The 144,179-nt window shown below is 43.4% G+C and overlaps 2 protein-coding genes across 2 annotated transcripts in view; one reads left to right on the top strand and one right to left on the bottom strand.

Annotated features, from left to right (window-relative positions):
- Positions 1–50,523, top strand: part of GNS (glucosamine (N-acetyl)-6-sulfatase) — a 53,933-nt gene extending 3,410 nt beyond the window's left edge. Inside the window, exons 2-14 of the mRNA XM_082636474.1 lie at positions 6,848–6,907; positions 10,230–10,436; positions 12,564–12,629; positions 13,058–13,156; positions 14,688–14,855; positions 16,489–16,571; positions 17,989–18,107; positions 20,039–20,142; positions 28,375–28,476; positions 35,413–35,520; positions 36,731–36,841; positions 38,244–38,404; positions 47,779–50,523. Coding sequence (XP_082492600.1) covers positions 6,848–6,907; positions 10,230–10,436; positions 12,564–12,629; positions 13,058–13,156; positions 14,688–14,855; positions 16,489–16,571; positions 17,989–18,107; positions 20,039–20,142; positions 28,375–28,476; positions 35,413–35,520; positions 36,731–36,841; positions 38,244–38,404; positions 47,779–47,854 — 1,464 coding nt within the window. The 3' untranslated portion in view covers positions 47,855–50,523. The remainder of the gene's footprint in view (positions 1–6,847; positions 6,908–10,229; positions 10,437–12,563; positions 12,630–13,057; positions 13,157–14,687; positions 14,856–16,488; positions 16,572–17,988; positions 18,108–20,038; positions 20,143–28,374; positions 28,477–35,412; positions 35,521–36,730; positions 36,842–38,243; positions 38,405–47,778) is intronic.
- Positions 50,524–64,117: 13,594 nt separating this feature from the next.
- Positions 64,118–140,496, bottom strand: RASSF3 (Ras association domain family member 3). The gene is made up of 5 exons (XM_082635086.1): positions 139,982–140,496; positions 73,812–73,919; positions 71,358–71,586; positions 69,618–69,727; positions 64,118–66,787 (listed from the first exon to the last, which is right to left on the bottom strand). Exons 1-5 carry the CDS (start codon positions 140,090–140,092, stop codon positions 66,638–66,640), a joined length of 708 nt encoding a protein of 235 aa, XP_082491212.1. The 5' UTR covers positions 140,093–140,496; the 3' UTR covers positions 64,118–66,637.
- Between the last annotated feature and the right edge of the window lie 3,683 nt (positions 140,497–144,179).

The raw sequence follows: 144,179 nt of genomic DNA, 5'->3' as shown, positions 1-144,179 counted from the left end.
CCGGAGCCTGTGCTTCGCAACGAGAGAGGCCACAGCAGTGAGAGGCCCGCGTACCGCAAAAAAAAAAAAAAAAAAAAAAAGTTAGCCATAGAATTATCCAAATTGTCAAAACTTTATCTCAGAGCAGCTGTATATGGGGCCCAGGAAAGCAGATGACTCCTTAGGGGTTTTTTTTGCTTCAGATGAATAAAGTAGCACATTAGTCATATGCAAGTGTAAGATTGTCTGTTTCTTAAAGAATGTAGTTTGGCCTTAACGTGACCAGCCACTGTCTTTGCTTAGATCTTAAGGATCCACTTTATCATTCAGGTTAGCATGGACACACATACACGTTTTTTGGTACAGTGTGGTTTCCTATTTGGGACTTGTTTGATTAAGCACAGAGTATGGTTATCACTTGTACTAGCATTAGCAGTATAAAGGTTATGGTTATTAATATACGTTTCTTACTTAAACTAGAATCTGAGTTCCTATGCAGCCCTGCGTCATCATCTGACTCCTGCCTACCTCTCTGACCTTGTCTTATTACCCCATTCTTCCCTTTACTTACTGTGCTGCTGCTTCTAGCACGCTGGCCTTTGTTCTGCGCTCACATGTGTTGCTTTCCTTCTCTGGCAGCATATTACTTGTTCACTCAACCTGAAAGCATCTTCTTCTGGAGCTTTGCCTGGCTGACTCATCGTGTGACTCTCAGTACTGAAGTTACATCCTGAAAGAGGCCTTTCCTGACCACCCGTTGAAAGTAGTTTTCCCCTTTCCTCTCATCACCTGCAAGCACATGGTCCTGGTTTATAGTACTCTTCACTGCCTGAAATAATTGTTTGTTTACCTGTTGTTTGAGTACAAGGATCATGAGGGCAGGGACCTTCTATCTTTTGTCCACCATTGCCTAGATCAATGCCTGGCACACATTAAGTGTTTAGTAAATGTGTTATAATCACACAATTTAGTCTTACTATAAATCAGATATTCTTCAGTAGCTTTGCATAAATACCGGACAATTTGACCATTGTTCCCTATAATCAGCTCACATAGTCCTCTTCCTATTTATACTTTGCATTCCTGTTTCCCCTGCCTGTGTACTCACTGTAACTCAGATTCTTGATCAAACCAGTGTTTCATTCAGCCCAGTGTTTTTTACTTGAGGATAGCACCCAGTGATGTTTTGTGGGAAATCATGGCTGGTGACATTCCTTCTGAAGGTTAGCAAAGACCTTATGTATCTCTAGCATCCCCTGGGAACCTATTGTGGATCTACTGAAAATCATCAGAGACTTTTTTTTTCTTTAAATTTATTTCTTTTATTGAGGTGTAATTGACAAAAAACATTATGTTAGTTTCAGGTGTACAACATAGTGATATTTGTATATATTGCAAAATGATCACAGCAGTAAATATAGTGAACATTCATCATAATGTATAGTTACAGATTTTTTTTTCTTGTGATGAGAACTTTTAAGATCTACTCTCTTGGGCCTCCCTGGTGGCGCAGTGGTTGAGAGTCCGCCTGCCGATGCAGGGGATACGGGTTCGTGCCCCGGTCTGGGAGGATCCCATATGCCGCGGAGCGGCTGGGCCCGTGAGCCATGGCCGCTGAGTCTGCGCATCCGGAGCCTGTGCTCCGCAACGGGGGAGGCCACAACAGTGAGAGGCCCGCATACCGCAAAAAAAAAAAAAAAAAGATCTACTCTCTTAGCCACTTTCAAACGTGCAATACAATATTATTAGCTGTAGTTGCCATGCTGTGCATGACATCCCCATGACTTCTTTATAACTATAAGTTTTTACCTTTGGACACCCTTCACTCATTTCACTGCACCCACCCTCACCCCTCACTTCCTGTCTCTGGCAACCACTAGTCCGATCTCTGTATCTGAACTTGGGTTTTCTTGTTTTTTTAGATTCCACATACAAGTGAGGTTATACAGTATTTGTCTTTCTCTGACTTAATTCACTTAGCATAATGCCCTCAGAGTCTACCCATGTTATCAAAACGGCAATATTTCATTCTTTTTTATGACTGAGTAATATTCCGTTGTATATATATATATACCACATCTTCCTTTCCATTCATCCATTGATGGACATTTAGGTTGTTTCCATTGTCTTGGCTATTGTAAATAATGCTACAGTGAACATGGGGGTATATATATCTTTGAGTTACTGTTTTCATTTTCTTCAGATAAATACTCAGTGGATTTGCTGGACCATATGGTAGTTCTATTGTTAATTTTTTGAGTAACCCCCACATGATTTTTCATACTGGCTGAACCAGTTTACATTCCCACCAACAATTGCACAAGGGTTCCCTATTGTCTACATCCTTGCCAACACTTTTTATCTCTTGTCTTTTTGATGATAGCCTTGCTAACAGGTGTGAGGTGCTAGCTCATTGTGGTTTTGATTTGCATTTCCCTGACAATTAGTGATGTTAAACACCTTTTCATTTACCTGTTGGCCATTTGTATGTCTTTTTTAGAAAAATGTCTTTTCAGATCCTCTGCCCGTTTTGTTTTAAGACTTTATTTATTTATTTATTTACTTACTTACTTATTTATTTATGGCTGCGTCCGGTCTTAGTTGCAGCACACAGGATCTTCATTGAGGCATGAGGGATCTTTCGTTGCAGTGCACGGGCTTCTCTAGTTGTAGCGTTTGGGTTTTCTCTTCTCTATTTGTGGTGCACAGGCTCCAGGGCGCATGGGCTTTGTAGTTGTGGTGTGCGGGCTCTAGAGTGCATGGGCTCTGTAGTTTGTGGCACGCAGGCTCTCTAGTTGAGGCACATGAGCTCAGTAGTTGTGGTGCACAGGCTTAGTTGCCCCGTGGCATGTGGGATCTTAGCTCCCTGACCAGGGATCAAACCTGCGTCCCCTGCATTATAAGACAGATTCTTTACCACTGGACCACCAGGGACATCCCCTCTCCCCATTTGTTAATTGGCTGTTTTTTTGCTATTGAATTGTATGAGTTTTTTATATATTTTGCATATTAACCCTTTATTAAATATATGACTTGCAAATATTTTCTCCCATTCAGTATAAGTTGCCTTTTCATTTTGTTAATGGTTTTCTTGGCTCTGCAGAAGCTTTTTTTTTATTCTTTAATTGAGCTAGAGTTGATTTACAATGTTGTGTTTCAGGTGTACAGCAAAGGAATTTAGTCATAAATATATATATATTCTTTTTCAGATTCTTTTCCATTATAGCTTATTACAAGATAATTGAGTATAGTTCCCTGTGCTATACAGTAAATCCTTGTTTTTTTATCTGTTTTATATATACTCCCATACTCCTAATTTATCTCTTCACACACCCCCACTTTGCTAACCATAAGTTTGTTTTCTATGTCTGTGAGTCTGTTTCTGTTTTGTAAATGAGTTCATTTGTATTATTTTTTCTAGATTCCACATAAAAGTGATACCATATACTATTATATGTCTTTCTCTGTCTGACTTACCTAACTTAGTATGATAATCTTTAGGTCCATCCACGTTGCTGCAAATGGCAAAATTCCATTCTTTTTTATAGCTGAGTAATATTCCACTGTATATATATGTATACCATATCTTCTTTATCTGTTCATCTGTTGATGGACATTTAGGTTGCTTCCATGTCTTGGCTATTATAAATAGTGCCACTGTGTACATTGGGGTGCATGTATCTTTTCAAATTAGAGTTTTTTGTCTTTTCCAGATACAGGCTGAGGAGTGAGATTGCTGGATCATATCATAACTATACTTTTAGTTTTTTAAGGAACCTCCATACTGTTTTCTGTAGTGGCTGCACCAATTTACGTTCCCACCAACAGTGTAGGAAGGTTCCCTTTTCGCCACACCCTTTCCAGCATTTATTATTTGTAGGCTTTTTGACGATGGCCATTCTGATTGGTGTGAGGTAATACAGTAATACCACATTGTAGTTTCGATTTATATTTCTCTAATCATTAATGATGTAGAGCATGTTTTCATATGCCTGTTGGTCATCTGTATGTCGTCTTTGGAGAAATGTCTTATTTAGGTCTTCTGCCCATTTTTTGATTGGGTTCTTTGGTTTTTTTTTTTTTTTTTTTTTTTGATATTGACATAAGCTGTTTGTATATTTTGGAAATTAACCCCTTGTTGGTTGCAACGTTTGCAAATATTTTCTCCCAGCATGTTGTCTTTTTGTTTTGTTTATGGTTTCCTTTGCTGTACAAAGCTTATAAGTTTGATTAGGTCCCATTTGTTTATTTTTGCTTTTATTTCTTTTGCCTTGGAAGACTGATCTAAGCAAATATTGCTACAATTTATGTCAGAGAATGTTTCACCTGTGTTTTCTTCTAGGAGTTTTATGTTGTCATGTTTTATATTTAAGTCTTTAAGCCATTTTGAGTTTATTTTTGTATATGGTGTGAGAAAATTTTCTAATTTCATTCTTTTACATGAAGCTGTCCAGTTTTGGCAGCACCACTTAATGAAGAGACTGTCTTTTTTCCATTGTGTATTTTTGCCTCCTTTGTTGTAAATTAATTGACCATAAGTGCATGGGTTTATTTCTGGGCTCTCTATTCTGTTCCATTGATTTACGTGTCTGTTTTTGTGCCAGTACCATACTGCTTTTTTTTTTTTTTTTTTTTTTTTTTTTTTTTTTTTTGGCTGCTTTGGGTCTTTGTTGCTGTGCATGGGCTTTCTCTAGTTGCATCTTGCAGTGGCTTCTCTTGTTGTGGAGCACAGGCTTGAGACACACAGACTCAGTAGTTGTGGCTCTCAGGCTCTAGAGTGAAGGCTCCGTAGTTGTGGCACACGGGCTTAGTTGCTCCACAGCATGTGGGATCTTCCCAGACCAGGAATCGAACCTGTGTCCCCTGCATTGGCAGGCAGATTCTTAACCACTGTGCCACCAGGGAAGTCCCACCATACTGCTTTGATTACTGTAGCTTTTAGTATAGTCTGGAGTCAGGGAGCATGATACCTCCAGCTTTGTTCTTCTTTCTCAAGGTTATTCTAGCTATTCAGGGTGTTTTGTGTTTCCATACAAATTTTAAAATTATTTGTTCTAGTACTGTGAAAAATGCCATTGATATTTTGATAGGGATTGTGTTGAATGTGCAGATTGCCTTGGGTAGTATGGTCAGTTTAACAATATTAATTCTTCCAATCCATGAACATGGTATATCTTGCCATCTATTTGTGTAATCTCCGATTTCTTTCATCAGTCCCTTATAATTTTCTGAGTACAGGTCTTTTACTTCACTAGGTAGGTTTATTTCTAGGTCTTTTATTCTTTTTGATGTGATTGTAAATGGGATTGTTTCCTTAATTTCTCTTTCTGATAGTTCACGGTTACTGTATAGAAGTGCAACACTATATTAATTGTATTAACATTAACTGTATATCAACTTTGTATTGTGCAACCCTACCAGATTCATTGATGAGCTCTAGTTTTTTGGTGATGTCTTTAGGATTTTCTATGTATAGTATTATGTCATCTGCAGACAGTGATAGTTTTAGTTCTTCCTTTGCAATTTGGATTCCTTTTCTTTTTCTTGTCTAATTGCTGTGGCTAGGACTTCCAATGCTAGGTTGAATAAAAATGGCAAGAGTGGGCATCCTTGTCTTATTCCTGATCCTAGAGGAAAAACTTGCATTTTTTCACTGTTGAGTAGGATGTTAGCTGTGGACTTGTTATATATGGCCTTATTATGTTGAGGCACATTCCCTCTATATCCACTTTGAGAGTTTTTATCATAAATGGATGTTGAATTTTGTCACATGAGTTTTCAAAATTCCTGAATAAGTTAGAATTCTCTAGCTAATGGGTTACTTAGGTTTTCTATCATCTGTATAAAACAATGGGGATAACTTTTTTACAGTATTGAAAGTGACCCCCTTATTAACATGGTTATGTATTTGTGTTATTAGTCTTTAAGAAATTATTACACAACAAAATACACTTAAAACTGTGTTCAGTATGGTCTCAGCTTTCACAGGAACTTGAGAATCGTTATGAACTGACTCATAATACAACTGAAATAAGTTTCTTCACATCGTCTTCTCTTGCTGTCTGGAATCTCGATAGAGATTGTTAGTATTTTTTATTGTTATTATTTATATCTAAGTGACCATCTTCATACTTTTCATCCTCGCTCTAGGATTTGAAACTAGTTGTTCTCTATACTTGTCAGGATCTTAAGTTTTGAGTAAAAGATAAAAAGCAAGAATATAAATGAAATAATTTTCTGACTAGTCTTTTGCTTGACAAGGTTTTCTGTATATGTGTTTGCCACTTAGTTCAAGTCTTTGCCTGAGGTGGTGGTTGGTCTAGTGCAGAGGGCCATGAGCTTATAGTCAAAGAGTGTGCATCTGGGCTTCACCACCGAGTGCCTGATATTTGAGTTAGTGTCGGGGCCTTGTCTGGCTTTCAGAACCTAAGTGTTGTTTTATTTCTGTTTTAAAGGATGGAAGGCTCCTTTCATATCATTTTCCATATCCTGCTTCTAAAGATGAATTAATAGAGGTAGATCTGCCCCACCTGTTTGTAAGGCAGCTGGTGACAAATAAGAGAAGGGCACCAAAATTTCATTACATTGAAATCAACATTGCTAAAATAATGCCATGAGCTGTGAACTTTCCCTTCCTGCAAGTGCTATAACTCCCTGAACTTTTGCACAGGACATAACTGACCGTAACCAAACTTGTTTGGTTCATCTTCAGAATCGCATGGGACACATGGCTGTTCCTTAGTGTCAGATAGAGCTGATCATTTGGGAATAAAAGGTTGAGAGTAAGATACAAAAAAACACGAATTTTGTTCTGTGTGTTTTAGTTTATTGGAAAAAATTGTTCAATAGATAACTGTTTACTTTACAGACACCACTAAAGAAAACCAAGGCTCTCATTGGAGGAATGGGGATGACTTTCTCCAGTGCTGTAAGTTTTGAAGCTGACTTAATTTTGTTAGACTTTAACTGTGTTTATGTTCTAAGAAGAAACACTTTCTTTTGGGTAGTCTACTGTAATTTCTGTGATTTTTTTCTAATTAAATGCCTGATCTGAGGGAAGGAGTCTATTTAATGTTATATAAATTTGTTTAATTGAAATATTACTTCTTAACAGTTGAAGATTAATTACAGGTATTTTGTAAGCCATTCTCATCTACAACTCAGAACTAGAGAAGTTTATTTAAAACTTCACTGTTTGAGGTTTGAAAATGGATAGTAAGAAACTGTTAACATTTGTACTGTGTAAAATGTTCCATGTAAAAGCTTGCAGGCTACTCTACAAAACCCAATTAACCCTGATAGCCAAACCTAACAAAGATAATAGCAGCAAAATGAAAGAAACCCAACAACAACTGTGTGTACATGTGTGTGTACGTATATGTAAATACAAATATATGTGTATATGTACATGTGTAAACATAAATACAAAGATCCAAAATAAAACACTAACAAATCAAATTCAGGAACCATGCTCATAACCAAGTCAGTGGTAGCCCAGCTTAATATCAGGAAATCCATTGAGCAGCAGCACAGTGTTGTGGTTAAGAGCAGACTCTGGAACCAGATGACCCTGTTTTGAATGTTGTCTCTGCCTCTCTCCTAGCTGTGCGACCTTGGGCAACTTATTAACCTTTTTGGCCTTTGGTTTCCCCATTTGTAAATAGGGATACTAAACCCTGTCTCAGAGGTTAAATGGATTGTTACATGTAAAGCAAGCACTTATATCAGTGCCTAACTTAGAGTAAGTACCACTACATAATGGTGGTTATTATATTGTTCACCAACATATCAGTGGTTAGAAGGAGGAAAATCAGATACTCATCTCAATGGATGCTTGAAAGTCCTCTGAAATGTTGGCATCCTTTCCTTGTAACTTATTAAACTGTTACATCCGTACTATGACGAATATTTCAAACAAATAGCACAACCTACAGTTAAGGCTAAAGTCTCAGAGCACTGCTGTTAGGGTAGAGACAAGGGCCCAGTATCTCTTACTTAATGTTCTTCTGAACTGTCTAGTCGTTGGCATAGGTCTTGTGGAATTCAGAGGTAAAAGTACTGGAAAAAGACAAAAATTGTTATTTCCACTTGTCTGGATTTTCTGCCTAGAAAACATAGAGTTGTTGGAAAACTTTTTAAATTAATAGAATTTAGTAAGGTAGAAATGAAAAAATAGAAGTAACTTTCTTCCATATAACTAGTTAGGGAAACATGGGGGAGAGAAGATCCCACTTGTACAGCAGGAAAATATAGACTCTAGGAATAGCTGGTGGTGGCCAGTAATGGTTAAGACCTATAAATGTAGTTACAAAATTTTGTGAGTGATAAAGTATTGGGTTGGCCAAAAAGTTCATTACAGATGATGTTACGGAAAAACCCGAACGAGCTTTTCGGCCAACCCAATACTTCATACATAGATATGCACATCATTTTCTGTGGAAAGACACAAGATTATAAAATGCTTACTCTAATCAGAATCCCAACAAGATTTTTTTTTAGGCTGAATTAAGTGATTCCAAAGTTATCTGGAATAATAAGTAGGTTAGGGGCTTCCCTGGTGGTGCAGTGGTTGAGAGTCCGCCTGCCGATGCAGGGGACACGGGTTCGTGCCCCGGTCTGGGAAGATCCCACATGCCGCGGAGCGGCTGGGCCCGTGAGCCATGGCTGCTGAGCCTGCACGTCCGGAGCCTGTGCTTCGCAACGGGAGAGGCCACAACAATGAGAGGCCCACATACCGCAAAGAAAAAAAAAAAAGTAGGTTAGAATAATCAAGGTAAGATGTTTAAAGGAATAGATTTCCCCACTGGATACTAAATGTAATATGAAGATCCAGTGAGCAGTGTGGCATTGGCCAAAAAATAGGTCAGGAAATATAAAAGGGAGAGAATTTAAAGAGTTGCCAATGTGAAAATTATAAAAGTCAAACATGTAACAAAATCAAAAAACAAAAGTAAAAAATGGGAAGGGGCTTCCCTGGTGGCGCAGTGGTTGAGAGTCCGCCTGCCGATGCAGGGGACACGGGTTCGTGCCCCAGTCCGGGAGGATCCCACGTGCCGCGGAGCGGCTAGACCCGTGAGCCATGGCCGCTGAGCCTGCGCGTCCGGAGCCTGTGCTCCGCAACGGGAGAGGCCACAACAGTGAGAGGCCCACGTACTGCAAAAAGGAAAGGAAAAATAAAATTTAAAAAAAAAAGGGAAGTATTTGTAACATGATTGAATCCTTCCTTAACTCAAATTTTATGTAACAAGAGGGGGAAATGTGCAAAGCACATGAACAAACCTTTCACATGAACACAGTTGGTCAGTACGCATGAGGAGAATATTCATCCTCAGCGGTATTTTTTTTTTTTTTTTTTTTTTTTTTTTGCGGTACGCGGGCCTCTCACTGTTGGGGCCTCTCCCGTTGCGGAGCACAGGCTCCAGACGCGCAGGCTCAGCGGCCATGGCTCATGGGCCCAGCCGCTCTGCGGCACATGGGATCTTCCCAGACCAGGGCACAAACCCGTGTCCCCTGCATCGGCAGTCGGACTCTCAACCACTGCGCCACCAGGGAAGCCCCCTCACCGGTATTTAAAAATGCCAAATCCAGTTTGAAAGGCCAAAGAAATGTTAAGTATTTCAAAGGGATAATATGTAATTCTGGCAAGGGCGTGCTCAAATGAGCATTCCCTCCCTGCTGGTGCGAGTATAAGCTACTATTACCCTTCTGTAAAGTGGGTCAGTGATGAGTATTAAGACCTAGACAAATATTGGGTTGAATAGGGTAATTCCGTTGATCACAGGAGCTAATAGAAACATAATTAGAGTAGGAAAGAAATTTGTGTCCAGTGAATAAAGTGATGCAAGAAATGTATAAAGCTACAGATCAGCCTGGAAATGAACCTCTGCTTCTCTGCCACATTAGATTCAAGTAGTATTCTTTATCTTCGTTCAAGACCTAGCTTCCACCATGCTGTATTCCTTGCATGTAAATATTTCTTTGGCAGATGAAATTAGAACAACTTTAGGTTATCCTGTAGAAAGAAACCAGCTGAAAAAGAAATCTGTTTTCTGGGTTCTATCTGCTTTACTGTCTCCACTAGGGGACTTAAAGCAGCTCTGAAATGTGTCATGTATAAAGAAAACCTCTATTCCATGGGAAACTAGAAATTTGACTTCGGAGCATTGAGCAGCTTGTTTTCTCTTTAGAAATGATGAGAAATCCGTCTGTCTTGTGTAACTTTGCCTTTTTTGCTTCTCTTCCGTTTGTAGTATGTGCCAAGCGCTCTTTGCTGTCCGAGCCGAGCCAGTATCCTGACAGGGAAATACCCACATAACCATCACGTCGTTAACAACACTTTGGAGGGAAACTGCAGTAGTAAGTCTTGGCAGAAGATCCAAGAACCAGATACTTTCCCAGCAATTCTCAGATCAATGTGTGGTTATCAAACCTTTTTTGCAGGGAAATACTTAAATGAGGTATGTTGAATGATCTAATTATTCCCTTTCTTTCTTTTTTTTTTTTTTTTTTTTTTTTTTTCTTTTTGCGGTATGCGGGCCTCTCACTGTTGTGGCCTCTCCCGTTGCGGAGCACAGGCTCCGGATGCGCAGGCCCAGCGGCCATGGCTCACGGGCCCAGCCGCTCCGCGGCATATGGGATCCTCCCAGACCGGGGCACGAACCCGCATCCCCTGCATCGGCAGGCGGACTCTCAACCACTGCGCCACCAGGGAGGCCCCCCTTTCTTTCTTTTTAAAAATAGCTTCTTGAATGTGAATTAGTATGATTCATGTTAATTGTTTTTTAATTAGCATCCGTTCAAGTCATGTTAAACGGTTTTTGGTATATGTTGTTTTCTCTTAATCTGCCTGTTAAACCAGAACTTACATGAACGTATTTACATGATTTGGGCACTGTGGTTATTCTTTCTTTAAATAGTCTCTGGAGCATTTGTTTAAAAATTGTCTTAGGACTGCTGTGGTCTGATGCATATTCCCCCTTTTCCTCAAGAATTCTGCTTGTCCTTTGGTTGTCATGGTATCTTTGTTTCCATTTCCCCTTTTATCAGGAGTGGAGTGAAGTATTTTTTCCTCTGGGCATCTTTTCCTGAATTATAGCAGCTTAATGGTTAACCCATTTTCTGAAACCTGAGAGCAGATTGTGGAGAGATCAGTGATGAAGGAAAAGCACCCAGAGCCTGAGACATTCAGGCCATTGAAGCATGTGGCTGAGTGGTTAGTGTGCTGGCCTTAAGGGCCTGGATGGAGGGAGGCCTCACTGTGACCTGCCAAGGCCAGATTTCAGGGCCTCGAGTCCACCACATTGGCCTTAGCATTTAGTCGAAGTTCAGGCTTAAAAGAAGTAATGTGTTTGAGAGTGTTTGGGGTTATCTCTTAAAATAAAACTGGGGATTCAGGACAAAGAGAAGATGCACGTTTTCTTATGTAGTTTATCTGTGGTTGCTAGAGATCTTAATATCTGATCTGAATTTTGTTAATTCTCCCCCTCCCCGCAACAGTTGGGGGATTTGCAGCCTTGTGGGTTTGATGAAAAATGAGTCAGTTTGAAAAGAATCATGAGCAGTGTGATGGGTTAAAGCTATAGGTCATAAAGAGACCTTACACTACTTTGCATGTTGAAGATCATCTAACGTATACAAAATTAGAAATTCTTCAAAATACAAAGACTTAGGGGACTTCCCTGGCGATCCAGTGGTTAAGATTCTATGCTTCCAATGCAAGGGGCACGGGTTCGATCCCTGGTTGGGGAACTAAGATCCCACATGTCGTAGACACAGCCCAAAAAAAAAAAAAAAAAAAAATTTAGTTCTTAGAGGCACTGCCTTAAATGGGCAGTATTAAGCCTTGTCGAGATAAAATGGGATGATTCTGTGGTCTCTTCACTTAATTCATCTCATCAGATAAATTGAGTCCAAAAGTAGACTTCACCAGCAGGACAGCTGAAGTGATAGGCTGGTAGCTTGTAGTCTGATGATTTGGGCTGTTAGCCACAAGGTTGGCTGGACCATTCAGTCTAGGCCATCAGTAGCTCGGCAAATGAGCCATGTGGCCTAAGCTTTGTGGCCTTTCCCTGTAAAGGGCCAGAAGTAAATATTTCACGCTTTGCAGGCCATATGTCTCTATAGTGACTATACAGTTCTGCTGTTGTAGTAGGAAAGCAGCCACAGACTTACATAAACCAATGAGTGTGCCTGTGTTCCAGTAAAGCTTCACCGTGACTGAAATTTCAGTCTCATGCAACTTGTCACAGAAATATTCCTCTTTTGATTGTTTTTTTTAATTCAAGTATAGTTGATTTTGACTGGTGTTTATATTTTTTAATGTTTGGAAGAAAATTCTTAGCTTGCTGGCCACACAGAACAGTAGGCAGGCTGGATTTGGCCTGCCAGCCATAGTTTGCCAACTCCTGCTTCAGAAGTTCCTAGGACGATAGTGTTCTTTACTTTTTGACTGTTATGTGTTTGAGGAAATTGAGCATCTACCATGTTTCAGGCACTGATCTAAAAAGATTCTGAAAGTTTCCTGTTTCCTTCTGGTCTGGTCATGTCCTAAGGACTTCTAATGCACTGCTTGTTTTGCTTTCCAGTATGGAGCCCCAGATGCAGGTGGACTAGCACACGTTCCTCTAGGCTGGAGTTACTGGTATGCCTTGGTGAGTGATTAATAAAGTCAGTGACAATTCTGCACAGCCCTACAGATGCTGTTTACTTTCTGCTGTAGCTCTGATGTTGACATGATTTGGTTTGCTTTTATGATTGACCATTTTGTCTCCTTAAAAGAAAGTCTGTTGATTTGTGAGTCACCCTGTTTGTGGGATACTTTTCTTGCATTCCACAAGGTTTAGCAACATATTTTGCTGTTCTACCGGATCCATTTCTGGCTTTTTAAACTAGGACATATTATTGAAACTATGCTAGTAGTTAATAAAACCCTAGTCATAAAGTCCAATTCAATATTGACTTGACCTTTTTTTTTTGTCTTATCACTATTTAAACAGAGTACAGTTTAGCACAGCATGGTTTCCAATTTTCATTTTGTGTGCTGACCTCACAAAAAATCTTACTTTCCTCTCTTTAATAGGAAAAGAATTCTAAATACTATAATTATACCCTCTCTATCAATGGGAAGGCACGGAAGCATGGTGAAAACTACAGTGTGGACTACCTGACAGATGTTTTGGTGAGTTACTGAAGCTCTCTCCTTGCACTTTAGCTCATGTTTAATTAAAGTCTCTGCCTAGAAAATCTTTACTTGTATTTGTTAATGTTGGGTAACATGAATAATAACGTGGTCTAACCGCCAAATGATATTTCCAACTGATTAAAAACTCCTGAGGGTGTTTTTCTTTGTAATTAAGCCAGGGTCAGATCTAATGTTCTTGAAATTCCAGCAGCAAATCCCTTTTCCAAAGGCTAATCTCTAAGACTATAGAGATTACTTTGAAGAGGTTTTACTTTGTAGGGGTTCCTACTCTTGACCCCAGTTTTACTCACAGGCTACAAGATGGCAGCTTCATCATGAGGGTGGCGGGATAGGGATAGGGGAGTTCTTCAGGCATTGTATATTATATATAAAAAATACTGAAATCAGGACGGGAATTTGGGACTGTCCTTTCCTGTCTAAGATGTATCTAGTGACAGCGCCCCCATAGGGCATTCATTCACCAAGTACTCCAGCACCCATTATAGCAGGTGTTCAGCAGTAAATTAAACAAAGTCCCTGATTCTGTGGACGGTGACCTTTTAGTGGAAGATTTTATTTACCCATATGTGTGTTGTCTTGTTAGATGGCGATTAGTTAGAGAAATAAGGCAGGGGATGGGAGTTACTTAGATAACATTTAAGCAAAATCCTAAAGGAGATGAGAGTGAGCTATACAGATCAGGGGAAAGAGTGCCACAGGCAAAGGGAACTTTTGTTCCCTTTGTGAGGGTGTTGAACCAGGAGTGTGCCTGGCAGGTTGGAGAAACCACAGGGTTTCTTGACAGGGCTGGAGTAAAGTAGGGGGATGGGATGGTGATAAGAAATTGATAGTATCTTTTGAGTTTAGTGTTGGGAATAAATGAAGATGTAAATCAACTAGAAAATTAAAAACACAGCATGTATGTGGGAAGCTTTCATTTTTATAAAGTATCTCCAGAGAAGCAAATGAAAAATTTTAAGTCCATATAAATTAAAACCCTGGTGTGGTGTATTTGGACTTAATATTATTCATTTAGTTTAGCTACTTCAGCTGGCACAACTTAGGATATCTACTCTCTACATATTTTTGTAAAATTACTTAATTCACTTTTCCCACTGTTGTGAATTAGGTTGACTCTCTTTTTATGTTCTTTAAAGCATCAAATGCATATACTCTAAGCTGCATAAATGTATATACTCTAAGCTACATTAATATAAGTTAATATTAAAATGGCCAAATTACTATTTTTTTTCCTTATGGGAGGCATAACAATTTTGGGGTCATGTAAAATCATCAAAATCCTAATTGCTTTCTTCGATGGTGTGCTTTTCAATTTTTTATTGTGTTTGCCTGAAAGCCAAACGATCTGTTCCAGCAACACACTTGCAAGTGACTGTGACATAGATTGTATGCTAGGATTGGTGGAAAGCTAATAGGGCCCTGTACCCCTGTTCACCAGAGAACAGGTATCTATCAAGTCCTCAACTGTGAGGTAGGGTAAGCAATGACAAATCTTTGTATACATCAGGCCAATGTCTCCTTGGACTTCCTGGACTACAAGTCCAACTCTGAGCCATTCTTCATGATGATCTCCACTCCGGCACCTCATTCGCCTTGGACAGCTGCACCTCAGTACCAGAACACCTTCCAGAACGTCTTTGCACCAAGAAACAAGAACTTCAACATCCATGGAACGGTAGCTTCCCCTAACCCTTGCATTAAGCCATGCTCGATGTGATTAATTGTGTAATATACTTGTCAGGGAGCCTTTGAATCATATAGTTGGTCTTCCTTCTAAATCTTTTAAAGGTAATTGCACCTATCGCTAATATACTAGGTAGTATACACTTGCTTCAGAAGTCAGATAAGGTTCCTGCCACACACCCAGTGGGCAGCTGGAGAGTCAGCGGAGAATGGAAAAGAAATGCCATCTTTCCTGACTACAGGCTCTTTTGATAACCTCTGTGCTGGCACTCCTCCTGCCCAGCAGTGGCTGAGACATGTCCCTTGGGGCTGAGCTGGGCCTGCAGCAGTCTCCTTTGGTTGGCCCTTACCAGGCCCGAGGCATAGGAAGAAGAGGGGTGACACAGTGCAACGTGATTGGGAAGGAAAGTTGAACGGAGAAATGAGCCAGAGCAGGCCATGACCTAAATACTGGTCACTTCGTATGCCACTTACCCTTCCCATGGCACAGGGGATGGGCAGTTTGCTAGTTCAAAGGCAGAAAGCTTCTACTGCCTCATGCCTGTTACCCAGAAATCTTAGTTGCTTGCAAGGTGGTAGAAAGAATGAGTCTTGGAGTTAGAGTCCGTATTACCGCTTTCTAGCTAAGTCACCTGACCATGAGCAAGATGCTTAACTTGCATTTTTCTCTCTAAAGTCGGGGATCCTAACCTCTCCTGCAACTCTTGTATGGATTAAAATACACAGAAGCGTCTAGCATGTTGCCTGGCACATTGTAGGCATGTGCTTGCCATGGATGACATTAAAGATGAGTGAACCGAGTTTGAAACCTGGGTGCCATTCTCTCTGTGTTCCAAAAGAAGTTCATAGAAGTTCCCATGACTAAGTAAGGTTAGAAACTTCAGGTTAAATAAGTCACTCTGCTACAGGATTTCTCAGTTATTCGTGTTCTGACATGAATTTGCAACAGGAAGAGATGCTCTGTAGCATTTGTCAAGCATGCTAACTAAAGAAGGCTTTGAGGATCACAGTTTGCAAGATGGCAGCTTAGGGTTTTATGAATGGGGAGGAGAGAATAAATGGTATTTGGCAATGTTTTTTTTTTTTTAACTGTGACTTTTTTATTTATATGAGAACTATCCTCTAGATTTGGACTTGAAGTTTTAGGAAATTGCTATGATGAAATTTTTCCCAAGGTCCAAGGATGATCACTCTCTTAGGTAGGAAAAATAGAGGGCCATGGAATGATGACTTATTAGGCAAAACTTCGAGGAAGGTAAAGTGGATATTTATCCTTTTATAGTTTGGGTGGTAGACCCAAGTTATAAATTTAATCTTCTGGTTAGTAGTTTCCAGTATCTTGCACGAAATCTCTTATTAAAGCTGCTAACAAAGGAGCCCAGGCCTTCTGCCATTAAGGAGGTGATGAGAAGAAGCTAAAGAATGAGTGATAATTTGCAGAAAGTTTCTTTTACGAACACAGGGGAAGGAAGTGGGGGTGGGTGGTGGAGGGAAAATCTGAAGTTGCTTAAACAGGCTCCAGTTAGTTCTTTTTTTGCTCGAGTAAATGATCCTTTTCGTTATCTATTCTAGTAGTTTGACTGTGGTGACTTGGTGTTAACTTCTGTTTTTCTTTTAAATTTTAGAACAAGCACTGGTTAATTAGGCAAGCCAAGACCCCAATGACTAATTCTTCGATACAGTTTTTAGATAATGCATTTAGGAAAAGGTAAGAGCTGCTCCTTTCCAGTCTAGGTGGTCTTTGAGGACCCTCAGAAGCAGCCCATGAACAGGGAACTGCACAAAATCAGAGGGTAGCAAGATGTTGGGAGAGACTCTGAGGGGAGGTCTTTTTTTTTTTTTTTCCCCCGGCGGTACACGGGCCTCTCACTGTTGTGGCCTCTCCCGCTGCGGAGCACAGGCTCCGGACGCGCAGACTCAGCGGCCATGGCTCACGGGCCCAGCCGCTCCGCGGCATGTGGGATCTTCCCAGACCGGGGCACGAACCCATGTCCCCTGCATCGGCAGGCGGACTCTCAACCACTGCGCCACCAGGGAAGCCCCAGAGGTCTTTACATTTAGCCACAAGGTGGCCTTTGGACCTCAGGTCTAATTAAACAGTCCGTTTTTATGACCTGTTAAAACATTGCAAATTGGAGCCATTTGGGTTTTTTTAACAATTTTCTATATCTAAAGAAAAGGTCGCTTTGTGAGAGATTAACCCCAATATTTGCCTGAGACCCAAAGGCATAGGCTAGAGCAGAATATTTGCCTTTGCAGTTTTTAGTTTTCAGGAAATTCTTACTTTCTCTTAAGGTGCATTTAGTTTTAGACCAGGGGTTGGCAAACTTTCTGTGAAGGACCAGATAGTAAATATTACAGGCTTGTAGGCGGTATAGTCTGTGTCACTGTTGCTCACCTCTGCTGTTGGAGCGCAAAGCAGTCCTGGACAAGACAAGAACGAATGAGCATGGCTGTCCTACAATGAAACTTTATACATAAAGCAAACAGCGAGTTGTTGTTTCATGGGCGTAGAGTTTCAGATTTGCAAGGTGAAAAGGTTCTGGAGATCTGTTCCACTATGTGAATATACTTAACGCTACTGACCTGTACACTTAAAAATTGTTAAAACAGTAAATTTTATGTTATGTGTTTTGTACCACAGTTAAAAACAAAAACACAGACAGTGGTCAAGCTTTGGCCCATGGCTGTTTGCTGACCCCTAGTTCGACCATTAAACATTGTTGTAGCTAGGTCTATCCGAATTCATCTCTATCAGCCAGTGCTGAGTTGACAACTTTCCCTTCCAATAGTCTTTTATTCTCATCACCAGCCACGATAAATAATAAAGCTAACTGGTTATAAAAAGCCTCATTTATTTCTGTAGAATCGGTTAAATTTGGAATCAACTAATTGTGTTCTGGAATTTTCTAATCTGTGTTTTGCAATGAATGGAAGGAAAGGAAATAGAGGATTTGAGCTTTTGGCGAGAGTGGCTCTGAGGGGGTTTTTTGGGGAAGGAGGTTGAGAGTTCTTTTGTTTTGATTTGCTTTTGGGGTGTTTTTTGGACTTTGCTTTTTTGGCAAGATGGCAGTACCTCAGCCATTGTCTCTGAAGTCCCATTGCTGCCCTCTGTTCACATCCAGGTGGCAGACTCTGCTGTCAGTTGATGACCTTGTGGAGAAGCTGGTCAAGCGATTGGAGTTCAGCAGGGAGCTCAATGACACCTACATCTTTTACACCTCAGACAATGGCTATCACACAGGTAAGGGGCACCATGACCTTTGCGAGGTGCCTTTCCTTACTCGCTCAGTCAGTAGCACTGGCAGGGAGCTTCTGTCCTTTTGCAGCAGTGGACAGGCCAGAGGGAGGGTCTTGCCCTCAGGGCCCCTCTGGTTAGAGGGCCAATTCATTTCCCCTGGTGAGAGACCAGGTTTCATTATTTGCTATTTCACAGGCTGAATTACATGGTGTTCTAAGAGTCTGAGCAGAGAGTGAGCTTGATGGGTTAGAGGCAGGCTTTATGACGTAGGTGAGAAATTGAGCAAGATTTTAAGGACAGTGGATCTCAGGGAATAGGGGTATGACATTTGACACAGGAAGACCATGAGAGGGTTGTCCTGGGGAAAAACTTTTCTGTGAAATGAGGTGTTTTGGTGTGTGTGAGTTTTGTTTTGTGTTTCTTGTCTTTTCACAACTGCAGTATGAGTCACCCCCATGTCCTTGACTTTCATCCTTTCTTCTTGGACCTTCTCTAGTTAAAAATCAGTATTTTTTTCTTTCTCCACTCTTTTAAATTTCCTAAACTTGAAGGGAATTAATCTGAGGTTTGTTTGCACAGGAGCAGATTGATTAGGCATTTTATGTGCTGTTATGAATATTTTTAAGCACTCACAGTAGAGACTAGTAAAATAACTCCCATTGTCCAGCTTTGATTTTCAGCTGCACGACACCAGTCTTTTGAATTCCTCATTCCTTCTTCATGTTTCTTTTTTAGCTAGAAGTTTTTGAAGAAACTCCAGATGTTGTGATTCCATTTGTCAACACTTGATTGTGCATCTGATTAGTTCATTACCTATCAGAACCTACACAAAGTCCACATGCTACCTTTAGCTTTTATGTGTCTTAAGGCTGTCCTTTGCCACCGATTTATTGGGAAAACGCGTCTTCTGTCCTTGAGAGTATCTCACATTCCAGATGTAGCTAATTGCTCATGTGATGCCTTAACTTGTTTATCTATACTCAACATTTTCTATAGATTGGTAGTTAGATCTAGAGTCTTAATAGAAGTTCACGTTTTCAACAAGAATGCTTTCTAGTTGATGCTGTTATGTACTTCTTATTGCTTCATTCACATCATGCCACTGGGGTGTCTGGTTGCCTCACTTTAGGGATGCTGTTACTGTTTGATGGCTCATGTGGTATCAACCTGAGCCCATCCTATGAACCTTTTGTGGCTAGAACTTCCATTGATGATTGTTGCTTAAATCTGTTCCCTCAGAAATTGCAAAGATTGACTTCATAACTCTGTCCTTCCTTCTGAATTTACTGGCTGGAATTCCTCAGGAAATTCCCCTCATCAACTGTTTGGTTATCTTGAAATATAGTTTATTCAGGAAAGGCTGGATCAATGGTTTTGTCCCGTTATTTAGCAGCTTTTAGAGTAACTTCATTCAATTGTGATCAGGTCGAGTATCATACATAAATAGCGTATTTTTGCTTCAATACTTTCTAGTCATTCTTTTTGCTGAATTTGCCTATTTTAGACCAGGGTGTCCCTCTAGGCATTTTTTTAAAAGATGAGCTCATTGTTTCCTGCCTTGTAGTAATAAGAGACCCAGGCAAATTTAAGTTTTCTATTAAAACCCCATAATTAGTAGAACAAGGCTGTTTTTGATTTTTTTTTTTTGCTGTACGCGGGCCTCTCACTGCTGTGGCCTCTCCCGTTGCGGAGCACAGGCTCCGGACACACAGGCTCCGCGGCCATGGCTCGCGGGCCCAGCCGCTCCGCGGCATGTGGGATCTTCCGGGATAGGGGCACGAACCCGTGTCCCCTGCATCGGCAGGCGGACTCTCAACCACTGCGCCACCAGGGAAGCCCTGTTTTTGATTTTTACTGTTTATTGAATGAATGCATGCATGAGTGACATTTCTATCTTGGCTCCATCTTTACCCTATGCATTTTTTTTTTTTCAGGACAGTTTTCTTTGCCAATAGACAAAAGACAGCTGTATGAGTTTGATATCAAAGTTCCATTGTTGGTTCGAGGGCCTGGGATCAAACCAAATCAGACAAGCAAGGTAGGTTGCTGACAAGGTGATGTAACATTTGCCTGAGGAAAGAAAGCTTTTCCTCCTAAGAGGAGGCTGAATTCAATTTCTCTTCCTTTGAGGATGAAGGCTGATTGGCTTAAGATTTTTTTGCAAGTGTATTTATAAGCCTTGCAAACAGTGATTCTTTTTTCTTTCTTTTTTTTAATTGAAGTATAGTTGATGTACAATATTCTATAAGTTACAGTGGTACAATATAGTGATTCACAATTTTTAAAGGTCATACTCCATTTAGTTATTTTAAAATATTGGCTGTATTCCCGGTGTTGTACAACATAACCTTGTAGCTTATTTTATACCTAATGCTCTTAATCCCCTACTCCTACATTGTTCCTCTCCCATCCCATCTCCCCACTGGTAACCACTAGTTCTCTGTATCTGTTCTCTATATTTTGTTATATTCAGTAGTTTGTTGTATTTGTTAGATTCCACATATAAGTGATATCATACAGTATTTGTCTTTCTCTGTCTGACATATTTCACTTAGCATAATACCAGTAAACTGCTGGCCACCCACTATTAGATGTATATGTATCATATTAGCATGAATAGCTTTTGCTTGTGTTTTGAGACTAGATTTTTACTTGGTCCTCGAGCCGTGAGTCTCCACCAGGGTGCTAATCAAAACTACCTACTGAAACTGAAAGGCTCAACATCTAGAAAGGTTCAGATTGACTCACTTGGACTGGAATAGAATCCCTGCCTCTGCTTTTTTCTTAAGTTCACAATGATTCTGAGAGGCAGCCCAGTTTGGGGCCCATAGCCCAGGAGAGCAAAGCTCTTCAGGCTTTGTTGTGTGTGCACATCCCCTGGGGGCCTTGTTGAAATGCAGATTCTGATTCTGCATTCCAGCCTGCTCCCAGATGTTCCCAGGTGATGTCTGCTGCTGGTCTGACCTCCCTCTGAGTATAAGGCTACAGAAAGGGTGTTGTCTGAGAATTTAGTCCCCCTCCCTTTGGGACTCTTCCTCACTAATGCCTTTCTACTTTACTGATTCTGTCTCCTAGTACTGTCATAAAGTACCACGTTCTTTTGTTACCATTTCCATTTGGTTTCAGACTGAGTTCCTACTACTGAGGTACTTTGTTCCTAGAGTTCATGGACACCTTGATCCAAAACACTGGTCCAATGTTGGGAGATAAGAACTGATAGGCTCTACCATTTGTTTTCTCTTCCCTAATACCACAGTTTCAGTCCCAGCTCTGTGAGACAAAAGAAAATGAGCAAATGGATTATTTAAGCTAAAATTGGAAAATAGGTCAGAATTTCTGGGTATACTGGTGCTTGAGTTTAATTTGGGGGTTTAATGTTTACTCTGTTTAAACGTCTGCCATTCCCTTATTTCCCTTCACAATGCTCTCGATGGAATTCTGTTCAGATTCTCTCGGAAACTTAAAATGGCCTTCATAAGTGCCTTTTGAATTTTCTTTTTCTTTTTCTTTTAAGACCCACATTCCTAAAGGCAGTCACCTTCCACTACAAATTCATTACCCTCTAAACAGGCCTCTCCTGTCAACGGAGGTAGGCAAGTTTGGAAGACCATTCAGTCTTAAAAGTGTTTTCTTGATCTTGGTGTTGGGAGCTGGTTGAGGAGAGCACGTCTGCACCTGTGTGCATTTCTGAGGCGCAGGGCCATGTCTAACCGGTGCCGGGAAGGAGGCTGATGAGAACAGAGTGACGTGTCAGTCAGCTGCCCGTGGAACAGACTGTTCCTTTTTCCTTCAAGTTAACAATGGCACTAAATGTTACAATCAGAAACTTCACTTTCTCTAAGCCATCTAAGTGAAACCAGGTCCTAGGAAGCCATTTCAACACTAATAACCGTTATTGAATGCTTAGGATGTGACAGGTGCTGTTCCAAGTGTATTACCTGTATCAACTCAGTTAACCTTCACAGCCTTATGAGATATGAATACTGTTTTCCCCATTTTACAGATGAGGAAACTGAGGTATACAAGTTCAGCGATTTACCCAAGATGATGTAGCCAAAGAATATCAGAGCCCTGCACTTGAACTCGGGCAGTCTGGCTACTATACACTTAACCAGAGTCCGTACACTCAACCATTACACTACAGCTCAGACAACTGTACTTCTTAAGTATCTTCCTGTGCCAGCGCAGTCTACCAGGAGCCTTGGAGCCACAGCAAGAGCAGTCAGAGAAGATCAGTTCTTAACTCCCTGTGTCGGGGAGCCAGATACCTGAGCTTCAGTTGTCAGTGAAAGTCTCTGAGGCATTTGGGCAGAGACCCGGGTGTCAAGAAGGATTGAGTCATGCAGAGATCCGTGGGAGGGTATCCTGAGCGGCAGAACAGTGCATGTGAAGGCACAGATAGGAGAATGAGCTTGGCCTGTTCAAGGGACAGAAGGTGGCAGTCGTCCTGAACTACTTTTACGTCCTCCTTGGATCATCTCTCCCCTCCTTGCCTTTGTACAGCTGGCTGCTCCTTCTGTGTGAAGGCCCACCTCATGCCCCTTTCACCTGGCTAAGTTCATTGTCCTTTGGGGCTTCGGTTTAGGGCTCCCCTAAATGAACGTCACTGTAGACCCCCGCCCCACATGGAGTGGGTGCCTTCCCAGCTGGCCTCACACTTACCACACCCGACTGAGTTTGTCTTTTTGACTCTAGGAGTCCCTAGTTGAGAGGTATTGTCTGAACTTAGAATACCCAGCTCTTAGTGGGAGTTTGGTGTTAGCACATGTAAGCTATTATGTATACATTGGATAAACAACAAGGTCCTTTTACTGTATAGCACAGGGAACTCTGCTCAGTATTCTGTAATAACCTAAATGGGAAAAGAATTTGAAAAAGAATAGATACACGTATAACTGAATCACTTTGCTGTACACCTGAAACTAACACAACATTGTTAATCAACTATGCTCCAATATAAAATAAAAATTTTTTAAAAAGATCCTGTTGGGCTTCCCTGGTGGCACAGTGGTTGAGAATCTGCCTGCTAATGCAGGGGACACGGGTTCGAGCCCTGGTCTGGGAGGATCCCACATGCCGCGGAGCAACTGGGCCCGTGAGCCACAGCTACTGAGCCTGTGCGTCTGGAGCCTGTGCTCTGCAACAACAGAGACCGTGATAGTGAGAGGCCCGCACACCATGATGAAGAGTGACCCCCGCTTGCCACAACTAGAGAAAGCCCTCGCACAGAAACGAAGACCCAACACAGCCATAAATAAATAAATAAATAAATTAAAAAAAAAAAAAAAAGATCCTGTTATATAGCCTAAGGAAGTATACTCAATATCCTCAATATCCTATGATAAACCATAATGGAAAAGCATATTTTAAAAAAAGAATGTATCTCTATATGTGTATAACTGAATCACTTTGCTCCACAGGAGAAATTAACACAACATTGTAAATCAACTGTAATTTAAAAAAAAAAAATACCCAGCCCTTAACATACAATGGGTGACATCCAAGTTGTGTGAATGGATATATTACCAAGGTCACACAGTAATGGCAAAACCAGGTTTGAAAATTAACTGTCTATTCTCAAAATCCATGGTTTTTTGGGAATTCCCTGGCGGTCCAGTGGTTAGGACTCTGCACTCTCACTGCTGAGGGCCTGGGTTCAGTCCCTAGTTGGGGAACTAAGATCCCACAGCAGCGTGGCCAAAACAAAAAACCAAAACATGGTGTTTGACACTCTGTGCTGACATACGTGGTTTGAGAAGCATGAAGTGCCCTGCTTCCATCTAACACAGTGTGTCAGAGATTGTGGGCGATTCACCGTGTGCCGGCAGCAGTGTTTTCTTGGTGCAGGTTCTTTGTGAGGGCCACAGGGTGGTGAGTTGAGCATTTTAATGAGCTGTGCCGGCAACAGCCTAGTAGCCAAAATAGGACACGTTTGACCAGTGGATCTGGCTTTGTGTTGGCTGTTGGGGTGAGCCAGGGGCAGGTGGTATGGGTGGATGCCAAACATTGGCGCTGAGGTCTTCTCCCCTGGCTATAAATTAATCTAGCTTTAGATTTGGTGGTAGAATTTCTTCAAACGGGCTTAAAGAAAGGAAAAGATTAGTACGAAAATGGAAATGACATAGCATGATCCAGGGGAAATAAAACTGAACTGGGAGTCAGGAAGACCACCTATTGGCTTTAAGACTTTGGATAGACTAAGCCTTGGTTTCCCCATGTGAAATTGGGAGGATGCTAAGGGCAAATTCTCAAGTGTAACTACGTGACGCCCTGGCTTACTCCTTGTTAGGGAAGTGGGGCGTGAGGGGCAAATCCAGATGAGGCAGCCCAAGACGTGTAGAGTTCTCTGCTTTCAGTGCTTTTCTTTCTTTTTTTTTTTTAAACATCTTTATTGGAGTATAATTGCTTTACAATGGTGTGTTAGTGTCTGCTTTATAACAAAGTGAATCAGTTATACATATACATATGTTCCCATATCTCTTCCCTAGTGCTTTTCAATAGATGGATTTGGGGTGCTCTCTGGTGTGCTTTGAGTCTTTTTTTTGAAAGCCTTACGTGAACTCTTTAACATCAGGGCTTAAAAGTCTGCTTGAAAACCTGATGTACCCTCCTGGGAGCCCTTATTCTTTTGGGTAATTCTGCAGCACTGTCCTTCCAGAGCTGAAAAATAAGCAGGTTCAAGGCATGATATCCCTCGATCTCATGCCCCCCCAGAGTTTTTTAGGGCCTTATATTTGATCAAAATGTATATATACTTTAATCCTAAGAACATTCCCAAACAAACTGTGAGGCTGTGATTCATGAAATAATTTACTTGGTCTTGTCAGAGCGTTTTCTGTTCCAGTCCTTAAATGGATCTTTATACTCAGTGATAAAAGCAGTAATACCATTTTAGGAACTTGAAATGCTAATGTTTCTAGATGTCATTAGGGTGATGGGCTCATAGTATCCATTCTAATCTTTGTCTGTATAAAAACCACAGAGAGGTATAATTTTCTGTTGAATGCTTCACTCATACTTGGTATCTAGAAGTCTCCCGTCTCCTGACATTGTATGCTAATTTTGAGGCTCTACGTTTTAGTCAAACAAAACCCAGTAGGAAGAGAATTTGTCCATCATTTTTAGGGAGGATGTGATCATTGTAGATACCTGGGAAGAAAGAGTCCTGGTGGTGGCGTTTATGGTACTTGTACCGAATTAGCCACTTGACTTGTCCTGGATCTTGCAGACCTTTCTCCTCCCCTCCACCCATAGAGCAAACTGCCACTAGAGGGCGCTCCCACCCATTGCTGATGGCTCGAGGCAATTCCTGCTGAGAGTGGCAGTCACTGTTTTACCTCTGTGGGTTTTATTATTTTGGTGCCTTGGACATGTTAACAATACCTGTGGGACTGACTTGACTTCATTCATGTTCTGGACATCACTGAAGATCTGTCACATTTTGGAGTCTTGTTGCCTTTATCTGACTCTGGAGGTGGTGTCTCTGCTTGTCTCTCCTTTCCTGCTATGGTCTCTTCCGTATTCATACTCACTCTTGTTCGCTGTATTCTAAGCCGCTCAGTCTGCCTGGGGTACTTGGAACCAGGAAAGATATCTCTAACACCGGGTCTTTTGTAATCCCTAGAGACGTAGTTTTTGTGTTTTTTATCCTCAGCAACATATGGATTGCTTTTCCCGTGAGTTGCCTGCCACTGAAGGGTAATTTCCAACAGCTGCAGAGTTACACTGATTGGTTCAGAGCCAGGATATGTGTATCACTCTGCCCTCCAGGAAACCTGGCTGCTACTGAACAATGCTCTGAACAGTGCTTCTTGCCTTGCCTTTCATGTCTGTACTTTGGTTTTGTTTTTAAATTAAAAGTAATAGGGCCTCCCTGGTGGCGCAGTGGTTGAGAGTCCGCCTGCCGATGCAGGGGATACGGGTTCGTGCCCCGGTCTGGGAGGATCCCATATGCCGCGGAGCGGCTGGGCCCGTGAGCCATGGCCGCTGAGCCTGTGCGTCCGGAGCCTGTGCTCCGCAACGGGAGAGGCCACAACAGTGAGAGGCCCGCGTACAGCAAAAAATAAAAAAAATAAAAAAAATAAATTAAAAGTAATAGGATTAGATTTTTTTTTTAATCCCCATTTGGCTTCTCCTGAGATGATCTGAGTTTTCTCAACAGTTTTTTTTTTCTTTTTTTTTTTTTGGCTGCATTGGGTCTTCATTGTGGTGTGCATGCTTCTTATTGTGGTGGCTTCTCTTTGTTTTGGAGCACGGGTTCTAGGCAAGCAGGCTTCAGTAGTTGTGGCATGTGGGCTCTCAGTAGTTGTGGCCCGTGGGCTTAGTTGCTCCGTTGCATGTGGGATCTTCCTGGACTGGGGCTTGAACCCGTGTCCTCTACATTGGCAGGTGGATTCTTAACCGCTGCACCACCAGGGAAGTCCCTCTCAACAGTTTTGAAGACTGTTATTTATTTCCAGTAAATGACAGCTTTTCCAGTTACAGGCTGCTGACTTTGTGTCAGTTACTTCTCTTTCATTTCCTCATCTGTAAAATGGGGAAAATACTGCTTTCTACGACTGTGGGGAGGATTAAATGAGGATAAGCATTAAGCACTGGCCCAGAATAGGTGCTCAGTGAACACTAGTTCCCTTCGTTTCCCTGGTGGATTGTCTCCATCACTCCAAGGCTTTTTCTAGCCTGTGACCACGTGACTTCTAGACTCTCTGCTACAAAAGTTCATGTGGTTCTTGAGCCAGAACATATATGGGATAGTCCAGATTGAGATGTTATAATTGTAAAATACCAGATTTCACACACTTGGTTCAAAAAATTTTTTAAAGTAAAATCTCATCACTTTTTTGTATTGCTTACATGTTGAAATAGTAATATTTAAATATTTACAATGAATTTCACCTTTTTTTTTTTTACCTTAATGTGGTCACTAGACAATTTTAAATTACATGTATGACTCCTGTTCTATCCCTATTGGACTTTGGACTATGCTGGTTTAGGCCTGGTAGCGGTATTGTATACAGAAGAAATATAGTCCAATAAATCAAGGATATATGGCAAGGCATAAATGCTGGACAATGTCTTTAATTTCTAGAATCTTTGTTTAAAAACATCCAAGTTTTGGGACTTCCCTGGTGGTGCAGTGGTTAAGAATCTGCCTGCCAATGCAGGGGACACGGGTTCAAGCCCTGGTCCAGGAAGATCCCACATGCCACAGAGCAACTAAGCCCATGCACAACAACTACTGAGCCTGCGCTCTAGAGCCCGTGAGCCACAACTACTGAAGCCCGTGCGCCTAGAGCCCATGCTCCGCAAAAAGAGAAGCCACCACAATGAGAAGCCTGCACATTGCAACAAAGAGTAGCCCCCTCGCTCCACAACTAGAGAAAAGCCCATGTGTAGCAACGAAGATCCAACACAGCCAAACATAAATAAATAAATTTATTTTAAAAAAAGGAAAATAAGGGCTTCCCTGGTGGCGCAGTGGTTGAGAGTCCGCCTGCTGATGCAGGAGACACAGGTTCGTGCCCTGGTCCGGGAAGATCCCACATGCCGCGGAGCAGCTGGGCCCGTGAGCCATGGCCACTGAGCCTGCGCGTCCGGAGCCTGTGCTCCGTAACGGGAGAGGTCACAACGGTGAGAGGCCCATGTACCGCAAAAAAAAGGAAAATAAATTTAAAAAATAAAAACATCCAAGTTTTGTGCTCTTTAAGGAAACTTACTGTTGCATGTTGGGATGAGTTTTCTGCAGTCTTCAAAAACTACTGCAAACATTTCTTACCAGTGTTGTCACTTCAAAAAACTATTAAAAAGGCTAACATCCTCATTGACGACAAGCATTCAACCTTTGAGCCTTTAAAAGACGTCAGGAGTCAATTTGAAGTCAAGTTTAGTGAACTAATAAGAATAATCAAGTTGGAAAACACTTTGTATAAAATAGCCTGACATTTTTCTCATCTTTCATAACAGACTCAAGGCAATCATAAAGGAATCTTGAAAAATGTTCTTATCACTGGTAACAGTATGGGTAGAATAAACATTAACTTCCCAGGAGCATGTATTATAAACTTTATAAGGCTTTATGTTTTGTATTTTAAATTATTATAGTTATATTTGAATATATGCAATAGGAAGTATGGGTTGTACAAAAGATAATAGTAAGTGTTGTTTGTCTTACAGGTGGGTTGGGGGGAAGAGAACTCTAATATAGATAGAAAAGGAAAATGGGATGAACTGTGTTCTAGATCAATTGACTGTTTCTTCCTCTTTCTCATAGATGCTCGTTGCCAACATTGACTTGGGTCCTACTATTTTGGACATCGCTGGCTACAATCTGAATAAGACACAGATGGATGGGATGTCTTTCTTGCCCATTTTGGTGAGTATAAAGCCCTAAATCAGGCCTGAGCCAAGATTCTGAAATAAATTCCAGGTTATATAAGTAGACTTAAAATTTAAATCTTAAAGCTGTTAAATTAGGGGAGCAAAGGATAGAAGTTTTCTCTTATCTGTAGTGGGAAGGAGTTTTCTTAAAAAAAGACGGGACACACATGAACAGAGTTCTATATCCTCCCTTTTTCCCTTCTCCCCCAAAAGCCCCATCATAAAATTAAAACAGGTGACAAATTGGGAAAATATTTGCAACATACATGAAAAAGGGTAATTAGTTTTAATAGATGAGTTGTTAAAAGCAAAGATTAATATCCCAGTATAAAAATGGGCAAAAGAAGTGAACAGTCAACTCCCAGAGGAATTAAAAATGGCCAAAGTCAGTGCAAAAAAATTGCTTCAATGCTGATCAAAGAAATGCTTAACTAAAGGAGGCCTCTATCGCCTGTAGAACTGGCAAAGATTAAAAAGATTAATACCCTGTATTTACAGAAGCTTGAGTAAATGACAGCTACTCAGACTCTGTTCATTGAAGTGAAATCAGTATAAGCTATCAGTAGGCTAATTTAACAAGACCCATCACTGCAAAATACACGTCAAGCAGTCCCATCTGAATTTATTTTAAGAAAACAAAATTCATTCAAGAAGTATTTGAGAGGGCTTCCCTGGTGGCGCAGTGGTTAAGAATCCGCCTGCCAGTGCAGGGGACACGGGTTCGAGCCTTGGTCCAGGAAGATCCCACATGTTGTGGAGCAACTAAGCCCATGCACCACAGCTACTGAGCCTGCCCTCTAGATCCCGTGAGCCACAACTACTGAGCCCACGTGCCTAGAGCCCATGCTCTGCAGCAAGAGAAGCCAATGCAATGAGAAACCCGTGCACCGCAATGAAGAGTAGCCCTTGCTTGCTGCAACTAGAGAAAGCCCGTGCACAACAACGAAGACCCAACGCAGCCAAAAATAAATAAATAAAAAGAAATTTAAGAAAAGGAACTATTTGAGTACCTAGTGCCTAGCACTGCCCAGAGCTAAGTATAAAAACTAATGTATTAATAGAAGAATATTGAAAACCTAAATATACAGTAGGGAATTGGTCAAATTGTGGCACAATTAAACAGTAGACTATTAAACCAACACTAAATGATGTAGGTATGTATACATTGACTTGGAAAGATGCCCACCACATACTATAGGGAGAAAAAGTTTCAAAACAGCATCTTATTAAATATGTATGTAAATATGTTTAAGCATAGAGAAGTTTGAAGGATCAATACTCATTATAGATGACTCTCCCTCATTGATTTGTCTGAGTCTATCACAATTTATTATTAGGTAATATATGATTCATACAAGAGAATACCCATAACTCACATAAGTTATGAAACACAAGAAATACCCATGAACCCATCACCCCATTTAAGAACTGAAATATTCCCCATACTGATGCATCTTCCTATGGGCTCCTCCCTGTTCCACCCCTTACCTGCCCATACAAATGAGCGCTTTTCTGAATTTTATGGTTGTTAATCTCTGGCTTTTATTTTTTAGTAATTATCATGGATGTGTCCCTAAACAACATACCTATCTTGGGGGGAAAAAATACCTGTCTTACTTTGCACTGTAAAAGTGATATTCTACCAGTTGTAATCAGGACTTTTTTCAATTCATCACTGTTTGCAAATTGATCCATATTGTTCACAGATGCCTAATAGTCCATTGTAAGAAGGAATGCATCACTACTTAATCATGTTTTCTTGTCAAGGTACATTTGTGGTGTTCCCAGTTTTGTTCTAGGAGCATTGCTTCTATAGCATTCTCATACATGTTTCCCAGTGAGCATGTGTATATGCACCAAGGTTACAGGAACCTCACATGTTCATTCCTACAAATATTACCAAGTTATTGTACAAAATCGTCATCATTTTACATTCCCACCAGTAACTTATGAGAATTCCCTTTGCTCTATATGAAACTGTCTGACTACCTAATTTTTGTCAATCTAGGGGGTGAAAAAGATCAGAATTATATTTGGTCCTACTGTGCATTTCTTTATTAATGAGATGAACCATTTTTTTAACAGCTTAATTCACTTACTATACAATTCAGAAGTTTAAAGTTTACAGTTATTCAGAGTTGTACAGCCACACCATAATCTTAATTTTAGAACATTTTCATCACCCCAAAAAGAAACCCCCAAATACATTAGCAGTCACTCCCCCATTGCTCCCTCTCTCCCAGCACCAGGCAGGCACTAATCTACTTTCTGTCTCTATAGATTTGTCTACTGTGAACATTTTCTAGAAATAGAATCATACAGTATGTGGTCTCTTGTGATTGGCTGAAAAGGGTCATCCCCATTGTAACACGTATCAGTACTTTTCTTTTTATTACTGAATAATATTCCATTATGTGGATGTGTCACATTTATTTATCCACCCATCAGTTGACAGACATTTGGGTTGTTTCCCATTTTTGACTATTACGAATAATACTGCTGTGAACATTTGTGTGTAAATTTGGGGGCAAACTAATGTTTTCCGTTCTCCTGAGTGTATCCCTAAGAGTAGGATTGCTAGGTCATGTGGTGATTTTATGTTTAACCTTTTGAGGAACTGCCAGGCTTGTTTCTGAAGTGATTGCACCGTTTTATATATTCCCACCAGCAGTGTAAAAGGGTTCCAGTTTCTCCACGTCCTTGCCAGCACTTGCTGTTACCAGTCTTTCTATTATGTCTTAGTGGGTGTGAGTGGTACTCATTGTGGTTCTGATTTACATTTCCCTAATGACTAATCATGTTGAATATCTTGTCATATGTTTATTGGACATTTGCATGTCTTCTTTGGAGACAGGTCTATTCAGATCCTTTACCTATTTTTAAATTTTTTTAAATTTTATTTATTTATTTATTTATTTATGGCTGTGTTGGCTCTTCGTTTCTGTGCCAGGGCTTTCTGTAGTTGTGGCAAGTGGGGGCCACTCCTCATCGCGGTGCGCGGGCCTCTCACTATCGCGGCCTCTCTTGTTGCGGAGCACAGGCTCCAGACGTGCAGGCTCAGTAATTGTGCCTCACGGGGCTAGTTGCTCCGCGGCATGTGGGATCTTCCCAGACCAGGGCTCGAACCCGTGTCCCCTGCATTGGCAGGCAGACTCTCAACCACTGCGCCACCAGGGAAGCCCTACCCATTTTTTTAAATTGGGCTTTTGATCAGTGAATCATCTTTCATTATGCCTTTTGTGTTTCTTCCCTTGTGAAATGCCTCTTTTTGCCCATTATATTCTTGCTGTTTGTTGTCTTTTCCCTACATTAAGGTATGAGAACACAGGAGTTGAATGTGTAAATCATCTCAGTTTATGGTTAGTGTTCTTTGTGTCTTGTTTATAAAAATGCTTCTGAACCTTGAGGTCAGAAAACAATGCTCCCAAATTTTCTTCTGAAAGGTTTGTAGTTCCGCCTCTACGTTCAAGTCCTTGATGTATCTGGAATTGGTTTTCTTGCGTAGTAGGAGTCAGGGATCCAATTTCATTTTTCTCTCTGTAAATACTGAGCTGTCTTTTCTGTTCCACAGATCTGTCTCTCCCTGAACCAGTATCTTTTTATCTTGTTAGAAAGCTGTATAATTAAATCTTTGCGTGGGCACACCTTTCTCATTGTTCTTAGGGGTATCCTAAGAGGCGGTTACCTCTCTTCCCTATAAACTTTATTATTATTAATTTTTTTTTTTTTTTGGCAGTACGCGGGCCTCTCACCGTTGTGGCCTCTCCCGTCGCGGAGCACAGGCTCTGGACACGCAGGCTCAGCGGCCATGGCTCACGGGCCCAGCCGCTCCGCGGCATGTGGGATCTTCCCGGACCGGGGCACGAACCCGCATCCCCTGCATCGGCAGGCGGACTCTCAACCATTGCGCCACCAGGGAAGCCCTCCCCTATAAACTTTAAAAACAGCTTTTCAGATGGCCTAGAAAATCATTTTGGGCTTGGGCTGGAATTACAATGAATCTATAGATCAGATAGAGGGAAATTTACATTTCTTAACTCTTCCCATACAAATCTTATACTGTATACCTTATTTATTTCTAATTAGAAAAAGAAGCCTTCACTACAGGGCTAAAATTATGTTATTTCATAGTTAACTTCTCTGCAAAGTTTTGGAAATGCCACTTAGGACATGGCTCTTTGCCTTGTTGTTTTGTTTTGGAGGTTGGTCCAGTGAAACCTCTGATGTATTAGGGCTGCAGAGCACTTTGTGGCTGTTATACCTCTAGCTCTGCCCTAATACGGCAGCTACTAGCCATGTGAGACTATTTAAATTAACTAGAATAAAATGAAAAATTCAGTTGCTCAGCGGCACTAGCCACGTATCCGTTGCTCAGAAGCCATTGTATTGGGCAACAGTTATAGAACATTTCAGTCAGAAAGTTCTGCTGGATAGACCAGGGGATTGGCAAACCCCTGTGGGCCAAGTCGAGCCCACCCCCAGTTTTTGTAAATGAAGGTGTATCAGAACACAGCCATGCTCCTCCATGTATGTATTGATTGGCCTACTTTCCTGCTACAACAGCGGAATTGAATAGTTGCAACAGAGACTATAAAGCCACAGACCATGACCCCTCCTGACCATCAGTCTTAAACTTGGTGGCACATCAGTATCACCTGGGAAACTAAAATACTAACACCTGGGTCCCAGCCCCAGTGAGCCTGATTAATTGGCCCAAGGTGTGACCTGGCCTTTGGGATTTTCAAGTCTCCCCCAGTGGTTTTAATTTGCAGCCAAGTTAGAGGCCTCTGCTCTAGACCTCCCAGGCACTCTTTTTACCCCTACATACTTTGACATTTAAGTGTGGGGTTTTGAGGTCCACTCAAACCTGACAGATAAGCTTTTCCCTTGACCCCCAGCTTCTGTGGCTCGGGGTTGGCAGAATGGTTCCTTACAGGGGAGTGGCAGCTTCTGAAGTCTCCTGTGACTTACGGTTTCTGAGACCTTCATCGGCACAGGATTGTTTGGGTTTCATCATAGAATAGTGATTAGGAAACACGTTCTTCTCTGACTCTCCCTTTCCAGGCAGCTGTGGCATTCCACGGCCTTGTGCAGGCCATCACCCATTCCCCACTGTGGTCACCAGGCTAAATAGGTCCAATCGGGTCCTTAGAGCAGTGGTTCTCAAACTAGCATTCATCAGCAGTGCCTGTGGGGCTGGTTCAAATGCAGATTACTCCCCACCCCCATGGACAATTAAGAATTTGTGTTTGTAACACATTCCCAGCAGATGCTGATCCTGCTGGGGGCACATTTTGAGCACCATTGTTTTGGATCAGTGATTCTCGAATTTCACAGTGCATATGAGTCACCAGAGAATTTTATTAAAATGCAGACTGGCTCGTTAAAGCTAAAGTAGGGCCTAAGATTGTGCATTTCTAACAAGCCCCAGGTGTTGCTGATAGACCACAAACCAGACTTTGACTACTAAGGCTGTAGACCATTTTAAGAGCCCCTTCTAACCTGGCCTCCCCATCCCTGTCTTCACTCCATCTCCAGATTCTGTGGCTGCTGGGCTGACTTTTCTAAAGCACAGCCTTAGCCGTGTTACTTCCCGGCTCAAACCCCCTTCCCCACCCCTCTTTCCCGTAGCTTCCCATCACCTGCCGTTCTTTGTAGAACAAGCGGGCAGCCTGCTATCAGGACCTTTTTCTGTTTGGTACCAGCCTGCCTCTCCACCTGCCTTGGCACTGCTTCCTTGTCTGAAAGCTGGATATCAGGAACCCGTACCACCAGGTGTTCTGCTTCCATCCTGTGCTCACGTTGTTCTTTTGATCCCAAACTCCCTCTTACTCCTAGACCCTTCCTCCTCTCACCATTTGTGTACCTGTCTTAAACTTTCCCATTGCAAATGCTGCTGCTGCTTTCCTTCTGCTCCACTGATGTGCAGCAAAAAGTAACTGAGTTTATATACGTATGATATCTTCATTCTGACCATCAAGAAGTACTTCAACCCTGATACAGTCCTTAGCACACCAGCCCTGTTGAATTTCTCAGTATGAGCTTAGAAGGGTTCTTACAGGGTTTTCAGACAGTAGTGTTTATTCTGATCTGAGCTTTCAGCACCTTGCCCTGTGACTTTGATTCTTACTTAGCTCCTGACCTGCTTCACAGAAGTAGTCTTGGGAGATAACTATTAAATGCTCAAAGCAGGGGCTTCCCTGGTGGCTCAGTGGTTGAGAATCTGCCTGCCAATGCAGGGGACATGGGTTCGAGCCCTGGTCTGGGAGGATCCCACATGCCGTGGAGCGGCTGGGCCCGTGAGCCACAATTACTGAGCCTGCACGTCTGGAGCCTGTGCTCCGCAACAAGAGAGGCAGCGATAGTGAGAGGCCCGTGCACCGCGATGAAGAGTGGCTCCCGCTTGCCACAACTAGAGAAAGCCCTCACATAGAAACGAAGACCCAACACAGCCATAAATAAATAAATAAATTTTTTAAAAAATGCTCAAAGCAGGGCTTCCCTGGTGGCGCAGTGGTTGAGAGTCTGCCTGCCGATGCAGGGGATACGGGTTCGTGCCCCGGTCCGGGAAGATCCCACATGCCGGGGAGCGGCTGGGCCCATGAGCCATGGCCGCTGAGCCTGCGCACCCCGGAGCCTGTGCTCCACAACGGGAGAGGCCGCAACAGTGAGAGGCCCGTGTACTGCAAAAAAAAAAAAATGCTCAAAGCAATTCACATCACTTGTGAGGACTCCATAAATACCAAACATGATATTCAGTAGCCTTCAAATGTCTCTGTTTTACTCATTCCCTTCAGTTACTGAACGAACAGTCCAATCTGTTTTGACTCCCAAGTCCCCTTTAGCAGTAGAATGAATAACATTATTAATGAATGCCATCTTTATCACAGTCTCCATGCCTCACAGAAACCACTTTTGCTCTTCCTTCTAGAAAGGAGCCAGTAATCTGACTTGGCGATCAGACGTCCTGGTGGAGTATCAAGGAGAAGGCCGTAACGTCACTGACCCAGCGTGTCCTTCCCTGAGTCCTGGAGTGTCCGTGAGTGTAGCCCGAGTTGGCTTAGTAGCTTTCTCACTGACAGCACAGTATGGCATTTGTTTAGATGTGCCAAATGCTGAAACTCTTCATCTGAGTCCTCCTCCTGTCACTTTGTCACCCGACTCTGGGAGATCAGGAGATAGAGGTAAAAATAATCCTGAAAAATGATGCTTCCCACCTGTTGTCAGAAGGTGCACTTCGAATTCTTCCAGTTTTCGGAACAAGTTCACATGTCTGCTTATCTTCTTAGCTTATCAGTACCCCCTCCTCTTTTTCCTCCCTTCCCAATCGCGGTACCATTTTTCATTAGGGATGTTATCAGTGGCATCCAACAGAGAGATGGGGTTTCCACCTGTGACCATGCCATGGCGAGTGTCTTGATTTGGTGGCAGCCAGGCTGGTCGTTCAGGTGGTAACAGTGACATCGCCCCTCTTTAGAGAATGGGAAATAGGAGAGTAAACTCCAAATGGAAGCCGAACACCAGAGTGTTACAATATAGTAAAGAACCAACCAAAAGATAGTATGGAAGATAGGATGGAATAAGAGCTAAGTCCTAGGGCTTCCCTGGTGGCGCAGTGGTTGAGAGTCCACCTGCCGATGCAGGGGACACGGGTTCGTGCCCCAGTCTGGGAAGATCCCATGCCGCAGAGCGGCTGGGCCCGTGAGCCATGGCCGCTGAGCCTGCGTGTCCAGGGCCTGTGCTCTGCAACGGGAGAGGCCACAACAGTGAGAGGCCCGTGTACCGCAAAAAAAAAAAGAGCTAAGTCCTATTTGGTGATAAGAGCACTCATAAACAACTTACTTACAGATCTTTCCACAAAGCTCATTTTAGCCTTTTTCTCCAACCCTTTAGGATGAAAGATCCTAATATACCTTCGTAGTGACTCATCCGTGTATTGATTTCTTCTCCTTACCAACCCATATGTTTTACAGGTGTTCATTACAGCTAATTCTTGTCAGGAGAACAGCAGGCAGGGATGGCAACAGTCTACAAACAAAACAGCCACACCCCATGTCCCTTAATCCAGTCAGCCCTCAGTAAGGAGCAAAGCCTCATATCTATTTTTGATTTACTTCTCTGTGAAAGGTTTCCTCACTTCTGTCCAGTTGTATGTCTGGCTTGAGCCAGCCTGGCCGCCGTGGTAAAGCAAGTCGCATTCGTTACTATAGAAGAATGCTCTTCAGCTCACTTTTTAACTGTCCCTACAGCAATGTTTCCCGGACTGTGTGTGTGAAGATGCATATAACAACACGTACGCCTGTGTGCGGACCATGTCAGACATGTGGAATCTACAGTATTGCGAGTTTGATGACCAGGAGGTAAGAGGGCTTGCTGCCTCCCCCACCCCTCGTGTCTACTGCGGGGCTTTGTTGGCTGAACTTCGTGGCAGAACAATTCCAAGGATGCTTCCTGGGGAGGATGGGTTTCTTATCTGTACTTGCCCTTGGGTTTCCATCAGTGAAGGAAATAGGATTGCACAAGGCCATACTTGACTTCTCTAACTCACCTTGCTGGGTGGGGTTTTCTCCACTCCCACCATCACCCACACGTACACTTTAAATGCACGCAGTTCATGTTTTCAGGATGCTACATGCCTGGTCTGTCTGCTTCCCTGATCGTTTGGGGTGAAGGTAAGATACCTCAACTTCTATGGAGATGAAAGGAGTCGGGGCCTCTCGTAGAAAGTTTCTGGGCAACCAGCTTGGTTCAGACCCTTCTGTCGCCACCACAGTGTAGTCCAGTGCTGATCAAATAGATTAGCAGGTTAAAGGCAGCATCCTTGGAGGAAGGTGGCTTTTAGCCAGCCCGGATCAGCGTGGATTATCTGAAGGATCACACTGACTGCCGTCCGTGTGGTTTCTTACTGTTTATCAACGAGAGTGCACCTACCCCATCTGGCAGCCCACATCTTGCCATATGGAGCCGGTGCTCATCGTGTTTCTCAGAAATTGACTTGCTCACTATTTATTTGTAGCTTCTGAGCACTTCGGACAACAAGCAAGAGAGCTTCCCTCAAACTCGGTTCCTTCTGCTTTAAAAGTGATAGTCCGAGGGCAGCTACTTGAAGCCTTTATAGGCAAAATTTATCTACAGTACATCTTCTTAGTCTATCACTAACTCCAGTTAGGAGAACAAAGTACAGATTAGGGGGAAATAGTGATATTAGACGTGTCTAATTTTAGAAATAATATTGTATCTTTCCTCAATTGGTGTTACTCAAAACTGCTTTTTAAAATAGGAAAACTTAACATTTTTGTAACACAGGTTAGAGTACTTTCGTGTCTGTTCTCGTTTGAATCTTCACAATTGTAAAGCAAAGATAAACTTCAAATGTCAGCTCTCACTCAGTAACCTCATTACTAAGTATAGTTTCTGAGCCCTTGCCATTTGAGGGTCCTGCCTTCGGTTCTCTGCTTTAATTACAGAAGGTAATAAGCTTCTTCCTCTCTCCCCACCTGACTGCCTGAAGGCACAGGGATCCTGGAGGCCCCTTTCCAGCATGTGGGCCATAGACCCAAAGCAATTCAACCCCCAGAACAGATGCTCCATTGTCTCCTCTATACCCTTGGGCTTTTTGAGAATCTTGAGACCGGATGATATTCTCCTGGGCCTTGGTCTTTAATCTGCCTCCTCCATTCCCATTTAGAAGTAACTCACGTGAGTATTTCTTCAAATGTAACCCTTGCTTTTTTCTTGCCTCCATCTTTTCATTTCCTGTAGGTGTTTGTAGAAGTCTATAACCTGACTGCAGACCCACACCAAATCAATAACATTGCTAAAAGTATAGACCCAGAGCTTTTAGGAAAGATGAACTATCGGCTAATGATGTTACAGTCCTGTTCTGGACCAACCTGCCGCACTCCAGGGGTCTTTGACCCCGGGTAAGTTTGCATCGTCCTCAGAAACTTTGTTCCGTGGTCTCCAGCAGTCCTGCCATTCTTGAAGGCACAGGGAGCCTGATGGGTCCTCCTTGCTCTGAGCTGAGCTCTTTCTCTCTGTTCTGCATTACAAGGGGAATACTGTGTCCCAGCGCAGCAGCCAGTTGTGCTGGGAAAATGAGCTGCTCTCCACAGCCAGTGGGTGCTATAGCTGGAGGCACAGCCCTGCCCGTACCACGCGGGGCTCTTCTTCCTCCCTGTAATTCTTGTCATGGTACCACTTGATTGCACTGGTGACATCTGGGGTTGCTTTAGTGTAAGCTGACCCAGGGCTACCCTGTTCCCTAGTGCTTCTGAGAGCATATGCTTTCATTTCATTTCTCAGAAGCCCCAATTACAGAAACTTGAATACTTGCCAGTAAATTTAATATATTAAATACACACAATGAAATAGAAAGTATGAACTCTCAAGTGTCGAAATAAATAAGCCTGCTGTAATATATGAAGGTTGGAAAGATATTTAACGCTCACCTAGTAAGTCAGCTCTGTTCCTCCTACTCTCATCCTCTTAAACAGTAACTTTTCATCAGTAACATGGCTGTCAACACACCATGCATTTGAGCTGTGTGTGGCAAGAAGCCTGTCATTTTTTGCTTGAAGATTATAAAATTCAAAATCAGACTTTCATTGGGAAAGGATTATTTCAGTTCTTATACTCTGATTGTAGGCGAGAGGGAAGAATGATGTCCTAAGCTGATGGAAACTAGTAAATTATTTAGCTACCTTCATGTGAAGTGGTATCTTCAATCCAAATCAGTGAGGAATGTATGTGAATGAGTAGAGAAAGGGGATTGTAGACTATTTATTAAAAAATGTAGGACTTCCCTGGTGGCGCAGTGGTTGAGAGTCCGCCTGCCGATGCAGGGGACACGGGTTCATGCCCCAGTCCGGGAGGATCCCACATGCCGCGGAGCGGCTGGGCCCGTGAGCCATGGCTGCTGAGCCTGCGTGTCCGGAGCCTGTGCTCTGCAACGGGAGAGGCCACAACAGTGAGAGGCCCTCGTACTGCAAAAAAAAAAAAAAAAAAAATGTAGTACTTTTGCTTTTAAATAGTGTATATAGAGCCAAAGAGACATGGATGCCAGCAAACTAAAGGTAACAATGTAAAAAGACAATATCATAATTTTATATCATTTAAGCTAATTAACTTTTATATGGATAATCTTGTTACTGTGTAATTAGTTACTGATCAAGCATTCTGACCACTCAGCTGTAATCTTTCCTCCAAGTTAGTGAAATGGATCCTCATTTGGTGGCAGTTCCTTGAAATAGGAAGTTCATTCTCTAAGATAGAAGCACTAGACTTCTAATTGACACATGCTGATTTTCCAGTTTCTAACAGCTACTTTGCTCAGAATGTTTTACCAAACTAAATAAAGTTAGATGTCTATAGCAGTCGCTGACTGACTCTAGGAATTTAAAGCCAGCATCTAACTAAATCTTGCATAGAGGGTCATGAGACTTGGACATCTTGGACTGTAATGTTGGGCCACAGAGGTCAGATACAGCAGCCCCGTTAAGTGTTAGAAGGACTCAACCATAGAATTCCCCTATAGCCCTTAGAGCCCAAACAGGTAAATTTCACATGAGGAAACAGTGCTTGGAGTTGTGATTTGCCAAAAGGTCAACTGTTTGGAACTGGTTTAGCAAGATCTCTTGACTTCCAGGCAAGGTTTGTTTTTTTTGTTTTTAATTTTTATTTTATATTGGAGTATAGTTGATTTACAGTGTTTTGTTAGTTTCAGGTGTGCAGCAAAGTGACTCAGCTATATATACATATATGTCTTTTTCGAATTCTTTTCCCATTTAGGTTAATACAGAATATTGAGTAGAGTTCCCTGTGTAAGTCGGTCCTTGTTGGTTATGTATTTTAAATATAGTAGTGTGTATATGTCAATCCCAGACTCCCAATTTATCCCTCCCCCCACTTTTCCCTTTTGATAACCATAAGTTTGTTTTCTAAGTCTGTGAGTCTATTTCTGTTTTGTAAATAAGTTCATTTGTATCTTTTTTTTAGATTCCACATATAAGCGATATAATGATATTTGTCCTTCTCTGTCTGACTTACTTCACTTAGTATGATAATCTCCAGGTCCATCCATGTTGCTACAGATGGTATCATTTCGTTCTTTTTCATGGCTGAGTAATATTCCATTGTATATATGTACCACATCTTTATCCATTCATCTGTTGATGCACACTTAGGTTGCTTCCATGTTTTGGCTATTGTAAATAGTGCTGCAGTGAACATTGGGGTGCATGTATCTTTTCACATTATCGTTTTCTCAGATATATGCCCAGGAGTGGGATTGCAGGATCATATGATAGCTCTATTTTTAGTTTTTTAAGGAACTTCCATACTGTTCTCCATAGTGGTTGTACCAATTTACATTCTCACCAACAGTTTAGGAGGGTTCCCTTTTCTCCACAGGCTCTCCAACATTTATTGTTTGTAGACTTTTTGATAATGGCCATTCTGACTGGTGTGAGGTGATACCTCATTGCAGTTTTGATTTGCATTTCTCTAATAATGATGTTGAGCATGTTTTTATGTGTTTATTGGCCATCTTTATGTCTTCTTTGGAGAAATGTCTGTTTAGATTTGCCCATTTTTGGATTGGGTTGTTTTTTTAATATTGAGCTGCTTGAGCTATTTGTAAATTTTGGATATTAATCCCTTGTCAGTCACATTGTTTACAAATATTTTCTCTCATTCTGTGAGTTATCTTTTCATTTTGTTTATGGTTTCCTTGGTTCACATTTGTTTTTATTTCCATGACTCTAGGAGATGGATCAAAAAAGATGCTGCTGTGATTTATGTCAAAGACTGTTCTGCCTATGTTTTCCTCTAAGAGTTTGATAGTGTCTGGCCTTACATTTAGGTCTTTAATCCATTTGGAGTTTATTTTTGTTTATGGTGTTAGGGAGTCTTCTAATTTCATTTTTCTACATGTAGCTGTCCAGTTTTCCCAGCACCACTTATTGAAGAGACTATCTTTTCTCCATTATATATTCTTGCCTCCTTTATCAAAGATAAGGTGACCATATGTGTGTGGGCTTATCTCTGGGCTTTCTATCCTGTTCCATTGATCTATATTTCTGTTTTTGTGCCAGTACCATATTGTTTTGATGACAGCTTTGTAATATAGTCTGAAGTCAGGGAGCCTGATTCCTCCAGCTCTGTTTTTCTTTCTCAGGATGGCTTTGGCTATTCAGGGTCTTTTGTGTCTCCATACAAATTTAAAATTTTTTTGTTCTGGTTCTGTGAAAAATGCCATTGGTAATTTGATAGGGATTGCATTGAATCTGTACATCGCTTTGGGTAGTACAGTAATTTGACAGTATGGACTCTTCCAATCCAAGAACATGGTATATCTTTCCATCTGTTTATGTCATCTTTGATTTCTTTCATCAGCATCTTATAGTTTTCAGAGTACAGGTCTTTTGACTCCTTAGGTAGGTTTGTTCCTAGGTATTTTATTCTTTTTGATGTGACGGTAAATGGGATTGTTTCTTTAATTTCTCTTTGTGATCTTTCATTGTTAGTGTATAGAAACGCAACAGATTTCTGCATATTAATTTTGTATCTTGCAACTTTACCAAATTCATTGATGAGCTCTAGTCATTTACTGGTAGCATCTCTAGGATTTTCTATGTATAGTTTCATGTCATCTGCAAACAGTGACAATTTTATTTCTTCTTTTCCCATTTGGATTCCTTTTGTATTTCTTCTCTGATTGCTGTGGCTAGGACTTCCAAAACTATGTTGAATAAAAATGGAGAAAGTGGACATCCTTGTCTTGTTCCTGATCTTAGAGGAAATGCTTTCAGCTTTTCACCATTGAGCATGATGTTAGGTGTAGGCCTAACAATGTAGGTATTGGCCTTTATTATGTTGAGGTAGGTTCCCTCTAGGCCCACTTTCTGGAGAGTTTTTATCATAAATGGGTATGGAATTCTGTCACAAGCTTCTCTGTATCTATTGAGATGAAAATATTTTTATTCTTCATTTGTTAATGTGGTGTATCACACTGATTGATTTGCAGATATTGAAAAATCCTTGCATCCCTGAGATAAATCCTACTTGATCATGGTGTATGATCCTTTTAATGTATTTTTGGATTTGGTTTGCTAGTATTTTGAGGATTTTGCATCTATGTTCATCAGTGATATTGGCCTGTAATTTTCATTTTTTGTGGTATCTTTGTCTGATTTTGGTATCAAGGTAATGGTGGCCTCATAGAGTAAGTTTGGGAGTGTTCCTTCCTCTGCAGTTTTGGAGAATAGTTTCAATGGAATAGTTTCAAAAGGATAGCTGTTAACTCTTCTCTAAATATCTGATAGAATTTGCCTGTGAAGTCATCTGGTCTTGGACTTCTGTTCATTGAGAATTTTTTAATCACAGTTTCAATTTCAGTACTTGTGATTGGTCTGTTCATATTTTCTGTTTCTTCCTGGTTCAGTCTTGGGAGATTGTACCTTTCTAAGAATTTGTCCATTTCTTGCAGGTTGTTCATTTTATTGGCATAGAGTTGCTTGTAGTAGTCTCTTATGATCCTTTGTATTTCTGTGGTGTCAGTTGCAACTTCTTTTTCATTTCTAATTTTATTGATTTGAGCCCTCTCCCTTTTTTTCTTTATGAGTCTGGCTAAAGGTTTATCAGCTTTGTTTATCATTTCAAAGAACCAGATTTTAGTTTCATTGATCTTTTCTATTGTTTTCTTCATCTCTGTTTCATTTATTTCTGCTCTGATGTTGTGATTTCTTTCCTTCTACTAACTTTGGGTTTTGTTTATTTTTCTTTCTCTAGTTGCTTTAAGTGTAAGGTTAGGATGTTTGAGATTTTTCTTGTTTCCTTAGGTAAGCTTGCTATGAACTCCCTCTTAGAACTGCTTCTGCTGCATGCCATAGGTTTTGGATTGTTGTGTTTTTGTTTTCATTTGTCTCTAGGTATTTTTTGATTTCCTCTTTGATTTCTTCACTGATCCATTGGATGTTTAGTAGCATTTTGTTTAGCCTCCACGTGTTTGTGGCTTTTACAGTTTTTTTCTTGTAGTTGATTTCTAATCTCATAGTGTTGTGGATGGGAAAGATGCTTGATATGATTTCAGTTTTCTTAAATTTATTGAAGCTCTCTTTGTGGCCCAGCATGTGATAAGTGCTGGAGAATGTTCCATGTGCACTTGAAAAGGATGTATATTATGCTGCTTTTGGATGGAATGCTCTATAAATATCAATTAAGTGCACCTGGTCTAATGTGTCATTTAAGGCCTGTGTTTCCTTATTGATTTTCTGTCTGGATGATCTGTCCATTGATGAAAGTGGGGTGTTATTTTAAAGTCTGTTTTGTCTGATATGAGTATTGCCACTCCAGCTTTCTTCTGATTCCCATTGGTATGGAATACCTTTTTCCATCCCCTCACTTTGTCTGTATGTGTCCATAGATCTGAAGTAGGTCTTTTGTAGAAAGCATATATATGGGTCTTGTTTTCGTAGCCATTCAGCCAGTCTGTGTCTTTTGGTTGGAGCATTTAATTCGTTTTCATTTCAGGTAATTATCAATATGTATGTTCTTATTGCCATTTTGTTAATTGTTTTGGATTTACTTTTGTAGGTCTTTTTCCTCCCCTTCGTCTTTTGTTCTCTTCTGATTTGATGCCTGACTTTTTATTGTTGTGTTTGGATTCTTTTTTCTTTTCTGTGTGTGTGTATCTGCTGTAGATTTTCAGTTTGCATTTACCATGAGGTTTTGATATAGCAGTCTGTATATATATACAAGATTATTTTAATTTGCTGGTCTTTTAATTTCAAATGCATTTCCAGTATCCTGGATTTGTACTCTTTTCTTCTCACAGTTGCTGGTTTTGATATCATATTTGTGTGTGGATGATTTCCTACCTTTACTGTCTGTTTGACGATTTCCTACCTTTACTGTCTGTTTGCCTTTACTAGTGAGCTTTCTCATTCTTAATTTTCTAGTTGTGGCCTTTTTTTTTTTCCCTGCCTAGAGAAGTTCCTATAACATTGGTTGCAAAGCTGGTGTGGTGATGCTGAATTCTCTTAGCTTTTGCTTGTCTGTAAAGCTTTTGATTTCTCTGTCAACTCTGAATGAGAGCCTTGCTGGGTAGAGTAATCTTGGTTGTAGGTTCTTCCCTTTCATCAGTTTAATATACTGTGCCACTGCCATCTGGCCTGCAGAGTTTCTGCTGAGAAATCAGCAACACATAACATACAATGGAATCCCCATAAGGTTATGTGTTGCTTTTCTCTTGCTGCTTCTAATATTTTTTCATTGGCTTTAAGTTTTGTCAATTTGATTAATATGTGTCTCAGTGTGTTCCTCCTTGGGTTTATCCTGCCTGGGACTCTCTGCACTCCCTGGACTTGGGTGATTGTTTCCTTTCCCATTTTAGGGAAGTTTTCAGCTCGTATCTCTTCAGATATTTTCTCAGGCGCTTTCCCTCTTCTCCTTCTGGGACCCCTATAATGCGGTGCATTTAATGTTGTCCCAGAGGTCTCTTAGACTGTCCTCATTTCTTTCCATTCTTTTTTCCTTATTCTGTTCTGTGGCAGTGATTTACACCGTTTTGTCTTCCAGCTCACTTACCTGTTGTTCTGCCTCATTTATCCTGTCACTGATTCTTTCTAGTGTATTGTTCACTTCAGTTTTTGTGTTGTTCAGCTCTGTTCTTTAGATCTTCTGTCTTCTCCATCTGTGCCTCCACTCTTTTTCTGAGATCTTGGTTCATCTTCACTATCATTGCTCTGCATTGGTTTCTGGGTAGATCACCTGTCTCCATTTCACTCAGTTCTTCTGGGGTTTCCTCTTGTTCCCTCGTACAGGACATATTCCTCTGCTGTCTCATTTTGTCTAACTGTCTGTGGTTGCGGTTTCCATTCTGTAGGCTGCAGGGTTGTAGTTTGTTTTGCTTCTGCTGCTGCCCCCTGGTGGATGAGGCCAGTCTAAGAGGCTTGTGCAGGTTTCCTGTTTGGGAGGGGTGGGGTGGGGACTGGTGCCTGCCCAGTGGGTGGAGCTGGGTCTTGTCCCTCTGGTGGGCAGGGCCATGTCAAGGGGTGTGTTTAGCCAGCAGCTGTGGGCTCAGGAAGACTTTAGGCAGCCTGTCTGCTGATGGGGAGGGGTTGTATTCCCACCCAGTTGGTTGTTTGGCCTGAGGCATCCCAGCACTGGAGCCTATATATAGGCTGTTGGGTGAGGCCAGGTCTTGGTGAGAAAATGGCGGCCTCCTGAAGGGCTCAAACCAATGAGCACTCCCCAGAATTACCGCCACCAGTGTCTTTGTCCCTGTAGTGAGCCACAGCTTCCCCCCCCACCTCCAAAGGAGACCCTCCAATACCAGCAGGTGGGTTAAGCCCAGGCTCCTGTGAGGTCACTGCTTTTTCCCCTGGGTCCTGGTGTGCACGAGACCTTGTGTGCACCCTCCAAGAGTGGAGTTTCTCTTTGCCCCAGTCTAACCCCGCTGGCCTTCAAAGCCAAATGCCCTGGGGGCTCCTCCTCCTGATGCCATATCCCCAGGCTGGGGAGCCTGATGCAAGGCTCATAACCTTCACTTCTGTGGGAGAACTCTGAGATATAATTATTTTCCAGTTTGTGGGTCACCCACCCAGCAGGTATGGGATTTGATTTTATCACGATTGCACCCCTCCTATTGTCTCATTGTGGCTTCTTCTTTGTTTTTGGATGTAGGATATCTTTTTGGTAAGTGCCAGTGTTTTTTTGTCGATAGCTGTTCAGCAGTTAGTTGTGAATTTGGTGTTTTCATGAGAAGAGGTGAGCTCACATCCCTCTTCTCCACCATCTTATATCTCCATCCTCAAAACAGCCGTTGATATTTGGTGCATTATCTTAATTGAACAAGCCTCAGTTTGCTTGTATGAGAGGCTTGTCTTGGGCAGCTGCAAGATGAGTAGATCTCCGCACCCACCTGGCAGAATCTTGAGGTTTATATAGAGGCTTTAATGGGGCTAAGTCACATACACAGTCCAGATGGTCTCAACAACACCTTACTCTCTCAAGACTTCTTCCATGAAATTGCTTTGTTTTTTTAACCATAACTAACTGTCTTGCACACATTCTGGAGGCTTATAACTAAGATTCTAGATGCTGGCCTTGCTGGTGTTAGCCTGAGCTATATTTAAACTCCACCTGGTTTTCTTTTAAATTCCTTAGCCATAGCTTATTCTTACCTACCAAACAGGCCGATAGAATCTTCTAGAGTGGGTGCCAGCAGACTAGATATCACAGGCCCACTCCAGACACCACCATTTGGAATACAGTGCACAAAGATTAAATATCTATTTATGTATTGCCTGGGGCTGCTTTTGCACTTCAGCAACAAAGTTGAGTAGTTGGGACAGAGACTGTGGCCCACAAACTCTAAAATATTTATTATCTGGCCCTTTACAGAAAAACTTGGCCAACCCCTGCTATAAAATAATATTAAGAGTTAGTGTCTGTTACCATAAGGTAGCAGATCAAAGTAAAATACAATGTTATTTCCAGATCACACAAAGTCCAGCCAGCCTGTGGAGTTTTTTTTTTTTTTTTTGGCCATGCCGTGAGGCATGCGGGATCTTTGTTCCTCAACCAAGGATGGAACCCGTGTCCCCTGCAGTGGAAGCTCGGAGTCTTAACCACTGGACCACCAGAGAAACCCCCAGTCTGTGTTCTTCATGTCTGCCAGGTCTCAACTTGTTACCATTGGCATTCATTCTTACTTCCCCACGGGTGGTAAATAAGTGATTTTATGTGCCACATATTTTATATGAGTTGCCTTCCTGTTTCATTGGTGGCCAGAGGGGTCGGTGACTTACCTAAGCTCATAATGAGCCAGATTCAAGCTCCTGTCAGGTGCAGACCTGCGTTCTTACCCACCACAGTCTGTGTGTCTAAACTGAAAAGACAGGGCTTTGAAAATGCTGGAAGGGCTTTCAGCAAGGACTAGGCTGCTAGTCCCCAGGCTGCTTTATAGTTGAGGGATCGCCCCCCACCCCTGCAAAAAGTAAGCTCAAACCTTTCCTCCTAACCCCTTTCAGGATTAGCCTTACTTCTGTTTTCTCCTCTCCTCTCCACTTCCACTATATTATTTTGTGCTTGCTGACTTGTGATGGAAATGCTCTTAATTAACTAAGTACTCTTGCTTTGTACTACAGACTTTCCCACTAGATGCCCTTCTGGTGACTTAATTGTTCCTTTTGTATCCCTTCCTGCCATTCTTCCCAGTTAATATTCTGAGTGAAGTACTCAATGGCTAATTGTAGTTAATGTGACATTGTTTTTTTTCTTTTTCTGTGCCCAGGTATAGGTTTGACCCTCGCCTCATGTTCAACAATCATGGCAGTGTCAGGACTCGAAGGTTTTCAAAACATCTGTAGCACCTCTGCGGTTGGATCCCTTGCACGCCTCTTTCTGATGAAGTGATTGTAGTAGGTGTCTGTAGCTAGTCTTCAAGACCATGCCTGGAAGGGTTTCTGGACTGGCTTTAAGTCCTGTTTGAACAAGCAACCCAATCAGCTGACTTCCTTGTGCAATGTGTTAAACTGTGAACTCTGCCTTTGTGTCAGGAGTGGCTGTCCCTGGTCCCTTTATTCAACTGATGATGATACTCCTGAGGTCTTTGTTCTCACCAAACCCTTTCTGTCCTAGGGCCACAGTTCTTGATTATTCCCCATGTGGTCAAAGTCTAGATTTGTAAATCCATTCAGATAAATGGCAGTGCTTTAGGGGGCAAGAGTTTTGGTATATGCTTGACCTAAAATCAGAGGACCTGCATAGCATTCGCGATTGAACACTTCCCTATCAAAAATACTAATATCACATGGCTTGAAGAATAACCATCAGAGCTGAACCATCTGATTAAGAACAAATACCATTGTTTTTAGATCAGTAGAAATACACTGTTTATAATATCCATCACAATGGATCACAAATTCAAAACGCATCCATGAAGCTCTGTTCATTTTTTGGAAATTCTGGGCTGGTGCTACATTGAAATAGAACAGTAGCAAGCTTTTGGTAAAGGCTAATTCCAGGTTGTTACTGAAGGTGATGGACATCTACTTTCCAGGGGCTGCTAACCACATGGAGTGCCAGTGAACACCAGGGGTATCTGGGGAATGTCTCTTCTCTTGATACTTTCCTTTCTCGGATCTGAAATATAAAGTGGGTTAAGTATTTCAGCAGAGAAGAACTTCCAAGGGTTGGTGAAGGTTGTGTTTTCTGAGGGCCTTCTGTAGGTAGGGCTCTCTGGTTGACAGGTTGAAGGGCTATAAATCAGGGTGTAGTAAGTGCCTGTCCAGCAGGGAGCCTGGGTTCTAGTCCCATGTGTGACGTTGTGAGACTCCCTCTGCATATTGCTGACATTCTGTTCATTTGTTAGAAGATGTAGGAATTCCTTAGAGTTGATGCAGAATACCAACTACTTACCTTCTTCCCTTTCAGAAAACTTCTTGAGTTTTTGGAGGCTTGTGTAATTTGGGCCTAATTCACTATTCCTCTGTCGAAACCCAATCTTCTTGAGATTTCCTCACTGTTTAGAACACCTGCATTTCTGTCTCTTGGCTCGAAGACCAATCCCATTTCTTGTGTTTTCTTCACAAGAAGGTTAATTGGTGATGTGGCAGCAGGGGAGGAGGAGGAACTGTGGTTTATAACCTGTTCAACTCAGGCAGTAGTGATTTTAGCTTTATGTAAGGTCCTAGGTTGAGCTTTAAGCACTTTGTAAGACATGGCCATAAGTAACTTTTCTATCACAATTCCAGATAGCCATGTTGGGTTAACAGCTGTTGGGTTTATTCCTTTACCTCATACAATCCCAGTAACTGTGGTGGTATTTAGAGGTGAAATGGGCAAGTGAAATGAATACCTCTGCTGTGACCATTTTAGGAAAAGAAATTCTAACAATTTTGTAACTAAAAGCAAACTACAATGTTGAGTATGGGTATTGGCTTTATTCTATACTTTTGAGTCTTAACATAAATCAGTCAGCTTAACATAAATCAGTCGGCTTCCACATTAATGGAAGTTGACCATGGTTATTCCTGAATAAAGAGAAACCAACTCTTACCAGGTCTTGTACTGTGATGGATGTCATATTATTCAGTTTTATGATGCTGGTTCCTGAAAGCAGATGATATCGTAAGAGTGACACAAATCAGCTGCTGATAGTATTCCTGTCCCACTGCTCTTACATTCATCAGACTTTTGTTTGGGGGATGGGCAGGGCAGGGAATGCAGTGAAGCCTTTTGTACCCTAATTTTTGAATGGCCTCTAATTTGACTTTTTCTCTTAGACTGGTTGCATTCTGGATCTACACTAAAATCATCTTTCATAAAGAGTCCTGTTTCTAGACTAGCAGACCACAAAATGCACTGGAATTTTTCAGAATGATATATACAAGGGCCCCACTGCAAGAGGCTTGCCTTGTTTCTCTCTTAATTGTACTGATGTGAATTTTGATTATTTTCCCTTTTAAGAAGACCAGGTCCGTATGTATTGGTAATAGAAAACTGTAACCATTAGGAACGAACAGAGGTCTTGGGGAAGAATAGAGATTTTGCCTTATAAGATTTCCTATTACAAAGCTCTCCCTCAAGTAAAATAACATTCCCTACAACTAAAAAGTAGGGAATGCCTTTTGAGTATCTTTGAATTTGACCAATGGTGCTGTTGCAAAATACATTTTAATTGACAACAGTAGGGTTTTTGTACAAAATAGTAATGATAGCCATGGAAGGTTATATTTTTGTGTCTAAGGACTAGTGTTTTAATGAAAGAAGATAAATTGTCCTAGGATCCTTATTAAGAGAAAGCAAAGGGTATTAAACTGATCCACCAGTGGAACTAGGTGGGAATATTTGAGTCTTGTTTCACCACCGCTTAGGTCCACCTGAATTTGTGAATTCATGTGTTTGCATCATCTGTTCTTAGAAGTTATTCTGCCCTGGCTCTGTGTCATTTCAGTCATTTGACTAAGAAAGTGCCCTTTGAAGGACCCTGTTCACTGCTGCACTTTTCAATGAATTAAAATTTATTTCTGTTCTAGTGGGAATGTGTCCTTTGTTTTAGTCCACAAGTAGTAATTTTGACAAAATGTTCTTTGCTGTATACTGTTTAATGTTTTAATCACTCACCTAGTACTGGAGATGGGCTGTCTCGCATCGGGTACCATACTCCCTACCTGGAAACCTCGTTCGTGTATATGTGTGGTCCCTGCTGCCCCGTATCCCTGAATGAGCACCATGTAGAAAATCCTTCCTGATAAATCGTTATGCATTTACAGTTTGGAGAGAAAAAAAAAAAACTTACCTTGACCAGCTTTAAATTATAAACTAAGCTCACCGTCAGAGGTGCCTTGCCTTGATGTTCAGTCAGGGGATCCATTGCCCTAAATGAGAAGTAAGTCCTACTGGAGTTGACAAACTTTTTCTTAAAGGGATAGTTAATATTTTAGGTTTGCAGGCTATGTCTCTATCACAGCTACTTAACTCTGCTGCTTCAGTACAAAAGTAGCCATAGACAACACAAATGAATATGCATGGCTATGTTCCAACAAAACTTTACCCAAAAAACCCCATAATTTGCCAACCCCAGACCTAGTAGGTTGCCTCTTATAAGAAAAACAAGATGTTAGAAGATACCCATAAAGTTTCCAGACTACTATAAGAAAAACAAGTAATTGAGTTTATCACAGTATCAAGCCACCAAGGAAGAGGAGAACAATTATTTACTTAGACTCAAAGTGAGGGTAAGTACAGACTCTACTAAATCCATTTTTCTAATTTGTAGCCCCCCCCCCACTCCCACTGAGACTGTACCCTGCCCTGTAGAACCAAACACTGTACAGATTTAGTATTTGTTTCACCTTCTTTCTCTGCCTGCCGTGGGTTTAAAGGGCTAGTCACGTGTGTACCTTGAAGTCTGTAGCAGCAAGAGCAGAGAACCTAAAGGCCCCAAGCTGAACGCACTGTGCAGAGACCTTTACTGATGGCCTAGGAATTACTATATAAGATTTGCATGTGGGACATGGGAGCTGGCTTCAGGAGTACCACAGAGTAGTTGACAGTTCTAAATCTTAGTATTTGAGAGGAAGCTTTCATAACCACCTTCTGCTGGTGAGGCCTGAGGTCTTATATATCCTCACAACCTGCCCCTCTGACTGATGCTGATAGGTTCTCAAAGGGCAGAGAAATACATAGAATGGTTGTAATTAGTATTTATTGTGATAAAAATGGCTCTGCCAACAAGCTGCTTTCCTCAGTTTATCCAAGCTCACAAAGTTCATTAGTCAGAGAGTCAAGATTTCAAAGATGTGGCTTTGAAGACATCTGTCTATTAAACTCTGCTCTCCTCTGATGTAAGAAGGATTTTACCCTCCCTCACGTCTGAGTCAGTGCCTACTCTGCCTGGACGTGGGCTGGGTTATGAAAGGAAATTACTCTCTTCTTGACCCCCAGGACATTACTGTGTAGATTGAAAACTCACCCCTGCTATCTGTAGTTACAGGGAAAACACAGGTTCAGACTAAGAAGGGGAGTTGACACTACCATTCAAGTGGCTTCTTGTGCTCCACAGCATGACTTTCGAGAACAAAGTGAAAACAGCTCCTCTGACAAACCCTTAACCAGACTCACCAAGAATAAAAGGGGCTCAATTAAGTAAAATCACAAGTGAAAGGGGAGACATTACAACTGTACCACAGATACAAAGGATCATGAGAGAGTACTATGAACAACTAATTATATGCCAACAAATTGGATAACCCAGAAGAAATAGATAAATTCCTAGAAACATAAAGCCTTCTAGGACTGAATCATGAAGAAACAGAAAATGTGAATAGTCTGATCACTAGTAAGGAGATTGAATGTAATCAACAAGCCTCCCAATAAACAAAGAGTCCAGGACCAGGTAGCTTCACTGGTGAATTCTGCCAAGCATTCAAAATGGAACTAATACCAATCCTTCTCAAACTCTTCCAAAAACAGGAGAGGAAGGAACACTTCCAAACTTATTTTATGAGGCCAGCATTACTCTCATACCAAAACCAGACAAGGACACCATAAGAAAAGAAAATTACAGGTCAATATCCCTGATAGAGGCAAAAATCCTCTAACAAGATATTAGCAAAGTGAGTTCAACAATACATTAAAAGGCTCATACACCATGATCAAGTGGAATTTAGTACAAGGATGCAAGAGTGGTTCAACATCCACAAATCAATGTGCTATATACCACATTAACAAAATGAAGGATAAAAAACATGATCATCTCAACAGATGCAGAAAAAGCATTTAACAAAACTCAACGTTCATGATAAAAACTCATACAGAGTGCATAGAGGAAACATACCTCAACATAAAAGTCATAGATGACAAGTCCACAGCTAACAATAAAAAGCTGAAAGCCTTTCCTCTAAGATGAGGAACAAGACAAAGATGCCCACTGTCACACTTTTATTCAACATAGTATTGGATAGCTGATTCACTTTGTTATAAAGCAGAAACTAACACACCATTGTAAAGCAATTATACTCCAATAAAGTAAAAAAAAAATTTTTAATTTTAAATTTTTTTAATTTAAAGAAATTTAATCTTTAAAAAATAATAAAAGACAAAGACAAGGATGTGAAGAAAAGGGAACCCTTGTGCACTGTTGGTGGGAATGTATATTGATATAGGCACTATGAAAAACAGTATGGAGGTTCCTCAAAAAATTAAAAACAGAACTGCCATATGATCCAGTAATCCCACTTCTGGGTATTTAGCTGAAAAAAAAAAAAAAAAAAAAAACCCAAAACACTGATTTGAAATCCCACGTTCATTGCAGCATTATTTATAATAGCCAAGGTATGGAAACAGGTAACCTAAGTATCCTATCCATCAAAGGATGCATGGATAAAGAAGATGTATATATATACATACAATAGAATACTATTCTGCCATTAGAACGAAAACAAAAGAATGAAATCTTGCCAGTTGTGACAATATGGATAGACCTTGAGGGCATTATGTTAAGTGAAATAAGTCAGAGAAAGACACATACTTTATTATCTCATTTTTAAAACATTTTTATTGGAGTATAATTGCTTTACAATGGTGTGTTAGTTTCTGCTGTATAACAAAGTGAATCAGCTATATGTAGACATATATCCCTATATCCCCTCCCTTTGTGTCTCCCTCCCACCCTCCCTATCCCACCCCTCTAGGTGGTCACAAAGCACTGAGCTGATCTCCCTTATTATCTCACTTATATGTGGAGTTAAAAAAAAAACAACTACAACAAGACAAAAACAAAGCTCATAGATATGGAGAACAGACAGATGGTTGCCAGAGGTGGGGGTGGGGAGTGGGAGAAATAGGTGAAGGGGGTCCAAAGGCACAAACTTCCAGTTATAAAACAAGCCATGGGGATGTCATGTACACCGTAGTGACTATACTTAATAATACTGAATTGCATATTTGAAATTTGCTAGGAGTACACGTTAAACATCCTCATCACAAGAAAAAAAAATTTGTAACTGTATGGCAATGTATGACTAATATAATGACCAAACCTGGTTTACCAAGAGAAACTGGCACAGACCTTTTGCCAAAACCTATCCAATTGTAGGTACCTGGGACAGGGCAAAGCTGTCCAGTGGTAGAGGCTCGACTTGTCTCCAAAGGGGGAATAAAAAAGTCTTACATACATTATCTACTTGAAGAGTATAAGCAAACGCTAGTTTGCAGCTATAATTACTAAAACCAAGTAGAAGCTGCTTTGTTGGAATGGTTGCTAAACTGTTGGTCTCAGCACATGCTGGAAAATATTTTAACGGACTCTCTCAGCTGGCAGACCCCAGACACAAATCCAAGTCTTCCCTCCAGTGGTTCTCCATAACCCACAAAGGCTGGTGCAGCGGGGAGAGCACAGCACAGGGGTGGAGCTGCTCTTTCAGCAGTTGCTACAGGCCAAGATTCTGGCCTGCTTTCTGAGGCACCTGTTGTCCAAGATCATCAGACGCTACTTCCTTGCCTCATCCTAATGCTAGGAAAGCAGCTCAGAAATGCGACTGATTCTGTTCTTGCTTAAGTCCCTAAGAAAGTGGCTGCCCTGTGTCCTTTTCTTCCCCAATCCTCCCGCTTTTCCCAGCTCCTCCCAGATCAGGTGAGGAGCAGCTTTATTAGGCCTGACATCAACATGACATCTTGGATTCTTCCAGCAGTCTGGAATGAGTGACCACTAACTGAGTCATCTATCAGGCAGCCTTCAGCCTGGGACTGCACTTTTATGGATGCTCCCATAAAAAATGAAGCCCAGGGCGCCGAGTCTAGTCCTCTGTACAGCAGGGGAAAACAAAAACTGGGGGCCTCGGTCATCCTGCCCCCTTCCTCTTCCTGTAATGCCACTTAAGGCCCTAGTTAAGGGTTCAGCCAGGGGTGAACACTGACTACACAAGGAGAGGCAGGAAGCTGTAGCTCAGGGTCTGCCTGTAGAGCAGCCCCATCCCTTCTCAAAGCTGCCCAAGTAGCTGTTTCCAGACACTGTGAAATGTTTAGTCCCACAGATGTTATGCCCTGCAGCTCAGAGAGAGACAGAAAGAGCTGAAGATATGCTCCAGTCCCCACAGAGATTCCTATCCGGAGTGAGAATTCACATGCATGACAACACTGAGCATAAACAAAGGCCAAGGCCCCCAGACAGCACCTACGTGCGACCCTCTGGTCTGAATCGCTCAGCACCTGGCAGTAACATGACAGCACGGGCAGCCCTAGTCCCAGCTGCTCTGAGCATTTTGGGTCTAACTTGTAAGAGAAGACAGACAACACTCTGCCACTGTATTTATGGGGAGGACAAGGAAAGGCACTGAATGAAGATTTCTTGGTCTACTAATTGCCCTAGAATCTTTTGTTTTGCCTTCCCTGAACACGAGTCTCAAAAACAAAAACCAAGAAAGGACTTCCCTGGTGGCGCAGGGGTTAAGAATCTGCCTGCCAATGCAGGGGACACGGGTTCGAGCCCTGGTCCGGGAAGATCCCACATGCCGCGGAGCAACTAAGCCCGTGTGCCGTAACTACTGAGCCTGAGCTCTAGACCCCAAGAGCCACAACTACTGAGCCTGAGTGCCACAACTACTGAAGCCCGTGCACCTAAAGCCTGTGTTCCACGACAAAAGAAGCCACCACAATAAGAAGCCCGCGCACCGCAACGAAGAGTAGCCCCCGCTCAGTGCAACAAGAGAAAGCCCGCGTGCAGCAACGAAGACCCAACGCGGCCCAAGATTAATTAATTAATTAATTTTTTAAAAAGAATAGATATTTGTTTGAAAAAATGTCCCTCCTGGAAATTACATCCTAGGTGTTGCTTCTTAGATGAAGTTTAGTGTCAACATGATATATAAACATGTTGGCCCAGTAGTAAAGCAGCCATACCACTATAGGAAGAAGAACTTGGAGAATAATACCACCTTACACTATGTCAGGCTTCGCGGTGTACAGAGTACCTTGACCTTCATCATATTCAGTCCTCACATGAGCCCTGTGAGGAAAGCAAACACATGATACCCTCCCACTTTACACGGGAAAAAAAGTTGAGCTTGATCCAGAGCAATTGCCATTGTAAATTTTAACTTGCCCTTGCCAAAGATGAACTCTTAACCTGTGGAGAATTATTTAGACCTATATAAGTTCCTTTCTTGTAACAGAGGAAAAACAGCTAGAGTAACGCCCATATAACAGGCTGCCAAAAAAAGGCCTGAGAAACCAGTGGCCATTGTGTAGAAAATGTTCATGTAAATCATGAATTCTGCCAGGTAACTCCTGCTCATCCTTAAAATCTTAGCTCTAAGTCACTCCCTCAAGGAAGCCTTCTCTAACTGCCTAAGTAGTAGACTCTCATAGCACTCTGTACTTCATCTTTGTGACACTTACCGGTTTGCATTACTCATAGTCTGGTTTCCGTGAAGACAGGACCATGATGTTCCTTCTCAGCATAATCTACCCAGTACCTGACATCCTTGGGTAATTTATACATACTTGTTGAATTAAAGAAGTTAAAACACTTGGTATTCTACTCAAGTTTCTTTTTATGCAAAGAACAGAACAAACTAATATAAGTGACAGGAAAAAAAAAAAAAAGAAAGGAAAAGGATGGTTGTAAGAATACAGCTATCACAGAACCCAACAGTAAACAGATACACTCATTCCTCAAATATGATTACAATTTGTTCTAAGCTGTCGGTGGCGGGGCGGCGGGGCGGGGGATGCGCGGAGAGGGAGGGAGGGGAATAGGAGGGGGTGGAGGAAGAAAGGAAGGAAGGAAACAATCATAATTCACATTTTAATAAGCATAAACCCTACTGTATTTCCAATAATATGAAAGTAGGCTTACATATTAAGTTAGAATATTATTGATCATATGCATTAAAGTTACATACTGTAAATAACTAAATTTCTGAGGGAACCAAAAAGTTGATAGTACCAAGCGACATCAGCACCTGTCATTTGGCAAACTTTTCAAAACTAGGCCAAATTAGGAATGTATACAACTCACCTTTTTTTTTTTTTTTTTTTTTGCACAAAATAACACTAATTTTTAAGGAAACTTACTTCAATGCAAGGACCTTAAATACAAACATATCAAGTATATCTGTAGAATCTGTAGTGATGGCAACTGTCCTGTTCCTGAGGTGGTAATTTGCATCTTTTCTTTCTTGCCTGGTCTGTATGGTTAGAGGATTATCAACTCTGTTGATCTCTTAAGAACCCACTTTTGGTTTCATTGATTTTGTTTCTGTTTTCTATTTCATTTATTACCACTCTTTATTACTTCCTTTCTTCTGCTTACTTTGGGTTTGCTTTTCTTTTTCTTGTATCTTTAAGTGGAGGCTGAGGTCATCCATTTGAGCCTTTTCGTCTTTTCTAATAGGCATTTAGTACTGGGTTGGCCAAAAAGTGCCTTTGGTTTTTAAGTAAAAATAAAAGACGCATTTTTTATTCTCACCAATAACTTTTTTGGACAATGTATTCACTGTTTTGTTCCACTAGTTTCTGCCATTTTTCAGGCAATTTCATAATTCTATCTTCCCAAAACTTTTTATCTTTTTGAGCAAACAACTGTTCCAGGTGCCTTTTACAATCTTGCAGGGAATTGAAATTTTTTCCATTAAGAGAATTTTGTAAAGACCAAAATAAATGGAAATCCAAAGGTGCAATGTCTGGTGAATATGGTGGATGAATCAGAACTTGCCAGCCAAACTAACAGTTTTTGCCTGGTCATCAAAGAAACATGCAGCTTTGTGTTATCCTGATGGAAGATTTTGTGTTTTCTATCGACTAATTCTGGACGCTTTTTGTCAAGTGCTGCTTTCAGTTGGTCTAACTGGGAGCAGCATCGTTGGAATTAATTGATTGGTTTTCTGGAAGGAGCTCATAATAGAGGACTCCCTTCCAATCCCACCATATACACAACATCACCTTCTTTGGATGAAGACCAGCCTTTGGTGTGGTTAGTGGTGGTTCATTTCACTTACCCCATGACCTCTTCCGTTCCACATTATCGTACAGTATCCACTTTACATCACCGGGACCTTCCTGGTTGCACAGTGGTTAGGAATCCGCCTGCCAATGCAGGGGACACGGGTTCAAGCCCTGGTCCGGGAAGATCCCACATGCCACGGAGCAACTGAGCCCGTGCACCACAGCTACTGAGCCTGTGCTCTAGAGTCCGCAAGCCACAACTACTGAAGCCCACGCACCTGGAGCCCGTGCTCCAGAACAAGAGAAGCCACCATGGTGAGAGGCCCACGCACTGCAACGATGAGTAGCCCCTGCTTGCCGCAACTTAGAGAAAGCCTACATGCAGCAACGAGCAAATATAAATAATAAATAAAATTTTAAAAAACGGAACATTTTCATTACATTTCAGTAGAGAATTGCATGCGAAAATACAGTCAAGAAGGTTTATCTTCACTTATATAGAACCCAAACATCAAAGTGATTAACATAACCAAGCTGGTGCAAATGATTTTCGACTCTTGATTTGGATATTTTGAGTATGTCAGCTGTCTCGTGTAACGTTGACTGTTCTCAATTAGTGTCTCGATTTGATTGCTATCAACTGGTCTACCCGACTGTGGACCATCATCCAGTGAGAAATCTCCAGCACGAAACTTCACAAACCACTTTTGACAGGTTCGATCACTCACAGCACCTTCTCCATACACTGCACCAATCTTTTTTTGCATTTCGGCTACGTTTTTAACTTTCTTGAAATAATAAAGCATAATGTGCCGAAAATGTTGCTTTTTTTATTTCCACCTTCAATAGTAACACATTTTTGACCGGAGACGTATTACAGCCACAGGCGTTAGTTTCTGCAAAAATCCCCCAGTCAATAATGTGTTAAAATGGCTACACAAAAACTCACCAATTTTGATGTCTTTTTTTAAATGCACACTGATATGACAGCTGTCACATACAATCTAACAAAATTGTTTTGAATGAAGTTAAAGACAACTAAATGCTACGAGAGCCATCTTACGGAAAAAAAACAAACGAAACTTTTGGCCAACCCAATACTATAAATTTCCCTCTATTTGTACTCTGGATCCCATCGTAGAAATGGGCACACGAGTACAGAGCTCACGTAAACAAAGATCCTTCCTTCCTGAGGGAAGAGGGTATGATTAGGCATCTGACAGCTAACAAATATCAAGTAGGTTCTGAATCTACTCTTTCCAGCTCCCAGGGGCCACACGGCCTTCTCCTCTCTGCTCCTCTCTGCTCTATTCTCCTGCTTTCTCTGCAGTCCTTCTCTGCCCCTGAAACAAGGCCCAATGGTGGGTTCAGTTCCCTGGTTTATAAGTACCCATCACAGACTAACTACAATTCCTTTGTTTCTTTGTTTGTTTGTTTGTGGTACACGGGCCTCTCACTGTTGTGGCCTCTCCCGTTGCGGAGCACAGGCTCCAGACGCGCAGGCCCAGCGGCCATGGCTCACGGGCCCAGCCGCTCCGCGGCATGTGGGATCTTCCCAGACCGGGGCACGAACCCGTGTCCTCTGCATCGGCAGGCAGACTCTCAACCACTGCGCCACCAGGGAGGCCCTCCTTTAAAATTTTAAGAAAGTTTAACTGATCAACAGCCTTGTATCCGAGGTCTAACTAAGATCCAATTAGCCATGGTCAGGGCACAAGGTCAAGCTATGTATAGAATTATCCTTTCCAGTGCTAAATGAGGCAGCTCAGGGAGCCTCTCTGCAGGCTAGCCATTACTCTCAGTATGGAAGTAATTTGTTTAAAAAGAGAGAGAGAGGTACAACTGTGCACATGGATATATCCTTTCAGTCTCTGAAATACTCTGGAGAGCTCTAAGATTTACAGTTAGTAGTTGAAGAAACACGGGGCGCTTATTAAAGTAGCAGATTCTCAGGGCCTAGTATTAGCTTTGCCGTGGGGCAAGATTTTTAAATCCTCCTTTTAAAAATGAGCACCTCCAGTAGCTCTGGAGGTGGTCCATAAACAGACAGAGTAATAACTTCATTTTTGTCTTGAAATCTCTTCCAACAGATCTTAAACCACTGCCCTTTCCCAACTATTAGCTTCATAACAACTTTTTCCCCAAGACCTACTGCGCCTCTGCTTGGATCGCCTTACTTGCAAAAGAACAAAAATTTAAAAATCAAGCTGGGGGTGGAAGGTGACACAGGGGACAGGAACATCGTTCCGGCCTCACCCACACCCTACACACTAGCTCGTTACCTTCCTTGAAGCACACGCCCTTCCCCAGCACACACAACTCCTGCAGCAAGTTTATCTGGAAGAAAGGCAATGAGGCTTGGGCTTTTCTGAAGGCTGATAGCCAGGTTCCTCGATTTCTAAGGCTGCGGTGTATTCTCAGATAAGCATCTTTTATTGATAAGGCATTCAGTGACATGCTTGATTTTACCTAAAAGTCATTGACTTGGAACATCTTCCTTGAGAGATCACACATGCAAGAAAAAACGTGTGAAATGTTTGCCATTCTAAAAAGAATCTGAAGACACCATTTGTAGTTTTGAATAAAAGCTGTGAATTTAAGCTATCGCCTCCCGCCCACAGAGTAATAATTCAAGGATTCTAACTTTTGGCAAGACACCTCAGTGTGCTGCTCCAGAATTACTAGAACTTTAGCAAATTTTATCACACTTGAAAATCAGAAAGCCCTCTTGAGCAGAGCCCCCTAGAATCCCACTTCAGAGAAGAGGAACTGCACAGGGTTTAATTAATCTCCTGTGTCCACACAGCGTGGCTAAATTGAGGGGAGGGTGCACACACAAGGCAAACAACCAGATCTGTGCCACTAAAGACAGAGGCAGGTTCAAGGTAAGCTTCCTTGTTTAGAAAAATCAATACCAACTCTCCTGGTTAAAGGAACTCCCTCCCTGGGAATTCCCTGGTGGTCCAGTGGTTAGGACTCTGCGCTTTCACCACTGAGGACAAGCCAGGCAGTGCAGCCGGGGGGGGGGGGGGGGGAAGGAACTCTCTCCCAAACACAAAGCCAAAACCCAACTTCTCTTGAAACGTACAAAGAATCCTGATGTTTTGTGTGCAAACATTTTCAAATGCCAATACTCACCTTTCTCAGAAAGGAGAAAAGAGGAGCTTTTGGAGTTCAGCTGCCACCAAGTGAGTCACAAGTGACTTTGGAAACTAAGATGAAAAGGTCTGTCCTCTACCTGGTCATTCTCACCTTACAGAATTAAAGGGAAAGATCTGTCAAAAAACCAAAATGAAACCAAAATCACCAACCCCCCAAAAAACCAAAAACCAACAAAACTTAAAAAACCCAGGGGTGGGATGGATTGGGAGACTGAGATTGACATATATACACTACTATGTATAAAATAGATAACTAATGAGAACAGACTGTTAGCACAGGGAACTCTCCTCAATGCTCTGTTGTGACCTAAATGGGAAGGACATCCAAGGAAGAGGTGATACATGTATACATGTGGCTGATTCACTTTGCTGTACAGCAGAAACTAGCAGAAACTAACACAACATTGTAAAGCAACTATACTCCAATTAAAAAACAAACTAACCCTGCAGATGGAGTTAATACATCTTACCTCAGTTATTTAACCTGCCCACTCCTTTCCACCACCAACCCCCCCACCCCATTTCTCCCCCCGTCCTTATACAAAGCTGCTTTCTTAATTTAGCACTTAATTAAGCAAGTAGTGATTCACACCAGACAGGTGTATACTTTCAAGACTTTGAATACTTAGTTTCCCATGTCTCTTTGGAGAGGACCATCCTTGATGAGGGAGTAAAACTCCAGCGTTTTTAAGTATTTGGGGGCTCCTGGGAACTGTGACTTCTCCCTGAAGCTATTATTCTGGTGGTTCCAGGGAATTATTTTACTAATTACAGTGAGAACATGGGGTTTGGTTACCTGCTCTGTCCGTTTCTTGCACACAACAGAACCTGTAAACAAAAACACAGGTAGGCGTCTCCTTCTACCTAACTTAGTATTATCACTTAAATGGAATGCTAAATGAACAGCAACAACAAAAAGATGATAGAGCGCTCTGACAAGCCACAAACCCCAGCTGTGCCTAAAGAGGCCTGCTTTCAGATGAACTGCCCATTCGAGGCATCCTAATGGGCCCTTCACAGGTAGTTTTACTGAAAAACTCGGTAGAGCGTATAGGAAAAGCCGGTGGACAGGCAGGGCAGCTCTGCCACTCACTCCCAGAGAGGCCGCGGGCAAGTTGCTGGACCTCAATGCGTTTGTTTCCTCATCTGTAAAATGGGCATGTTGACAATACCTATCTCATGGGAGAGAAAATGAGTTAATACATATTAAAGCTTTTCAGAATAATGCCTGGCACATGGTCTACACTGTGTTTGAACTTGCTATTATAGTACAGAAGGTCCCAACTTAATGATGGTTTGACTTACAGTTTTTCGACTTTACGATGATGTGAAAGTGATACGCATTCAGGAGAAAACGTACTTGGATCTTTATTTATTTATTTATTTATTTTTACTTTTGGCTGCGTTGGGTCCTCGTTGCTGCGCGCGGGCTTTTCTCTAGTTGCGGCGAGTGAGGGCTACTCTTCATTGCAGTGTGCGGGCTTCTCATTGGGTGGCTTCTCTTGTTGTAGAGCATGGGCTCTAGGCGTGCAGGCTTCAGTAGTTGTGGCACTCGGGCTCAGCAGTTGTGGCTCACGGGCTCTAGAGCGCAGGCTCAGTCGTTGTGGCGCACAGGCTTAGTTGCTCCGCGGCATGTAGGATCTTCCCGGACCAGGGCTCGAACCTGTGTCCCCTACATTGGCAGGCGGATTCTTAACCACTGCGCCACCAGGGAAGCCCCTGTACTTGGATTTTGAATTGTGATTTTTTCTCGGGCTAGTGATATTTTTTGTTTACGAGGGTAAACAACCAATATACTTAGAACCATTCTGTACTCAGAGAACCATCCTGTTTTTCACTTTCAGGACAGTATTCAGTACATTACATGAGATATTCTAATAAAATAGGCTTTGTGTCAGATGATTTTGCCCAACTGTAGGCTAATGTATGTGTTCTGGGCAGGTTTAAGGTAAGCTAGGCAGAACGATGACTTTCGGTAGGTTAGGTGGATGGAATGCACTTTTGACTTTACGATATTTCCAACTTACAATGGGTTTATTAGAACATAACCCCACTGTAGATTAATGAAGATCTGTATAGAGGCTCTCCCCCTTCTTTCAAAAACACAAAACTCGTAATCAGGATCACCTGACAGAGTCCCAAAACAGTGTACAATTCTTGAGAACTCATTTTGCAACCTAAGAATATTCATTTAAACTATTATCAACAGGTAACAAGTTCCTAGGGCAGGAAGCTAACTCCCTTTAAGGGATAAAAATTCCAAAACACTCCCACTGCACCTTGGGTAGTAACCCAGGCCAAACTTCCAAACGAGATTCTTCTGGATATTCTGGTGAAAAAGATCTATATTGAGCCATCATTTCTATCATAATATTTTCACTTACAAAGCAGCTATGGTACTTGAAATGTTTTCCTCCTTACCGATTCACCAGTGCCTCTAGGGGGCAGTGCAGTAGTAAAAACAAACACTTGCACCTGCTTCACCAGTGCCTCTAGGGGGCAGTGCAGTAGTAAGAACACTTGCCTCCAGCAGGCTTGGAAGCCTAAGAGGAGAAGCAGTTGTGCATCTATCCCATGTGAGACAGTCACACTGACCCCAAAAAAGATACTTTAATGTTAAAAGTGGTCTATTTTAAGGGTAGGAGGCCTTCTGGGCAGGAATGGGTGGTGAAGGAAGAGGCTAAGAGACAATGTTCTATTTTGGTAGTGGTCACAGGGCAGCCACTTCATAATAATTTCTAACCTATTCACATGCTTTATAAACTTGTAAATATATGTGTATTTCACAAAACAATTGTTTTAGGAATGTGTTGTATGGGCAGACACTCACCTCTGGTTATTCTCCCCAGAGGACAAGGCAAAGGAAAAAATGACATTTGGGAGAACAAATGTGTCCCATTCAAACCTAGTGAAAGTTGTCATATTCCAGCCCGTGTCCCCAAGTATCTGCAAAAGCAGCTCCTCCCACCCCTGTGACCTTCTTTTATCTGGCATATAACCATAAATAAAAACACACAAACATCAACTAACAACTTCAACTTTTAATAATGGAAACGATTTGCCATACCAGAAACAATTTTAGGGAAGAAACTCTTCCCCATAAAAATAAACTCATCAAAATTATAAATATTATAATTTTTTTACTTCTGCGATTTAAAATGCTCCCCTGCGATACTACCGCTTCATTTAACCTCGTTCCTGTACCATCACATATTGAAGAGAAAACAGTATTACAGCAAAGCTTAGATAGTTTAATTTAACATAAGAATTTGTACAAGGATTTTTAAAAATCTTTGGCCGCAGTGGCCTTTTACACGTTAAAAATGCTGCTGCAGTCACCAGTGTTTGGGAGAGACCGTCGGTCTTCAAGAACTATGAACCGACAGAATTTCAACACAGTAAGTTTTCCAAATTGCAACTTGTAGTGCACATGACAATGAGCAAGGTCCTGGATAATACAGACGAGGATGCCTAATTTAGACAATCTACTTCAAGTAAAAAAAAAAAAAATTTCACAGATACCCATCAGCTACTACTTTAAGGTTCTAACAGTGTCTTCATCTGAGAAACAAAGGCTTCACAAAATATGAACTTACTGGGATGGGTAATTAAAAGACCAGGTGGTCGATAACAGTATACTCACACCCAAGCCATCATCTGAATAGTAAAACCAGTATGAAAATCATGAAGGCGTTCCCTGAACAATGAAGGTAAAAGCGCTGGATGACAATGTCACTAAAACCTCACTGATGCACTAAAAAGAACTTACATGCAAAACTAAACAAGATGTGCCATACATATTTTATAGCTATTTCTACTTTTTTTGTCTTTCCAACTTTCCTTAAAAAGCTTAGGAAGATATGATTGTCTCAGTACGTGTGTGGCACAGTAGAAGCGACACAGCAAGACGGGTGTTCTCTGAAAAGTCAGAAGAGCCACCGAGAACAGAAATGCAATTAAAAAAAAAAGGCACAGTTCACTTAAGAGGCAAAGAACTGAAGCACCTTGGAATTTCAAAAAGAATCCATTAGGTGTCACCAAAGTGTTAACAATTCCTTGGGAATTTATAAACAAACAATATCTAGACTAAAAATAGACTGGCACAGTACACCTTTCCTGTTGTTTTCAGATTAACTGCTGCGTAAAATGAGGTTATTAACCTGCTTTAAGGAAGGCTCTTATTGCACACGCATTTCTTTGGTTTGCAGGAACATGCACTTCTGTTAAAATGTTTCCATAAAGAACCCCCCCTCCTGTGTGGTCCGCTGGGGGTGGACACTGCCCGCCGCCTTACAGCCAGGTCACCCTTTGGAACTGAGGGTCTTGACTGTCCTGGGTCTTTAATCCATACCCCTGTTCTACATTATGTAAGATCGCACTTCTATTGAGAAGACAAAGGGAGAAGGGAAAGCAGGGAGGAGAGGGAAGGAGGAAGGGAGGGAAAGACAAAAGGGAAACCGAGGGAGACGGGGGAGGGACTGTCACAAGTACACTGGGAGCTCCTCACCTGACAAATCCCCCGGACGCTAACAATCAGGGCAATTGCCTCCTCCCCAAACTCCTTTTCCACTTTGAAAAGGACCTCGGGGGAGAACTGTCACTTCACAGGAGTCACAGCACATGCTCACTGCCCCATCGGCCCAGAGAAGCTGCACCAATCAGACCTCCGGGAAGGAAGGCAGAATGGGCGCTGGCCCACCGAGAGGGCAGCTCCGTCCCCCTGTTTGAAAGATCCACCTGCCTTCTCTGGTCAGCTGCAGTTAGTCCCTCCTTCTGGTCCAACTCCTACTTACTTTGGTTCTGCTCCCACATTGTGCTCACTCACATTGTCAAGCAATAGGACAATGCATTTCACGTCTCTAAACTGAAACTTTCAACTCGTCTACAAGCAAATTCACCTTCTCCTCTACCATCCACTTGCCCAAAACACCTCCCGTCAGGGCTCCCCACTTCCACCCCACCTTGTTCCACACTTGCCCTTTACTTTCTTTGTCAGACTCCTCCAACATCCTTCACCAATTCCTCAGAGTTCCTAGCTTCCTGTGCCCTTCAATTCACATGGATCGTTTCCTGTGACATTTCAAAGAAAAAACAAGTAACAGACAGGTAGTTTCAACATAAGACAAGTATTCAGATAGATTCCTCGTTAAGCTTTTAAAAAATCATTTGCACAACCTTAAGCTTAACATCATCATCACATACTTAAAATAACTAAAACAAAATAAGAGAAAAGGGGGAAAAAAACCCAGAGTCCATGCTTCAAAACACTCTAGAATGCTCCAGATGAGACTACAGGTTCACAGCTTGCCGAGAGGTAACACCGCAGTGCCTTAACAGAACAAGCTTGCAGAATCCCTTACAGAGGCTGCCCAAGGTACAGGATGCTGCGTGACCGGTTTGGGGAACTAGATCTAGAGATTTTTAAAGGGGAAAGGCCCTAGCATCACGGGGCAAGAGAACCGCCCTCCGACAAGAGACACACTGGCTGCTGGTTTGCACGCAGGTCCCGCACTGTCCCCAAGGGGCAGGGAGCCCCACGCTTTACCCGGGTTTCCAGGCCTCACTGAGGGCTTCTTCCAGCTTGTGTCTGTAGGCCGCATAGCGCTCCTTCAGGTTCTGTAGCTGTTCATCTTCTTCCTTATCCAAGATCCGCAAGAAATTCTGTAGCTCTGGCAGGCTGAAGGCTTCCCACTGGGAGAGAACACAAATATGAAAAAACGCCAGGTGTTTAATTCAGCATCACGACTTAGGAATGCGGACGCGAGCACAGGGAGGTGTGGCTGCCCTCCCCTCCCGAGGCACACTGCCCAGCACTGCCCGGCTCTCTCAGAAGTCCTGGTGGACAAGAGCTGAGCCTCCAGACCAGACCTCCACGCCCTCCACTCCCTGCTCAGCTCACTCCCATCGCCCTCTGCCCCCCTCCTCCCAGCTTCCTCCAACAGGGCTCTAAGACCAAAGTCCTCCTTATCCCTAAGTCCATTAGACACTCTGACCCCCAGAGGCATGAGAGAGAACTACACACTTCCTCCACCTTCCCTCTATGGGGAGCCCTCACTGTCACTGCCTTCCTTCCCATCAATCTCACCACCTCCTAGGCAGCTCTCCCTAGGGCTGTCCACTGCCATCTTCTCCTCCATCCCTGGGACAGCCTCCCAGCTCCACCGAACAGCCAGCCTGAATATGAATACTCTCTGTAAAATGCCAATCTAAGCATGACCCTCCCCTGCTTGGAATCATTCAATGGCTTCCCTTGGTTGTTTCTGCTAAGTCTGAAAGACCCTCCCCTCTCCAGCCCCATCTCTCTCGCTGTGCCCCTCACTCATTACCTGACATGGCTTTGCACATGCTCTCCCTTCCTCCACTTCGCCTGGCGAACTCCTTCTCAACCTTCAAGTCCCAGCTTAAATGCCACTTTCTCTAAGAAGCCTGCCATGATTTCCTCCCCTTCTCTCCCAGCCAGGATTAAGTCTATTAGAGGCTCTCACTGAGCTCTGGTAGCCTTGAACACAACCTGATCACAAAAGATCTAAAAATTTTTATAATTATTTGCTTAGTATCTCTCTCGCCTACACTGCAGCTATTGTACTTCTCACTATTTGGGCTTTGTCTTTGGCCCTTGAGTTTCTGAGTTCTCTTTCTCTAATAGCAGCTGGTACTTAGCAGGCACAAAATAAATGTTTGTCGGGTTTTTCTTTAAAATTTTTTTAAATTTAAGCAGTAAGTATCAAGAAGGGTATATGGCTTCACCTGGGAGGGTTTTTTAAAATTTTTCAACCTACACGTCCTCCCCGCCCAAAAGGAGGCCCTGGGTCCTGGGCTGAGAATCACTGTCTCGGCCAGGAGCAATTTCTGATGGGGGATTCCCAGGGGTATGAGGTAGGGAAAAGACGAGATAACCTAATACAGGTGCAGAGAGAGGAGACAGAATAAAACCACCAAGTGGGCCAATGACAGAAGGCTCTCAGAGGTTGAGTGTGAGCTAGTTATTAAAGAAAATGAGAAGTGAAGCAGGAGAGCAAAACTTTCTACATTAGAATATTCTGTTAATTTAAAAATTAGCATCTTATTTTTCACATAAATTCTTCAAAGTAAAGACATTATAAAATATCATCTCCCTCCCACTCCCTGACAGCTATGGAAAGTTTCTTCCCTCAATTCAGTTAACCTTGAAAACCTGAGAAACAGAACACACTACAGAGGTCAGAACAGCAGCCCGGATCATTAGAACACAATGTAAAGTGAATTTCAAAACTAAGCCAACGTAATACCCTCCCAGACAATGTAGCCCCAACTGCACTGAACTCTGTGCAACACTTAGAAACCAGCACCAAGAAAGACAAGACGCTGACAAGACTACGCTGCTGCATCTGGCTTGGGCTTGCAGAGGGAAGGCTGCTATGTGCCAAACTCAGAAGCCGAATTCTAGACTTCTGCACCCAGCTTCCTCCCCAAAACGAGAGTGGATTTTAAAAATTTCAAAACATGAGAATCGAAAGAAGCTTCCAAAATGTCCCAAATCATTGTCTTCCTAAAACTTCCTAGTTAAGTTCCAATTTACACTGACACATAAACATACTCTTTACTAAGCCTGTTTACATACATTTCTAATTTGCGACTCAAAACCGACTTTTCAAGTCTTTAGTCCCACTTTACAGATTTTAAAACTGAGGACTGAAAAGATTAGAACATTTATCCAACGTCGTGCTCCTAATCTAACAAGAGGAACAGTAGGAAGCAGAGTCTTGGTTTCCTAACTTTTAACCTAGAAACTCTATTCTCACTGCATTACAAAATGTTCTACATGGACAATTCATTCCATTTCCGATTCCAGACAAAAGGTTGAGACCCAGAGCTTGAGAGATTTCCTCAAGTGACACTTGATCTAGAAGGACAGTCTGAAGTGCTTTTTCCTTCAACTGAGTTGACCTAAATACAATCCTCCCTGAAGAGAAAATGGCAAATGATGCACGTAGAAACATAACTTCTTAATCATCTGGGCAAAGAGGAATGAAAGATTCTAGAAAGTTAAATGTCTTTTGTAGTAAAGAGATGGCGTTTCCTTTTACTTCCCTTTAGAGCGAAGGAGCCTGGGGGCTTTGGTTAGCAGCAAACATATGGAGAGTGTCGACTTTCAAAGCTCAGCTGGATTAGAGTAATTTGGAGGTAGAGGGGTGAAAATGACTCTCTGGGTGGAGATCAAGTTAAAAAAAATGTATTTCCTCCCACCTCTGAAAATCACAGACCAACATAATGAGTGTTATAAAAGAATTATATTGTAGGCTAACTTTGGGTTCATTTCTGACAACTCAACACACAGGAAGGCACCCTCCCTCCACAAGACAACCTCTCCTCCCATGACAGGCAGACAGACACACAGACGGACACACAGGCACACACATTCCCTCTCCCCTCCGCCGCCCCCATCCCGTCCTCCTCCGCAATGGTAGAGTCACTTGAGCAGAGCAATAAGACAGGGCCAGCTGGTCTGCAGAGTCCAAAGCAAGAAGGAACAATCACTTACCTCCCCAAATTCATGTTCACGAAGAACAAAACTGAGTGTGTCTGTCCTGGGCCCTGCTACCAAACGCAGAAAGAGTGGATGTTCCCGGTCTGAGAGCTTGCAGGCGTAGACTGGTGAGGAACAAGCGCCATGTCACAGACAGAGCACGACATCATTCCCCAGACCAGCACCCCTCCCCACCCTGCCCCCAGACCAAGGCAACAGTGTTACTACCCTGGCTACCAAGGCACCATCCTCCTCATCTTGTTACCAATAAATAGCCCACAGTGGAATGAATTCCATACTATTTCCATTCTATCTGCATAATAGAAACTGTGCCTTGATGAAAAAGGAAACCATTCTCAAGAATGAATTTAAATGAGTATGGCTCCTCAAATGGGCTTATGATTAATTCTGCTCCTCCTTTTAGAAAGCAAAATAAACTTTAAAAAAGGATCTGCAAACCCCTTTAAAAACAATAAAAAAAATACCATCCCAAGAACATGAAATCAGAACTTTAGAAGCAAATCTCTCTACAGATTAATTTAGAATTAGCAACCACAAACGAAGCAGCCCATCCAAACACAAGCTCTGGTGGGTAATATATCAGCAAGATGCTATCACTGTCAGATTATGCAGCTGAAGTCCAGGTGGGCAGGCAAAGAAGCTGGCAGGACAAAATGCCATCAATTGACCTGTATTATTTCAGTACTTCTGGATACAACTGCATTCCATGTGCTGATTTCCCTGTAGATGTAAACTTCCCCCCACTGCTGAGCCTGTGTCCTCTGGAGGACAGGAACCTTACCCTATTCATCTCTGTATTCTGCAGGCCCAGCCCATAATACGGTTTGAAGAAACATGAGCATACTCAGCATCTAGCTGGGTTTCATCCCCAGGCAACCAAAGGATTTTCCCATCATGCCAAGGTGAGTTTATTTTCTGCTCCAGCTGCTATAGGCTCAACCCAGAAAAATTAGGAAAAGCTTAAATGTTCACATATACACACCATTTTCAAATTAGCACTTAGTGAATCACTGAATCACTTGTTGTCCACCATTGCTATCAATTTCTGTTCAATGATGACCTGACCTGGAATATCTTATTCAGTTTCATGCAGTAATTTAAGATTCTCTTTTGAATCCACTGATTGTGGGTATTAAGTTCAGACAGGCGGACCTCAGATCAAAATGTTATTTGCCCATTGCATGCGCCTCTGGGGGGCCAGGGGGCCAACACGCCCCCGGGTAACACCTAGTGCGAGGCAGGCTAAGGGAAAAGGAGAGCCCAAGGCTGCACCATTTACATAAGTCTGCAATGTACACTAATATACATGTGCCTCCTGATCCTCGGGTCTCGGGAATGCAAGGCCACCAATTACTCCATGTTCGGATGCACATCCAATGTCGATGTGCTACTGAGAACTTCAAGCTCAGATGCATTCTTTTCTGTCCGAAAGAGAATTAAAACCAAAGTGATGGAAAAAAGAAAAGAAAAAAGGCTATCCTCCTGTGCACATCACAAATCCTCCATAAATACCCATCACATGTGGATACCTCTGGGCTCCTAAGACCCACAACTGTCCAACTGAAAGACACAGAAAGCCAAGAAGCATTAAGCACACACCGTGATCACCATTTATTCCAGAATCTGGCCCTGGGCCCTGACATAACTGACACACCTATCACTCCCTTCCACTAATGAGGCCAAAAGACAGAAATAAAAGCAGGGACCATTTTCATTTTAAGTGTGGCAGGGTACCTTGATCTTCCCTGTGACAACGCTTATAAAGTGCAAACTTGGTAGGGCTCTCGGTCACAAGAAACTTCTTGAGCAGGGCCTCGATCACTTCCCCGACAGTGTTTGTGCTGCTGATGTGAAGTGTATTCATACAGCCATTGCTACTGGGAGCAAGTTTTCCAGAAGTCTGTGAAGGTTTGCAGAGTTCCATCTGTACTTTAATGAAGCCAGTGTAAATCCCATTTGAATTCTGAAGCAGGAATAAAAACACACACATTAGCTGGGCATTTTAGGGAAGGAGCATATCAAAACAACAACAAAAAAGGAAGGTGAAACACTCCTTCTCTTGCTCTTTTCTTTTTCAGCTCTGTGGCAGAACCTCACTCAAGACTGCCCCTCAGGGAATGACCTCGGGGGAGGTTAACACACTCCAGGAAAGTGCTTCCAGAGGCGAGGTCTGCAGGGCAGATGTGGGGACCAAAGTCCAGGACTCATGCCACTGAAGCTACATGTGAAAGGTCAGGGTCCACGGGTGAGGTTACAATCCCCTGGCACAGATGCTGGCCAAACCACAAGGCTTATTAAAGCTTGGGGATATGTCCAGGCTAACTGCACAAAGGAAACAACATCAAAGGATGACCAGCTATTACACAGAAAAAGAAAGTCACAATTAGGACTTTGAAATACTCACGTAACAAGGAGCAGACGGGAAGAAAACAAGCTATTTTCATTCCTAGTGGTACCAGAGATTACCAATTTTGCTTAACCTATTTTATATAGCATGGGATCTGCCACAGCATGGGATACATGATGAGGCATTTCAGACACCTCAAGCAGCAACATTTTTAAAACAAATTCAAGTTATGATGTGAACTATAGACATTATAATACAAGCACTTGTCTTTTTTTTGGTGGGGGGCGGTGTGGGGAGGCCAGGCCACACAGCATGCAGAATCCTAGTTCCCCAACCAGGGATAGAACCCATGCCCCCTGCAATGGAAGCACAGAGTCCTAACCACTGGGCAGGCAGGGAGTTCCCAAGCACTTGTCTTTTTTGATTTAACATGGTATTGATGTCTCCTTCTATATATAAGTATGTTTTTAACAGCTTTATTGAGGTACAATTTTTCCATACAAAAAACTGCACATATTTAATATACACAATTTGATGAGTTTAGCACTTGTCTTAACTGATGTAGAATTATTATTTCTTAGTTGCTAAAAATAGTTATAATAGTCTGGTCTTCACTTTTAACTTTTAGTATGTTTAGGTAAAAAACATTGTAATGTTTGATTTAAACAAATCTTCAGGTGTTATAAATAAATGACACAGTTAACACAGAACATGAAAAATCTCCTTTATAGGCCATTATTTTTCTTCCTTTCCACAAGGTCAATTTATAATACTAATTCACTCATTCATTCTTGTGGAAAGTATTATACAACACTTCACTTTTTTTTTTTTTATCTTTGAAGCGACATGGAAACTTGCATGTTTTAATCTCCAAGGGGAAGAGGAGGGATGTGGAATTTTTCTGCCTTGATAAAAACCGTGTTTGAAGAAGGAGAAGTATGACTGCTAGAATAATGAGGAATAATCTTGAGATCATCCGCTGTCTCCCCTTTTTGGTGGAGTCCCCCTAGGGAGGGATCCTTTATCACAAGGGTTTATATTTAAAAGCTCCTCCCCAAGGGTCAGAGAATTCAGTAGGGCCTGTTCTAACCGGTCGCCCTGTCCTTTGCTGAACTCTGTCAGTTCACAGTCAATAGACTGCCAGGCAGGGGTCCAAGGGCCCTGGACACTGGCACCGAGGGATGGCAGGGGCCTCGAGGAAAGTCATCAAGTGGATGGGCGAGGCCAGACCAGTTACAGGAACGTGCATCTGGCTCTGCCTTGGGTCCCCTTTCTTCGTCACTAAGCCTGTGCTTCTCCCTCCTACACCCTTGCTCCCCACCGAGATTCTAACAGTATCGGCACAAAGTTGCAGGAGCCTGAAACAACAGTGTAGAAAGCTGAGTATTACATACTCCATAATACACATTTTTCCCCAGCTGAGAAAAATCCGAGCTCAATTAGATCCCAATCCACGGGCACAAGATCCTTTTCCTGACACTTCCAAATTTATTTACACAAGATAAAACTTATCTAAGGCCTTATTAGAATCTGAGTTACTGCCCATGTGTTAAACAGGCAAGGGATTACACTCAGTGTTAAAAATCCTTTGGGGGTCATAACGTGTTTTAAAATAAAATTTTAGGAAGTGCTGATTGATTTTGAGATAAAGCTACTTCAAAATACAGCTTTCATTTGAAAGATGCAGAAATATCCCATTCTCCGGTCCTGTATACCTTGACCATTAAGGTTCTGCAAGTATGATTCAGAGATTTTAAAACATACAGACTGTAGTAGCAACAACTTATAGTTGTCTTTCAACACGTGTCAACCTAAACAGTATTATTAGTATGGGTGCTCACCAAGGTCATCTTCAACTTGTCTGTGACTGCTAAGTTGTATTTATGAACTTTCTCTTTGATTTCCTCTTTGCTGAGGTAATTGTGGGTTTCCTTATCTTTCTCCACATCCTAGAAGAAAAATAAGCCAAGTCACACATGAGCGATCACAGAAAAAAATGCAGATAAGCCAGGATTCTTTTCACATTCCATATAACAACAACTACGGAGCACTTTACCTTGACACACACACACACACACAAATCCTATGAACTTTATGATCTTTATAGCTTTACAATCTTTACCAGCAAAAAGTATGGTAGTTAATAAGTGTTAAACTGGCACTAATCACTGACCTGACCACAACTACCAAGAAGGTCATTTAATCTTCCAAGCAAATCCTCATGCCAAGATAGAAGTAACCAGACTTCCTGGACCCACCCACTCTCATCCCCTGCCCCTCCCAGTCTCACCCCACCCTTGCCTCCCCCCACACTCTGCAGGGGAAGATTTTAGTTAAATCCTCTCATCACTGTGAAACATTCACTAACTGTCTTTGTCTAAAGAGCTCAACCAGTGCATGACATCATGCGATGGCTAATATAAAATCACTGATGGCCACACTCCAGAATCTGTTGGCCCCATGAAGTCCAGTATACCAGGCACCTGACTTATATTACATTTATTTATCCCAACAACTTAACCAAGTCGGCATTTTTACTAGATGAGATCAAGTTCTAAGAAGTAAATCAACCTACTAATAAAAACTTAACTGCTCTGCAGAAGGGCTGGAGCTTACCTGAAAAACCTGATTCCAAAGCCCACCAACCCTCAGTAACTCCAAGTACTTCCATATGGGATCCCCATTTAATCCTCACTAATTAGCATCCCCTTGTTACAGACAGGGACACTGAGACTCACAGAGTTCAAGTGGCTTGCCGGGGACAACCCTACTAGTTAAGAGACCAAGCTCAATTTTCATCCAGGTCCTCTATGTTGTTTCCACTAAATCGAATAGATCCCCACCATTCCCGTGTGGGTGTTTGAAAACGTAAAGGAAAGGCCTGCATGATCAGATTCAAACCTGAGAAGCAACTCAAAAAAGATGAAGGGTCCTAACAATCTTCAGGACAGAGAGGAAGAACAGTAAGATCGGATGATTTCTCCCCCAACCTCTTCTCCAGCCAGATAATCACCCCAACCTCACAGCTGGAGGTTATCCAAGCAGGTGTTTGCTCCCACCTACGCACTGTGAGCTACTGTGATAGATACACATGGAACGGCCACAACAGAAACTGCAGGAGAGCTTTAAGGGTATAAAATCCATTCAGGTCTCAAGTTCCTGGATTGGAGACCCCGAAAGGGGTGTGCTGACTACAAGTCATCTCAGTAACTTTTCGATTCCAGACCTGTCCTAGTGTGGGCTGAGGGGTCAGTGTTGGGGGGACGGCATGGTCACGGCCCAGCTTCAGGAGCAAGCCTCGAAGTCCCTTGGGAGCATTCTATCTACCAATGTAAAACCCCAGTGCAGGGCTTCCCTGGTGGCGCAGTGGTTGAGAGTCCACGTGCCTATGCAGGGGATACAGGTTCGTGCCCCGGTCCGGGAAGATCCCACATGCCGCAGAGAGGCTGGGCCTGTGAGCCATGGCTGCTGAGCCTGCAAGTCCAGAGCCTGTGCTCCGCAACGGGAGAGGCCACAACAGTGAGAGGCCCATGTACCTCAACAAAAAAAAAAAAAAAAGAAAAAAGAAAAAAAAACCCAATGCAGTCTTATTTTTGGTGTCAGTGGTTAGGGGGAGAAAAAGCCGTAGATTAAAATAACTTTTCAGAAGCTTCAATGACTATTTCCAACGTGTCTCTCACATTTCTCTGCTGGCCCTGACCCTTCCAATCCACAATTAGGCAGCTACAGGCCATAGCTAAAGTAGAAAATGAGACAGTCTCTGTTTCAACATTCATTTTTCACTATGAACTGTCCAAAGACTCTTCAAAGCATATCCTAAAAAGTATACAATAAGAGGGGGGAGGGATAAATTAGGAATTTGGGATTAAGAGATACACACTACTATATATAAAATAGATAAACAACAAGGACCTACTGTATAGCACAGGGAACTATATTCAATAGCTTCTAACAATTTATAATGGAAAAGAACCTGAAAAAGAATATATGTATCTGGGGACTTCCCTGGTGGTCCAGTGGTAAAGAATCCGCCTTCCAATGCAGGGGACGCGGGTTCTATCCCAGGTCGGGGAACTAAGATCCCACATGCCGTGGGGTAACTAAACCCACGCGCCTCAATGAGAGAGCCCACACGCTGCAACCCACAGAGCCCATGCACGCTGCAGCCTGTGCACCACAACCAGAGAAAACCCGCACACCACAACTAGAGAGAAGCCCAAGCAGATCGTGTGCCGTAACGAAAAGATCCCACAAGGCTCAACAAAGATCCCGTGTCCCGCAACTAAGACCCGATGCAGCCCAAAAAAAAGGAAAATAAATTAAAATATATATATATAGATGTATCTATAGATATATAGATATATATAAAACCGAATCACTTTGCTGTACACCTGAAACATACTAAATCAACTACATTTCAATTAAAAAAAAGAAAATAATTATAAAACAAAAAAAATTTTTTAAGACCAAAAAAAGTATACAGTAAGAGATTTTCCATTTCATGGGGGTGGGATGTGATGATGGCAGGGCAAAGGGTGCTGGGAAAGTGCCGCATTCCAGCCAGACCTGGGCCTAGTCTGGGTCTGTCACTGACTAATCCTGTGCCCTGGGCTACTAACCTGTCTGCATCTGCTCCCTTGTTTCCTATCAAATAAAGGGACTGGAGTAGACATCTCCAAGGTGCTTCCTGCTTGCAGAGATTTGCTTCCCCAGTGTGACCAATGGGACAAGATGATTCCACTCAAGTAATCGAGGAAACCAAAGGCTCACCATTAAAAATATATATAACAGCAAATTACATGAATATTGTAGCACAGATACACCCTAGGGGCTTACTACTTAAAGAAGAAGGAAGAAGTCTAAGAATGAAGAGGCGAAGAAGGGGTGATGGGAGTGATTAAGAGCAAAGGGCAGGGTGGTCAAGTTATCTTGGTCAGTTTTTTGTTTTTCATTTTTAAATGTCTGTTCAATTTATTTGCCCCTTTTTTTTTTCTTTTGGCCACGCCACGACGCTTTCAGGATCTCAGTTCCCCAATCAGGGACTGAACCTGGGCCACAGCGGTGAAAGCGCCAAATCCTAACCATGCCAAATCCTAACCATGAGACCACCAGGGAACTGCCCCATTTTGGTGAGTTCTTAATCACAGGTTTTGCTGATGCTACTGGACTTAGCATCCACCCTGAGGCCTCCTCAAGTCAGCCTTCCCAGAAGCTTGAGCAAAGTCAAAGGAGCAAGCCAGTCTGGCAAGAGAAACTTGCTCTGGGTCATCCAAATACAGATAACTGAGACATGCTTGTATAACCACTCTGCTGTCTTCATCAGAGATTAAACCCCAGGAAACTGTAGGAAGCAACGACAGAAAACAGGTGGACCCAAAGATCCCTTCCAAAGCTAAAATCTCACTATTAAAAGTGAGATCAACTGGAAAGCAAATCCCAGAGAAGCAGCTAAAACCTAAAGGGCTATGATCCTGTATTTCTTTTCATCAAAGTATAATTGACTTACAATATTATATTAGTTTTGGGTATACAACATAATGATTCAATATTCTTATACATTAGAAAACAATCACCACTGTATTTTTTTTTGGCCTTGAGTCATAATAACAGGAAAAGAGTTGCTTGCATTATTTCTGATGAGAAATTAGTTGTCTTCTTTTTTCAATTGAGATATAATTACATATAACATTGTATTTGTTTCAGGTGTACAGCATAATTTTATATGTATATAAGAACGATCACCACAGTAAGTTAACACTCATCACCATACATAATTTTTTTTCTTGTGATGAGAACTTCTAAGATCTACACTCTCTTCTGTGGTCTTGTTTTTGTTTGTTTTTACCGCACCCCACAGCTTGTGGGATTTTAGTTCCCCAACCAAGGATCGAACCCGTGCCCCCTACAGTGGGAGAGCAGACTCCTAACCACTGGACCGCTAAGGAAGTCACTGTGATCTAGTATATTTAAGTCAACTGAGGCAGCAACTGTACACCAAGGCCACAGATCAAGGCCTATTCATTCAACAAATATTTGCTGAGCAGAAGCTGTGTGCCAGGCCTTGCTCTGCATGGGGATGTCAGACACCACCTCCTCCCTCATAGCACTTCCTGTCCAGCACAGGTGGAGTATGAGTGAGGAATGTCAAAGAAAAAAGGCTTCCAAGATAACTAAGCACAGTTCCTCTGAGTGAAGGAGTCTGGCAGCAGAGGGAAAGGCACAGGAGTCTCAAGCTCAGGCCCTGGAGCGGAGGACACTGGTTTCTTTTAGTGTCAGAACTGGAGAAAGTCTCCTGATCTGGAAAACGTCTGGATTGTTTGCCACTTTAAAAGAGACCCCCCGGGCTTCCCTGGTGGCGCAGTGGTCGAGAGTCCGCCTGCCGATGCAGGGGACACGGGTTCGTGCCCCGGTCTGGGAAGATCCCACATGCTGCGGAGCGGCTGGGCCCATAAGCCATGGCCGCTGGGCCTGCGCATCCAGAGCCTGTGCTCCGCGACGGGAAAGGCCACAGCAGTGAGAGGCCCACGTACCGCAAAAAAAAAAGAGAGAGAGAGAGACCCACCCCCCACCTCTTCCTCTCACACAGGGAAGAATCCTGTCTGTCCTCCAAACACAGTGCCTTTGGGAATACGGCTATCTTCGCATATCTTCGCAGGACGGAACCCAGAAGGGAGGAAGTAGGTATAATGCGTACAGAAGTGAAATCAAGAAGCAGAGGGTTAAAAAAAAACCCGTGTGGTGGGCATGGAACAGAGACAGCGGAGCACAGACGTTCACCTTTAATTGTATGGCGAGGAGAGGAAATGGCACGGGCGCGTGAGTCTGTGAATGCACCCATTATTGTTCTTGGCAGCCGAGGAGGGTATGATGCCACGGCTGAGAGTGTTTGTTTGGGAAGTTACAGGTCATCTTTTTTTTATAAGCCACTTTTCTTTTACATTCCCCAAACCCTCCAGTTTCTCAGAGGGAGAGTTCTTCCATGCAAAATTATAAACCCTAGACTCTTCTCTCATGTTTACATCTAGCAAGCAAGCCCTGGACGGCTGCTCTCGGGTTTGCCTCAGTTCCTGGGTGGGGTCACATCACTGTATTTACACCAGTGACCTTTCATAAAGGACACGCCCTACCTCGCAGACACACATGAATCCCAAGCACTGTGGCCCCGCCCTAGGCTAGAGCAGATTGTGAATCAAGACTGTCCAAGAATATACAGACCCCTACAAACTTGGACAAAGGGTCTGGACACTGTTTATACCCTTCTTGCTAACTTTTCTGTAATTTTGAACTAATATCAAAATTAAAGTTTTTTCCTTCCAGTTTTATTGAGATATAATTGACAGACAGGACTATATAAAATAATTTAAGTTAAAAATGCAACAATAGGGCTTCCCTGGTGGTGCAGTGGTTGAGAGTCCGCCTGCCGATGCAGGGGACACGGGTTCGTGCCCCGGTCCAGGAAGATCCCACATGCCGCGGAGCGGCTGGGCCCGTGAGCCATGGCCGCTGAGCCTGCGCGTCCGGAGCCTGTGCTCCGCAACGGGAGAGGCCACAATAGTGAGAGGCCCGTGTACGGCAAAAAAAAAAAAAAAAAAAAAAAAAAAAAAAGCAACAATAGGGCTTCCCTGGTGGCGCAGTGGTTGAGAGTTCACCAGCCGATGCAGGGGACATGGGTTCGTGTCCCGGTCCGGGAGGATCTCAGGTGCCGCGGAGCGGCTGGGCCCGTGAGCCAGGGCCGCTGGGCCTGCGCGTCCAGAGCCTGTGCTCCGCAACGGGAGAGGCCACAACAGTGAGAGGCCTGTGTACCGCAAAAAAAAAAAAAAAAAAGCAACAATAAAAATAAACCTAACAAATATAAAGCATCTGAGAGTAACTATGTGCTAGAGAAAGAGGGAGAGCGAGAAGGTGAATATGGCCCTACTGCTCCCTCTGTTTGAGCCTGGTGAAGGTTCTGTGGTCTACCGCTTAGGCATACTTAGGTCTGAATCACAGCTCTGCCACGTTCTGGCTGTGTGACCATAGGCAAGTTATTTAACCTCTCTGAGTCCCGGTTTTCTTATCTCTTTAGAATGTGAAAAGCAATATGGACTTTATAGAACTGTTATGAAAATATAACTCATTTATTATCAACAACTATTTATTGCCTGCCTACTGGTGCCCATCTCTGTACCAAGCACTTAAAGCCGGGAGAGACCACCGTGGTCCCTGCCTTTCTGCCTTTTCTTGGCTCACAGTCTAGTCAAGTTTGTCTTACTCTCTGCCCCACCCCCTGGCATGTGTGGGGTTGTTTTGTTTGCATTATAGACCTCTTTAAAAAATAAAACTAGTGGGCTTCCCTGGTGGCGCAGTGGTTGGGAGTCCGCCTGCCGATGCAGGGGACACGGGTTCATGCCCCGGTCCGGGAAGATCCCACATGCCGTGGAGCGGCTGGGCCCGTGAGCCATGGTCGCTGAGCCTGCGCGTCCGGAGCCTGTGCTCCGCAACGGGAGAGGCCACAACAGTGAGAGGCCCACGTACCAAAAAAATAAATAAAAATAAATAAAAAAATAAAACTAGTGACCCTTTTTTAAAAATGCAAATAGCATAGATTCCTTGACTGAGTGGAGGACAATACATGCACTGTGCCCGTGACAGGGGCATGACAGACAATAAGAGTGTCATCACCTCCCCACTGGTGGGTCCTGCCGCTCTCATGGGGAGCAGCTCTGACTCCTGGCCAGGTTTGGGGTCCAGCCTGTGTCAGTGGAGAAGGGTAAACTTACCAAGTCAACAGGGGCCTTCTCTAAGTGAGGCACCATTCCAAATTCATGAATTCCTACTTTTCATCTTCTCTCCAGTTGTAGAAACAGGCAGTCACCTACTCATGTCCCAAATAGACTGGGGTACCCAGTGCAATTACAGATAGAACAAATGCCAGCCTTTTATTGTGTATGGAATAAAACACCAAGCACCTTTCATCCTTAAGACCACACTTCCCTGGACCAGTCAGCCCTGCTGCAAATGGAATTCAGGGATAGCTCAAACGGAATGGAGTCTAGGTAATGACTCCTTCACATGTCTTTCTTCCAGGCTCTGTTCCAACAAAGACATCAAACCAAGTATCGTGTACCTAAACAAAACAGAAAAATCTCTTCTGGGAGAGATCCTTCTACTGCAATCAGGGAGGGACCTACAAGCAAATCAAAGCAGGTTTGCACATAAGCACAGTATGCAACAGTGATTTTCAGGAACTAGTGAGCAAGCCGTTTGGGGGGCTCAAAAGAAACTTTCAGCAAGTCAGGTTAGATGCTCCTGAACTAGATTTTAAAGTGTGATTAGCAGGAAAACACTGTCCTGAGATGTCCTTTAGGTGTGCAAAGTGGAAACCCTGTGATGAATACAGGAAGGGCTGTTACACAGAGCTAAGCTTGCAAAGCCCCAAGAGGGTCTTTTAGGCTGGGCACATGTCTTGCTCAACCCTGATGAATGTGTGCCAAGAAAGGCCACGGGAGACAGCTTCGTATTTACAGTTGATGTCTGTCAGACATTCCTCACTTGTGGTACCACAACCTCTAAGATGTTAAAGTAGGCAGAGGTGGACTTCCTTGGTGGTCCAGTGGTTAAGACTCCATGCTTCCACTACAGGGGGCGTAGGGTCGATCCCTGGTCCAGGAAGTTCCACATGCCGCAAGGAGCAGCCAAAAAAAAAAAAAAAAATCAGAAGCACATTAAAATGCTAAAGCAGAACAAAACAACAACAAAAACAACTTTAAAAAAAGTAGCCAGAGGTGCTGAGGGGACCCAGAAAAGTTTTCCCAGACAAGGGTCGGTATGGCTGATATACATCAGTGCCATCCACCAGCATTATCTGCAATGATGGAAACATTCTGTATCTACCCTGTCCAAAAAAGAACTTACCAGCCATACATGGTATCTGAACATTGGAAATGAGGAACTGAGTTTTAAATTTTATTTCATTTTAAATAATTTAAGTGTACATAGCCCCATGCAGCTTGTGGGACTCCAGTGGACAGTGTGAAGCTGTACAGTAATGTGCACAGGTGTCAATGAACAACTAGGAAGGAAAAGCCATAAAGCAAAGTAAAATAATATGTTACAGTAAAAAGACAACTGTTCTAGAGCAAGGAAGAGTCTATTCCTGAAGGAAAGAACCAGAACACTTGTTTCTAGGGTGTTGGGTGTTGCTGTTCTTGACCTTAAAAGAACAGCTTGCTGCTGGCTGCTGTGTTCTCACCGCACCAGGGTTGATCGCAGGACAAGTGCCACGTCTAGAGTCACGCTTATCTTGGTGTCCGGCCACGGCATGCTGATTCATCCTGGCCACTCTCAGGTTGTTCCCCCTGACACACGGCAAGATTTTTTCTTTCTTTCTTTCTTTCTTTCTTTTTTTTTTAAATGGCAGGATATAGAGCTAGGACTCTATTTCCATTTATATGAGGATTCGGGGACTCATCTTGCCCGAATTTAGCTTGTAGGCAACTCTTCTACGCAGCCATCTAAGATGTTCGCTGCTCCAATAGCAAAGAAAAAGGAAGGGAGGGATGTGACAGCCCCCTCACCCTCCTGGGTTCAAGATATGCATCACTGTTATCTTGGGGTGGGAAAAGTAAATGGACAAATGGAGGGCAGCTAAGAGGGCAAGGGCAATGCACACAGCACTGTCAACAGCAGGGTGCCCCGTGGACGCTAATCCTCCAAGATGTCCTGTGGACAGAAAGGGCTGCCCCCCTTCTCCTCCACTACCTCCCACTGCACTGATTCCCAACGCACTTTAGAATGCTAAAGGCTCTGAGAAATCCTGCAGGTGAGAAACCCGCATAGGGTGCACACAGCAAGGAAACCTGAAGAGAACAGACCTTTAATAAGGTTTTAAGTGTGACATTAATTAATTATGAGCAAATGGGTACATTATATAGGTACAGATATTTCTTTTCTCATCAATTATTCACTTAGTGAGTAGATTCTGTATTCATTAAGAATATATTAGCATACCAAACCACCTCTGTTGAACCCAACAATTTTAAACAACCTCTTTGTCCGCAAGGCTACTTGTTAAACAATAACAAAGAGAACGGCAGAAGGGAGTCTAGATGGCTATTTTAGAGGACTTCTAAAAAAAAAATGGGCCGCAAAAACAACTGGGCAGCAGCCTTATAAGGACGCAATACTGTACTAGCCTTCTCTTACGTGCACTTGTGAAAGAGAGAGATGGAAAGATCAAAGTGTGCCATCTACTGCCTTTAAATTCTCCCAGCCTTACCCCTACCACTGCACCGCCCTACCACTCAGCCCACTTATCTCTCCCCCAAGAGTACCATGTGCTGCCCCCCCACCAGCCCCCCTCACCTTGTGGCCCCACCCAGGAAGCCATCCTAACCACAGCAGCCTCAGGAACCCCTGCACTACCCCATCAATTCAGATTTAGCATCGCAGCGCCTTTTACGGTTTGCTGTTTCCTGTGTTTACTCTTGCCACCCAACAAGTCATGTTCTTTTAAAATCTTTCACTCCCAGAATTGGAACGAGCTGGATGCTGGGAACCTAGGAGGGAGCGCTATCCCTTTTCACCTGATTCTGTCTGGTCCCAGAGCCCACAGCTACAAGACTGCATTTAAAACCCGTCCCCTTTTGTATATCTTATCGATCTGCATCGTTTTGTTTGCTTCTCAAAACTGAATGCATCTGCACGGGCACACAAAAGGCCTTTATGGTACCAGATACAAAGTCTGATACGCTTCTGCTATCCATCTGCACCATCAAAGAAGAGAGTCCTTCAAAGCATGCCCCTCGAATACCCCCGCACACCCAGGGCAGGAGAGCAGGCCCAGGCCCAGCATGTTAATAAGATTAATTGCAGTTGTGATACGCATTAAAAGCGTTTCATCTGGGCCTTCCATGACCTCACTTTGTAAACCCCCCAGTTACCAGTCTGCCATACCCTATATGGTTGTACTTTTAAAACCGGGTCGCGTGCCAATCGTCAAACAGCCACTCATTTGTTTGGAGCCAGAAAACAAACTTGGAGGTGGACCAGTCTCCCCAGCGTGCCCCCAGCTGGAGGTCCCAACCTCAAGGCATACCAGATTACACTCAGACTTAAAAATCCCAGTTTGACATGTTTTCAAAGGGAGTCAATTAAGATGCTATTCATTTCTGAAAGGTGATACATTTCACAACTGGCTTAAGTTTCTTTAAATTCTAGGCAACAAAGAAAGGAAAGATTATGAAAGGCCTCAGAGCCAAGCACATCCAAACGCCGCAGGATAATTAGAAAAAGAATGTGGCCTGAGGTGAGCCAGCACTCCTGCCCCTGCCCCTCTGCGCCCGGCCCCCTCTGGCCCCCCTCTCTGAGATGTCGGTAAGAAGAGACTCAGGTTTCCAAAGGAAGGCATGGCCTCAAAAACTCAGTTTCCTTGACTATTAAGAGAGCATTGGATAATAGTCCCTTTCAGCAGTAAGTTTTCTAAGATTCTGTACCATCTACAACACCACCCTAATCAAGTCCTTACGAAGTCCACTGGGCAGTAGGAAAATTAATGGGAAAAATACACATAAGAGATGTATTCCCAGGAGGGAAGGGAGACTGGCACTACAATGTCAAGCGGTGACATAACGCCCGCCCTAAATTTTAGATTAAGACCCGTCACTGCTCAACGCTCTGCCGGTGACCCAGCAGCCGTCCATTTCCTTTGGCAGCAATTACGAGCCACAGCTCCCCAATTCAGGTCACCCCAGGGACAAGAGAGGCTCACTCAAAGGTCAGGGTTTGGAGGTCAGGTCTGGTGACCACCACATCCCTGGTGAAACCTTGGGACCTTGGCAATAAGGGGAGGTTCCAGAGAAAGGAAGTGAGCAGGCTCATCTGGAAGGAAGCCAGACAGGAAGTATGAAGGAACACTGCAGCAGCCAGGGAGGAGGCGGGTGGAGCCCATCTGGGAGACTCAGCAAGCTCCAGCTCCACGACAGCAGGCATCCGAGAATGAAGGGCAGAGGCTTGCAGACCAACGGAGTCATCCCCCTGCCGGCTGCAACCGAATCTGAACAGAGGACGGAGAGCCTCAAGCAAGTAAGAAATGTCTGTAGACCAGCACTCCAAGAAAAACTATCAGAAGCAAGCTTGGTGTCTTCTTCCTTGCCAATTATAATACGGAGTCTGAAGTCTAAGTTGCCACCACAGGACTTCCCTGGTGGTGCAGTGGTTAAGCATCCGCCTGCCAATGCAGGGCACACGGGTTCGAGCCCTGGTCCAGGAAGATCCAACATGCCGTGGAGCAACTGAGCCCGTGAGTCACAACTACTGAGCCTGCGCTCTAGAGCCCACGAGCCACAACTACTGGGCCCGTGTGCCACAACTACCGAAGCCCGTGTGTCTAGAGCCCGTGCTCCGCAACGAGAAGCCACCGCAGTGAGAAGCCCGCGCACCACAACAAAGAGTAGACCCCACTCGCCCCCGCACAGCGACAAAGAACCAACGCAGCCAAAAATAAATTAATTAATTATTTTTTTTAAAAAAGTTGCCACCACAGAATAAAAGGAGATTTAAAAGCAACTTAGGGGCTTCCCTGGTGGCGCAGTGGTTGAGAGTCCGCCTGCTGATGCAGGGACACGGGTTCGTGCCCCCGCCCGGGAGGATCCCACATGCCGCGGAGCGGCTGGGCCCGTGAGCCATGGCCGCTGAGCCTGCGCGTCCAGAGCCTGTGCTCTGCAGCGGGAGAGGCCACAGCAGTGAGAGGCTCGTGTACCGCAAAAAAAAAAAAGAAAAAGAAAAAAAAAAGCAACTTAGATTTTCAGGTGACACAGAGTTTAAAAACGTAGATGACAACAACGTGTTCAGGCTGACAATGTCCAGGGAGACAATCACACCCAGCTCGTCTAAGGCCTGGATTTGTAAATCTTCAATTCTTACTCAGTGCAGCCCTACTAATGCACTAGTCCAAACACATCTGTACAGCTCGCTCTCATGCCAACTGAGGTGCCGAGATAGCACCACAGGAGTAGGGAGAGAATCGGCAGCCCTTCCAAGCCACGTGTCCAGACCATGAGCGGTTTTTTAATAGACAAAGGTGAAAGTCTGAAGGGGCCCACGAGGAGTTAAGCTGTTTTTTATCACTCTTGCTCCCATTAATTCAATCCACAGCCTCGTCCTGAATTCTCCTCCCCACCGCACTCCACTGCACTCAAGATGGCTCTTCTGATTAAGTCTGTTCATAGCCCTAAAAGGCATGGCTGAAGTACCAAGTGTACGAGGACTCATTCTTCTCTACCCATGTATTCTTCGTAGGCAATACATGACGCGCTCCACTCTCCGAAGGACAATGATCTGTGCAGAAAATGGGCACACGAAGAACATTTACAGATTCAGGTCTACCTCAGCTGTCCCGGGTGTGGGTTTTATCTGAGGAATCACCTTCCTCCTTCCTACCAAGGAGGTGACAAGACTCTGGAGTAATTAAAAGGTAAGTTAGAGCAATTCATACAGAAATCAGGGGGATCGGTGCCTTGAAGAGCCTCACACAAGTAATTGCTAAAGATACTCTTTTCTACAGAAATCTCTTCTTGCCCTCCTGCTTCGCTGTGGATGGGGTGAGATACACGGAAGGCTTCAGGAGAAGACTTTCGGCGGAGTCTTCCGTCAGAGAGTCAGAGGCAGAGGCAGAGGCAGAGGCTGGGGTGGGGGGGTGAGTCAGGTGACACCCACAGACAGGCCAGAAGAGAGACTAGGGAGCCAGACCCCCCCCCCGCCAGGTGACCCCGCCGGGCCACGCCTCCCACCTCACTGACCCCAGCCAGGGGGCTCAATCCTGGCCCAGACGTCCTGCCCTGGAGGGTTCAGGCGGCCGAAACCAACACTTTGAGAACTTCCCACTCTTCTCAATACACCTCCCCCATTCTGCTTCCCTTTCCTTTCTGCTCTTCTTCCAAAACTGGACGGGCAGAATTAGCCAAGCCAAATCCCTGGAAGGGGCTGCGCAGCAGGGGGGTGGAAGCAGCTGCCTCCCCCAGGTCCAGATACCGCACCACACCCTGCACACCTGACTCACGATTCTTTAAGTAACTTGTGATGGGGAATCACTCTTATCCCTATTTTGCAAATAGGAAAATGGAGGTTTAGAAGAATTCATGGGCCCAAGAACGTGCAGTTAGTGTAGGGGCTGAGGTTCACAGCAGGTCTGTCTGATGCAAAGCAATTCAGCCAAGAAAGGAGAAAGAGGAGAGAAGGACAAAGGCAGTGAAAGTGCGTCGGGAGACCCTCAGTTTTGTGCATCACTGGCTTCTGGAGGCTTGGGTGTTTGATACACAGTATTCAACCTGAGTTTTGGAGGCTGAGGTACGAACACAACTAGAAGTTTACGAGGGAATTGGTAAACTGGCCAGGTCCACAGAGAATTAGTTGAAAAACCACAAACGTGAAGGAAATGGCTAAATACTTTCACACACCTTAAGAGGGACCATACAGGAGCTGTTAACATGAAGCCTAAAGAGAGATTTTAACGGGGGAAAAAAAATCAGAGGGAAAACTGCACATCCAGTATAACAAACTGTGCCTCAAGACTAAGAGGAAATATTCCAAAAGGTTAAGAGAGTTTATGCCTGATTGGTAAGGTTTGAAGCTTTTTTTTTCTTTCTGTAAAAACTTTTACAAAATTTTCAAAAACTTCTCTGGTCTGTATGATTGTTAACTGGGGAGGGAGTGGGAAGTAAAATCTAGTAGGGTGGGAGAAAAAGGCTTTCATGTATTAAAAAAAAATTAAATTAAAAAACAGCCTTGGAAACAAAAGTAAACAAAAGCAGTGCAAGCCCTCTGCCAGAGTAACTGAACACACTTTGATGTGCCGACTGCCCCTGACGGTCGAGCCACCCTCAGGGAAACAACTCTGACACTGAGAACAGAGGCACCAAAGTGACAAAGCTAACGTCGGCAGCCAAACGCACTTACAGAGGTCAACATATGGAAGTTGCTAGAGAGAGCAAACTAGATATCTCCCAGGTGACAGTAAGCCACTGCTGTCTGGAAAATAAAGAAGGCTTCCCTAGCTATTTAAAAAAAAAAAAAAAAAAAAGGCTGCTATTGCCAAGGACAAAAGGAAAAGTAGCTTTTTAAACATTACCCTATTAGTCGACTAATTTATAAATAAAAGCTGTATTCTAGTTACCCTGGAAATTGAATTGCCATTAATTGGCAGTGGGGGGGGGGGGTAATTTACAAGCAATTTATATTTTCTTTGTTGTGCAGGAATGTTTCTGTCACTTGCACAAGGGGAGGGCTCACACACCCTCCAGCTCCGTTTTCCTCCAGGCGTGCACAGGAAGCCCAAGGCCTGGAGGAAGTGCCCTCCCGCCCCGCCTTTCCTCAGTACTAGGCGTCCTTGGCAGCCCAGCTGCCCTGCCCCCACCCCTTGCCCCTGGCACCTGGAGCCAGTTTTGGGGTGCTGCTCAGCTGAGAGGTGTGGGCTATAAAGTGAAAGGCAGACCTGAACTGGAAGAAGGAAGAGAAACTGAAGTTAACTTAATGAACATACTGGCATTGGGGGTGTGAAACAAACATGTGGATCAAAGTTGTGTGTACTTCACTCAACTGAAGACCTGGACAGGAAGCAAATAGCAGACACTGAAAGTGTAGGGTCAATGCACAGTATTCAACACAGGATATGCGCCTGCTTGGAGCTGCATCCTTGTCCCCAGGTGGGGCATCACCTGAAACAACAGTGTCCCGGAGGGCATGGGTAATTGGTTCATCCAGTACATCTAAGGAAACTCGAAGACAGGGACTACATCCCATCACAACGTACAAGTTCTGGGCCAGATCCCTTGCACAAAGGCTGTTTCACCTTTCCATCCCTTCACTTAGGCCACTAATGTGCACACACCACCCCTCCACCCCGAACTTTTTCATAGACTCCTCTAACACATGACAAAACAAAGCTTCTCAAACAGCTACTTAAAGAATGTCCTAGAAATGAGAATATTTAGATTTGAAAGGCATTAGCTCCCCAAGGTTAAACAGGCCGCTTTCAACTCCTGACTATAAAATCAATTCTGGTGTGATGCAAGTTTTTCTAGGGTGCGTGTGACATGTGAATTTCTTTCAATTTAGGACTTTTCTTCCTTAGAAGCAATTTTTTTTTCCTTCCAAAACATCAAAATTAAAATAGTCAACTTCCAAGTCCCACTCTGCTGAGAACCATCCCCCAATCACCAAGTTGTCTGAGGCTCCAAGCCAGATTTTTTTAAAAAAAGAACTGGTGGATTGGTAACTGCCCCAGGCTGGCAGGGTGACGTGTGATGCTTATTTAAGGAAATGGAGCACTGGCCCAGGTATGTGTGTATATATATATATATATATATATATATATATATATATATATATATATATATATGTTTACTTATTTATTTATTTTTAATTTATTGGCAGCCTTGGGTCTTCATTGCTGCGCGCGGGCTTCCTCTAGTTGTTGGCCAGCGGGGGCTACTCTTCGTTGCAGTGCACAGGCTTCTCACTGCGGTGGCTTCTCTTGTTGCGGAGCACGGGCTCTAGAGCACAGGCTCAGTAGTTGTGGTGCACGGGCTTAGTTGCTCCGCGGCATGTGGGATCTTCCCAGACCAGGGCTCGAACCTGTGTACCCTGCATTGGCAGGTGGACTCTTAACCACTGTGCCACCAGGGAAGTCCCTGGCCCAGGTTATTAAACACAGGTTAGAGCTAATGTAACCCTCAAGAGCCCTTGAGGTAGAAAGTTAACCCCACTGTATAGATGCATAAACCCAGGCAAAGGTCACAGAGGTAGCATGTGAACATGAGGCCTGGGCAACTCCAAAAACATGTCCTTTCTTTGCATACCAGATGGCCTGGAGAGGCCAGGAGAAAAATCTGTTGCCAACTAGCTGGGTGACCTTAGGAAAGTACATAACCTCTCCAGGTGTCATTTTCTTACCTCTTAAAAGGAAAAGAAGGCTTCCTCTCTCCACCCCATCAGTCTCCGTGCCCACAAGGAAAGAGAATGGGAGCAGTGACTGTGGAAGGAGAGAAAGTGGGCGTGCATGCAGAGCCGGCCCTTCCCTGTGTCCTCAGTGGGGGCCAGCATCCTGCTCTGACCCTGTAGGGGGGCCATCCCCAGCACAGCACGGGAGGTCAGCCTCGGATGGCCCCTTGCCAACAGGGATAAGCTGCATTCTCCACATCGGCTTTATCTGTTACCAGCAGTACAGGTAAATTTTTTGGTCTCTATCCTTATTCCAGTCTTCTCAACTGATTCAGAACTCAGGCAGGGAAGTGGGATGTAGTCTGGTCCTGTAAAATGGGAACATGTCTAAGACAGAAATTCTATTGGTCTAGAGTAGAAGCTATAGCCCCCTTCTCTCAAGGAACTACTGATAGAAAGAACACACACGCACGCACACACACACACGCACACCCCCCAACTGAAAAACATTTCCCGACACTAACGAATGGAAGCTGTTTACTAGGTACACATAATTTCACAAAAATAAATGTCATTTCCCAATCAAAGCAGGTAAACCATATTTTTGAAAGCACAGACATTGTTTTAAAAAGCAAAACACGGGACTTCCCTGGTGGTCTAGTGGTTAAGACTCCGCGCTCCCAATGCAGGGGGCCAGAGTTCGAGCCCTGGTCAGGGAACTAGATCCCACGTGCTGCAGCTAAGAGCCCGCATGCCGCAACTAAAAGAGCCCTCACTGTTGCAACAAAGATCCCAGGTGCCGAAAGTAAGACCTGGCACAGCCAAACAAACAAACAAATAAATAAACATTGGAAAGCAAAACACAACTTAGAAATGCACAGAGCCGTCTAAGGCTCAGGCAGAGGAGGATGGGCCCTAGAGCTGGAGGAGGGCCACCCTCCTCCAGCTCTCCTCCAGGCAAGGGGCTTCTCCCACCACATTCTGACCTTGTCAACACTTCTGAGCCACTCCCATCTCAACTAGTTTCTCTCCCACTTTCTTTTCTAAACGCACTTCCTTCTTAATTTTCATGTGAAAAGATAAGTCTCTTGCTTAACCTCACCACCAAGTAGTAATTTCCTTTCTAGCTGCTTAGTCAATGGACCCATTTTAGTATTCAACAAATATCTGCTAAGCACGTAAATATTTAGCCAACAGCTGTGTGAGGCACAGAGACAGGACAGTGAGCAGAGCACACAGCGTCTGTCCTTCAGGGCAGGGCGGGACATGAAAAGTGGTTTTAGTGGAGGATAAAGTGACAGATGGTCCAGAAGAGAGTGCAGGAGAGAAAAATCTGGGGAAGGCTCCCTGGAGGAGGTGAGATCTAAGCTGGAACCTGCCTCAGCTATTTGCAAATTCTTCTGCAAAAGATAAAGTCATTCCCAGTTTGCTTCCCCATCAAACATGCTATCCACGGTGCTTTGTGACCGCCTGGAGGGGTGGGATGGGGAGGGTGGGAGGGAGGGAGACGCAAGAGGGAAGGGATGTGGGAACAGATGTATATGTATGACTGATTCACTTTGTTATAAAGCAGAAACTAATAAAAATAAATAAATAAAAACAAAAAAACCCAACAAAAAAACATGCTATCCAGAGCTCTTAAACCAGAGAGGAGGAGCTGGAGCACCTAATGGAAGGCTTCTGAATACCAGAGCGCCTAGCTCAAATCAGCTAATTTTAGACAAAGAGAAAATACTTTAGCATGCTGCTAAAGGGTATGTTCAGAGTTTGCTTTAGTTAACCACTCTGACTTATCGGTAGTTAGAAAGAAAAAGAGAAAGAAAGAAAGACAAGGGGAAGGGAGGGAGGGAGGAAGATTTCAAATTTGTAACAAATAAAAAATGGTTTTCCCTCTTTGTGTCCCATTTCTTTCATCCTAAAACAGAAAATAAACAATCGGCATTAGGCAATCTGTAGCCAATTCCATTCTATACCTAAATACCACAAGTATTTGCTTAGTACTTGGGCAAGAAAGTTGACTACAGCCTGAACTTCTCACTGCATGTCTTGAGAAAACACTGAACAATGTAAAACACACATGAGCAACAGGCAATAAATGTGGACAAAATGCTGTTTTCCTTCCCTTCCCAATACCACCCAAGAAGGGGCTTAATCACGTTTCATAACCTGAGAGCAACCGCAGGTCTACCCTATGCTCTTAAAACCTAAAAACTAGCCCAGCCTGAGACCAAACCAAATTCCAAAGTTAACGATGGGAAGTTCCAGAAAGCTCAGCTTTCACGATGCACAATGGCACCTGCTTATTTTCTGCAAAAATACATCAGTCTTGGGGATTTCGGCTGCATCACCCAGTACCTTGCAGCTCCATCTTCAGATTCTGTTACTAACTCAGCCTCACTTCCCTAAAAACGCCCCCTAGAACTAGACAGATTCCCCTTCAGCCTTGGATTCCTGCCAGTCAGCGAGTCTGCAAGGAAAAAGCAACCCACTTTCCGACGATCACTGCTGTTACGTCAATACTAGTTGAGCATTTTCCCCATTCCTTTAACAGAGATTAATGAGTGCCCCACACCGTGCAAGGTGCTTGGGGAAGACTCAAAGACAGACGGGACCCTGGAGGAGCTCAGTGTAGGGGAAGAGGTGGCAGTGCTGGCCAGTTACTCTGTAACGAACTCGCACTCAGCAACAGTCACTGTGCATGTCACCATGTGTCAGGCACTCGGGCCGGTGTAGTGACTGCCCTCAGTGGGTTCAATGCCACCGCTGTGCAGGGGGTGAGCTGTATTTATGTTCTGCAGAATCATTTCTAAATTGCAGACGTGACGACGTTCTATCCCTTCATACTTAAGCATGAATATCTTAAGAATAAGGTCATTCTCCTGCATAATCAAAACACCCTTATTATCATACCTAAGAAGATCAATAATTTCGTTTCATCATCCAATATCAGTTCCATATTCAGGGTTCCCTATTTGTCCCACAAATATCTTTTATAGATGTTTTTGATCCAATCAAATCAAGGTTCTTACCTTGGTTTGTTATGTCCCTTTGGACTTATTTTCATAACTCTGTTGCGGTGAGGTTCCCCCCTCCTCGCCGCAACTAGAGAAAGCCTGTGCGCAGCAACGAAGACCCAACACAGCCAAAAATAATTTCTCTGCGTATTCACTAAAATGTTGGCATTCAAAGAGAGAAATAAGCACAAGTATAAGTGTGGGGAGGAATGCCACGTTCTAGAACTTTGAATTTTTCATTTGCAGGTAACTGGAGCATTGGGTATATCAAAAGTTCTAAATTGCTAAGTTTAAGGACAGGCAACCGCTGATTCACCACAAATTCCCAACAGCCTGGAGAGCCTCAGCAATCCTGGAGGAAGACAGCAAGTGAGAGGAATCATGCACGTCTCAGCTTGGTCACCAGACACCCTGGGCAGGCCTATCTGTTGTTTTCCAACCGATTTCCTTCCCTGCAAAACAGAGATTATAGGCTGGACTCTCATTCCAGTGAGAACTGACAGTAATCAGCAGTAATCCAGTTATTTCCCAGGGGAACAAATCAATTTAGAAGAAAGCAAAGCTAGAAACTTCCTGGGAATTTTCAGAAAGACTATGCAAATATACCAGACCTTTAGGATTCCATTCAATTGGCATTCAAAGGGCCCAGTACTGTATGACTGTATGCATGAAACAAACAGTGGTTCCACGTTGTAGCCACAGGACTGAGCTTCTGCCCTGCAAAAGGCTGACTGCTTCAAAATGCTATCTTGGGGCTTCCCTGGTGGCGCAGTGGTTGAGAGTCCGCCTGCCGATACAGGGGACACGGGTTCGTGCCCCGGTCCGGGAAGATCCCACATGCTGCAGAACGGCTAGGCCCGTAAGCCATGGCCGCTGAGCCTGCGTGTCCGGAGGCTGTGCTCCGCAACGGGAGAGGCCACAACAGTGAGAGGCCTGCGTACCACACACACACAAAAAATTCTATCTTGTATAAGCAACCTCCCACGACTTTTCTGCTCAGATGTTATCTTGATCAATAAAGATCGATCTTTTAACATAACATTTTTCTTTCCTTACTTTCTAAATCTCTTAATCTCAAGAAGCTGCCTCAGTTTCTTGTCCTCAGTTTCTTGTCTGCAAAATGAACATGATATAAATACCTGCCCTCAGGTGGTCTTTGTTCAGAGTAACCAAGATAACACACACAAAGCACCTTATAATGATGGCTGGCTACCATCATTACTATTATTATTAAAGTTGGTCTTTAATAATAAAATTAAGTGAAAAGCTAACATTAAAAATTAACATCTGGGGGCTTCCCTGGTGGCGCAGTGGTTGAGAGTCCACCTGCCGATGCTGGGGACACGGGTTCGTGCCCGGATCCGGGAAGATCCCACATGCCGTGGAGTGGCTGGGCCCGTGAGCCATGGCCGCTGAGCCTGCACGTCCAGAGCCTGTGCTCCGCAACGGGAGAGGCCACAACAGTGAGAGGCCCGTGTACCGCAAAAAAATAAAAAATAAAAAAATAACGTCTGTCAATTGGGCAGTCTGACTTAGGGCTCTCAAAATCAATATTAAGAATGAACAAACTAGTTCTGACTGAAGTCAGATAAATCAGGTTAAATCATCTACCTTGTGCCAAACACTCACACATATATTAATCCATTTAATCATCACAACAACAACCCCGTAAGATAATAATAATCATTACACATGTGAGGGACTTCCCTGGTGGCACAGTGGTTAAGAATCCGCCTGCCAATGCAGGCGACATGGGTTCAAGCCCTGGTCCGGGAAGATCCCACATGCCACGGAGCAACTAAGCCCGTGCGCCACAACTACTGAGCCTGTGCTCTAGAGCCCGCAAGCCACAACTACAGAGCCAGTGTGCCACAACTACTGAAGCCCGCGTGCCTAGAGCTTGTGCTCCGCAACAAGAGAAGCCACCACAATGAGAAGCCCGTGCACCACAACGAAGAGTAGCCCCACTTGCTGCAAGCAGAGAAAGCCCGCACACAGCAACGAAGACCCAACTCAGCCATAAATAAATAAATAAATAAATAAATAAATAAAATTTTAAAAGATCGAGAAATCATTACACATGCGAGAAAACTGAGATAGATTAATCTGCCCAAATTTTATACAACTGGCTGAGAGGGGAGCTGACATTCTAATCCAGATCCATGCAAATTCTGAAACTTTCCACAATACTTCACTGCTTTTCTGATTTTAGAAGATGATTTAGAAGTAGCCTTCAATAAAGTTTCCAGTATACCTTTTAAAACCAGAAATCCATATTCCTTAAACTAAAAAACAACATTGAGAAGTAATGAGAAATTACAGGTATAAACCACACAGAATAAGCTTGCACTCCTAAATGGAATTCTGTATTTTCTAAAACCCACATTTAGCCACTAGACAAGAGAAGGCCAAAGTTTAAGAAAGCACTGTATCTTTTTTTTTCACCAGTCAGCGCGCACCACATCTTTACTAGATTGTTATCCTCTTCTCTTTATCCGTGTACATATTTAGAAACCTGATTGTTATTTGAAAAGTTTCTTCCTTTTACCTATTGATTCAGTAGATAATCACACAAGGCGGCCTTTGTCGCAAATATTAACTGTGGTTCCTGCTTTAAAAACCTATTTCTCCAAAATGGCCCCAGGGATGAAAGGGGGAGGAGGAGAGAAGACGGGGTGTTTGAAAAGAGAAGTACCAGTGTGGGAAAGATGCGGGGGCGGGGGGGGGGGCGGTCAACATTACATCTCTGCTCCAAATTTGGTACTTACGCAATTACTTCTTCTAGCACTGGGCACTTTTTTCCCAAGAAAGTGGTCCCTCCAGTTTCTATTTAAAGCTTTGAGTTTTATAACAGAAGACACAACACAGTGTTAACATATAACAGCTAAATTTACTGAACGCTTGACACTATTCTAAGCACTCTCCATGGATATCCAAAGACCACACACACACACACACACACACACACACGCACACACGCACATCTATCAAACCTTAAACCTTGCGGTGGAGCCCTCCTTCCCAGCCAAGCAAGATTCAGAACCCACCTTCTCCCAGAAACACCATGCCAGGGACAGCAAGGAATTTCTACTTCTACAGAGGGGTGGAGTGCTGGCCTCCAGCTAGAGCCTAAAGACCCCATTACACACGGAAACAGCACGCAGCTACATTACAGGTTAAATAATTCAGTGTGCCTTCTCCCACACACACACACACACACCCCGTATCTCACCTTCCATGCTTCACTCGGTTCTCTTCAGCACTTACCACTATTTAAAATATCATATATTTAGCCATCTTATTTATTACTGCCTCACCCACAAGAACCTGCACTCCCTGAAGACAGATTTTTCTGTTTTGGGATCCAGTCCCGAGGGCAAGTCCTGGTACACAGGTGGTGCTCAGTAAACATTTCTGAACAAAAGAAACAAGTAGGTTTTGGTGGGCATAACATCCACGATAAGGATTCTTTCTGAGAACCTGCTACACAACAGATAAGTCAGATAATTTTATCTAAAAAAATGTTATCACCACTGTGGACAAAGAATGTTGCCTACCTTATCAGTAAACAAAGGATGCTGTGGCCAGCAAGCCCTCAGCCACTGTGGCACCCCCGGTGGTGCACCCTGAGGGGACTCAGGATGGGAAAGCACAGGACACAGGCTCTGGATAGCTGAGGTGCACATCAACGGAATTATGTCAGTGAGCCAGACTCCTGCATCTTCCCATACAGAGAAAAGCGCTAAATGCACTAACTTGAGAGGTCTGGTTTTCTTTAATTAACAGTAATCTTTTGGGGACTTCCCTGGTGGCAATGTGGTTAAGAATCTACCTGCCAATGCAGGGGACACGAGTTCGAGCCCTGGTCTGGGAAGATCCCACGGAGCCGCGAAGCAACTAAGCCCGTGCATCACAACTACTGAGCCTGTGCTCTAGAACCCGTGTGCCACAACTACTGAAGCCCGCGCACCTAGAGCCCATGCTCCACAACAAGAAAAACCACAGCAATGAGAAGCCCGTGCATGCAAGGAAAAGTAGCCCCCGCTTGCCTCAACTAGAGAAAGCCCGTGCAGCAACAAAGACCCAACACAGCCAAAAATAAATAAATAAATTTATTTTTTTTAAAAAACAAAACACAGGGCCTCCCTGGTGGCGCAGTGGTTGAGAGTCCGCCTGCCGATGCAGGGGATACGGGTTCGTGCCCCGGTCTGGGAGGATCCCATATGCCGTGGAGCGGCTGGGCCCGTGAGCCATGGCCGCTGGGCCTGCGCATCCAGAGCCTGTGCTCCACAACGGGAGAGGCCACAACAGTGAGAGGCCCGCATACCGCAAAAAAACAAACAAACAAACAAACAAAAAAAAAAAAAACAGTAATCTTTTGATGTTCCAACTACCTGGGGCTTTTTGTTTGTTTGTTTTGCAAATACCCTGGCTCCTCCCTTAGCTCTTCAGACCTATCTAAGAGGCTGCCTCCCAGGCTTAAGTCCTCAGTACTTCCACCAAACAAAACGTAATTCTCAGCTTTTAGGGTGTGCATTTGTTTCAGTCGACACCACTTACACATGAGCATTCTAAGTTGAACTTGTCACTGCTACAATTCGACTGAGTAGTGGGGCCAGAATCCAGACCCAGGGCCTCCTGCACAAGGGCTCTTTCCCTTTGCAAGATGCATTCTTTTTTTTTTTTTTTTTTTTTGCGGTACGCAGGCCTCTCACTGTTGTGGCCTCTCCTGTTGCTGAGCACAGGCTCTGAACGCGCAGGCTCAGCGGCCATGGCTCACGGGCCCAGCCGCTCCGCGGCATGTGGGATCTTCCTGGATCGGGGCACGAACCCGCGTCCCCTGCATCGGCAGGCGGACTCCCAACCACTGCGCCACCAGGGAAGCCCTGCAAGATGCATTCTTGATTGTAAAGACTCAGACACAAGCCCTGGTGACACATGTTCACAAGTAAGGAACCACTGAGGGACGTTCCACTAACCAGACTACAGACTTCAGCATTTAACAAACTGCAAGACAGGAAGTTGATGGGGTGAGAAAGCCAGGTGACTGCCTTCCAAGTCCTCCAAACTCAAGAGACCGGAGAGCCGTGTCCTTGACAAGCCCCTCCACAAAGGAGATTTCCAAACCAGAAAGAACTGCTGGGATGAGAGAGAGGCAAGTCAGCAGAAACAAAGTTTGCTCAAAACAAAACCAACAGCTTCCCTGAAAGGAATAGATTTTCCAAAAACGTATCCATTTTGTCTAATTTCCAAGTTTTCTGAGTTGGGTATATATTATTTTAGTCATTGGGGAAAGTCTATTTTAAAAAGAAATTCCCTTGCTTTTATGAGGAAAAACAAATGATAGTGTCACCCCCCATTTTTAAAATATATATATTTGTGACCTACTCCTTAAAGGTCAAGAAATTTGAGTATAACGACAAAGTAGTATAGCCTTTGTCCCTCACAGCTAACAGCACCAAGCCAGGTTCAGGCAGCAGTTTTCTCACCACACAGGCCAACGCAAACTCCTCAGTATTCACAGCTTCAAACACAATGAGATAGCTCGTTACTCGCTTCCTTTAAAATGCCTGTTACAATGACTTCTAAATGTAACTGGTTAAGGAGAAGGGAATTGCGAGCAAGTGGAAAGAAAGAAGTATCACTAGCGCAGTTATTTTCTAGTTTTCCTTTTCTGGAAAAAAAACAGAGGACTTGTTTCCAGCAACATTAGAATAATAATTCTTAGCGTTTGATTTTTCTAAACTTCCTTTCAAATTTTGCTGTATTCTGAATTACTGCAAACCACCACACACACACAGAGTGGAAAGGTGACAGGAAAATAAAGACTGTAATTTACTTGTATTGTGAAATTCATAAACAAATCTCAAATCAGAATAAAGTACTCCACAAAAATGGGTCCCTCCCTTGGGACTTCCCAGGTGGTGCAGTGGTTAAGAATCCGCCTGCCAATGCCCGGGACATGGGTTGGAGCCCTGGTCTGGGAAGATCCCACATGCCGCGGAGCAACTAGGCCCGTGCGCCACAACTACTGAGCCTGTGCTCTGGAGCCTACGAGCCACAACTACTGAGTCCCCGCGCCTAGAGCCCGTGCTCCGCAACAAGAGAAGCCACCGCAATGAGAAGCCCGTGCACTGCTACGATGAGTAGCCCCCGCTCGCTGCAACTAGAGAAAGCGCTCGTGCAGCAATGAAGGCCCAACGCAGCCAAAAATAAATTTATTTAAGAAAAAAAAAATTAGCTGTGTCTTTCTTCTGTTACCTCAGGAAAGAGAAGCCATCAGATGGATTACCTCACACCATCATCCTGGTAGTTCCTCCAGCACCATGAGGAATTCTTTCTTCCAGGAAGAATTTTTGAGCTAGCAACAAGTCTTACTCTTCTAGAGACACTGTGTCTTTTCAAAGAGAACCTCTGCAACTATCAAATTTCAGCCACACGCTGATTTTACCACTTTAAATTAGGCTTCCAGGCATCTCACCGTCAGCCCCACCCCACCCCCATCCAGTACTACCTAAATAGTGCCACCCACACTTCCTACCACAGATAAGCACAAGGCAATGCCACATTAAAAAAAAAAAAAAAAAAGCATATGCACCTCTCCCAACCTCCTTCTGCATTATAAATGCCTTGTGGGCACACTTTTGTCCTTCTCCAGTGCCCAGCCCAGCTTCTGGAACACAGGGGATGCTGCATGAGGGACTGGTGGAAGGATCAGAAAGAAAGTGGAGCAGGTAGAGGCCTCACTAAGCACCTTGGTTCTCTCTCTCTCTCTCTCACACACACACACACACACACACACGCGCGCGCGACAGCAGCAGAGGCAAGGCCACCAAAAAAGGTATCCAGTCTAGTAGAGAATCCAAATACCCTGTGTCTTCCTTTTTCCCTCTCACTTTATTATTTTTTTATTGTGGTTAAATAAACGTAACACTGAACTTATAACATTCCAACCTTTTTTTTTTTTGGCTGTGCGGCACGTAGGATCTTAGTTCCCCGGCCGGGGATGGAACCCACGTCCCCTGCATTGGAAGTGCAGAGTCTTAACCACTGGACCGCCAGGGAAGTCCCCATTCTAACCAATTTAAGTGGTCAGTGGCATTAAGCACATTCACACCGTTGTGTAACCATCACCACCATCCATCTCCAGAATTTCTTCATCTTCCCAAACTGAAACTCTACTCATTAAACACTAACTCACCATGCTCCCCTCGCCCCAGGCCCTGGCAACCACTGTTCCACATTCTGTCTCTATGAATCCCACGACTCTAGGTGCCTCACCGAGGTGGAAACACACTTCTGTGACCAGCATATTTCACTTAGCATCACGTCTTAAGGTTCCTCCATGTTGTTGCACGTGTCAGAATTTTACTCTTACTTTGCACTACTACTTTGCTGACGGCCTAGCATTGTCCACAAATTAAGGGACCAGTTTCAGGAAACCCCAGATTTCCCATCAGGCAGCCAGGCCTATTTCTCTGGTCAGTTTTTGCCTGAGTGGGCCTTCAGCCTGATTTTTCTTATCTCTTGGGCTTACAGCCTCAAGGCTTGTGTAAACAACTTTCACTGCACAGATCTGGGGCCACTCACTCAGCATTTCCCCACCACCAGAACAGAAGAGTGTTTGGTCTTTTTTATCTTTCGCCTCAACTACTTTGGGAGAGCTGGAGAATGGAAAAAGGAAAGCAGGAAGTCACAGGCAATTCTGGAATCTTCTCTGCGCTGTGAACTCATTAATAAGATCTTTTTTTAAGCACCCTTACTGAGATATAACTCACATACCATAAAATCCACCCATTTGAAGCGTACAAGTCAATGGTGTTAGTATATTCACAAGGCTGTACAATCATCACCACAATCCAAGTTTACAGTTCTATCAACCCAAAAAGAAACCCTATACCCCTTAGTAGTTGGCACCTCCCTCCTTCCCATTAATACGATCTTAAACTTTGTCTCTAGCTGATAGTCTTATATTCCTTCCACATCTCCCAAAGTCCTTAGCAGGCACTTGAAAGTCCCATAATACTTGTCTACTACTGTCAAATGCATATATACATATACCGCAAATAACCTCAAAAATAATTCCTTCCAGGGCTTCCCTGGTGGCGCAGTGGTTGAGAGTCCGCTTGCCGATGCAGGGGACGCGGGTTCGTGCCCCGGTCTGGGAAGATCCCACATGCCGCGGAGCGGCTGGGCCCGTGAGCCATGGCCGCTGAGCCTGCGTGTCCGGAGCCTGTGCTCCGCAACGGGAGAGGCCACAGTGGTGAGAGGCCCGCGTACCGCAAAAAAAAAAAAAAAAAAAAAAAAAATTCCTTCCAGTAAACATTGTGTTCAGAAATTTTGTTGCTAGCCATATCCCAAGGTCTCTTCCTCCCCCAATAGCTTGGATTCTACTTAAGAATAAAAGAATTTATGATTTTTAAAAAAGTATGTTCCTAAAAAAGTAGCTTGTTTTTGTTGCGCTTTTTACAATTAAATAATTTTAAAGCAGTAACAGTGGCTAAGATAAGCATTTCAGGAGAGGCCTCCTCTGCAGAACGTCCAGTGTTCTTTTCTCTGGGCTTTGCCTCACCAACACCATGGGAGACTAGATCTGCCCAGCTGTTCTATGGAGATTCCAGCCTCTCTCCCAACAATAATGACAGTACAGGCTATGAAATGACACTTCAATTGGTAATGTGTGCTTTAAAGTTCTGATGCTGTGTCCTCTTAAATAAGGCCATATCAAAGAAATGGGACACCACAGCTTTTAAAAAAAAACAAAAAAAGGCTAATTATTTACTCATAATCACAGAGAGCGAAATACTAGATAAAAAAATTGTGAGCATTCTGTGGGTTTCAAAACCTCTGTGGATCTACACCAGTGTTGCTTAGAGGACATCGTGGGCCCCGTCCATGAACCAGTTCTGAATTTAAAATCTGCCCTTACCCTCATTTCTCGTGGGAGCTGATTCCTCCTGGGACGGGTACTGGTCTCATTTGTTCTTGACAGTCAATTAATCTTAGCAAATAAGTAATTTTTTTTTAATAGCATTCACAGAAGTTAACGCTACAAGAAAGGAGGCCAGGACGCTTACTGAAATCGTTTACTTGGAAATGAGAGAAGGCAATCTTGGTGAATTCGTTCCAGGTGGAATATAGAGTGTTAATTAAAAATTAGTCACACTGGGGCTTCCCTGGTGGCACAGTGGTTGAGAGTCCACCTGCCGATGCAGGGGACACGGGTTCGTGCCCTGCTCCGGGAAGATCCCACATGCCACGGAGTGGCTGGGCCTGTGAGCCATGGCCGCTGAGCCTGAGTGTCAGGAGCCTGTGCTCCGCAATGGAAGAGGCCACAACAGTGAGAGGCCCGCGTACCGCAAAAAAAAAAAAAAAAAAAAAAAACAGTCACACCATCGGCAAGATCATTATGCCCAGGTAGAAATGACTCCTTCCGGTGCTACTAATTGACAGAGGAAAAACTAGCATCTGGCACTGGAGCAGGCAGATCTTTTTCCAAAATGCACTTGCTCATGATCCAGAAAAGGAGCTCCACTAAAAACCGCCCTCCGCCAACGTGGTGACCCTTCAGAGTCAACCTGAGCTGGGTCATCCTCCTCAGACATCACCCCGTAGGCATGCTACTGGTGGTTGCTGAAGATGCCAGGACTTCAAAGATAAGAGAATTACATCCTGAAACAAAGATCTCCAGGCACCGCACAATTAGATAATATAAGTATGGGATTACTGCGATAACCTTGACATAATTCCATCATATATTCAAGGACCTCTCCTGGAGGTAAGAGGCAGCAAAAGACAACACTAAGTGAAAAGTGCAAAGGCCTCATTCATCTCAGAACTGGATGGTCTCCGAGTCTGAGTGCCACTCAAGCACTGGCCAGGCAAATAAATTAATCTGTTTCCTCTACAAAATGGACGTGATGCCTGTAAACCACGGTCCAGGGATGTGTGTTTAAATAACAGTCTGAGCACCTGTCATGAAGAAAAACACTGTGCTATATATATAGCGCACACTGAAAGATAGAGAAGGTTTAAAAATGGACAGTGTCTTTAAAGAAGTCACAGATGGGTTTCTATAAAGCAAACTAAAAATACACTATCTCTTCAGAAAATTACATTATTCAAGAAACTGTAAGATTACAATGTTTATTCTGCCATTTGAAACTCTGTCCTCTAGTTTTTAGCTAAGATACCAACCTTTCCTCATCTCTATTCAGTAAGTGAAGAAAAGGAAACTGCTGTTATACTGAAAAGCATGGTAATCTATATCTAACCACCAACTAGCTTGTTGTAGCAAACTTCAAAACTGTCTTCGCACTTCCAATAATTCAAAGCAAGAATGTTTAATAATTTACACATAACAATCACCAAGTCTACAATTGAACATTAAATGGTACCTTAAAAGTAACTCTCAATACATGCCTCTTAAGGCACCATGGTCATTATCATTTTTATTGCCTCTCCAAATATCCTGGGCCTTAAACTAGGTAAGCTGCCAAAGTTCCTGACATTTAGTCAGCACTTTAAACAAATAAAAATGAAGGGGCATCAGAGCGAGGCACAGCCTGTTAAGAGATTGCTTTTGCTATTATTAGATTTAACTGTCTGAAATGCAATAGCATATCCTTAGTAAGTTAGCTCTGTATATGGTTATAGGGCACTTTCCAACACCAACCTGAAATCTCTTTATATCAAATGCAGCCAAGCACATATGGCAAATACCTCTTGGACACTATTCTAAAAGCATGTAAGAAATCAGTGTCAACAGCAGTAGAAGCAGAAGAACTAGCCACACAAACAATCCGACATGCCCAAGTCATAAAGTTTGCAGAACAGTGTGACTAAAAGTAAACATCCAGTGCAGGGACATTCCAATGCACGTAATATATTTGGAGCAGAAATGTGTAAGAATCTATATTAAACACCTACAACAGTAAATCTCTCTAGTGCAACTGGTTCTTTAAGGTGCAGGAAAAGCAAGACCCCGAAAACTCCTTTCCTAGTAAACACCTCCTAGGGTGGTGCAAAAGCAACCTTTTTATGTTAGCATCCGGAGCACAACTCAGTCAGTATTTTTTTTTTATGAGGATGATTTTTTTTGTTAACATCTTTATTGGAGTATAATTGCTTCACAATAGTGTGTTAGTTTCTGCTTTATAACAAAGTGAATCAGTTATACATATACATACATCCCCATATCTCCTCCCTCTTGCGTCTCCCTCCCACCCTCCCTATCCCACCCCTCTAGGTGGTCACAAAGCACCGAGCTGATCTCCCTGTGCTGTGCGGCTGCTTCCCACTAGCTATCTATTTTACGTTCGGTAGTGTATATATGTCCATGCCACTCTCACTTCGTCCCAGCTTACCCTTCCCCCTCCCCGTGTCCTCAAGTCTGCATCTTTATTCCTGTCCTGCCCCTAGGTTCTTCAGAACCTTTTTTTTTTTTTTAGATTCCATATGTATGTGTTAGCATATGGTATTTGTTTTTCTTTCTGACTTACTTCACTCTGTATGACAGACTCTAGGTCCATCCACCTCACTACAAATAGTTCAATTTCGTTTCTTTTTATGGCTGAGTAATATTTCATTGTATATATGTGCCACATCTTCTTTATCCATTCATCTGTCAGTGGACACTTAGGTTGCTTCCATGTCCTGGCTATTGTAAATAGAGCTGCAATGAACATTGTGGTACATGTCTCTTTTTGAATTATGGTTTTCTCAGGATATATGCCCAGTAGTAGGATTGCTGGATCGTATGGTAGTTCTATTTTTCGTTTTTTAAGGAACCGCCATACTGTTCTCCATAGTGGCTGTATCAATTGACATTCCCACCAACAGTGCAAGAGGGTTCCCTTTTCTCCACACCCTCTCCAGCATTACTGTTTATAGATTTTTTGATGATGGCCATTCTGACTGGTGTGAGGTGATATATTAGTCAGCATTGATTAGATATTAGCATTTGGTCTGTCAGCTCCTAACTGAACTCACAGGTCATGTGATAAAGATATCCAGGTGTGGCTACCTCACCCTGACTTTGAGGCCTGCTTCCTCTTCTGCTGGGAGAGGATCAAATTTGCTTATCAAATTGGCAGAATGACATCTGGGAAGGTGAGCCAGCTAACACAGTTAAGATCCACAGGCTCAAAGAACAGGATGAATCCAAGATGAAATTAAATGTACATTTAAGGTCTGTACTTGGGATCACTCCACTCCCTCAGGGGAAAAAAAAAATTGCAGAAGTGTATTACCTATATAACAAGAGAGGAATAAACGGCCCCCTCTATTTTGTGCAGGTCAAAATGCCTAAATGCGGGGAGGCCTTTTTTGAAGAACAATAGTGACAAAGAGGAACAGTTCAAAGGGGTAATAATAATGAAGACTCTGAAAACAACACAAGAGTACACTGGTGGTGTTTAGGGTAGGAAAAAGGGAAACTGGGGAGACGTGAAAACTGTCTTTATAACCATAAAGAGTATCACTTGTAGGCAGGACCAGCCTTGTGCTCCCTGCAGGGAAGGCCCACCCTGTGAAAGCTATACAAGGAGAAACTTTGGCTTATTTCACCAAAAAGCTTTTCTGATCCTCAAAATTGTCCAAAAACGGCTGCCTGGGAAGTTGGCAAGCTCTGGAAGCGTTTGAGCAGCAACAGTGTGACCACTTTGGAAACAAGGCCTTTCTGGAGATATTTAACGCTGCTCCCTTGCCTCTCAAGACAGAAAAATTTCTATCTTCTGACTCTCCTGCCCCTGAGATGTGAGTGGGTCCTAAAGGGGTCTCCCAGACCCTTTTTCCTCAGATTCTAACCTGCAGGGTGGGGAAGGAAAGTGCATTAGAATAAGCAGAGGCTCCTATTAAAATCCATCCCAGAACCACCAATCAGAAGCTCCGAGGTCGGCCCAGGCCTGTGTATCTTCAAGAGTTTTATGAGCAATTCTGACACTCACCCTTGGTTAACGCCCCTCCTCTAGAGAGCTAGCCAGCTCCGTCCACTTCCACAGCTCCTACAACCAGTTCTGTGTCTATTTTCTCCAGCGCAGGTCTCCCTCCTGACCTTCCATCCCACAAGGCTGACATCCTATTGCAAACCTTCCAGAGGCTTCTCCACCTCCACATGCTGCCATACCACTGGCCACACTCATCTTCCCAAAGCAGGGAATACCTCAAAAGGCTGGTCGGCCAGACATTCAAGAGCCTCCTTAACCTGATCAGGATCTGGGAGGCCACTACTCGCCAAGTTTATGCCTGACACATACCTCATGCCCCATCAAACACGAGTATCTGCAACTTGGGGCACAGATTCCACCCCCCCATCCCCCCTGGCCCAGCCTCTAGTGCCTACATGTCCAAGGTCCAGCAAGTTTTCAAAGCGCAGGCCAGACATCTCCTACACAAAGCCTGGTACCTCGATAGTCACAGCTCTTCATCCATGTCACACACTTTCTAGGGCACGGTCAGCCATATGCATCTCTCATCTTGGGGACTACATACAGCACTGCTGAAGACTGGACCTATTTCCTGCTCATTCTGTTTCATATATTCCTTGGAGGGCCTAAAAACAATTAATCTTGTGAATAAAACAAATATGGGCTTCATTTATCTTTTGCCAAGATGGGGATAAGAAGGGGGATGTTCGTTAAAAAGAAACTGAGTTAGTAAATCGTAACTACGTAGAGATCCATCATTTAGTTAATGACTGACAAACTAGTAATAATAAGGAGGGAGGCTAATTTTGCTCATTGTAAGCTAGATAGACTTAGGTTAAAATTCCAGCTTCTGCACTTACTACTGGATAAACCTGGGCGAATTACTTAACCTCCCGGGGCTTTAGTTTCCTCATCTGTAAAATGGGAATGAGAATAGTAAGTATACCTCACTGGGTTGTGATGGAAAATAAAGGAGCTAAGGAATACAAATCACTTAGAACAGAGCCTGGCCCAGAGGAGGCCCTAAACAAAAGCTGTAACAACTGTTATTAGATTGTCAAAATGTACACATTTTTTCCTGGGTCTTTCACTCCATATCAATAGAAGAAATATGTGTTGAGAGAAATCAAACACTGATCCCTTCTGAAGTACGAAATTTCCTACAAGAATTTTAAGTAAAGTGATTTTTTTTAATAGTTCAGCATGAAAACGAGGGGGGAAATGATGAGTCTCTTATCCTGGAAAAACATAAGCATAATAGGGCTAGAATTTTGACAAAGTTGATTTAAAGAAAAAGTGGATGGATGGGGTCCAACCTTTTTTCAACTGTCATTTAAACAGCCACTACATCTGAATAATTCTGCTGAGCAAAATCTTATGGCTGATTGTATATTGTTAATTTATCTTTATCTTATCCAAGTTGCAGCAATCAGCAAACTTCTCCCAAGCTCTGTACTTGAAGATGCAGCAAAAATTCTAACATCTGAAAAAAAACTGTGGGCAAGAATGTGCAGCAAAGGAACTCTCATACATTGCTGGTAGGCATTTACATTGGTCTAACCATGTCAGAATACACATCTACTAAAGCCACTCACCCCATGACACAGCAATTCCACTCCTCGTTATATACCCAAGAGAAATGAGGGCATATGTCCATCAAAAGACACATACTACAATAATGTTCAAAGCAGCTGAAAACAATCCAAATGTTCATGAAGAAAATGGATACATTATGACATATTCATACAATGGAATACCACAGAGCAATAAAGAACTACTGACACATGCAACAACATGGATAAATCACATGATATTGCACTGGGCAAAAGACTGCATAGTCAGTGCGTGGTTTCATTTATATGAAGTTCAAGATGAAGCAGAGTTAATTTACAGGGACAGACGTCAGAATAGTGGTTTTAGCCAAGGAACGAGGAGATTACTGACTGGGAATGGACACAAAAGGAACCTTCTGGGGTGGCAGAATGTACTGTATTTTGATCTGGGTGATAGTTAGTGGTGGAGACAGGAAGGGGCAGGGAGAGACACGCATTAAGCTGCACCATTAAGCTTTCTATATTTTACTTTATATTAGTTATATCTCAATTTTTAACATTCCAATATCTACACAAATAAAGATGAAGCTTCTGTGTCTGAAGACACAACATACTCCATTCTTAACCTCAGGAATAAAATCTCTATCCTTTTTTCTTCTTTTGATAAGAGATGGCAAGATAGAGGGCTAGTAATAAAAAGTTTTACTTTATAAAACAGAATATAGGGCTTCCCTGGTGGCGCAGTGGTTAAGAATCCGCTTGCCAATGCAGGGGACACGGGTTCGAGACCTGGTCCGGGAAGATCCCACATGCCCAGAGTAGCCCATGCATCACAACTACTGAGCCTGTGCTCTAGAGCCCACGAGCCACAACTACTGAAGCCTGCACCTAGAGCCCGTGCTCCGCCACCAAAGAAGTCACCACAATGAGAAACCTGCTCACCGCAACGAAGAGTAGCGCCGGCTCGCCGCAACTAGAGGAATCCCGCATGCAGCAACAAAGTCCCAACACAGCCAAAAATAAAATAAATAAATTTATTTTTAAAAAAGAAAGAAACGGAATATACGGAATTCCCTGGCAGTCCAGTGGTTAAGACTCCACACTTCCACTGCAGGGGCGAGGCTTCCATCCCTGGTCGGGGAACTAAGATCCCACATGCTACGCTGTGTGGCCAAAAAAAAACCCCAAAACAGAATATATACCAAAAGTACATAAAAACTTTCAAGATGAAAATAATTTTTAAGAAAGGATAAATTCTTCCCTAATGTACTCTCTCTTATAAGTGAAGATAATAATAGTACCTGTCTCATAGGGTTGCTGTGATGATGATGAACTGATAATACAATTAAGCACTTAATACAGTGCCTATTCATCACTTAATAATTCACTCATTCAGTACACGTTCATTAATACAGTACACGATATTCATCACTTAATAACTGTTTGCGTTAATTATTTGTCCATTTCCTTCACTCCCTTTTGGCCCAACCCACAAAAATTCTCAACCCAGTGAGTGTTCAATATTTGTTGAATAAACTCAGAGAAACTCTCTCAAAGCATGCAAACCATCAACAATTCCACCTGAATCCATAAGAAAATACCCAAGCGGTCTGGGCCTTGCTTCTCAAACCAGCACCTACACAAGCCTCTGGGCATTCCAAGGTAGGCTAGAAGTCAGGACAAATATGGCACATTTGCCTAAGGCAATCTGACTAAAAACTGAGAAGAAAACTTACTGATGTTTAAACAGGTATTAAGGGAATTCCCGGGCGGTCCAGTGGTTAAGACTCCATGATTTCACTGCAGGGGCCTGGATTCGATCCCTGGTCAGGCAACTAGGATACCGTAGGCTGCCGGCATGGCCAAATAAATAAATAAATAAATATGTTTAAAAAAATAAATACAATAAAATAAACAGGTATTAAGAAGACTACAACATTTGCTAAGCTAACACATGGTCCTGCTGAGAAATGTTTCGGTCCTTGGTTCCCCATCCCTTCCTACATTCTCTCCACCTTTACTTCGGGAACAGTTTTAGCAGCATGGGCACAGGGAATCTAGACTACTCCTGGCTCTCTGCCTTACTCTAATCAAAGTACACCTGGCTTTTTATGCAATTTTAACTGATGACGGTTTAGGCTATTTCCTTGAATTAGAAACACCACTCCATCTGGCTTACTAACGCTGCAGAGCGGAGCAAAATATTTATTTTCAGCAATGTTGACATGCAAAATCAGAAGAACGGGAAACTATAGTTAAGAAAAACAAAATACCACAGTAAGATTAACAAAAGATATACAATTTTAAGGATACCCTTAAGGAAGTGGCCTTTGTATGAAAGCATATTTTCGACACAACTGTATGCAGGCCACAATAAACCTTAACTTTATTTACATAATTAGTCAACAACAAATGAAACTCTGAGATAAAGTGGAAAATCAAATTGTCCTTTTTAGGATTAACCTGCCAGTAACCTCTGGGTGTTTTTACCCAAAGACTCCAGAAAAATATTTGTATGCAAAATTTTTTTTTCTATATATTACAAAAGAAAAACAGGACAATTATAGGAGGAAAAATAGCACAGGAGCAAAAGGAGATTAACCTATTACCCAGAGAGATCCTGCCATCTTCGTTGCTGCGTGTGGGCTTTCTCAGGTTTCGACAGCAGGGGCTACTCTTCATTGCGGTGTGCGGGCTTCTCACTGCAGTGGCTTCTCTTGTTGCGGAACATGGGCTCTAGGTGCCTGGGCTTCAGTTGTGGCACGTGGGCTCAGCAGTTGTGGCACACGGTTTGTAGAGCGCAGGCTCAGCAGTTGTGGCACATGGGGTTAGTTGCTCCGTGGCATGTGGGATCTTCCCCTACAAGGGGTCAAACCCATGTCCCCTACATTGGCAGGCGGATTCTCAGCCACTGCACCACCAGGGAAGTCCTACACATGTTGTTTTAAAAATCTTTTCCAGGGCTTCCCTGCTGGCGCAGTGGTTGAGAGTCCACCTGCCGATGCAGGGGACACGGGTTTGTGCCCCAGTCTGGGAAGATCCCACATGCCACGGAGCGGCTGGGCCCGTGAGCCATGGCTGCTGAGCCTGCGCGTCCGGAGCCTGCACGTCCGGGGCCTGTGCTCCGCAACGGGAGAGGCCACAACAGTGAGAGGCCTGCGTACCACACAAAAAAAATAATAATAAATAAAAATAAATAAAAATCTTTTCCATTTAAAAAAATTCCGTGAATATCTGCGTATTGAATACATTAACAACAGCTAATGTTTGTTGGTCAAAGGGTACAATGTTGCAGTTATACAGGATAAGTCTAGAGAGCTAATGTACAGGATGATGACTACAGTTAAGAATACTGTACTGAATACAGGAGATGTGCTGAGAGTAGATTTCAGGTGCTCTCATTACACATCTAAAAAAAATGGTACCGGGTTTCCCTGGTGGCACAGTGGTTGACAGTCCGCCTGCCGATGCAGGGGACACGGGTTCGTGCCCCGGTCCGGGAAGATGCCACATGCCGCGGAGCGGCTGGGCCCGTGAGCCATGGCCACTGAGCCTGCGCGTCCGGAACCTGTGCTCCGCAACAGGAGAGGCCACAACAGAGGCCCGCGTACCGCAAAAACAAACAAACAAAAAATGGTACCTACGTGAGGAAATCACATGTTAATTAGCTTGACTGTAGTAATCATTTCACTATGTATATCAAATCATCACGTTGTATACCTTATATACAACGTTATGTTAAAATAAAGAATAAATATATATGTATACATTTTATTTTTATATAAAAATAAAATAGCTAATATTTATTGAATATTTACAATGGACCAGGCACAGTCTAAGCTTTTTACATGTATTAACTTCTTTGATGTCCAAAATAACCCAAAGAAAGCTGTAAATAGTTACAATTATCAACTCCATTAAGAAACTTGACCACACAGCAGTGTGAAAGCACTTAATACCATTTAATTATATACTTAAAGAGGATTAAAATGGTAAATTTTGTTATACACACACACACACACACACACACACATACTTTTAACCACTGTGATCTGCAAGTAATTTAAAACAGTAGAACGTCTATATACCTGACAAATGTGATGCTGGGCCTTTAAATTGTTTCCAAATTTCCCACTATTAAAAACAAGACTTTGATGAGGCTTCTTGTAAGAGATCTTTACATAGTTGGGTTTTTTGGGGTTTTTTGGCAGCACCGCAAGGCATGTGGGATCCTAGTTCCCCAACCAGGGATGGAACCCATCCCCCGTGCAGTGGAAGCGCAGAGCCCTAACCACTGGACGGCCAGAGAAGTCCCTACATAGTTTTGTTTTTTTAAGGATAAATTTTTAGAGTAAGTGCTAGGTCAGAGGATAAAGCAAACAATTTAACCAGGTGAGCTGTCAACCAGAGCTCATTCTGATCAGCTTACAAGGAAGGCTAATGCAGTAGAAAAGATAATTTGCAACAAATAATTGTAATTAGATGGCTCCAGATATAGGAATAAGAATCACTATGTACTTTTACATGACCAAAGAAATTCGGGTATTCAAGAACAGATTACTTGCTTAAATATTCCTCGGAGTTGGTTACTTCTCAAACCCAGTGTCAACAATAGTACAGACTCATAGGATACCACATCCACAGGGTTTCCCACTTGTGTCAGTTTTGACCATCACCTACTTTAAAGTTCCAAGCCCAAACCAGTGGGACAGTGGAGGAGAATATAAAAGGCCCTCAGAAGCCTCAGATGAACTAGTGATCTACATTAAATCCATAAATGCAAAGTTTATCCCTCATTTCTTCATCATAGAAATAACAGGAGATTGTCTATGTTGCTCAAAAGGTCTCTGTCAGAAGGGAACCCTCCTACACTGTTGGTGGGAATGTAAATTGGTACAGCCACTATGGAGAACAGTTTGGAGGTTCCTTAAAAAACTAAAAATAGAGCTACCATATGATCCTACAATCCCACTCCTGGGCATGTACCTGGAGAAAAACATGGTCTGAAAGGACACATGTGCCACAATGTTCACTGTGGCGCTGTCTACAATAGCCAAGACATGGAAGCAACCTAAATGTCTATCGACAGAGGAGTGGATAAAGAAGATGTGGTACGTATATACAATGGAATACTACTCAGCCATTAGAAAGAATGAAATAATGCCATTTGCAGCAACATGGATGGACCTAGAGATTGTCATACTGAGTGAAGTAAGCCAGACAGAAAAAGAGAAACATTGTATGATATTACTTACATGCAGAATCTAAAAAAAAATGGTACAAATGAACTAATTTACAAAACAGAAACAGACTCACAGACTCAGAGAACAAACTTACGGTTAGCAGGGGGGACGGGCGGGGGCTGGGGAGGGATAGTTAGGGAGTTTGGGACTGACAAAAAAAAATGTATATCACTATATTGTACACCTGTAACTTACACAATATTGTATATCAACCAATCAATCAATAAAAATAAAGTTAGAAAAAAATAATGACATGTCACAGGACTTGTGGCCAACAACCATAAGAAGTAGCTTTCTTATTGATTCCTGCCAGAAGGAAATAAATGTTTGGAGAAACAACTAAACCATAATGGCAAATGGTTTTAGGATCTTATTAAAAAGAGAGTTACAAAAAAGTTCTAAAAAATAAGTTGCGGAAGAAACATGAAGGAACGGATATTATCAGCCTAAAGCCAGTCCAATGGGTATCTTGGAAGCCACAGATTACAAGTAGGCAGCTTGAGCAGGAAGACTATGATAAGAAAACAGAACACTCTTTCACCCAAAGAGAGCACACCAGGTTATTTCGAAAAGATCCTGCCGTGATTTACGCCATGCTTAATAATTCAGGCACCTGTTCCCTTCCACTTGATCACCCTGAGACATAATGAGGATTTAAAAAGACATATTCAGGACAGCATGGTGACTGTAGTAAATACTGTAGTGCATATCTGAAAGTTGCTAACAGAGTAGATCTTAAGTTCTCATCACAAGGAAAAAAAAAACTCCGTAACTATGTACGGTGATGAATGTTAACTAGACTTAATGTGGTGGTCATTTTGCAATATATACAAATATTGAATCACTATGTTCGCACACTTGAAACTAATATAATGTTTGTACGTTAATTATACCTCAACAGAATGTTTTTAATTTAAAGAGATTTTCAAGTAAACTGTATAAAACTTAAACACCACCAAAAAATGTTATAACCTATTCAAAAGTCTCCCCCGGGGGAATGGTTGTGGGGTGGGATAGATTGGGAGTTTGGGATTGACATGTACACACTGTTATATTTAAAACAGACAACCAACAATGAACTACTGTATAGCACAGGGAACTCAGCTCAATATTCTGTAATAACCTAAATGGGAAAAGAATTTGAAAAAGAATAGACACATGTTATGTATAACTGAATCACTTTGCTGTACACCTGAAACTAACACAACACTGTTAATCGACTATACTCCAACATAAAATTTTTAAAAAAAAATTTTTTTTTTTTTTTTTCGGTACGCGGGCCTCTCACTGTTATGGTCTCTCCCGTTGCAGAGCACAGGCTCAGGACGCGCAGGCTCAGCGGCCATGGCTCACGGGCCCAGCCGCTCCGCGGCATGTGGGATCTTCCCAGACCGGGGCACGAACCCGTGTCCCCTGCATCGGCAGGCGGACTCTCAACCACTGCGCCACCAGGGAAGCCCTAAAATAAAAAAATTTTTAAAAAGTCTCCCCTGGGGCCTCCCTGGTGGCGCAGTGGTTGAGAGTCCGCCTGCCGATGCAGGGGATACGGGTTCGTGCCCCGGTCTGGGAGGATCCCATATGCCGCGGAGCGGCTGGGCCCGTGAGCCATGGCCGCTGAGCCTGCGCATCCGGAGCCTGTGCTCCGCAACGGGAGAGGCCACAACAGTGAGAGGCCCGCGTACGGAAAAAAAAAAAAAAAAAAAAAAAAAGTCTCCCCTGCCCCATCAAGCCACATTCACTGTAACTTCAAGTGGGTACTGGTAGTCAAAGAAATAGAGCTGAGGAATTTCTTTTTTATAGTTCTAGGTGAAGATATGCAACCATACATTATTCAGTTAAATGGAACTTTACATAAATCACCAAAAGTTACAAACCACCAACACAAGAAAATTAGTATACAAGTTAAAAAGAAATAATGTCCTAATCCTCAAGCTTCCATTTCAAAGATGGGACTGAGGAACGTACCCAAAGAACATGCAGATGAATTCCCTTCCCTATGACTAAGTAGGTCCGCTCCTGGGATTATAACCTACAGAAAGTCACACACACGTAAAATTGTGTACTGCAATATCATTTGTATTAGAGAAAAATGGGAGGAAATCATAATTAAATGTCCATGAACAGGAAAATGGATACACTATAGTCTGTTGAGCAGTTAAAAAGAATGAACTAGAGTAGCAAAAACCTCAAAAACAAGGTTGAACAATAGAAGTGACAGATGAAAACATGCACTATGACACCACAGCTACAAGTTTTAAAAACATGTAAACTTAACACTAACTATTGATGATGAATATTTACATAGACACCCGTAGTAAAAATATAAAATACATGGGTGGCAGTGGTAAAAAAAGAAATGGAGAGAAAGGGAGGGAGAGAGAAAATGGGGCCAGAAGTGAAACCCAGAGTTCAACTCTTATCTGCAGTGTCTTATCTTTTAAGTTGGATGGCAGCTACAAAGGTATTCATACTCCTTTTATATAATTACTGTACTGAGAATTACTTTACAATAGTAAAAAGAAAAACATTCTTTCCTAGCATTCTGGCCTGCTTCAAGAAATTACTATTTACTTTGACAATATAACAGTTAAAAAATAATTTCCTTTTCTATTACAACCTTGGATTCCCTAGCAGAAATATCTGATATGATAACTATGGAGAAAGAGTGGGAAGGAAGATCCCAATTTAAGATCAATCCCAATCTCATAGATAACACTCTGTAATGATTCTACAAAGTACTCACTAACCACCTACCCCTGGAGATAACCTCAATTAGAGACACACATGGCATTTCTGAAAATAAGTCTATAAAACTTATTAATGTTTTGGAGGCAATCTAAACCTTTTAAAAACACACACCAGTGCTTTTTCTACAGAAAAATAAAAGACATGCCCACTCCAACACTTTTTGAGCTTTTATTCTTCCAACACCCAAATCCAAGCAAGCTTCTACAACCTTCAGGAGGTATTCCTAATTAGGTCTACCCTTTTCTATTCTGCTTCCTGGTTCCCCCATGCTTAAAAAGAGTTGCACAGATGAATAGATCAGGGGTGGTATTACAACGTGTTTACTTTAAATGTCTCCTAAATGTATTTATTTTAATCTCTTCTATGCTCATTTATACAGCTATTTGTTACTATTCACAAATTGCATCCTATTATGTAGGTCTCCCCATATAATCCCAGAGTTCTTTATAGGGAGGGAGCAGGACTCTTTCATAATAACCCAGTTACATGTAGTACTAAACTCTGCACATGATCTGTGCTCAATAATCCTTACTGCAAACATCTGAGCCATCTCAGTGTGCCAATAAGGGTGAGTGTCTGACTTTAATTCTTGAAACTCGTCCATATCCTTTAAATTTTCTTTCTCATCTGCGAGGAAAACAAACACTCAGTGATGTACAACCAGCCTCTAGAGCTCCTTCATCTACCACTTCTTGAAACAAATTTCCAAAGCCTGCTAATTACAGACTGCTCTTTAAATTACAATAAACCACGCAGAAACCCCCAACTTCTTTGGAGTTGTGAGCAACGATGATGATCATTATAACTTCCACCCACATGGTACACTCATATTTTTTAGATGACAGTGAGTATAACTGGGCTGAAAATAAGAATGCTATAAATTCAAAAGGCTTCTTCTGAATCTCCACAGTAAATGTGCGATAGACACAAAACTGTAAGGATAGTTTTAGGAATTTCATGGTAAACCTTGATATAAAAGGAGACTGCCGTTCTTTTTTTTTTTTTTGCGGTACACGGGCCTCTCACTGCTGTGGCCTCTCCCGCTGTGGAGCACAGGCTCCAGACGCGCAGGCTCAGCGGCCATGGCTCACCGGCCCAGCCACTCCGCGGCATGTGGGATCTTCCCGGACCGGGACACGAACCCGTGTCCCCTGCATAGGCAGGAGGACTCTCAACCACTGCGCCACCAGGAAAGGCCTGCCTTTCTTTTTTTTTTTTTTTTTTTTTTGCCACACCGCGTGGCGTGTGGGATCTTAGAGTTCCCCAACCAGGCATGGAACCCGGGCCCCCTGCAGTGGAAGCACGGAGTCTTAACCACTGGACCGCCAGGGAAGTCCCAAGACACAGCCTATTTTCACAATCTGGTCTCCATCCCCCTCTAGCATCACCTGCCACTACTTGACTTCAGACTAGCCCATCAGGCTTAATTTAACCTTAACCTTATGATTTCTCCTCCCACCATCCCCTACCCCCAGCCCAAGCTCCACACACTCCTCCCCTGATTTTGCACAAATGGCGGAGCTACCCTAACTAGACTGCCACTTCCCCTACTCTCTTCTTCACTTTTTTAAAGTGTGGGTTCTCACACCAGACTGCCCAGTTTCTATTCCTGGTTCCTCTATTTACCATCTACTATTGAGCCTCTCTGTGCCTCTTCTGTACAAAGAAAATAGCCATGCCTACTTCACTGGGTCAGTGTGAGGATGAAATGAAGCAATCAAGGTAAAATGCACTGTAATCAGGCCATAAACATGAGCCACTGTTGTTATCAGCCATCAGTCAGTACGCCCCTTCCCTGTGCACCCACAATGGTCTCTGAAAGGAAAACTCTTTCTGTACTTTCTGCTCCACTTCTTACAACACTGCACTTCTGACACCAGGGAGTTTCCCACTGCACCAAGCAATTCTCTGCAGACACCACCTGGGTGTCCTACAATTTAATTCAATTCTGACACTAGCTACCTTGGGGTTAGCAGACCCCACAGGCTAAGAGCTCAGGCCCACACGGCTTCCCTCCCACTCTGGATGCCAATGGCAAGTCCAGGCTGTCACCGACTGGCTGTAAATCAGGTTGTTCCCATAACCACCCAATTGCGGTTTGATCATTTGCAAGAATGGCTCACACAACTCAGGAAAGCACTTTACTTAATATTCCATTTATTACAAAGGATACAATTCAGGAACAGCCAAACGAAAGAGAGCATAGGATAGGGTGTGTGGGAAGGGCTAAGAGCAGCTATGCGTGTCACCCTCCCAGCACCTGTCCTTGTTTACCAACCAGGAGGCTCTCCAAACGCTTTCAGTTAAGATTTTTATGGAGGCTTTATTACGTAAGCATGATTGATTAACTCATTGGCCACTGGTGATTGCACCCAATCTCTAGCCCCTCTCCCCTCCCTAGACCCTTGAATCAGGTGCTTGGTTCCCCTGAAAACCAGCCCCTCAAACCTTCGGGGCTTCTCAGAAGTCACCTCGTTAACATAAACTCAGGATGGTTGAAAGGAAGTTATTATGAATAATAAAAGACACTCCTTTCACTTTTCTCACTCTTCACAGTTAGGAAGTGCCAAGGGTTTTTAGAAGTTTTGCACCAGGCACAAATACATATTTCTTTCTATGTCACAAAATCACAACAGCTCTTTATGACTTTCCACTGCACAGTGTGCTCTGGAGGGAAGGGACACTGGCTTATTCCTCTCTGAATCCCCATAGCCAAGCACAGCAACTGGGTATAAAGCAGGCACTCAATAAATGTTTACTGATACCAGAAAAGCAGGCATAGTAATCTCTCTCAGGCATTAAATAAAAATGGAAGTAGTAGAGATAGTTCGACAGAGAGTAGCTGGCCGTAGGGGAGGAAAATCACTCACATCCCTCCACAAATTCTAGAATGCCCACCACACTGCTGGACATTCCAGAGATTTAAAGAATTTACTTCTGTGTAATTAACACTTCCACAGAACAGCAATATTACCTGCTTATACATTTTAGGAAGGAAAGCAGGAAAATGTAGATTTTATGGGAGATCCCAAGGCAAGGCTCATTTAGTATTTCACTAAATGCAAACTGTAATCAACCTACTTCCTGAAAAGAAATATGAACAGGGCTTCCCTGGTGGTGCAGCAGTTGAGAATCCGCCTGCCAAGGCAGGGGACACGGGTTCAAGCCCTGGTCAGGGAAGATCCCACATGCCCTGGAGCAACTAAGCCCGCGAACCGCAACTACTGAGCCTGCGTGCCACAACTACTGAAGCCCGTGCGCCTAGATCCCGTGCTCCGCAACAAGAGAAGCCACTGCCATGAGAAGCCTGTGCACCACAATGAGGAGTAGCCCCCGCTCGCCGCAATTAGAGAAAGCCCGTGTGCAGCAACGGAGAGCCAACACAGCCAAAAATTAATTAATTAATTAATTTAAAAATATACATATAAACAACTTCAGTTGTTTTCTTTTTAAATCCATCCCTGCACACTGCATTAGACTACCTAATTATTAAGTATCCACCGTTTCCAAAGCCAGGAAACAAAATGCAATTGATACCACACTCAGGACAGTTTATTTCACCTTCAAAGGCTTTTCAAAAATACAAGCAAGTAGTCCCCATCAGTCTCCTGACGTCTCATCAAAAAGAATAAAAGGATTAAAGAAACAGATTTTAATGGGAGAAGAAAAAACTATCAAGATATCAGCATTTGTACGAAACTTCTTAAATATATTTCCTAACATCTTCTTGTCATGTTAATTTTGAGCTATTTGGGGGGCATGTCCACATTCTAGTCATCAAAGGCTTTATTCTAAGAAAGTTAAAAATATACTGCAATGGTCTGAGAAGTTTACATTTACAGTCCACATCAAGATTTATTTTTCTCTTGTTCCTTGAAATAAATCTTAACCACTTCTAATTCAAGGATGATGATCTCATGCTTCCAAATCTTTGCCTCTTGCCTTGACCTCTCTCCTGAGCTCCAGACCCTTGGTCCTGGTTGTCAGCTGGATACTACATAAATGTTCTGTAAATGTGCCTAAAACTGATTTGTCCCACGTCTCCTCACTAGACCCGCTTCTCTTCCGCCTGTGCTATTTCCACAACGGTGCTGCCATCCTCGCAGCTGCTTTCCACACCTCCTTCTCCTTTTCCCTCCTCTCCTTCCTCTCCCTCCCTCACCGAGTCAAGCAGGTGCCCATCTGCCCACTCAACTTCTGGAATCCTCATCTCTCCCAAGGCAACTGCACTATTTCTAGCCCTAACGAGCTTCACACAGGTTACTGCGATAGCCTCCCAGACAACAGCCCCGTCTCTCTCTCAACTCTGCCATAGACTGCTATTGGTTTCAAAACCATAGACCACATTATTCCTCCCTAAATGGCAACTCCTTACCCAGAAAACAAAGTCCACAGTCGTCAGGCTGGCAAGCAAGGCCCTTTAGAGCCAGCCAAACTTCCTTCTCCAGCCGTGGCTCTCACCACACCCACAGGGTGACACCAGCTGCCCCATCTACAACACCAGCTGGTTGTCCAGGCACACCAGCACTCCCTCTTCTGCCTCTGCGGGTTTCTGCCCACATCCCGCCCCCCATCCATGCAAACACCCTCCTCCATCCAAGTCCACCTGCCACCGACTCAAACTCCCAGTCACCTCCGGTTGTACCATGTACATGCTTCCAGATTTCACTCCCCATCTGTTCTCCAAGAAGCCATCTTTCCAAGCAGGCCTCTTCCACTTACGGTCCAAATACCATCCCTTCCACTGGGGAAGGCAGCTTATCCCCTTCAACAATCCCCTTCCCCTCACCTGCATCCTCACTGCCCATACTCTTTCTTTCTACTCAAGCCTCTCAACTAAAAAATGACGACACCCCAACTAGCTTCCTCAACCTATGGCCTCCTCACTTTCTTACACTGTCCTCTCCTTCCCAGCCAAGCTTCCTGGGGGCACAGCCTACACACACTTTCCCCAGTCCGTCCACAGGCACTCACTCCTCCTCCCACTGCAGTCTGACTGCCCCTCCAGTTCACAGAAGAGCCTCTCCTCCTGGTCTCCAGAGACCTCCTACTGGCTCCGCTTCAGTCCTTCTTGGCTTTTCTGCAGCACTTGTCCTACTGACCAAGCTCTTGTGCTTTCTTTTTTTTTGTGGTACGCGGGCCTCTCACTGTTGTGGCCTCTCCCTTTGCGGAGCACAGGCTCCGGATGCGCAGGCTCAGCGGCCATGGCTCACGGGCCTAGCTGCTCTGCGGCATGTGGGATCTTCCCGGACCGGGGCACGAACCGGTGTCCCCTGCATCGGCAGGCGGACTCTCAACCACTGCGCCACCAGGGAAGCCCCAAGCAGCTTTTTAACTTTATATTTCTATCCTTTTTGGAGACATAAATTATACTTCTGGGAGAAATCTATTACTTTATAGTTCAGCCCATATTTTCCCTTTTGATCACTAAAATTGTTAAAATCAGTAAGTGTCTAAATGAATGGAATGCCACTGTGTAAATTCAGAGATACTGCAAATAATGTTTAATGACTGAACATTTAGGATCTGGAGACTTAGTGCTTTACTTCCACAAAATGCTAACATTTTAGTTCACATAAACCATTCTGACATGATACTCACTTTTATAAGGCCTACATTTCAAATTAAAACAAACACAAAATGTGAGCAGTTAACTAAATCAACCATCTCTTCTGTATTATCACATCACACGTTTTCCAAACCGAAAATGCACCACAAAACTTCAGGAATACTAGGATATGTTTAATGAAAAAAACAGTTGTTACTAGAAAAATAATTTTTTTATGATTTCCATGGCTGAAAGCAAAACTTGATGTAATTATACATTTAAGCATATTCCTTCTAGCTAAAAGAACAGCTGAAAACCTCAGAGTCCTCAGGTGAAAAGGAACCACTCCACCTAGATTTATATCATTCTAAATTATCAATAATCCCTCAAATGTTTAAAAGTCCAATTTTAAGGAAAAAGCTTCCCCCATAGCTTCTTGTTGAAATATACCCTTAAGTATATATGAAATTAGAGACATATGGAGGGGGCCTCCCTGTGGCGCAGTGGGTCGGGGAAGATCCCACGTGCCACGGAGCAACTAAGCCCATGTGCCACAACTACTGAGCCCGCGTGCCGCAGCTGCTAAAGCGCACGCGCCTAGAGCCTGGGCTCCACGAGGGAGGCCACCACAATGAGAAGCCCTCGCACCACAGGGAAGAGTGGACCCTGCTCGCCGCACCTAGAGAAAGCCCGCGTGCAGCAACGAAGACCCAACACAGCCAAAAATAAATAAATAATAAATAAATATTTTTTTAAAAAAAAAGAATCATATGAGAGGAAAGTTCTAAATAAATTGCCCAGATTAAAAATAATCCTTCTCGGGAATTCCCTGGTTGTCCAGTGGTTAGGACTCCGTGACTTCACTGCTGAGGGCCCGAGTTCAATCCCTGGTCGGGGAACTAAGATCCCACAAGACCCCTGGCACAACCAAAACAAACAAACAAACAAACAAAACCACTTCTCTGCAAAGACAATGCCTCAGTAAGGAACCAAGTTAATCATCACATTCATGAATCATTCGACATGGCCTCTATGAAGCAAAAGTCCCTAGCCCTCAAGAATTTTCACTGTCACGACAGCAATACTTAAATACACGTGTAGCAATCAGAGGACAAGAGATTGTAAGAAATGAGTCTTCAACTGGGTATTTTCGAATCAGTGAATGGAGAGGCTGCTTAAGGCACTCAATACAGAGTGTGGGCAAGAGAAGCCTCTAGAAGTCTGGCATTTGGCTATGTTGTATTAGACAATAGACTCTGACGTTTCATCATAGGATTTATAACTTGCTAAAAGAAGTTTTCAAGGAACATTTACCCGGCAACGGTATGTGCAGTTGGAATAAAGGAGACACTAGAAACAAAAGAAATAATTAGATTTTCCAGAGGAAATGAATACAGTTCCTCACTCCCAAATGTTGCACCAGCCCACAAGCACACATGCTTAAGGAGCACAGGGGCTCCTGTCCTAGCATTCTCAGCAAGCAGATGACTCTCACACACTCATCCTGCCCTGTCTTTGAGGAATGTGGCACTCCTGGTGGGCTCTTTCCTAAATAGTTCTTGACACTATATTTATAAATCCTGCAATACAGAAGTTCAGAACAATTAACTGTTCCCTTCAACTTGCATGAAACCCATTCTTGTTGACACTATACATGGATGAATTAAATACACCATACAAGAGCCCCTTTGATTTCTTTGTAGGGCGGGGGCTGCGTTGGGTCTTCGTTGCTGCGCGCGGGCTTTCTCTAGTTGCCTCGAGCGGGGGCTACTCTTCTTTGTGGTGAGATGCAGTGCACAGGCTTCTCATCGCGGTGGCTTCTCTTGTTGTGGAGCACGGGCTCTAGGCGGGCGGGCTTCAGTAGTTATGGCACACGGGCTCAGTAGTTGTGGAGCACGGGCTTAGTTGCTCTGCGGCATGCGGGATCTTCCCGGACCAGGGCTCAAACCCGTGTCCCTTGCATTGGCAGGCGGATTCTTTTTTTTTTTTTTGCGATACGCGGGCCTCTCACTGTTGTGGCCTCTCCCATTGCGGAGCACAGGCTCTGGACACGCAGGCTCAGCGGCCATGGCTCATGGGCCCAGCTGCTCCGCGGCATGTGGGATCTTCCCAGACCAGGGAACGAAACTGTGTCCCCTGCATCGGCAGGCAGACGCTCAACCACTGCGCCACCAGGGAAGCCCTAGCAGGCGGATTCTTAACCACTGCACCACCAGGGAAGTCCCAGCCCCTTTGATTTCTTTCCCAAGATGTTCCCCTTTCAGGAAAAGAAATAATTCTACATATTCTACATTTCTCAAACGATGACTAATCAATTCACTTAAATTCAGCCCTACCCAACCAGATACAACTTAAGATAGCTGTTTCCAAACTAATTCATTTGGCATCTCAATACATTTCATGGAATCCCTTTCAAGTCTTATCTGTTACTTTCCCTCCAATAAGGAATGCAGCTCTAGAATAAATTAACTATTTGTCACAGAACTGGACAGGTCCTTTGAGGAAGAAACTGAAGCCCAAAGCAGCTAGGTAACTCCCATAGTTACTTCCGCTATTTAACAAAGAGCAGGCCTAGGAGGTTTCCACATCCCCAGCCCAGCATACTTTCCATTTCACCTAAATGTCTCACTTTCACATGACAGAGAATCTATCACCATTGTTTATCACTACTACTCTTGAAACCAAAAGACATCTGTTTCACTATGTCACCCAACTTCTTTTTCTTGATTATAACTCTGATGCAAGTCTGATCAACTCTGATCAGTTGGTCAATCAACAAATACCAATGGCCCCTCTCCGTACCCTGTGCCAGGCACCACACTAACAGTGAAGATACAGTGGTGATCAGGACAGACGTGGTCTGCCCTCATGAAGCTTACAGACAGGATAATCTGGAAGGCTTAAAACTAATGAAATTTACTCGGATTCCCTGATGCATCCAACAATGAACTAGAATGTCATCTTTTACCAAAGCATCCGAGTGCTTCATAAACAGCACAATCCATTCATAAAGTAATTCAAACTTGCGTAGATATAACTGTTCAGGTCCCCAAACACAAATCACCACTTTGTAGATACAAACAGACATACCTGAATGAGATGGGGGAATAAATTCATTTTTCAACACTATTTGTCAAGTGTCACCTCCAATACTATGATAGGCTGAGAATTTATAATCAATTTATAAAAGACAAGATATACATTAAACATAGGAGAAAATGGGCTTCCCTGGTGGTGCAGTGGTTGAGAGTCCGCCTGCCGATGCAGGGGACACGGGTTCGTGCCCCGGTCCGGGAGGATCCCACATGCCGTGGAGCGGCTGGGCCCGTGCGCCATGGCCGCTGAGCCTGCGCGTCCGGAGCCTGTGCTCCGCAACGGGAGAGGCCACAGCAGTGAGAGGCCCGCGTACCGGAAAAAAAAAAAAAAAAAATAGGAGAAAATTTTATAGTAGTCTCTAAACACACCTGTGATGCTGTTATACTTACAATTATGCAACAATTTATAATCTAGCAATACCTTCCATACGCATTTTCTCATTTAATCCCTCTATGATAGTTTCTTTTAAAGTTTACCAAACTGATACTCAAGGAAGTTAAGGAACCTGCTGCAGCTCTCAGAACTGATAAATGATGGCAGAAAGGGAATAGCAAACCCCAGGAGGCTCACATGGCCCAAAGGAAGAGGTTTCCCACCAGATTCCAACACTCGGACCACTTTCACAGAGCATAAATGACCTCTGAAGAGTTAGCCAAACAGATCACATGACTCACTGAGCTTCTTTCATGCCTGCATTCAAATTTTGCATAAGCGAGCTTGTTTCCAAACTGCAGATGCGTCCAGCAACACTGAAACGCCTAAGAGAGGACACAGACACTCTGTGCGTGGGAAGCCAGCCACGCGTGTGGAACGGCAGCCGCAGCATCTCCCCTGCAGCACGTTACAAAGCTCACATCAATTACCTCATTTGATTCCACCCTATGAAAACCAGAAACAAGACAGTGACTAAGTCCCTAAACAATGAGCACAAGGCGATTCAGACCTTCGGAAGGAAAAAGGAAAGCCCCCAGGAAGAAGCGTAATTTGTCACCCGGTCAAGCCAGCAGCCTCGAGCAAAACTGCAGCTAAATTCCTGCACTCAGAGGTGGATCAGACAGGGAGAACAGTGAAAGTTGAAAAGAAAAAAGCTTTCTACGATGTGTTAACTTTTTCATAAAGGCTTGGGCAAAAGAACCCCACTTCCATATGCCTGCTCATTCTCTTTCCACTGGGGTGGCTTGCTTTAAAGGAGAAAAGAAGAGGGTGAAGACTTGGATAGGTGGCCTCACGCTTGGTCAGGAGGAATCAGCAGCCCTTTACCAGAAAACAAAGGCACCACACTGATACAGAAGGGGGGGGGGGGAGAAAATTAAGCCTCCAGGAATGACTGAAGCGCCTTCCTGATCAATTACACTGAGATTCCCAGTTCATTTTGGTCCGTAAAGTCAGAGACACAACCTAATTTCCTGCTGTCTTTCATTCTTGGGCTAGGTTATTAGGTTCACTTCAAATCTCTCAACCACTGTCAGTTCTCCATTCAACCTAGTACACTCAAAGTACATGACTATATATAGTAGAAGCTTTTACAAATAATAATGGCTAATATTAATTACTGCTTATTATGTGCCAGGCATGCTACTACTTCACAGATAAAGAAACTGAGGCTTAAAGAGGTGCAATGACTTGCCCAAGACAACACAGCTAGCAATGATTTAACTCAGGCTGCCTCACACGACTGCTTGCAAGCAGTCAATCAAGAACACACCACCCGGGGGCTTCCCTGGTGGCGCAGTGGTTGAGAGTCCGCCTGCCAATGCTCGGGACACGGGTTCGCGTCCTGGTCCAGGAAGATCCCACATGCCGCAGAGCGGCTGGGCCCGTGAGCCATGGCCAATGAGCTTGCGCGTCCGGAGCCTGTGCTCCACGACGGGAGAGGCCACAGCGGTGAGAGGCCCGCGTACCGAAAAAAAAAAAAAAAAAAAGAACACACCACCCGGGACCTTCCTGGTTGCGCAGTGGTTAAGAATCCCCCTGCCAATGCAGGGGACACGGGTTCAAGCCCTGGTCTGGGAAAATCCCACATGCCGCAGAGCAACTAAGCCCATGCGCCACAACTACTGAGCCTGTTCTCTAGACCCTGCGAGCCACAACTACTGAGCCCGTGTGCCACAACTACTGAAGCCTGCGCGCTCTAGGGCCCGTGCTCCACTACAAGAGAAGCCACCACAGTGAGAAGCCTGCGCACCGCAATGATGAGTAGCCCCTGCTCGCCGCAACTAGAGAAAGCCTGCGTGCAACAACAAAGACCCAATGCAGCCAAAAATAATTTTTTTTACAAAAAAGAACACACCACCCTTTTAGCCTGTGACAAAATCCAGTTCCCCCTTTTTTATAGTAATAGCCTCACCTAAAAAGAACAAAGTCCATTTTATTTTTTCTTCTTATAAAGATTGATTTTTTAAACTGAAGTACAGTTGATGTACAATATATAAGTTACAGGTGTACAATACAGTGATTCACAATTTTTAAAGGTTACAGTCCATGTATAGTTATTATAAAATAGTAGCTATATTCCCTATTTTGTACAATATACCCTTGTAGCTTATTTTACTCGTAATAGTTGGTACCTCTTTACTCCGTACCCCTCCCCACTAAGATCCTTTTTAATGAAAACTGCACAGGAACTAGTGCAGTGAGGACGGATCTCAAGTGGATTTGCTGATATTGTTGCTAGGTTTGCCTTTCTGAAAGGTACTCCTTCTTCTACAGGACGTACCTCCAAATCCTCTCCACTGAAGGGCAGGAATAATTATGCTTTGGGTACAGTTCACAGGACAAATTTCCTCTGGCCGAGACCCACGGTACAGCCGAGGATCCAACCCCACCCCTCAGTACAGCAGAACGACCACACTCATGCCAGCCAACTGCACTGCGTGCCCACCCCAGACCATTAGGAAAAGCAAGAAAGGAATTCCCAAACCTCAGACAGATCTGAAAGGGCAGTACTTCCCCCCAAAGGAAAACAGGCAAGAAAAAGCAATCCACAAGCGTGTTTAATTAAACAAACAGAAACAGGCCTTAAACATACAAAAGTAATGCTGTTTCTTTAAGCCACCTACATAATATTTATATTTTCCCATAGCTGGGAAATCACTGACTACAGTCAAGCAACCCCTGAATTCACCTTTGCCGTGCCATTAAACCTGGATCTGCTTAAACCAATAAAACTTCTGTTTTGTTTCTCATCTCAAAGCTCCACTGAAATTAGAATCCAAATACACCAACTGAACCTTAATTCCCCTGGAAAGCTCCTTTAACTGTAAAACATCATGGAATGTTAAACTGCATTTTAGTATTGGTATTTTTTTTTTTTCTATGTAATGCACCTAGCTATGTTTTCTATTTTCATAAAAAATTTTTGGTTTTTGTTTTGCTGTTTAAGAACTGTATCAGAGGGGCTTCCCTGGTGGCGCAGTGGTTGAGAGTCCGCCTGCCGATGCAGGGGACACGGGTTCGTGCCCCGATCCCGGAAGATCCCACATGCCGCGGAGCGGCTGGGCCCGCGAGCCATGGCCGCGGAGCCTGTGTGTCCGGAGCCTGTGCTCCGCAACGGGAGAGGCCACAGCAGTGAGAGGCCCGCGTACAGCAAAAAAAAAAAAAAAAAAAAAAAAAAAAAAAAAAAAAAGAACTGTATCAGACACACAAATTTCTATGACCTAAATGGCAAAATACCAAAAAAAAAATATTCCTCAAAACAAGCATCTGTAGGAAATTTTCAGGGTAAATTTGAGTTGTCTAAGAATATGAGGATTAAGGAGGGTTCATAATCTATCTAAAGTCAGAAATAACTCTTCACATCCTTTTAAAAGATTCACTTAATTAAAATACTCTGAAAGGAAAAAATTAAATGAGACCAAACTAGCGGTTAATCAGATTATAACACATTAAGCAACAATTTCGGACACAGGTGAACCTTAAAGCAGACTGTGGGGACAGATTCCATCTAATTGCAATTTTTCAACCACAAACAATAAGCTCACAGGTATACAGTATAAAAATCCTCTTTTGTAGGTGGGATTTTTACTAGTTTGTCCTAAACTTTTTTCAGTTCCCAGTATATTTATAAGAGAGCTTAGAATCCTCAAAATTCTACCATAGTGGTTGGAAAACTGATGCTAAATTTATTGAAATTCAAAGATAAGCAGGCACTCCCAGTCACCCTTTTTCACATGGTTAGCAAAAGACACATCATCCAGCTCCCCACCCTCCATATTCCACAGTGTATTCACAGGATGCTGATGCTGTCTTAGCAATGCCTTTCCTGTGTTGTAATTATAGGAGTTAAAAAAGTATTTTCCTCTGAGTTTCAGTGATGTCAGCCTGAAACACATTCTAAAGTATTTCCAAAGGCCAGAACATGCAACCACCCTTTGGTACAAACAAAGTCAAAAATAACCTGAAGTTCAGCTGACCACAAAAAAGGGGAAGCACCTACCCAGCTAAATAGGCATGAGACTCAAAGAGCAGTGTTCTCAAGATTTCCACCTACCTAACATATGGTCAAAAGCCATGAACAGGGACTTCCCTGGTGGCGCAGTGGTTAAGAATCTGCCTGCCAATGCAGGGGACACGGGTTCGAGCCCTGGTCCGGGAAGATCCCACATGCCTCAGAGCAACTAAGCCAGTGCGCCACAACTACTGAGCTTGTGCTCTAGAGCCCGTGTGCCACAACTACTGAAGCCTGTGCTCCACAACAAGAGAAGCCACCGCAAGGAGAAGAACGCGCACCGCAACGAAGAGTAGCCCCTGCTCACGTAACTAGAGAAAGCCCGCGCGCAACAACGAGGACCCAACACAGCCAAAAATAGATAAATAAAACAAATTAAAAAAAAAAAAAGCCATTGGGCCTCCCTGGTGGCGCAGTGGTTGAGAGTCCGCCTGCCGATGCAGAGGATACGGGTTCGTGCCCCGGTCTGGGAGGATCCCATATGCCGCGGAGCGGCTGGGCCCGTGAGCCATGGCCGCTGAGCCTGCACGTCCGGAGCCTGTGCTCCGCAACGGGAGAGGCCACAACAGTGAGAGGCCCGCGTACAGCAAAAAAAAAAAAAAAAAAAAAAAGCCATGGACATTGCTCACACCAAGAGGAAGACCCACTCAGAAGTACAAAAGAAATTAAATTCACCGTTGTTTTTTGTTTTTTGGGGGTTTTTGGCCACACTGCGCAGCATGTGGGATCTTTCATTCCCCAACCAGTGACTGAACACCCTGCAGTGCTGCAGTGGAAGCATGGAATCTTAACCACTGGGCTGTCAAGAAGTCCCTAAATTCACTGTTAATTAAAGGAATGCAATAACAATGAGGTGTTTTTATGAAGTTTTTCCTCTATCTTAATGACCACAGCCAGTGGAGCTGAGGGTGCAGTGAAACCAGATAAAAATATAGTCTTAAATTGACAATAAATAACTAGAGCCATAAAATGGTTACACCCTCATGCTCAGTAAATTCTATTTTGTACATCTATCCTAAAAGAAAACAATCCAGGACCTCCCTGGTGGTGCAGTGGTTAAGAATCCGCCTGCCAATGCAGGGGACACGGGTTCAACCCCTGGTCTGGGAAGATCCCACATGCCGCGGAGCAACTAAGCCCATGCGCCACAACTACTGAGCCCACATGCCTAGAGCCCGTGCTCCACAAGAGAAGCCACTGCAATGAGAAGCCCACACACCACTACAAAGAGTAGCCCTCACTCTCTGCAACTAGAGAAAGCATGTGTGCAGCAATGAAGACCCAACATAGCCAAAAATAAATTTAAAATTTTTTAAATAGAAAAAAATCCATAAATGGTAAAGGCTTCTTGCTCTTGTTCACTATAGTGTTATTAGCAAAATTAGAAACATCCATGTTTTCCCTTATTTCAGGAATAACCGCCTACTCAGTAAAATACAATGTAGACATCAAAATGATAGCTGAAATCATGAAGCAATATCTCATAATTCTAACTTTAAATAGCAGGATCCAAATCTATTAGTATAATTTTCCTCAAAAAATTAAAAATAGAATTATCATATGATTCAACAATGTCACTTCTGGGTATATACCTGAAATAATTGAAACCAGGGTCTCTAAGAGATATCTTGTACACTCATGTTCACAACAGCAATATTCACAATAGTCAGAAGGTGGAATCAACCCAAATGTCCATCGACTGATTAATGGATAAACAAAATGAGGTGTATGTATCTATATAAAATGGAATATGATTCAGACTTGAAGGAACTTCTGACACATAGATGAACCTTAAGGACCTTATGCTAAGTGAAATAAGCCAGTCACAAAAATACATATACTGTATGATACCACTTATGAGAGACACACAGAAACAAAAAGTAGAATGCTAGTTGCCAGGAGCTGGCCAGGAGGAGAAAAGGGGAATTGTAGTTTAATGAGGACAGAGTTCCAGTTTCCAAGATGAAAACGTTCTGGCAACTGGATACACAGCAATGTAAATGTGCTTAACACTACTGAACACTTCAAGATGGTTTAGATGAAAAAAAAAAAAAAAAGGTTTAGATGACAAACTTTGTTACCTATATATATATTTTTTTTCGGTACACGGACCTCTCACTGTTGTGGCCTCTCCCGATGCGGAGCACAGGCTCCGGACGCGCAGGCTCAGCGGCCATGGCTCACGGGCCCAGCCGCTCCGCAGCATGTGGGATCATCCTGGACCGAGGCACGAACCCGTGTCCCCTGCATCGGCAGGCAGACTCCCAACCACTGAGCCACCAGGGAAGCCCCTGTTACCTATCTTAAACCACAATTTTCATTTTTATTTTCTTGGCCATGCCACCGCAGCTTGTGGGATCTTAGTTCCCCGACCAGGGATCGAACCTGGGCCCTCCGTAGTAAAAGCACAGAGTCCTGACCACTGGACGGCCAGGGAATCCCCAAACCACAATTTAAAACAATAATAGTTCAGTATGATTATATATGTGCAAAACAGAAAAATGAAAAAACCTAGAAAACAATTCTACAAAATAATATTTATATATAAATAATATCTGTGATGTGCTTTTTATAGCACTATTAATGAAAGTTAAGGGGCTCCCCTGGTGGCGCAGTGGTTAAGAATCCTCCTACCAATGCAGGGGACACGGGTTTGAGCCCTGGTCCGGGAAGATCCCACATGCTGTGGAGCAACTAAGCCCGTGCGCCACAACTGCTGAGCCTGTGCTCTGGAGCCCTCAAGCCACAACTACTAAAGCCCGCGCCTAGAGCCCGTGCTCCGCAACCAGAGGAGCCACCGCAACGAGAAGCCTGCGCATCGCAACAAAGAGTAGCCCCTGCTCGCTGCAACTAAAGAAAGTCGCGCACAGCGAGGAAGAACCAAAGCAGCCAAAAACTAATTATTAACAAAAAAATAAAATAAAATTTAAGGGGCTTCCCTGGTGGCGCAGTGGTTGGGAGTCCGCCGGCCGATGCAGGAGACACGGGTTTGTACTTAAGAACATATTGCTCTAGCTATTTATAAAATCTTAAAATCTTTCCAGTACAAATGACATGCGTATGAGAAATTACTCATTTTTCAGCATATACAAAACAAACATGGGGACAAATTTTGGACTCAGATCTTGCTCTTTACCATGGATAAGAGTTGATCTAACTAAATGGCATGAGAGCAGGTTTCAATCTGGTTTGTTCATTGAATCCCTAGCACAGTCTAGGCCATTGTGAATATTCAATAAACACTTGGGAAATGAATTTAGGAAACTCCATTCACAATCCATACACACACACACAAACACACACACACACTCTCTGCCCAACCTGCATTAATTTCATGAAAACACTTTGCTGCTTACATTCTAAATCTTTTAAATCCAAGATCTTCTAAATCTATTCTTCTGGTCTCCAATTCCCCAACTCATCCTTTTTCCTTCTCTTATTATCTCACTTTGTTTAGTATCTGGCAAAAGAACTGAGTGTTGCAATATATAATTGGTAAATTATCTTAGCTGATGGAATCATGTAGCAGCAGTGAGCAATTACAGTCTATAAAATGCAGATTACTCTGGCTGTGTTAATACTCTATGAAAGAATGAGCCCTCTCCTCTGTACACTGAAGGCACAGTTGCAGCTAGAATGCCATTAGGATGGTTTTATCCTATCAGCTCACAAGTGAAAAAAAGGGAAGTCTCCCCACACACAAGTTTCACAATCTCAAAATGCTTGTATGTGTGACCCAAGCTAGGCTGAGAAGAAACTATACCAAACAGCAAACGGCAAGTTTCTCTTCACAAAGAAAAATCTTCGCAGTGGGCCTGGCTGGTACCACATCCATTCACCTGCAGCCATCTAAAGGATGGAGATTCACACCCTTGGCAAGAGTTAGCGCAAACAGCATTGTCCAACAGATATATAACACAAGCCACTAACTTAAAATTTTCCAATAGCCATGTTAACAAATAAACAGGTAAAAATTAATTTTATTTGACTCAATATATCCTAAGTATTATTTCAACACGTAATCAATATTAAAAAATTATTGTGGTATATTTTATATTCTCTTTCCTTTGTCTTGGAAATCCAGTATGTACTTCAGACTCACAGCCTCTCTCAAATCAGGTGAGCCACGTTTCAAGTGCCAGCAAGCCATATGTGGCTAATAACTACCTTATGTGGGCAGCACAGTTTTAGAATGATGGCCACTTCTATTTTGCGACATTTTTACATTTATTTCACATTTTAATCTTTTTTATGGGCTCTGACATCTCTTTCCTAGTGTGTATCTGGGCCCTCTCCATTAAAAATATGTATATAGCAAGTAAACAAAAACCATATCACCTAGCCACTGAGAGGCAAACCAGAACTAACTATAGGATGATTATATTTCTGCTGGAACACAATCATCTACACGTTTAGGACAGATGTCAACAGAGAAATGTGGCTTGTTTTACAGGGGTACACATCTCAGCCAACGTTTCCATCTAAATAGATGTAATAGCTTTACCAGACTTTGCACAATAGGGGTAGTTCCTGAAAAACTGTGAACAGTTAAAAGGTCCCTTTTACTAAAGGAGCTAGCTCTTTAAAGAAAAATGAGAGATGCTTTCATTTGTGAATTTGATAAGCTTTTTAAAAATTACTAAATGAGGCTAGGGACATTATTTTTTCACTGCTCTGTCCCCAGAGCCAGATTTGGGGGTGGGGGGGAGATGCAGATCCTCCTTACATGTCACCTTCTCAGAGAAGTCTTCCTGAATCACCAATCCGAAGTACACACCCCTCCCCTCGGCCTTCTACTCTTCCCATTCACGGCAAAACTAAACTGTTTGCAAAAATAAACCCATCTGTTGCATGAATGATTGAGTGGCTTTCTTAAAATAAGGGGGAAAATAGAGCTATATCTAAACTAGAAGTAACAGATATACCAATATCATCCTTTTTTAAATGGCTAAGATACTGTGGAGGCTTATGGTCTAGTTGGGAGAGGGGGAAACTGTGTACATTTGTGTATAAAGGAAAACTCACAGTACCAAGTACTGGGACTTCCATCCAAAATGATGAGTAGGCTTCCATTCATCCAATCGCCTACTAACTGCTGGGTATTTATTTTAGACCCTGGGTAAACGTGCTAGTCTCTGTCCTAAACAAAATATAATAACAAATTATCATTTTTGCTATGAAGGGAAAAAGCAGAGGACCTTTAAGAGGGAAGGGTGCCTACTTCGGATTGGTGGTTCAGGAAGACTTCTCTGGGAAGGTGACATGTAAGCTGACAAAGGAAGAGGAACTAAGGGAAGCAATTCCAGGCCCAGGTTCCTCTCCCGTTGTGGAGCACAGGCTCCGGACGCGCAGGCTCAGCGGCCATGGCTCACGGGCCCAGCCGCTCCGCGGCATGTGGGATCTTCCCGGACCGGGGCACGAACCCGTATCCCCTGCCTCGGTGGACTCTCAACCACTACGCCACCAGGGAAGCCCACAGGCTGTTATTTAAAAGTTGCTGCATCAGAGAGAGAACAATAAGCTGAGCCTTGTTATATAACATATATGATATAGGCAATACTTGCTGAGCCAGAATAAAACCTCCCACAAGGCAACATATATATCAGCTCTTCAATGAGACAAGGACGCAAACGGGCCAAGTTAGCCAGGATGTACCTTTGCAAGCATATATCTTATAATATCCAATGTTGTCTTTCACCATGCCTTCCAAAGAGGGGTCTGGCTAGCTAATGACCCTGGGACAAATCAGAAGTGAAAAACAAGCCTCAAGCTGGGGCCTTTATCAAAAGGCAGATATTTATGTGGGAAGCTGGGAGTAAGCAAGAACTGATGCTCCGGGCTAGAAGCTGGTGATCAGGCCACATTAGAAAGCATTCGGTCAGCCTAATTTTTTTGTCCCAGAAAATGAATGTTTACAGTATGACATGCACTGACTGCTAAAGGAAGTCTAAAAAGAATAACCCCATTATTGGATATTTTTAGCTTTTCTTTTCGTAAATGTTTTGTGTCACTGCTTTCCAAATAATTCCAAATCTTGCAAGTCAGACAGAAGAAGAAATGAGATAGACAGTGTATTGTTCGTGTATGCAGGTATATATGATTGGTGACTAATTTCCTTTTGAAATTCAGTTAAAGGAATGTGTCTCTGTGAGTCCTGCTCACACAAACACAAAATTCCAATGGATTAATACTGTGCAAGGACAGAACATATTGGACACGGCAACAAAATGTGCACATGACTGTGCACCCAGCAAAAATGACTGCTGGGACTGTTTATACTCAGTAATATAGGGATTCAATGTTAGTATAAAAAGTTTAACCGAAATACCTTTAATGTTATAAACCACTGTTCTTTGCATCCCTACCCCCCGCGGTCTATCACCAAAACTTCTAATGGAAACACTGAATAAAACAGTGCAACTCATTACTGTTGATTCTAGCAATAAGACACAGAACCAGAGAACCACAAAAATATTTAAATTATGATTAAGGAAAAAGCCCAGGGGCAAACAGAGACCTACTATGTGGAGTCTCACAGGCTTGCCTTATTAAGCCATTCTTCAGTTTAACTTTTTTAAAAGCGTGGATGGTTCAGAAGACAATTTCAAGTTCTTCAAGACTTCTTGACTATTCTACTTCTAAAGCAAACAGTGTCATGTCTTATTCCTATTATCTACACAAGGCTCAAGCCTTAGCTTACAGAAAAAGCAGAATAAGACATGCTGACAGATTATATTAATAATTTTAGTCCGTTTCTTATTTATTTATTTATGGCTGCATTGGGTCTTCGTTGCTGGGGGCAGACTTTCTCTAGTTGCAGTGAGCGAGGGCTACTCTCTCATTGCTGTGCGCGGGCTTCTCATTGCGGTGGCTTCTCTAGCTGCAGAGCACGGGCTCTAGACGCACAGGCTTCAGTAGTTGTGGCACGCGGGCTCAGTAGTTGTGGTTCGCAGGCCCTAGAGCACAGGCTCAGTAGTTGTGGCGCGCGGGCTTAGCTGCTCCGCGGCATGTGGGATCTTCCCGGACCAGGGCTCGAACCTATGTCCCCTGCACTGGCAGGCAGATTCTTAACCACTGTGCCACCAGGCGAAGTCCAACAATTCTAGTCCATTTCTACTCTTGGAAGCCTGAATGTGTAGAAAAGGAAAATTATGGTAACAGACTGTTGACATTGTTGGTTCTGCACGAAACAAAATGGTGAATTCAAAAGTATGAATTATGAACACTGTAATGAAGACATATGAATGACACCTATCGGGTGTCAAAGTTTTAAGAAACTCCTAAATTACAGATGTCCATTTTGCAAAAGGAAAATGGAATATTAAAATTATTTTTGGAGGGCTTCCCTGGTGGCGCAGTGGTTGGGAGTCCACCTGCCGATGCAGGGGACGCGGGTTTGTGCCCCGGTCTGGGAAGGTCCCACATGCCGCGGAGCGGCTGGGCCCGTGAGCCATGGCCGCTGAGCCTGCGCGTCCAGAGCCTGTGCTCCGCAACGGGAGAGGCCACAACAGTGAGAGGCCCGCGTACCGCAAAAAACAAACAAAAAAAATTGGGGGGGGACTTCCCTGGCAGTCCAGTGGTTAAGACTCAGCACTTCCACTGTAGGGGGTGCAGGTTCCATCCCTGGTCGGGGAACCAAGATCTGACATGCCACATGGTGCAGCCAAAAATTAAAAAAAACAAACAAAAATTATTTTTATAGCCGACAAGCAGCAAAAAGGAGACCAGAATTTGAGTCAGGAAGACGAGTTCTGCCTTTCCCCCACCTAAATGGAGGTCTTTGGTGAACCACTTAACAAGGCCTAACCTTTCATTAGGTTAATGTTCAGCGGATTCTTGGAAGAATCATGAGACAGGGTACATTGAAAAGCCATAAAGAGCCAACAATTATCAAACCAGGAAAGAATTCATTCATTTCAACTAATATTCACTGATGGAGGCCCTGGGGATACAGCAGTAAGCATGACATTCAAACTACCACCAAAAGGCCACACATGTTCATTCCCTCTACATCTTTCAGACCGGTTTTTAAGCTTTTTCCTTTCCTTTTCTTTCTTAAAGAGGGCACCAAAATAAGAAAGAAAATAACATTTTTGTTATTCTTGGAGAAAGAAAGAAGTTGGGCTATGTTCCTTTGCCTGGCAAGAGAAGAAAGAAACTTCTCAACCTCCTTCCCCCTTTCTCCCCATCCCGCTTTTACCACAAACATCTTGCTTTCCCTGGGTATTTTCAAGAGTTCTAGAAACCACATTTTCCTGGCTCTTCCACCAGGTGGTATAGCACCAAAAAAACTCACTATTATCAATAATAGATCCTTCTGACAACACTTCTCTTTCCATCTCTCTGAAGAAAAGATAAATTTCACTTCTACACCATATGTCAGAAGTGCCTACCTAATTCTTACAATCACCAGCATAAAAAATGAAAAAAGGCTTATCTAACCTCAGGTGAAAGATATGTTCTGTATTAAGAGTGCCTTGCTTTAGGGCTTCCCTTCCCTGGTGGCGCAGTGGTTGAGAGTCCGTTTGCCGATGCGGGGCACACGGGTTCGTGCCCCGGTCTGGGAACATCCCACATGCCACGGAGCGGCTAGGCCCGTGAGCCATGGCCACTGAGCCTGCGCGTCCGGAGCCTGTGGTCCGCAACGGGAGAGGCCACAACAGTGAGAGGCCCGTGTACCGAGAAAAAAAAAAAAGAGTACCTTGCTTTAAATTTAACTCACAAATCTTATCAGGAATTTAACACACTCACTCTTTAAATAAACCCAAATGCCCACAAAAATTCAATTAGAACACCTTCTCCAACTGGCAAATAAGTCCTCTAACTCAGCACCCTGTATGTGTTATGTTAGAAGGGGAAATACACAGGTATTAAAGTTTCAGAATATACTTTGAAACTCTTTAAGCAAAGGTCTAGGTCTTACTGTCCTGATTTTCAGCACAATCTTCAAAATACACATTGATGTCAGACCAATTCTAAATACTAAATAAGTAACATTAAATGAGTATAATATATATATACTAGATGAATATTACGTAAGTTAATGAGTATAACATAGAAACACTGTATGTGTATAAACCCAGGAAAAAATATTTTTACTTTTTTTTTATATATAAACTTTTTATTTATTTTTGGCTGTGTTGGTTCTTCATTGCTGCACGGGCTTTCTCTGGTTGTGGCAAGTGGGGGCTACTCTTCGTTGTGGTGTGTGGGCTTCTCATTGCGGTGGCTTCTCTTGTTGCGGAGCACAGGCTCTAGGCGCGCAGGCTTCAGTAGTTGTGGCACATGGGCTCAGTAGTTGTGGCTCGCGGGCTCTAGAGCGCAGGCTCAGTAGTTGTGGCACGCGGGCTTAGTTGCTCCGTGGCATGTGGGATCTTCCCGGACCAGGGCTCGAACCCATGTCCCCCCTGCATTGGCAGGTGGATTCTTAACCACTGCGCCACCAGAGAAGCCCTATTTTTACTTTTAAAGCACTAAAGCATTTTCATACAAGTTCAACATGGATACATCGGCCCTTGTCAAGGAGCATCTCACACCTGGAGAATTCAAGACCAGCTAGTTTTTTGGAGATACTAGTCACCTCCGGAATAGACTTCAAACTACCACAACCATCTCTGACAATCTCTATTCCAAGTGTCAAATGATGACAGCAAGAAAGTAGAGAAAGGAAAGAAAGGGGAGGTCAAGAAAGAAAGAGAAAAGCAAAGTGAAAAAAGCACAAGGAAATGCAATCCTTCTACAAATGACCGGAGGGCGGGTATTTCTGACTTCGAAACCTCACAGCAAACTCCTGTCCTTAAAATACACTCCACTAAAAATAAGATTTCACTTGCTATGGACTGAATGATTTTGCCCCACCCCTGCCCAGTTCATATGATGAAGCCCTAATGTGACAAGATTTGGGATGCGGGGCCTTTGGGAGGTAACCAGGTCTTGAGGGTGCCCCCCACACAATGGGATGTGTCCTCTTAAGCGGGAAAGAGGCAGCCCTTTCTCCGGGTGAGGACACTGCCAGAAGTCGGCTGTCTGCAAGCCAGGAAGGGGCCCTCATCACAACCCGACATGCTGGCACCCAGATCTCAGACTTCTAGCCTCTAGAACTGTCAGAAACACATACTTGTTGAAGTCACCTAGCTTGTGGCATTCGTTACAGCAGCCTCAGGTTAAAGTGACTAGTAAATAGTATGGCCTTAAGCCTTAGAAACAATAAAGAACGGAGACCTCCTGAACCAGAACTTCACTTGGGGTTACCTGCTACTGAACAAGGGTACCCGACTTCACTCTAGCCCTTCCCTCTCCCCTCTCCCCCCTTCTTCTGGTTGGGAAGTTAAGAGGTTCAAAAAACTTCCGAATCGTAACAAGAAATTTGACCTCATAAAGTGGTTAAATAAACTTAAAAAGTCTGGCAAGGAAACCCTGACACATTACTCCGTCCTCACCCCTCCCAGAAGGCATCACCCGGCCCTGAACGATTTTCCTTGCTTCTAGTCTCCAGAACTAAGTCTGATGGCGATGTCTGGAGCGCGCCTACTGTTTTTTAAGAGCAACCAATTTGTTCCGGTCCAGCCTTCTCTCATCTGATACGAGCACGTCTGGGTTGGCAGGGCTTCCTTGGTGTGGCTCCCAGGGCCAGGAGGCCGCGGGGTTCAAGCGCCCGACTTCGAAGTCTGTCCAAGTGTCCTGTTTCGGGGTAACCTCCCCTGACACTGTCACGGTCGGCGAAACCGGCCCAAGTACTCTTCCCATCTTCTCCGAAGTCATGCTTCCCACTGCACGCTTCCTCCAAAAAAGGAAGAAACCGGCCGAAGGCTCAGCTCTCGCCGGCCGATCCTACCTAGCACCGGAACTTGTTTGCAAAACATTCGAGGCACCTATACAATTGACTTTACTGGAAACGCACAACCTTGACTCCCGCTACCAAGATTTAATGAACGCCTGCTCTGGTCAGGCCAGGCGTTCCTCTCAGCGCTCCCCCACCGATCCCGCCACGAGAGGCGCCTGGACCGGGAAGGTAGGGGAGGCCAGGTCCCCACGTCCACTCCTGGCTGTTACACGGCCCCCAGGCCACTCCAGGGGCCACAGGCCAGGGAACGGACTAATAGTGGGGGCCGGCGTGAGGCCCGCGAGGGGGCGAAGGGCTTCCCCAGGCGCAGGGGAAAAGCGGGGAGTGGCCGGCGGACGCCTCCTGGCTCTCAGAAGTGCCCCCCAGCCGCCGGAGGCAGAGCAACAGAGGCCATCTGCCGCGGCAGGCGGGAGCGGGCCCTCCGCCTCCCCGCCCTCCCTCCGGCTTCTCTCCCCAGGGCGCCCCGCGCACGCCCGCACGCACAAACTCAAGGCACTACCCCGGCATCCGGAAAGACAGAAACCCCTTCTCGGAGGCCGCCTCCTCCTCCTCCTCCTTCCTCGCGAGCATCCCCCGCGCGCCCCGCGGAGACCCGTGGACTTGAAGGTCCCGCCGCGCCGGGACTCCGCGGGAGCGACCGAGCGCCGGCTACAGCGCCTACCGGGAACGCCACTCACTTGCTGGCCGGCGCGGGGCTTGCCCTGGGGCGGTCTCCTGAAGAAGGAGGTCCTGGCGGTGAAGAAGAAGTCCTCGGCGTCCTCCTCCAGGCTGCTGTAGCCGCTGCTCATGCTGCTGGTCCCGTCGCGCGCGGGCCGCCTCCCCGGGGAGCTGGCGGCCAGGCAGGGGGTGCCGCGCCCGCCCGCCCCGCGAGGTTCCCGGCGCGCGGCCCCGAGCCGCCGGCGGGCCGTCCTGCTGCAGCTGCGGCCGCCGCTCAATTCGGCCGTCCGCGCCCCTCCTGCCGCCTCCCGGCTTCCCGGCCCGATTCTGGGCGCGGCTGGGGCCCTGAAGCTCCCTGCGACCCCGCCCCTGGGGCCCCGCCCCGAAAGGCCCGGGACGCTCCCCACGCGGCTTGGGCACTCCCCGCGCGCCCGCAGGTGGGGGCGGCGCAGCCGGCCTGTTCCAGGCGTGCTGCTCTTTCCTAGCAGTATTTGGGGAACCCCGGGAGCCCCGCCACGATAGCTGCGTCTGTGCTCCCGGTCGCTTCCCCAGCCTCCCGGATCCTGCCAGTTCCTCTGAGATCAGTCCACCCGCCCCACGCCCGGCTAGCTCGGGTTTGGGGGAGGGCCCAAGCAGAGCAGGGAAATTTCTCCGCTCTCCCCGCACTGCTCGCCCCTTTTCGGGGTCCAGCTGGTGACAGTGGAGATTGACCGGCCGAGGGACCCCCTCCTCCCAAGACCCTCAGGCGTCCCGCAGCCGTTTCGCCCCGTCCTGAACTCCGGCAACTCGGCCCTCCAGGAGGGTTAAAAGTTAGCTGAGACGAATGGGGAGGTAACGACTGGGTTGAGTTTATTCAAATGAAAACATCCTTTCCGGAAATTCAGTTGAGCTTGGGTCTTTGCCTCTCGCCCTTCTTTCTAGTGAGAGTTCATTTTCAGATAAGGACCGCCAAGGTCATTATGATCTTTGAGGCTACTTGGTGCGAAGGGGGGTGAACTAGTTCTGCAGTTCGAGTACTTATTAATTAAACGTGCTTTTTAAATGTCCCCTTCCACAATCCGCTTTAAACCTACAAGGCATGATTTCAGCGTTGGGGTGAAGGGTTCAGGTAACTCTATTCACCCTCCTCAAACAAAAAAAAAAATCCCTATTTTCTGAATCCTTTCTGTCAGCTAATCCTCTTTTAAAATGCAAATTTTTCCTCCAAGCCACCTGTGGATGTTAGTCATTTACACCTTGGTGTTATTGAATTGATTTAAATCATACTAATTTCCTTGCAGAGATCCTGACCGAAAGGTTGTTTTGAAGTTTCAGCCCTGCTATAGTAAGCCGGCTTTAGGAGAGGTTTCTTAGGAGGGGAAGAGACGGGTTAGAAAACAAATTTTTCAGCCATTATAGGTAAACTTTCTTGCATTACCTCCTTTAGTCCTCAAAACAACTCTATTAGGTAGTTAGGACTATTTTATGCTCATTTTACATCTAGAGCAGCTGAGGCTTAAAGAAAGGAAGGGAGCTGTAAGGTGGCAGGGCTGGGATCATTCTGATCTGAAGATCCTCAGATACCCTTCTAGGTCCTCTGCTTGGTCCGTGTCAGCCATGGTCGCTTGTGGACTAGCTGGGAGGGAGAGCTGGCCCGGAGATGACAATAAGGAAAGAATTGGCTCTTGAGTCATCCTATTTCAGGCAGAAAGAAGGCTTGCATACCTGCTCTATCTTCCTTCAGGCTTACATCCAGTTTGCAAAGTTGTCTATTAACCCGAGGGATTCACAGCAACCCCAGGAGGCAGGCCTTGGAGTTACAGCCCATTTTAAAGATCCTGCAACATTAAAGCCTTCCCAGCCACCAAGCTACTGAATAATTAGAAACAAGGAATTCCAATTCTATACTGTTTCACCCAGTCTAAGCTGATCCCTATGTATGCCATGTACCTAACCTAATGTAAGGGAATGAGATGATATACTTACTTTATGATAGATTTTTGTCATTTGGTTTCCATTATTTCATTAACATAGTCCTCATTAAATACTCCAATTTAAGAGTCATGTGTACGTTAAAGAATTTAAATAACTTGTTTTATTGTGAATGGAAAGAAGGAAATAGCCCCACACAGAACAAATTATTTTACGCAGTTTCTGAATACTTTGAAGAAACATATTAAAAGAAAAAATACGTTAAGGTGCTTTGTGATCCACCATACCATAAATAGGATTTTTTTCCTGGTATTGTTTTTAAGTTCCAAAGGACAGAATTAATTTTTATACCTGTCAGCACACCATTAGAATCAGGTGTAACAAAAAGGCATAATTGAATAATGCAGTAGAAGCACTACTTTTAAACAACAAAAAGCAATAAAAAATAAAGGAAGAATTGGCAGTTTCCTAAATCATCATATTAATCATATATCTATATTTTTCTGATAGTATTTTTTTTTAAACACTTGGGCAAACTTTAGTACCTTTTTTTTTTTTTTTTTTTTTGGCCACACCACGTGTCTTCTGGGGTCTTAGTTCCCTGACCAGGGATTGAATCTGGTCCCTAGGCAGTGAGAGCGTGGAGTCCTAACCACTGGACAGCCAGGCAGTTCCCCTGGTAGTATTCTTGACAAAAAAAATATTATGAATTTAAAATTTGGTTCATGAAATTAGTATTTGTAAAATTTGTAAAAATTCAAAATGTCACATTAAGCATTTTTAACATTTAAAATTCAGGGAAGGGGATGTAATAACTAAAATGTGTGCAACCAAGTTCAGCTGAATGGACTTACTGTCAAATACACAGGAGAATTTGTAAGAATTTGTACGAAGAGGCTTTAGTAACAGTTATAACCCTTTTTACTCACCAAATAAACCACCCAGGAGAAAAATAATCCTATAAATGTGATTATAAATCACGAAGTTTAAATCAGATTCTTTAAGTACTATATATCCACAAATAGTAGACTCAAATATCAATATAATAAATGTAGAAAAAAATTTAGACACAGCTAACCCTTTGACTAAATATATTTAGAGGTAAAATTTTTCTTTTGTCAACTTGTCCTAATAAAACACAAGATCACAGAGGAAAAGACTTCTAGGTTTGACTATGTAAAATTTTTAATATTTTAACACACATAATGGCAAAAGACAGGGAAAAACTGGGGGAAATATTTTGTGCATAACTGTATCCTTAAAATACAAAGAGCTCATGTAAATCAATTAGAATTTCAACACCTAATGAAAAAATAAGCAAGGGATATGACAATCAGTTTATAAAAGGAGAAATAGGGACTTCCCTGGTGGTGTAGTGGTTGAGACTGTGCTCCCAATGCAGGGGGGGACTGGCTTTGATCCCTGGTCAGGGAACTAGATCCCACATACATGCCGCAACTAAGAGTATGCATGCCACAACTAAGGAGCCTGCCTGCTGCAACTAAGACCCAGTGCAACCAAATAAACAAATATTTTTTAAAGTATATAAAAACTATTAAAAAAAGGAGAAATAGAAATACCTTATCAGTCATTTATAAATTAAAACATTCATTCAGTCAACAAATATTTATTGAGCACATGCTATCTGCCAAACACTAATTTCAGCACAGGATATATCACTGGACAAAAGAGACAAAAATCTTTGTTTTAGGAGAGCATGTATTTTAGTGAAGGTTAGAGGGAGATAGGCAAAATGAATAAGGAAATTATATAACACGTCAGAAGGTAATAAGTACTCTCACATAAAAATTATGGGAGAAAGATGAAGAATGTTTTAAATAGACTGGTTGTTGACACTCTCACCAAAAAGGTCACTTTTCAGCAAAGATGTTGGAGTTAAGGGAGCTAGCCATGCAGATATCCTTGGGGAAAATATTTCAGGCAGAGAATAGCAAGTGCAAAGGCCCTGAGGCAGGAGTGCATTGGCATGTTTGAATAAGAGCAGAGAAGTCAGTGTGTCTGACATGGGTGAGTGGAAGAGTTACAGGAATTGCGATACAAAAGGTTACAGGGACAGAAAGGTTACTGTTCCTATAGTACCTTGAAAACAATTACAGGGACTTTGATTTTGCTTTTTTACTCTGAGATAAGAAACCACTGGAGGTTTTGAGCAGAGGAATGACATGATTTGACTTACCTTTTTAAAGGAGTCCTTTGGTCGCTGGGCAGAAAATAAACTGTTAAGGCTTATGAAAACTCAAGCAAATGAAAACAACAAGGTACATTTTTCATTCATGAGATTAGCAA

This window comes from Mesoplodon mirus (genome assembly GCF_964341445.2).
Source record: "Mesoplodon mirus genome assembly, chromosome: 11".
Lineage (NCBI taxonomy): Eukaryota > Metazoa > Chordata > Mammalia > Artiodactyla > Ziphiidae > Mesoplodon > Mesoplodon mirus.
The sequence above is the reverse complement of the archived record's forward strand: the minus strand, read 5'-3'. Positions and strand labels throughout refer to the sequence as shown.

What these genes read in the sequence shown, in the direction of transcription:
- RASSF3 (XM_082635086.1), bottom strand. Translation starts at nt 140,092, where the DNA reads ATGAGCAGCGGCTACAGCAGCCTGGAGGAGGACGCCGAGGACTTCTTC. An exon ending in TTGTCACAGGGAAGATCAAG is followed by an intron (nt 69,728 to 71,357) that starts GTACCCTGCCAC and finishes GTTCCTCACCAG; the next exon opens with TCTACGCCTGCAAGCTCTCA. An exon ending in GTGAACATGAATTTGGGGAG is followed by an intron (nt 66,788 to 69,617) that starts GTAAGTGATTGT and finishes GTTCTCTCCCAG; the next exon opens with TGGGAAGCCTTCAGCCTGCC.